This window comes from Harmonia axyridis, chromosome 2 (genome assembly GCF_914767665.1).
Source record: "Harmonia axyridis chromosome 2, icHarAxyr1.1, whole genome shotgun sequence".
NCBI lineage: Eukaryota > Metazoa > Arthropoda > Insecta > Coleoptera > Coccinellidae > Harmonia > Harmonia axyridis.
In genome coordinates, this window is record NC_059502.1 from 32,675,232 (window position 1) to 32,808,680 (window position 133,449).

General features: G+C 32.9%; 6 protein-coding genes and 1 long non-coding RNA gene across 8 annotated transcripts; 3 read left to right on the forward strand and 4 right to left on the reverse strand.

Annotated features, from left to right (window-relative positions):
- Positions 1–702: 702 nt before the first annotated feature.
- Positions 703–16,626, reverse strand: LOC123673587. The gene is made up of 10 exons (XM_045608168.1): positions 16,404–16,626; positions 14,742–14,941; positions 13,792–13,896; positions 13,427–13,597; positions 9,782–10,030; positions 9,578–9,720; positions 6,983–7,129; positions 5,129–5,364; positions 1,942–2,103; positions 703–883 (listed from the first exon to the last, which is right to left on the reverse strand). The coding sequence occupies exons 1-10, from the start codon at positions 16,516–16,518 to the stop codon at positions 753–755; spliced, it is 1,659 nt and encodes a 552-aa protein (XP_045464124.1). The 5' UTR covers positions 16,519–16,626; the 3' UTR covers positions 703–752.
- Positions 16,627–22,120: 5,494 nt separating this feature from the next.
- On the forward strand, positions 22,121–23,521 carry LOC123674013. The gene is made up of 3 exons (XM_045608814.1): positions 22,121–22,277; positions 22,514–22,723; positions 23,020–23,521. Exons 2-3 carry the CDS (start codon positions 22,531–22,533, stop codon positions 23,190–23,192), a joined length of 366 nt encoding a protein of 121 aa, XP_045464770.1. The 5' UTR covers positions 22,121–22,277; positions 22,514–22,530; the 3' UTR covers positions 23,193–23,521.
- A 49-nt stretch (positions 23,522–23,570) lies between these two features.
- Positions 23,571–24,865, reverse strand: LOC123674014 (cold shock domain-containing protein CG9705). Its single transcript, XM_045608815.1, has 3 exons — positions 24,232–24,865; positions 24,055–24,174; positions 23,571–23,849 (listed from the first exon to the last, which is right to left on the reverse strand). The coding sequence occupies exons 1-3, from the start codon at positions 24,318–24,320 to the stop codon at positions 23,705–23,707; spliced, it is 354 nt and encodes a 117-aa protein (XP_045464771.1). The 5' UTR covers positions 24,321–24,865; the 3' UTR covers positions 23,571–23,704.
- A 938-nt stretch (positions 24,866–25,803) lies between these two features.
- On the forward strand, positions 25,804–52,165 carry LOC123674012. Of its 2 annotated transcripts, none has more exons than XM_045608813.1 (10): positions 25,804–26,244; positions 26,298–26,573; positions 28,072–28,223; positions 31,517–31,817; positions 33,184–33,301; positions 34,524–35,696; positions 36,814–36,936; positions 38,385–38,759; positions 49,406–49,902; positions 51,822–52,165. In XM_045608813.1, the coding sequence occupies exons 1-10, from the start codon at positions 26,101–26,103 to the stop codon at positions 51,960–51,962; spliced, it is 3,300 nt and encodes a 1,099-aa protein (XP_045464769.1). In that variant the 5' UTR covers positions 25,804–26,100; the 3' UTR covers positions 51,963–52,165. The 2 variants fall into 2 exon arrangements, with proteins under 2 accessions (XP_045464769.1, XP_045464768.1); XM_045608812.1 differs by having other exon boundaries at positions 25,805–26,244; positions 36,811–36,936.
- Positions 52,166–55,565: 3,400 nt separating this feature from the next.
- On the reverse strand, positions 55,566–59,076 carry LOC123672984. The gene is made up of 2 exons (XM_045607352.1): positions 58,948–59,076; positions 55,566–57,189 (listed from the first exon to the last, which is right to left on the reverse strand). Exons 1-2 carry the CDS (start codon positions 59,066–59,068, stop codon positions 55,688–55,690), a joined length of 1,623 nt encoding a protein of 540 aa, XP_045463308.1. The 5' UTR covers positions 59,069–59,076; the 3' UTR covers positions 55,566–55,687.
- A 4,330-nt stretch (positions 59,077–63,406) lies between these two features.
- On the reverse strand, positions 63,407–119,325 carry LOC123672985 (dual oxidase). Its single transcript, XM_045607353.1, has 20 exons — positions 119,022–119,325; positions 102,255–102,335; positions 94,104–94,453; positions 92,141–92,345; positions 90,495–90,661; positions 89,107–89,343; positions 80,637–81,082; positions 77,978–78,179; positions 76,841–77,320; positions 74,361–74,645; positions 72,851–73,054; positions 72,466–72,611; positions 72,247–72,410; positions 69,726–70,100; positions 69,410–69,627; positions 68,500–68,725; positions 67,806–68,038; positions 64,817–64,972; positions 64,638–64,766; positions 63,407–63,681 (listed from the first exon to the last, which is right to left on the reverse strand). Exons 1-20 carry the CDS (start codon positions 119,095–119,097, stop codon positions 63,553–63,555), a joined length of 4,509 nt encoding a protein of 1,502 aa, XP_045463309.1. The 5' UTR covers positions 119,098–119,325; the 3' UTR covers positions 63,407–63,552.
- LOC123672986 lies at positions 115,801–118,753 on the forward strand. Its single transcript, XR_006746400.1, has 2 exons — positions 115,801–115,928; positions 118,522–118,753. It is a non-coding gene; the product is annotated as an uncharacterized LOC123672986 (long non-coding RNA).
- Positions 119,326–133,449: the final 14,124 nt, after the last annotated feature.

Sequence of the window (133,449 nt, forward strand, 5' to 3'; positions counted from 1 at the left end):
TAATAATAATAATAACAGATTTTGTTATTAAGAAAGGAAGATAGTGAAAGTGACGATAAATATTATTACGCAATAGTAACGCTAGACTTCCTTAAGAAGTAATATGATATAGCTCAACGTCAGCATTTATGCTCCTAGGAAAGTACGCTTAGAAATAGGAATGTTAGATTCTCAACGTCAGCATTTATGCTCCTAGGAAAGTTCGTTTAGAAATAGGAATGTTAGATTCATTGTAAACTAGACTTTCGAACAATAAACTTGCTTCAGAAGATTCTTGAGTTTTTTTAAAAAAGTGAATTCAAAGAGGAACAAAATAATTATATACAAAATGAATATAGTTACACAAAATAGTCATGTAGGTCCGTCAATCATATTTTACGATGTTTCATAGAAAATAAATTTCCAAATATTCAAAAACTCATAACACAATATTTTTAATGTTTGACCCTACTAAAATTTTGTTTCGAGGTACCTTTAGGTAAAGACTGGACTATTTTCATTCCAATATAATCAGTGTAACTGTCACTCCAGAGTGGTGAGTCCAAATTTTTCTATTTTTCAAACAAATATTCATTTCAAAATTAAGATAAGTTAAGATAAGAAATTATAAAAAATATATTTGTATTGTTATTTTCAATAGCATTTGACTTCTTTACAATATTCGATTAGAACAAAAATCGATTTCAAAACAAAATTCATTAATTAAAATAAAATATGGTAGAATTTATTATTGTTAATCAGTACATTAGGTATCAAAGTTTTCCATGGCTAGCCATATATTCCTCGCTCTTTGTATTTATTTCAACAATTTCATCGCTTATTCGCTTTATATCATCTCTAGTTGGAACATTCGTTATTTCCAAAGCCATCCCTTCCAGAAGAGCTGTGGAAAATATTTAAAGCTTAATTTATTTAAATACCACAAGTAATGAAGTTTTAAGTTCTATAGTGAGTAGGAACAATTATGTCAATATCGAGTTATTCAGAACAAATCAATGATATGCAATTATGTGAGTATCCAATAGAGAAATGGAGGAATTAATATAATAATGATTTGTTTCTCTTCAATTCAGAAACTCATTTCTATGCTTGTCATAAACTTGTTCTACAAAATTTTTTATTTTCTTTTTATTTGCTAAATAAATTTTATTATTATTATGAATTATTTTTTCTGTAACGAGATTTCAAATTTTGTCATTTCTCGCTTTCCACTGTAGTAGCATCTCATTCATATTTTGCAGGCAGAGACGTATCTAGGGCGTGGCAGAAGTGGCTCTTGCTACGGATTAGTGTTAGGTTTGTTTTCAAAACAACTTAGGCCTACGAAATGTCAGACTTTCATATTTCAAATTCATTCAGCATAAATCACATATTTCATTCAGCATCTCATTCATATTTTGCAGGCAGAGACGTATCTAGGGCGTGGCAGAAGTGGCTCTTGCTACGGATGAGTGTTAGGTTTGTTTTCAAAACAACTTAGGCCTACAAAATGTCAGACTTTCATATTTCAAATTCATTCAGCATAAATTACATATTTCATTCATCATTCAATATTGAGGATGTAAGGTATCGTCAAAAAAGTCGTATACGACGTTTCCAGATAATTTAATTTTCATCAACTACAATAACCCAAAATAAATAAACGATCGAGATTTTGGCGTATACAATATAACAGTATCGTGTTCCCCTACACTGATCCGCATCAATGTAGTAGATCAATAATTCATTGACTAATTTTCGACGCACCTAAAATTTTTTCGTAAATTAAGAAACAAAAACTTTCTAATATTGATTATCACAACCATGCTTTGGTGAGCTAGATTTGCGGAAAATTGGACGAATACCTAATTAATATATCAATATTAGGGATGGTGATACCAAATTTGCCCTCTCATTTTATCAATTTGATGTGATGACTAGGATTTAAAAATATATACTCACATTCATCGCTCACTTTCACTTCCAATGGAATAATTCTACTCCTTTCAATGATCATTGCTTCATAGTTCTTCAGCGCTTCTTCATGACTGATTGGCTGTCTCAAAGCTACCTGAGTCATAAGCCTTGTTAAGCACTTCTTGAGATATTGAATGATTTTGATTCCTGTAATAAAAATATGTGATATATAGTGATGGAAATAACCAGCATTCAGTTTTTTTTTTTACTATCTTTCTTCAATTTGCTATGGTTCTGATGATGTGATCAGCTTGAAATTGGTATTTCTGAACAACATCCTAGGTTTTACGTCAACTCAAATCTTAGGTAATTTTTTCTATATTTTCATCTGATTACGCGATGAACATGAAATTCCACACCAGCATTATATATCCAAATGTAAATTATCATCTCAATCGAACCTGCACTTTCGATATTAATAGAAACACAAAATTTCGATTGGTGATATTTACGAACCTCGACTTTCCTGAAAATGTCAAGTATTTAGGTTCTTCAGTTCGTTAGTTATCGGTAGTTAGGACGGACAGAATACAATTAGAGTACGGATTTGTCATGAGTAAGTCGAACCTTATCGTTTGGGACCATTCCTGGCTCAATATTTGAAGAATACATACATTGTTATGGAATGATAGAGCGAATGGAATGGAATGGAATGGAATGATAGAGAACGAACACTGAAAAATTGTCAGAATTCGAGGGTTACTGAGCTTGAGGATGACATCACCTCGTTTTTTCATTGTTACTTCAAGAGTACGAGTACGTACCGCATAGGAATAACGAATTCGAACGAAGACTTTCAAGATGCGAGCCTCCGCACCAAAGATTGAGGGCCGAGTATTTAGCGATGCGAACATTTCGATGCTCGGATGTTACCGAGCATTTTAAAAATCGGTTAACCGAGCATTTCTATCCGAGGATGCCCATCAATAGTTTATAGGCAAAAAACGCTCTAGGATAGAGAGGAAGAGGGAAGTGTTTAAGAATTTCAAATTGGAATTAAACGCAAACATTGCTACGCAGCCAAAATATTTCCAATTTATTAGAATTAATATTAATAGTATTATACCTAAAATTTGAAAAAAGTATCGTTCAAATATCCTTCACGATTTTGTTCATAATAGCGAATCCGATCAGTTAAACTTGTCATAAAATTTCACGCATTTCTATGAAAAAAGTTCTCTTCAAATTGTTCTCACAATAATGGCATTGCTTTGTTGAAGTAGAACGTAGGACGATGCAACTAAAATTCTCCAGTTAGTTTCGAAAGACAATTAGAAAGAAATAATAGTTCAGTTTTGCACCATTTCGTACTCCGCTGTGCTTGGTCATTCTACTTCTACACGAGTGTTAGTTACACAGTGAAATTGTGTTTTTTCGAATAAATGATGATTTTCTTTACACCAAATCTTTCAACTCTTTCATACCAGACACTGAGATGAAGAGACAAATCTTCAGTTGATTCTTGGATACTAATAGCAAAATTATGATGATAGCGATAAGCTTTAGCTTCCAATTTTTGAACCAGTTGAATTCCTTGGATACAAAACAAACATAGTTTTTATGTGATATGTCAGAATCAATTTGCTGAGAACCACGTCCAATAGACAAATTTCGGTTTACTTGTACATTACACTTTGTCGAACAGCTTGGTTATTGTCTGCATCTGTCATATTTTTATACGATTTTCCCTGCTTATCCAACAACGTGAACTCATTTGCAAATTTCTTTTCAGAATTACGGATTGCTTACTTAGCTAATCACGAGGCTAATCATAACTTAAACTTAAGAGTATTTCAAACCAAACTACCTTTACATAGAGCTTTTGTTTCGATGACATTTTTTTTAATTTTATGTAGTTTTTAAGGGTGTACACTACCTTTCATACTAGGTTCTTCAGTGTAGATTCATTTCGATTATGTGCTGAAATGGCTGGAAGAAACCTTTGTATTGCAGTTTAGAATAAATCAATTGATTTTTTTACAAAAAAATCTATAGTTTTTATTTTATATCACTTGTAATTTTAAAGGTTCATCAATCGTATCTTAAATATTTCAATGACGAATTTCAATATTTTTGATATTTTACTTTTTGATGGAGAGATAAAAAACAAGCCATTTAGAGTTTTTTGAAAAAAATTACACGTTTTGTGTATTTCAATTTGAAATTCAGAATATCAATAAATAAATAAAGTATTATCAAATAAAAAGCAACAATTGGATCATGGTAGTGTTGGTAGTTCCATAATGATCAGAGATTTTTGAAATTCATCATTGAAAGGATTGAGATACGATTCAAAGGCTATTCAATTTTCAAAGTTGATAAAACAAAAACTATAAATTTCTTCTTGTGAAAAAATCGTTGAGTTTATTCTAAACTGTCAGACGAAGGTTTCTTCCGAAGATTGGGATAATCGATCTAGCCCTTAGAACATTAATAGGAGATTCGGAATTCGCCTCATAACTAACGCATTTGTTTCGATTCCAACATTCGTCACTTCTTGTCTGACAGGACACTATAGCAGTAGCGTAACATAATTTGAATAATTTCGAAATTATCAATTGATGCTCAAAAATAGTTTACATTGTGATTTATTCATAAAAATTTTTTTGTGCTTCGAAAGGGTCAATGTTTTTCTCAATTTAATGATTAAGCTACTGTGAAGTTATGAAAAACGGATTTCTGATAAAGCATTCAATAATCAAATCAGGATTCTCAACGCCTATGGCTCGCACACACATTCGGCTCACATTCGAGCACAAATGTTTACTTTCCGCTACTTCTATCTGTATCTAGCCATTTCCGCACATAATCAAAATGAATCTTCACTTAAGAACCTATAGTGAGAAAAGTAATGTACACCCTTAAAATGTAAAAAGTTCCGTGGTCTTTAGAACTTTTGAAGTACCTCATCCAAAAAATTGCCAAATAAATTATCACATTTAACCAACTAATCTTCAATAATTGGATAAGCTTCCAAATCAGCTTGTGGTCAGAATATCATCTACAGTTCCGTATGAAGACATAATGACGGATATGTTATATGAATTGTCACTAGAAAAAAATCTCCTCGAATGAAATTGGTAAATGGAAACGAATAGGTAGACTCACGACAGCTTGAATAGAAACTATGTAAAACTTGGCATACGAAAACAATAATTAGTTGAAGCCATACCTTCGATTTCATCCTCTTCAGGCTTTATAATTGTTTCTTCATCTCCTGGAAGTGGAGTGCGTTCAGGTGGTATCCCATCTATTTTCAAAATTTTCACCATTTGCTGAAGTTGTCGCAAAGATATTCTCACTTTTGCCAATAGATCACTCTTGTTTTTCAACACTTCTAGATGATGTCTTCTTTTTTCCTTCATAGCTTCCATTTGAGCGAGTAACTCTTTTTTTTCGCTTGTGTATCTGAAAAATCATTCTTCATGAAACCGATGTACATGGAAAATGAAAATTAATTTAATTCAAGAATGCTTGTTTTTCGAAATTTCTAGGTTTTCACATATTTCGAATATTTCTTCGCATAATTTGAAACCTCCATGAAGTTATCATCGAAGAAAAAGACAAACAATTTGAAAATACCAAAGTGAAATTAAAAAGAGAACACCGGAAGACCAATCTATAAAAGACAATAGCGACTTAAATTTTCTTCTGAAAGAAATCTTCACAGATGAATGATAGTTTTGGAACAGAAAGAATGGAAGTTAGTTTGAAACCATTTTTTCAAGCAAAAAGTAATTTTCTCTAATTCTGTGGTTATTCCGTTCATTCTTCCACATCTTCTAGAACAAAATCGTGCGAGAATATATCAGAAACGCACTGTTTTCATGGTTATATTTTATTATTATATGTTGGTACTCCGAACTTTCCGCCACGGCTTTATCTGTCAATTCATCAATTTGCCTTGAAGAAATCAGTTCTGCCAACCAACATTTTTCAATGCAAAAATTACTAAATGATATTTATGGAAATATTTCATTAATTTCATTAAAAATGCAATGAATTAGAGAAAATAATGTATAATACTCGTACAGAAGGCTCATTCTACCACTCGTTCATTCCAAAACTCGCCACTTCGTGGCTCGTTTTTGAATTTTGAACTCGTGGAAGAATATCAATGCCTTCTGCACTTGTATTATAAATAACTATACTAGTCTCATCTTACCCATATGACAAAAATATTTAAATAGAGCTTATTACTTGTAAATATTATTATTATTATAAAATAAGTTGGTTAGAGTTACATTCTATGAGTAGAGGAAAGAAACAAAAGAAAAACAATTATAAATGAGAAAAAGCCACCGGATCATAATATTCTTCTATCCTCGTACCAGTTCTTGAATACAATAAGCAGCTTGTATCTATTGATGTGAAGACGAGTAGCAGAATCGAGTGTGAAAAGTGGATCAAGCTGCTATCAGAGTGAAACGACTTAAGACTCAATCCGAAGGGATCACCTGAGATTCCCAAACTTTCCAGCTTGAGGAGCAGATAGTTACACAGAAAAATCAAGGTAAACTGTACCAACAGATGAGCCCGAACATTTTCGTCTACGCATCAACACAAGTAAGATGAGTAGTTACAAGAGAACATCCAGATAAGAAACCGTCTTGATTAGTGGGTGTTATAAAAATGCCAATCGACATCAATAGCTCTCACAATGAGATCAATGTAGATAAACTTGATCCTTTGGGTGAGTTTATCACTGGATGGAGTCAGAAAAAGATGAATTTTAGATGAGTAATATGGCCTTTTTTTCTGAATGGAGGTAAATACTCAAGTTGCGATACTAGGATACTATATTGATAATAATCGAGTCGAGGAGAGATGATTTTGACTCATTTCGATATCTAGTTGGTTCAATTAGTTGGTGTAAGTTAGCAGAGAACACCGTCCCCAGGGAAAACAAGAAGTAGGTTGTAGCACCGTAATCCTCTGCAAATGCGGAGGATTATCACAAAGAAGATGACTGAACAGCGACAGTCGTTTAGTTGGAGTTTATCCTACTTACATCTACGATACTTACTGATAAGTTGTATCTACCATACTATTATGCATTACATCTCTCATGACTTCTGCATGATTAGACTTCTTCAATAATATATCTCTGTTTTCTTCGCATTTTTGCGCCAATTCTGTTAGTCTATTGAAATGTTCCAGTTGCGTCTGAAAACTGTAAAGTTTAGCATAATGTTAGTTATGTGTTTCTACTTGAAATAATGAGTTATTTAATTCAACCTGTTAACATTTGGATATTTCAACAAACAACTATTTACATCTTCAAATCGATCTAGAGTTACGAGCCTTAGGTATTAACTAATACTTAATCAGACATTTAACCGTTGACACTCTACTTCGTGGTCAACAACGATAGAAGATAGTTTACGTTAGACCAAGTCCACATATTTGGTCCCAGCAGGTAACCTTATACTGAACAATAATACATAATATACTGGTTTCGAAACCTATACGGGGTAGAAATATGTATGAAAAAAATTTTATTGACTTAACATTCTCCAGCTCCACGAGTACTTTATATTTCTTTTTTACATTACATATCCATAGATTGAGGGAATAAAATAAATATGTAAAAAATCTAACATTGTCAAAGGACTTCCTTTTAAAACTTAATCCAAAAATACATCAGAATTCAAAAATAATAATAATTCTTTATTGCCATAACAAAGTGTTACATCATTTATTACATTGTGCAATAGGTGAGCATATCACTAAAGCGATATCTTCCTGCCTACCTAAAAAATCTGTTAAAACAAGATATGACGAGACTCATTGCTTATGGCCACTAATCTAATACAGAACTAAAATTCGACTACACACGACTGAGGATACAGGATTGGAAAGAAAGGAGAAGGGAAAAGCGAAATTGCACAGCGCGATGAACCTACCTTTATCTTTATATCAAAGTTCGTTAGTAAGTAAGTACTTCTCAAGAGCAATCCTAAATGATGAAAAAGTAACACTTCGAGTGATAGAATGAGGAACACGATTCCAGAGCTGGGAGAACCTCAACGAGAAATTGTTGGACATAATACTAGTCCCATGTGTTGGTATCCTGAGAGTAGTATTGGAATGGGCTCTAGTATTATAGAACTCACCACCCAGACCACGAAGCCCCTGGCAGAGATATCTAGGCTCACGAGCTCTCATAACTTTGAAGCCCAACAACAACAGTCGCCAATAACGGCGTTGCTTTATTGTTAGCAATTTGAGTTCCCGACGAAAACTACTAACCATACACGAATCTTATGCCGGCGTTCTGCAATCGGTCGAATTTGCTGAGCTGCTGCGACGTCAGTCCCATATAGGCCACATCCGCATAATCAATTATGGGCAGTAACAAAGAATAAAATAGGTACTTTCTTACTACAAGAGGAAGAAAGTTCTTTAGGAGGCGTAGCTGGTGCATAGTGCGATAAAACCTTCCGTGGACAGAAGCAACCTGAGCATCCCATGAAAAAGTTTCATCAATCGTTATACCAAGATTACTCACGTTGCGAGAATATGGAATATTACTCTCATTGACAAAAATTTCAAAAATACAAGTTCTCTATAAATTATTGAAACATAGTAGCGGCCTTTGATTTTTTTTAATTTGCTCATCATTGATAGTAAACAGTTTAATATATCGATGTCCAAATTTTACCACATAGAATAGTTGCCATCAGTATTAGTGACAAATATTTGTTTTTTTTTTGGAACATGATAATCTAAAATCTGTCTAATAACGAAGATTTCCCCTCCTAATATCTATACAGGCTCGTATACGCCTACACATACCGATTACCAGATCAGCTATATGCTGGTGAGGAACATAATCCTCAGCAGCATATATGGAATAATAAAGTCATTCCACCTGAGTAGCTCGAACAAGGTTCTTTAAACTTCTGAGAGGATGCTGCGTACTGCTATGCATGTTCTATGGGATTCTGGAGATAGAGAGGACCAGTCCATTTGCCTTCAGTTCCAAGATACTTATTCATAACTCTGAATGTCCCTGAGGTATCTATCCATGAGTCATGGTTCCCTGGGCATTGGACATAATACCAACTCAACATAAAGCATTTTCTTCCGGTGAAGAGAGGCGTGAAGAGAGGCATGGAGCGAGCATGGGGAGGCTGAGCTGATCTCTTCAACTCACCCCACTCACGAATTCGATGATTATCCTGTATCAACGGAAAAAACACCGAATACTAAAATTCTTCGGGTAAGTTCACGTATTCTTGGACCCAAAGTAGCTCTGTGTTGAGGTCAATCGTCGATGCCTCAAACCTATCGCAATTCATTCATAGTCAATCTCACTTATCACTCTATGATTCATTTCGGCAGTCACAATCGTAAAATTCAACTGCTTTTACTAACGCAATATTTTGCGCTAAAAAAAATGTGAACTTCTGTTTCTTGCAAGAAATATGTAGGTAACGATAAAGAAAAAAAGTCATTGATGAAAAAACCCACAAAAAATTGTTGATATTGAAAAATTCCTTCATATAAGAATAGGGTGTTGCACAACTAGTAATATACAAAGCGGTATTTCACCTAATGGATAATCAAAATTCCGCAATGATGAATAAAAAAATATATATTTTTGTTTATACTTTACCAAGGATAAATCATTTCAAAAGTGGACACCAAAGTACTGCTCTTCAAGGCGTTCAATGTTTCCACAATTCTGGCAAAATTTTCTCGCAGTTCTATTTCGCTTTCCGTTTTCTCAATCGTTATAATGCCCAAGTTCAAATCACTCTGGAAAAATAATATTTTTTTCATCAAATTATGGTCCTAAAAAAATGTGAACATAACTTGCATCTCTACGTAACAGTTGCTTTATATTGATTGCGAAGTTTGATATCTTTTCCTGCATCATCATCAAGTCTTGTTTTCGGGCCATCATATCTTTTTTCACAGCCTTTTCTAGTGTTTTGTATTCATTTCTTCTGTCGTCCAAATATTCAGTAGCTAATTGGCCTAGTTTTGTAGCATTTATCATGCACGCTCCTTGTGCTTCTGCGTCACCTTTCATTGTGGCCAAAATTGCATCAAAGTAAAGAGCATCCTATGGAAAAAAATTATTAATGAATTAATGAAATATTTATTTACATATATGAGTATAGCATTCTTGGAAGAAAGTTTTTGCATTTTGTATCTGAGGTTAAATTATGGAATAGATTAATAGATACTACTACTACTACAAAGAGTAGTAAGAGTAAGGAAATTGATCAATGAAACACATATAACAGGACAATTGAAAAGTCCCCGGTCTACCAAAGTAAAACACATTTTTTCGGCGAAATTCAATTTTATTATTCAACATAGTTGCCTTCGAGGGCGATCTTCAAACTTTTCATTACCATTTTTGTAGTACGATTTGTTTTTCGCTTCAAAAAAGGCCTCAGTTACTTCTTTATTGACACTGAATTTCTTTGCAGTGAGCATTCTTTTAAGGTCTGAGAACTGGAAAAAGTCGCTGGGGCAGATCTGGCGAATACGGTGGATGCAGAAGCAATTCATTTTCCTGATGTTTTCAACCGAATATAATTTTAAGTTCAGTAATTATTCTCAAGAATTGTACTTTTTTTGTTATTACAAATTTTTGTTTTTTTTTAAAAAGGTTGAGTAAAAGTAGCTATGCTAAACTTCACCTCTTGATATGTTTTTTCTTTTCTTTAATAAAGGCAATTTATAATTATTATTATTATTCGAAGCCCAATTCATGCAATTCTGCCATTGTTTTCATTGATTTGTGATACGGCGCATTGTCTTGATGAAACAGCACCTTTTTTTCTTCAAATGGAGCCGTTTTTTAACGATTTAATCCTTTAAACGATCCAATAACGTCATATAACAATCGCTGTTGATGGCCTTGCCCTTTTGGAAGTAATAAATGAATATTATACCTTGCGCATCCCAGAATACTTATGCCATAAGCTTGCCAGCTGACTGTTGTGTTTTTCCTCGCTTTGGATTCGGTTCTTAGTGTGCAGTCCACTCAGCTGACTGTCGATTGGACTCTGGAGTGGAATGATGGAGCCATGTTTCATCCATTGTCACATATCAACACAAAATTTCAGGTTTATTGCACTTAAACAGCTTCAAACACTGCTCAGAATGATTAACACGTTGTTGCTTTTGATCGATTGTGTGCTCGCGCGGCACCCATTTTGCACACAGCTTTCTCATGTACCAATATTCGTGACCTATATGATGTACACGTTCAGATGAAATCTTCACAATGTCTGCTATTTCAATCAACTTCTCCTTACGGTCATTCAAAATAATTTTGTGAACTTTTTTGATTTTTTCGTCGGTGACAGCCTCTTTTGGGCGTCCACTGCGTTTGTCGTCTTCGGTGCTCATTTCACCACGTTTAAACTTAGCATACCAATCAATCATGGTTGATTTTCCTGATGCTGACCCTGGAACTCTTCATCAAGCCAAGATTCTGCTTCAACTGTATTTTTTTCCTTCGAAAAGCAATATTTTATCAGCACACGAAATTCAATCTGGCCCTATCACGACAAGGTTATGGTCTTCCTTATTTCTCATAGTATTTCCCATTAATGTTCATTTTCTTGATACTTCAGGTGGTGACCTTCACTATGTTATGTTATGATTGTTTCCCTCTTGTCAGCGAAAAAAGATTTCCTTTTTCTTCCAGGTCACTATATTAGATGGTCCTCCTTTTCCTGTTCCTCTGTCGTTTCTCTTCAATGAACGTTTAGGTTCACCTTTTCATTTTCCTTTTTCGGAATTTTTCACGTTCTTAGCTTCCTCTTTTTTAGTAATTCCTTTATTTTTTTCTCCTTTTGGTTCAATGATTTCAGCTGCTGCCATGACTTGTTTGTCACAGACGTCATATGGTTTTTGCCTCCCAAAGAAAAATATTAATCAATTGAAAATATGAATTGATTGATTCTAAATACCTCAATATGTCGATGGCAATTAATAATGAGGGCATTAGAGAACCTTTCTTCCTTCCATCTTCATGTTTTGTAAAATCTTAATTTTTTATTTGTCCCGATAGTCAACGGAGTACTACCTTTAATTTCTTTTCACTTTTGAGTTTTAGGCATGAAACTCTACTCTTTTTTCCTTCAAGTATTTGTATAGTTTTTTACATTCGTCTACGGAGTTTTACTCAATTTGGACTTCTTGTTGTTGGTACGAGTAATATTTTTTTTCCCAAAATGTGATATTTCTTCCGATTATTTCATTTTTCGTTATTTGTTCACTTCTCTAGATGGTATTTTTCTTATTGGTTTTTTCTTTATTTCATTGTTTATTCTTGTTACTCGATTTTCCGTCACTTCAATATTCTGCATTTATTTTCAGAATCAGATTATAATTCGAACTTGTTCCACATTTCGGTTTCATTTGAGGTAGTTGTAATCTTAAGTTATCTCGTAGTTTTTTTTTGCTTTTTATAAAGCAGGTTCTCTGTATTCACTGCTTTCCATATCCAATTCCATCTTCTTCTTCTGGATTGGATATCTGGATTCTGGATTGTATCATAGTTATTCTCGGCTAAAATTTTGGTCAAGTCAACGGATTGTTGTATATATTATTGTATTGTGGAACCAATGATCTTTCGACCTAAACTCTACACACTGGTGACACACTGAATCAAACTGTTCTAGAATACTCTAGAATTCGTCTGTACATGGCAAAAGGGCGTTCCCATGGAACGTGTTTTACGATACCAGTCGTCAATATCTGAGTGAATACAGACTACAACTTAAGAGGGATTACCACCACGTGGATTTCAGCTAATCGGTCAAACTTTGGAAATTTGGTACTTATTCATTTCCCCTCTGGCGCTCCTGCGATGACTAAACTTTGTAAAGTGTACGAAGTTGTACATTACTTTATCTTCTTTCTCTTTTCGAAGCAAATGAGTAGAGGGTAGCACTGTACGACGGTCGATTATTTTTTTCACAAAATTATAGTTTTACCTCTTTTGTAATGATTTTCAGTGAGATTTTTCACGAATATTTTGAAAATAAATCATTGCTTTATACATCAATATGTACATCAATTCTTTTGCGGAAAACGAAAATTCACTAAATTTTTTTTTTATTTCCTTTTGGAAATTAAACTTTTTAAAACTACTACTTTCTAAAATGTAGATTATTGTTTTAGGATTTCATGTGAAAACCTCATATAAATCGGTGATTTGTAAGAAGAACTATCTCTAATTTCGTTTTGATCTGATGAGCAGCCACGTGGTGGTGTTCCCTCTTAATATTACTCGATTAGAGAGCCGGGTATCAATATAGAAATCTAAAACTAACTAAATAGGACCGAATTACCTACTATGAAAATTAATCTCTTACATCCAAGAAAAAATATGTAAGAAATAATTAAAAAAAACAAAGTGTTTCAATTTTGATTGTGAAAAATTGATATGCTTTATTGGAAATGTCATTTAACTAAGCTTTTTTCTTTTACTTACTTTTTTCATGATATCGATAATTTGTATAAATGTCTGCCTGATAGCCAAGGCAGCTTCTTTCTTCAAAATCGCATCTTGAACTTTACCAGTTACTATTGCAGATTGTTTTTCTACTGGAAACTCATTAGGATTTGCATACTTCAAACGATCTTCCAGAACTGCCAGTTCCAACTGAAATGCAGAAGAGTTTTCAAACTTGGGTCATTTTTGTGTTAAATTCTATTAACCTCCAAAAAAATACACAATAATGTAAAATTACATTATATAAGTGGTCACTATTTTTAAGGCTAATATTTTATGATTTGACAGGTTCCAATTTCAAATTATTTCACCTCAAAATTTTATTAAAAATTTTAATATTGTACCTTCAGATCTATGAGTTTATCTGATTTTTGCTTCATTCGGAACTCCAGTTTATCCAGTTCTTTTCTCTTATTGAAATTGATTTGATGAATTGCATCTATCACTTTCTGAAAATTCAATATGATTTATCTTTCAGTTCTTATTGAAATACAAAAGCTTTCACAAAACCAAAGCGTAGTAAGTAAAAATTATGTTTATTGTTTCTGATTATCGTTTGCAATCAAATTATTTTTAGTTCACACTGAACAACATATTAATTGAAATATTCATCATATATGGTGCTTAGTAACTAGTACAACAACGCTCAGTTGAGAAGATAGATGAGGTGTGTAGGAGTTGAGAAATAATATTTGAAGTTTACTCAGGATTTTTGTCTTCCAGATACTAGATATTCCAAACGGTTTTAGCTTTGGAAATAGTCAAGACATTTTGGTTACTTTTCTTCTTATTTTCGAAATAATTCAAATCAGGAAAGAGTGTTTGTATAATGAAATTCAAGTTAGTAGGTAATTTCATTCATATCTGCTGAGTTTCAATTACATAATTTGGTCTATTAGGTAATGCATTTCGAGAAAAACTCTAGGCGGTAAATAAAAAAAAATCTATTCTATTCTGTTTTCATATTGTGTACTGATTTAAATTAATGTACCTGAATACGGGAAAAAATTTATTATTTTTTCTTTTAATTTCGACTACAAATAAAAATTCGATGGTAATGATTATGTTAATGATTTTAATTCCGACTCTCTCTGTGAAACCTCTCAGAAGCTTTGGACTTGTACGAGTTTAAGGAGCCGGTTGTGTTCTTTGTAGGCTAATACTGTGTCCCATCGTCACTTCTAGCAAAATGAAAAAAACATATAAAAATTATAGATTTAAGTTTATTCAAAGATAATATGGCAATTAATCATATTGATAACCTGCTTTATCTGAACATGAGTTATGAACAAACCTTAGGTTGGTGGTTTTGGTATGCCAACTGCATTTCTCTATGCTCAGACAAAGTATTTCGAAGTTGCTGTTTATCTCCTCTAATAGCATTATCTAATACTCCTCTATTCGTTTCTATTTGTTTCTGGAGTTGCTTCAACTCTTTTGTCTGTCTCCTTTTCGTTACATTCGTATCTGTCTTCAAAATAGCACTATCTCTTACTGCAATTGAAATTAGAATATTAGGTATATCAGTAAAGAAAGTCGATTTCATGAAAAAAAGAAATCCAGAGAAATTAGGTTAGGGAACCAATCGTGGTTCGCAGGAGGTTTCATTGGAAAATTCAAATTGTTTCTTCTCATTGGCTCTCGACTGTTATCGAATTCACAGTGGAGATTACAGATTTAATAGCTATTTTGCTTAATAAATGTTATTATTATTATTTATTATTATAATAATAAGAAATGAGGAAAGCACTGAAGAAAAGTCAGGAGTTTTGAGCACTCATTCATGTACCAATTACACCTTTGGAGACCACATATATACAGTTATGGTGGGTCTCCAATGGTCTAAAAATGAATAAGATCAAAGGCTACTTAATTCACGTTAGTGCTTCCCTCATTTTCTATTCCGTTTTTGGAATTTACACATCCGAAAACATAAACTGTAAAAATTTCATAGAAAATTAAAATTGCATTCTTCTCGAAAAATTCCTAAGTTTTGTTATCGAAAATTGTACCTAAATCAAAACGAAATATTGGAATGAAAAAGGTGTCGATAAATAACAGGCAAAAAAAGTGACGTGTTATTTTAATCAGCTTTTCCGATTAATTCCATTAACCGATTTGTTTACGGTTTATTTACATGACGTCATCAAACCCATAAAAACTGCACTAACGTGGAGTCAGGATCTTTTAGGCGCTTGATCATTAATGCCCAAATATTGCCCTTAGGCACCACATATCTGAATACATGTCCGAATACTATGTCAATGAAAGAGAGCTTTAAAGCTCCTGACCTTTGATATGCCGTTTGAATTTTTTATGGTTCAAAGGGCCAGTTGCACCATTTGCCTAAACATTGATTAAAAATTTAAACATTGATTACTCTCTGATTTCTTAAAAGAAATCAGGAATTAATCGATGTTTAAATTATAATCAATGTTTAGACAAATGGTGCAACTGGCCATAATGATGGTAGGTAATCAGCTTTCAATATTACAGGGAGCTTGAAACAGTTGTTTCATAACAACATCCAAAAACTCAATTCCGTTGGTTTTGTGTAGGGTTAATTTTTTAGATCTTCTTGTTGAATTTTTTATAGTTCTGGATACGCGATCAACATGAAATTTTGCTAGACACACACAAATGTAAATTTTCATTTCGATCGAATTTGCAATTTTCAAATTAACAGAAAAACAAAACTTGCAATGTTCATATTTAGGGAATGACTATTCAGATTTTGCCCATTAAGGCAGCATTCATGAAAAATTCAAATTTCTAGATCATTAGCATTCAAGAGTTTTCGTGTTTGCGGACTGCCGGCTGGATAGTAGAACAGGACAGAATATGATAATAGATTCATCAGTGAATCAAACCATATCGTTTGAGACATTGTGACGAAATTATAGAACGATCCGTTTGGAAAAGAAAACCCCAAAAATGGAAATTTCAAGTAACTCACAATAAAGATTAATGAGTCCTTTATACTGTGTTATTTTATCCTTAGTGGTCCATTTTGCTGAGGTCATACCATGAAGTTTAACCTTCCTAGCCGAAAGCATATTTAACTTGTTCATTTTTATATTTTAAATGAAATTACTGAGCTAAGATACCAAAAAAATTATCTCACTCTGACACAATTTGAAGTTTTATTTGAATATATGACTGAGAAGTTTCATTTTAGACATCTAGATAATTAGAATGTATCCATAGATACAGGTAAGAAAAATTGTCAATGTTCTATGGGAAGTACACTAGGGGAATAAATTAAAGGATAAATAAAATTCGAAATTTTTAGCGGTTTTTCAAATGGCTGTATTTTCGATAATAATAGTCCAATCCGAATAGGAAAAAAAACTTTTTGAAGTTTGAAGTTTATAGTTTAGAGATTTCCTCAACAAAAAATTTTGAGCGAAGTGTACCACTCAATGCCAATGAATACAGTAAGAAAAATTTCTGTAAAATTTTTTCAGTTTTTATTTTTGGTTAACAGAACTGCAAATTTTTCTTTCAACTCAACCACTATATGGATGAGAAAATTTGTTCACTTTGCTCCAAAATCCTTCTTCCAAAATTTCGATAGGAGCGGTTAAGTTGTGAAAAAATTTTCCAAATAAGACTGAGAAAATTTCGCAGAAATTTTATTTACCGTATTCATTCAAACATTTTTTCATCATAAGATCTCTAAACTATAAACTTCAAGCTTCAAAAAGTTTTTTTTCAAATTGAGATGCGACCATTTTCATCAGAAATACAGCCGCTTTTTTCCACTAGTTTATTTATGTATATGTATATAAACTGTCCGTAAGTATGGAACAAATTCATTTTTAGCTAAACAGACCATTTTAAGAAATAATCCTGAAACACGTCGATTTTTTTTTTTAATTTACCGTATTTTAAAACCTAATATACAGGGTGAATTACTTTCGAGTAATGACGTCACCGTCATTTTTTTTAAATGGAACACCCCCATTTTGTCTCAATTTTAAGATTACTCTAGCTGAACGTATTCCAAAAATGTATCACATGTTGATTCCAATTGGTACAGGATGGACAAAAATAATAAATTAAATCTAAGCAATAATTAAAACATTCACCGTAGAATCCAACGACATCACAAAAAAAATAGGGTTCTAATTTGAAAATCGAAAGTTACGATCAAATTTTGTTTACAATTTTTGGCACAATATTCGAAACACCCTGTGATGATATTTTTCAAATTCAAGATATGCACGATATTCCAACATCATTCTAGTTTGAGAAAGTGAATTGAGTATACGCATAGGATATTTTCATAGTAAAAATAATTCACGAAATTGTGACTAAGGAAATTCTCTCTCTTTTACGGTTTTTTCTCAATAGTTTGAAAACTATGAGGACTAACGCAATAATTTCAGCACAGACTAATTGAGAATGGAAATCTTGATAATATCTGAGACATAAAATGAAAAAAAAGTTTTTTCACAAATTTTTTTTTTTTATTTTTGTATAAGCGGAAGTGCCGGAGCTTCGAAAATATTTTAGCTGAATAGATCATGATCAATGTCATATTCCGAATTTTCCGATTTCAAATCGGCCCCGTTCTCCAGAAACGTCTAATAGGCCGTCGAACTTGAAACACCCTGTATACAGAGGGAATTGCTTTCAAGTAATGACGTCACCGTCATTTTTTTCAAATGGAACATCCCCATTTTGTCTCAATTTTCCGATTACTCTAGCTGTGTTGATTCCAAAAATGTATCAAATGTTGATTCCAATTGGTACAGGGTGGACAAAAATTCAATAGTTTTGTGTGTGCTCATAAAGTAACGCGTAACATTCCTTATTAGTTAAATTAACAATATTATCAAAAATACTTATTGTCTAGCGGCAATTGGTTTGAATGTAACACCCTGTAGTTTGTTTCATTTTAGATTAATAAAAATGTATAAAAATAAGAAATAATTTCTTTCATATTCTGTCTGACCACAAGTACCAAACATGTTTGGAAACAGCTCATTTTTATTAATCTAAAAATGTAACAAACTACAGGTGTTACATTCAAACCAATTGCCGCTAGACAATAAGTATTTTTGATTATTTTGTTAATTTAACTAATAAAGAATGTTTCGCGTTACTTTATGAGCACACACAAAGCTATTGTATAAAAATACAATAGCTTTGTGTGTGCTCATTTGTGATTCCAATTGGTACAGGCTGGACAAAAGTCCAGCCTGTACCAATTGGAATCAACATGTAATACATTTTTGGAATCAGCTCAGCTAGAGTAATCGGAAAATTGAGACAAAATGGGTTCCATTTAAAAATGACGGTGACGTCATTATTCGAAAGTAATTCACTCTGTATATTAGATTATTATTTTAAAATACGGTAAATTGAAATCAAAAATCGACGTGTTTCAGGATTATTTCTTATAATGGTCTGTTTAGCTGAAAATGAATTTGTTCTATTCTTTACGGACACAGTGTATAAGGTTGCAACTTATAATGGATATACCTTCTGGGGGGGGGGGGTGATATATCCCCTTTATCCCCTCCCTTGGGTACGCCACTGAATCACCTGACTGCCTTCGTTTGCGATATACAGGGTGATGTTCAGCGTATGAGTAAAATTTCACAGTTCAATAACTCTTCAACTAATCGACCGAATAATTTCAAATTTTGAAGGTTTGTCACCCTTTACTATCGCCTTCCTTCAATATTTCTGAAATCGAGTAAATCACTTCCGGACTAGGAAAATTTCAGACTTTTCCTATTTATATATTGGATCACCCTGTACGTGAACATTATGATTTTTTTTCCGTTTTCGTAACCACAAAGAATGAATTCATGATAAAAATTCTAAATCTCTGCTTGGCACGGTCATACAGGGTGAACAATGAACATTCCCTTATGAGTGAAATTTTTTTAGTTCAATAACTCTTCAACTAATCCAACGAATAATCTCAATTATTGAAGTTTTGTCACCTTTTACAATCGCCTTTCTTCAATATTTCTGAAATCGAATAAATCAGATCCGGACTAGGAAAATTTCAGACTTTTCCCATTCTCGTGAATATTGTATCGCCCTGTACGTAAACATTATGATTTTTTTCCGTTTTCCTAACCACAAAGAATTAATTCATATTAAAAATTCTAAATCTCTGCTTGGCACGGTCATACAGGGTGGACAATAAAATTTTCCTTATAAGTGAAATTTTTTCAGTTCGACAACTCTTCAAATAATTCAACGAATAATTTAATTTTTTGAAGTTTTATCGCCCTTTACTATACTACCTTCAATATTTCTGAAATCGAATAAATCAGTTCCAGACTAGGAGAATTTTAGACATTTTCTATTTTCGTGAATATTAGATCACACTTTAGGTTGATATCATGATTTTTTTCGTTTTCGTAACCATAAATAATTAATTCATAATTCCAAATCACCTGCTTGGCGCCGTCATACAGGATGATCAGTTAACATTCCCTTATGAGCGTAATTTTGCAGTTCCCCATTCACTAGGAATGAAATCAACAATTTTCATGTATAGGCTTAAGATAATCCAAAATCGTTCATAAAAATTCCCAAGTTAGATTCTCGATAAATGGCGCGGTATCTACAACAACAATTTGATTTGTCCTAATATTTTTTAAATTAGGTAGATATGAGAAATTCATAAAAATTTTCAGAAACATAATTTTGTTTGTTAGAAAACATTCCAATGGAAACATTGTGGTTGCAACATGATGGAGCTAATGCGCACTAACAAAAAAAAAATGCGTGAATATTTGACTGCGACTTTTGAAAACAGATGGATTGGCAAAGTGGAAATGTGGCTTTGCCTCCTCGATTCATTTATCTGACACCCTTGGATTATTTATTATGCGGTACAGACTTACAGTAGTAAGCAACTGCTACAAAGAATTATTGATGTTTCCGATATTATTGAATCTCAACCGAATACGATAGCGAAATCTGTGGAACTTTATGGAACAACTATATCAACGTGCTCAAAAATGTATTGAAGTGGAGGGATTATTCCTGCTGAACTGATAATATTTTATTCATTTTGTTTTTGATTCATTATTTTCAATTTATTAGCTGTTTATGTTCTATTCCTTATCCAGTTTAAGGATTGAAAGTTTTCTTGAATAATTTGAGAAAAATTCAGAGAAGGCATTCGTAAAGGGTGTAAAACTGCAAATCTCGAAATAATTCTACCGATGAATTCAAGCATTGTTTAATCTTCTCCTTAAACAATGATTCAAGATAATATCTTGAACTATGAAATTTCTTTCATAAGGAAATATTTATTGATCACCCTGTATGACGGTACCAAGCAGAGATTCAAAATTTTTATTATGAATTAATTATTTGTGGCTATGAAAAAGAAAAAAAATCATAATATCAACGTACAGGATGATCCGATATTCATGAAACTAAAAATGCCTGAAATTTTCCTAGTCCGACTCTGATTTATTCCATTTCAGAAATTTTGAAGGAAGGCAATAGTAAACGGTGACAAAATTTGAAGTTGTTCGGTGGATTAGTTGAAGAGTTATTGAACTAAAAAAAATTCACTCTTGAGGGAATGTTTATTGTTCACCCTGTATGACCGTGCCAAGTAGAGATTTAGAATTTTTATAAAGAATTTATTCTTTGTGAATGCGAAAACGGAAAAAAAACATAATGTTCACGTACAAGGTGATCCAATATTTACGAAGATAGGAAAAATCTGAAAGTTTCCTAGTCCGGATCTGATTTCATAAATACTGAATGAAGGCGATAGTTATGGGTGACAAACCTTCAAAATTTGAAATTATTCGATAGATTAGTTGAAGAGTTATTGAACTGTGAAATTTCACTCATACGCTGAACATCACCCTGTATATCGCAAACGAAGGCAGTCAGGTGATTGAAAGTTGAAACCTTTTGATACGAGTCCTCCATGATGACCTTCATTCATGGTATGCGTTTGTCGCATTCTTCCCGGGACACCCTATATAAGAAAATAAATCCTTGTTTCATATTCTTTGACGCAAGTTTCATCGAATCATTACAAAATTTTAGTGATTTTCAATTAATTTTGCCTATTACAATTGAAAAAGTTGTCGTCTCTCCCTCATAATTCATATAGTGTGGAACTTTTTATTTCAAGTTAAATTTTTCGAATGAGTGTTTCCAAAAGAGTAATTTTGGAGATATTATTATTCAATTTTTGTTTAATTACCATGTTAATTATTTATACTTACACTACTTCATTGTGTAACGGATATGTGTAACAGTGTTCCTAAAATAACAATCAAAATAGGAATTGTGGAACAATTTGGTTATATCTGTTCTACTTGATTTCCTTATTAAATATAACGAATTCCTTGCCCAACCCCTAGCGACGGCCCTGTGGGTTGTGATTAACGAATATGCTGAGTTTCTCCGCTTTGGGTGTAGCTTTCTCGAATAAGTACCTATTGTACCTAAATTCCCCAAATGACCAATTGTGTTCCCATTATATACTAATGATGTCTGCACGTCAGGTCTATTGTTATTGTTCTTTTTAACAGTTCTAACTAGAAACCTTTCAATTTATTGCTAATTTCAAGTGATCACGTTCTTACATTCTTAAATATAGTAATGAGTAGTTAAGAAAAGAAATGCTACCGACGAAAATTCTTAATAATAAATAAATAATACGTCACTGGACGTTTATTATCTGCCTGAAAAAGTTGAGTAGCAGAGGTGACTGTGACTGCTAAGCCAACTTCACTTTGCTTTGAGTTGATGTTGCAGGTTAATTAGTGTTTTGACTTGTGACAGTTTGTTATTTAAATTTTGACTTGGTGGACGAATTGACCAGGTTTGTTATGTTTTTACTGTAATTAACCGTTTTCTATAAATTGTAAAACTTATAATAGATTGTGCTATTGTAAGGTGTTTGTTACATTTTTTTATTATAAACTTATTATATTCACCAAGGTAACCAGTATACCAATTAAAATAATTGTTCACTCTCACAAATAGAGAACCACACCTATTAGTTGTGGCGTCGGTTCTTAATATTTGCGGGTAATTATTATTCTTTGGTATTTTCAGATTTTCATAGTTTGAAAATGTCTGCTGTATTTGATGAGAGGGAAGAATATTTGAAGAGCTCCTACTTTAAGAAACATATATATAGTGACTTTAGTCCATTTTATATTACAGTAACAATCTGTGCTATCGTTGGATTATCAATATTCATCCTCAATTTTGTTCTTGGTTGCTGTTCAAGATATTCAGATTATTGGGGCGACAGACACACAGGTAAGAATGAAAGAGTACTTTTCATTATAAAATAATAAGTATTAATTAATTCATATGATTCATCACTACTGTATTGAAAATATATTGATGTTATGGTTCCCAACCCAACTGAAGATATTCATCCTTAACAGGATTTCTTTTTATAGTATTTTGTAATTATTTTTAATGAAAAATTTGAAAGCTTAAATTATTGGCTATTCAATCAAAATAGGAAAATATCATTTAATCCACCTACATATTGAAAAAGTTTCCAGTGAAGAGTATATTTCATTGAAACTTAAATCTTTTTCTTTTAGGAAATCGCTGGTTAGTTTCATTGTGGACTGCAACTCCTCATCAACAACCTCCTCTAGATTACACAGAACTAAAAGTAATTTCAGTCCCAAAGGATAATTCAGAACTTCCCCCTACACTTGAATTTCATAGAGTAGAATATTCAGAACTTCAGAAACGTGAAAGCGACATTTAAATAAAATGTTTCATGTTTATATGGCTGGCCCTGCTCTACTCACAATGTTTATCGTTGGGATCATTATAATTTTACTTAGATGGGGCCCGGATCTCTGTAAAGTTCGACATACAGCTATTCCTGATGAGAGGGATTGGAGTAAAAAATCATATGATCACACAATTTCATATGCTTAGTTGATGAGTTTTTAAAATTTTAACATTTGATTTTCTATATGTAGTTCTATTATAGTAAATTTTATATATAAAACTTGAATCGATGTCCGTCCAAATGCTATTTAAAGAATCCGTCCTTTTTATATTTTTTACTTAATAAAGTTTTAATGACAACGAATATTTTTTCTTCTCATATAAGTTGGATGATTGAAATAAACAAATATTTTACTGGAGGCAATTTATCAAACAAGCATTTTGTATATTCATCCAAATATAAATAGCAATTAACTAATTTTCCCAAAGCATTTTTCATTATATTCTTAGTTGTTTCAACCTTTATTCTGTATTTCATAATCTTCAACTGTTCCACCTTTTATGGACTTCTTTATTCAATTCAACAATTTTCACATGAACTGCCTGATATTTTTCGAATCTGGGTGGAAATGGGCATAACTGATATTTCACTCTATCACCAGGTAAAGGAACATACTCGTCTTCTATACTGGAAAGAAAGTATATAATAAGTAACGAATATAAACTAGACTTTAGTTTTATTATATTTTATATGAGAACACTAATAACTTCTTGAGATTAAAACTGGGTTCAGAAGGATTATATCATTGCTGATTATTTGAGTTACTGTAAATTCAAATCTGTTTCAATGAATTCATATATACATGTATATGATGACTTTGGTATTTACTCACTCAGAAATATGAACGAAAATATCTTCTGTTCCATCTTCCGGTGATATGAAACCATGACCTTTTTCTCTGCAGAATACTTTTATGACACCTAAAACATTTTTCGGAACTATCCGTTCACACCTATAAGAAATTCAAAATTACAATGTGTATTAAGTATATCTTAAGATATAGACTCACGTTGAAGGTGTTCTGTTCCTTTTAGTGATTAAAGGACTAGGAATTAAGAGGGGAATTCCTTTGTTAGGATCACCAGATGTATCGGCCATATTATTGAAAGCAAGTCTTTATTGAATTTAATTATCGAAGTATTTGCCAAAATTTAAAATATATAATAAATAACATAAAAGTGCTATCAATTGCACATGCAACGAAAAAACCGCAAATTTACATCTCTAAGCAAACATCGAAGTTGCCAAATAATGCAGATGAATTTCCCCTAGGCTCGGATAGTAAAACAAACATAAAACAAATGTTAAATTCATGGACTAATTAAGTAATCAAGTATATTAAGCTAAAAATAGAAATTTTCCATTTAAATTTTACAAAAAGTAATAAGAAAGATTTCCATCATTCAAGGTAATATTCAAATTTGTTTCTAATTTTTTTTAATTCTACATTGATAAAATTTTCTTGAATATATGCAAAAATCGTTGTAACATATTTTGTTTATTCCAAATAAAAATTACTTCAAAATGGTTTCAATATTATAAGGGTGGTAACATTGTTGTTTAATTAGAAGTAGTTCAAGGACTTTTTTGTATGTATACAAGAAGTAGGAAGAAGGAATCACAGCCGTCGCAAGGAACAAAGAACCTTGATAATGTTATGTCATTATGGTCTGACAGCTTGTGACGTTTGCGTGGTAACAGATGTTGGTTATGCCAATTTCACACGGCAATCTAAGTGAATATTGCTCTGAAAATAAATATTGAAATTAATAGCGTATTCGACTGGCTGCACCAATGCGAATTAATTCGAATTTTTGTAGTGCTTAATGACATAATTAGTTCGAATATATTCGAACTGGTGCAGCCAGTCGAATTCGCTATAAGTATAATAAAGACAAATTTGAAAAATAAAACACTCATCCGCAATGTATTATATCTAAATAATTGTTTTATTTCCTTTGAATTTCAGTTGTATTGTCTATAGCGCCTATAACTTGAAATGTAGCCCGATTTCTTTTTAGAAACCATATTCAGGTTCATAACTCTCCTAATTTAAAGTAAATTTTTTTTTATAAATTGAGCATAAATATTTGAGAATGCTTAACAACTTTTGATTGAGCTTGTTCACGTATTATACAAAAAAAAACTGCCGGTTGTTTGGTGGTAAGACCCCCAATTTGCTTAATAGAGATCTTGGACCGGAAAAGGAATTTTCTTGTTCTAGGGACCTTAGCATGTTGGGCAGAAATTAATCATACATATAGTCAATAGCTTAGAACATGATCCATCTATATTCTAAGGTCAATATGTATGGCGATGGGACACATTTATATAAGGCCTATACAAAACACATCTCGTATATACACGCTCTAAGCTTTTGAGAGGTGTCAGTCACAAAGGTCTAGGTTGTAATTTGAAATGTCCGAAATATTTCTAGACATCTCAGCCTAGGCGTGTCGAGATGAAAACAATAAAGTACATGCATCATACACCTATGTACTGAAATGATACACTCGTATATTCTTAAGTGGGTCAGATTTTCTTAATTGACATATTATTGTCTGACATTTTCTCGATTCATTTCATCAAAGTCAAAATTAATTTTTGTAGAAAGTTTCCATTGAAGATTTTTAGAAATAAATCCGTAAAGAAGGCTTCAGCTTTCAGGTTATTGCGTCGTAGTGTTTTTACTTTCAACGCATGATCAAAGTTCCAAGATCCAAGCCAAGTGGGGTGTACGCATTCTGTTATTTCTGTTGTATTTTGTAAACATGGAAGAATAGTTTCTTTGTTGTTGAAGGTGATAGGAAATTTCTATTATTTAACTTTGACGCAAACTAAAGTATTTCTTCTCTTGATATTGATCGAATATTCAAAAATGTCTTCTAAAAAGAAGGACCTTGAAATTATTTTCAATTTACAATGGAAAAATGGACCTAAAGTAGCTGAAAGGTCCAACATGGTCGGAGTTTATGATATACCCTCTACGACTTTGAACTGGGAACTATTTAAGTCTTATATAGTAAGTTTTATTCAGTATGTAATAACGAAAATGTTGAAAATATGAATTTATAGTTGAAAAATTCTGGTACTCCTGGCGATGACGTAGAAGTATCCTACTTGGAACATGGCAAAGAATTTCCAATAGAATCGACTTTAGATTTTCATACAGCTTTGTATTCCTTCCGTAAGAAAGCTATGAATGGTGAAATAATTAATCTCAGGTTGGAGAGTCTATCTAATTGCTATAAATCTAACAAATATTCACCTACATGTGATGCACAAACTGAATGTAGCTCTAGCTATGAGATGGAGAGAGCTCCTGGATGGTTTGTTGACTATATGACGGAGGTTTGTTGATTTTTGAATATTTTACTTGTCTTCATTTTATATTATGGAAACTTATATCCAGATGATTCAAAATCAATGATTTATTTTTATGGAATATATTTGTTCTTGATATATATTTCTTAGGCATCTTTGTTTTGAAACTTATTCAGTTAGATTTATTTTCACTCTCAACTTTTATTGTTGATTTTCTATCTTAAATTTGAATCTGGAAAAAAAAACAATTGATACCATTCTCAATATAAGGGAATTCAGGGAATTTGGAATGTAGATTAGTAAGTGAAAAATTGTATTACAGTAGAATCTCGATCATCCGGCCTAATGGAGGTGAAACGGTTCCCGGATAATCGAAAAACACGGACAATCAAAATTTCTCAAAATACGCACAATAACTATGAAAATTAGAAAAATGTATGGGGTATAATTATTTATGAATTATAAATAATTATACCCCATACGTATAATTATTTATGAATTATAAATAATTATACCCCATACAGTATAATTATTTATTGAGCAACAAAATCAATAGAATAATATCATATAAAAATATATAAATGAAAAACAAATCATTGCTTTGGTACCTATATTACAATGTATATATATTAGTTGAAAAAGTCTGTTTATTTTTATTTTTTTTTTATTATTCATTTTGAGACAAATGTGAGCCCAAATTTTCCTCAAGTGGAGGACATCAATATAATCCGTATCATTTTCCTCCTCTGCATCAGACCATTTGCAAATCTCAACGCGTCTTCGGCAGAAACAGTGAAAATTCTTCAACACTTTCTCGTCTGTATCCATACAATGGTTAGGTTGGGAGAAATTTGATACGGTTTCTGAATCGTTCAGTATCTGATAACCGGGTTCATTTAAATCCGAATTTAGCCATTCTTCAACATCATGGACTGAAACATTTTCGAATTCTACCAAATTATTACTATGGCGGATGCGTAATGAAGTGAATCCCGAATAATCGAGAGGATGTCTGCTCGTGGGAACGGATGAGTGAAAATGTCCACGAGCACGGATTACAGAGTAAAACGGATAATAGGAGAACAGATAATCGAGGTTCTACTGTAATTAAGAAATCACCAGATCTTATATGAAATTTACTTTGAAATTTGATTTGATCTTATTCTTGCCAAAAATAATTTAAAGTAGCCTCTTTAACAGAAAAAATTAGATTCATTCTATTGAGACTCCTTTACATCCATATTTTAATATTTTTTTAGTATTGGACAATTTGACTTTCAAGTTATGTTATTATTATTTCAATTTTTTTTAAGTAAGGTGCATTTCTGATGATATATTCAGCTAGAAATTTTATTCTACACCGGGGTTTTTCACACGAAATATAAATTTTTATTTTACTTGTATGAGATAAACACAATAAGGAGAACAAAGAAAAAATTACTGTTAGGGAGATGGTAGTATAATTGTTTAAGAAATGAGAGAATCATATAACTTTTCCAATACTTTTATGATATTTTTGCTTCAGTTTAAAAAAGAAATACTAAATGAGGTAGCCTCAGCAATTACCACGCATGCTGCGGTGTTAAGAACAAGCTTTTCTCATTCTCATTATCCAAGAAAATCTAAAACCGAATGTGCTAAGAGATCTAGGAAGAATCATCATCATGATGGAAATGAGTAAGTATTTAAGATTTATTGTTTCTATCAATCTTTGGGCTCATCTTTATAAAAAAAGCATATTCCTTTACAATGAAGAAATTCGCCATTTTTTTTTTTGAAGAGATTGAAAAATAAATTGAATTTGAAAACTCCTTTTTGATGGTTTATCATTAGTAGTAAATTATAGTTCTCTGAATAATTTTTCCAACAAAAATCGAAAAAACATGTTGCTAAGTAATATTTTAACAAGAAACAACAAAAACCCCAGTCGAAGACGAGGATTTTTGCACCTGCATGAATGCTTTTTGTTCAAAAAATATTACTTTGCATTGTTTTTTCAATTTTTTCCACAAGAAAAATTATATGCCCAAATGGTATTCGACAAGAATATTTCATGAGTAACAGATTATTCTGCATACACATAGCTTACAAAACATACTACCTATTATACATGTTTAATGAATATATAGGTATTAGTTTGAAAACTAAAAAACGGGTAATTTATTTAATCATAAAATACATACTACAAACTTAATTGTTCATGGTACAATTAAAATATAAATTGAAATTTTGGTACAAAGTAGGAGTATTGTTTGAAATCTTTGTTAAATCATTGCTAACGTTGGGTGTAGGTAAATAATTATTGTTGTTGATGGGTTCAACTGTAGACTGAGAAGCTCGAGGAATGGCTGCAGGATCTTCTGTTTTTTAGCTGAGGCTCTGAGGCGTCACTTCTAAGGGTGTTGATGTTAGAATAAAGCTCATCCATTTGCAGATAAGGCTTAATTGAGTTAGTTGGTTGAGCGTTGGCCAGAAATTTTATTTGTTGTTCACCCACTCCTGCTTCAGCTAGGTTATTATCTGTTGTTGACCACATAGATTGGTTTCTTATTTTTATTTCTTTTGTATTTAATCCTGCCTTTGCTGCTTCTTTAGTTCATTTCGAAAGTTGTTTTTTTCCCACTGGAATTTTTTTTGTACCATTCACTTGATTGTATTTTGTTCCATGATGTTCCAGTTGTTATTTTAGATGAATATTTAACCATTAGAATTTTTAAAAGACGGACTGGACATAAGGCAGGGCTCTTTGTATTGGGGACCAGCCATTTACTATTGGCCATTCTTCTTTCTCCTTTTTTCTTTCTCTTTTTTTTTTATTTAAAGGAGGTTTATATTCTACTCTTCCTAAAAGGTAGAATTTTTGAAAATCAGTTATTTTAAAGAATATGTAACTAAGTTATCTACCTGTTTTAATCCCAGAATCATCCATTTCCTCCTTATAGTAATGAACTCAATTGACTGCTTCTCCATCTCATTAGCGATATGGTAAAATTTTCGCTGGAGTTCCGCCGGAGTATATACTTCCAATAATAAAACCATTGCATAATATTCTTCCAATTTTAATGAAGTAAAGCTTGATTTCCCTTTATTAGAGCATATCTGCAATTTCCTTAATTTCAAATTTTAAGCTTCCCTACTAGACTTATAGATTCTTCTTCTTCTTCTTCATGTGCCCTGTCAGTTTTTTCCGACGTTGGCGATCACCATTGAGAATGCTTCTCGATCCTGTGCCATAGGCAAAAGTTGACCTGCATTTCTTATTTCGGTCCATTCTTGAATATTTCCGAGCCAGGAGGCTTGCCTTCTTCCTACACCCCTTTTCTTTCTATTTTGCCGCTGATTATCTTAAACTTACTTAAAGATAATATGTTCAAATGGATCAAATATTATTTTCCACTTGATAAAATACATCTCTTGCATTTTTGCAATGGTGTTCCATATTGTCTCCACAACTAGTTATTTGTAATTTTCACCATTTTCTTTCTTCATGTTCCATGCCCAATCTTTCAGGATCAGCTTTAGTTGTTCTAAATTAGTAGTTTTCAATGGCTTCAATTTCTTTGCCTTGCAGAATTCTCTAAACTGTTTTACATTGATGTATGGATTTTAAAGGTATTGTACGGTACACTTTTCTCAATCCCTAGATTAATAACAAAGAATCGCTTCCAAAGCGACACATATTCATTACATAAGCTGACTAGCACTCTCCATTTTATTGACAATAAAATCAGAAAAATTGTTTTACGTTGTTTCTTGGTACATACATTTCACTGTTCATATTAACTGTTTCATTGAGCCGCACTTAAGGTACCTGATACCGTTTTGAAAATGCTCCGACAAATGTGATAACAAATTGAATTACAAAGATTACAGAACAGGGCAATAATAGTATATTCCAAAAAAACGTTGCAGAATGGGCTCCTATTCCAACACTAATGCGAAATTCTAAAACTCGCTCCTTTGTAGCTTGTTTTAGAATTTCATGTTGAAATTGCCTTCTGCAACGAGTGTTAGACGATTAGAGAGTATCCAATGTTGGAGATCAATAGCCTAAAATTGCTTGTCCAAGCTTATCTATAAGATGCAAAATAATTCGATTGAAGGCTACACAAAATTGAAGCACAATATGGATTATCATGATTTTAACCTGAGAAGAAGAGATAAAATAAGAAATTACCATTCCAGAACACTGAACTCGCCAATATGTAGTATTGTGACAAAGTATAACAATGTACCAACGATATTGTTTAGTGGAAATGAAAGGGCTGTGTTGCAATTTAAAAATATATTTTAAGAACAAAAACTAAGTTGAATTAATTCTAAGAGGGGTCTATAACATTTCAGCGATCCATTCAAAAATTAGTACGCTTCATTTTATGCTAAAGACCATCCATTTATATGAGGTTTTCACTATTATTCATTTCAAAAGGTTCGTCATTGTGAAAAGTTCTTCCTTATGAATTTTTTTTTAATGAAAAACAAAAAGAATTAGATGATTTTTTTTTTGAAAAATCAATATATGCATGAAATAACTTTCCCAACACACATTTATTAATGAATGAACTAATGAATTTTCACATAACAATATTATACAAAAAGTCTTGTCGAAAAGTTGAAAATCTGTTTTTTCTAAGATTAAACAAAGACGTAAAAACGTATTTTGAATTCTTGCATGTTGAAAAAAAACCGGTAAATCAGATAAACGTTTGATATTGCTTCACTCAACCTGAAAAGTGTTGAGATCTCAAAAACGCCGAGAAGACAAGAGCAGTTGAACTTTGGCAGATCATGAGAAAGTCTTAAGGATAATTCATTGATTTGTTTATTTTTGATATCTTTATGCATGTTATAATTTTTTAGCTAAAGGCCTCAGTGCCAGTTTTGTACAACTGATTCGAGGTCTGAAAGAAATGATTTAAAAAAAACTTGTTAGAATTCTATATGACCCATTTCTTTCCATAAATTTTCAGAAAAGAGGTCTTGAAAACAATAAAGATGGAAAATAAATTGCAATCCAAAATGGAAAAATTAGTTAACAAATCTAAGAAATTAGAGAAAAAAAAAATTTCACTGATAACCAAATCAAGTGATAGTGATGCTGGTCATAGTAGTAGCAAGAGTAATTCTGAGACAATGTCTACAGTTGATGTCAGCAAGATGAATGCTACACCAATGCGTTCTGAAGCCATCATACCCCATTTGATGGGTGGTGAAGAGTATCCTCATTGTTGGAAAGTAATCAACAATGGTGCAGATGCATGGACTGAAGAAGTAAGTTTTTCGTTATACATAGTGGTCCACTGTAATACACAGAGAGATAGAGAAAAGAAACCCACATAACAGTGAATTATGAGCGATTTACTTAATAAATTCCTTTTATGGATTGGGCGATCCTGAATTTTATAATAGCAAGATTATTTATTTCTTTACTAGTCTGTATTTGCCAGTTAACAGTTTTCAACATACATTTGTTTTCACATTTTGTTTTATACCAGAATTTACTTCAAAGTTATTTTTGAAATATTTGCGACATAAAATATCCTTTGAGATTGACCCCATTGACTCTCCTCTAATGATTAGACTAATAAAAATCGATTCATCTAGCGTTCCAAATTAGTTACTTTATTTATAACAATTTTCCAAACTAAATCCGTTTGTTCATTTTTACTAAGAATATTTACTCTTCCTTCAGTATTGATTCCATAATATTTGTATTATATCCACAAACATTTATTTTTATTTCCACTGAAAAACACATTCCGATTTTGATACTAGAAACAACCTATCTATACTGTACCACAAAAAGAAGAGGACCAAACTATGTGGACTTTAGAATTGAACACAAATGCATTTACGGAAGGTCTTCTAGTGTTTTTTATGTTGGTTATTATTATTATGTGTTTGTCACGTTCTTTGCAATTTTTTCATTTTGAGTCGGGAATGGTTTTAAATGATGTTTGACTCACTGATGACAAATTCGTGGTCGAGTTGAACAGAAAAACTCAGAAACTAGAAATTAACAGGTTAGGTTTGGGGCCTGTAATTATTGGCGTTCATAATTTTGTTCTCCTTTTAATTTCATAAAGTTAATGAAGTGACTTCATTAACACAATAACGTCCGACGAAATGAGTTGGTGAAACAAAAATAGAATGTGTATATGAATATCTAAATAGGAAGGCTTAAAAAAGGGCACTGCCCGAAACGTTGCCTATCAAATGACAGTTCTATTGTAAGCAATAAATATATTCAGTAACAACCCTGAAATCAAATATCACCTTACAATAAAAAGTGAACAGGGTAAATAATTGATCCACAAAAAAAGTTTGGGAACCACTGCTCTAGTCCAATTTGGCCATTAACGAACGATTTGAATCTACCTCAAATTCGAGTTTCTAGTTCCTTCCTAAGTTATCGTGTTTACGTACGGACGGACAGAATAGAATTTGAGGATTAGTCATTAGCGATTCGAACCTTATTTTTGGAGACCATAACTAGCTTTATATTCGAAAATTGTGAGGAAATGATAGAGGGAAAGGTTGAAGAACAAGAGGATCATAAATAGTTATATAGTATTGTGCTAACTTTGTTCATTATGTAAATATATTCATTCATGATTTAATTTATTGAATCCATCAGACTGAACTACATTTTTCATGGGGTTCGTCGTTGTTGGAACCTATTCAGAGAGTTTTACCCTGTCCTCATCTCAAACCCGGGGATGTTGGTATTATTGAAGCATTGATACGTGTCCCAAGTAAGTAGACAAGAGATTTTATTTAATTAAAGGCCAGTCTAGGTTTTGTGCACATAATGAATTGACTGAAAATAGTATACATATTCTTGATCAATTTGCAGAATGAGCTCCTATTCCAACACAAATGCAAAGTTCGAAAACAAGCGACAAAGGAGCTAGTTTTTGAAACGCATGAGTGTTGGAATTGCCTTCTACAACGAGTATTAGAAGGTATTTTCTCTATTTCAGTCAAGTTTTGTGAAATATTGTTGAAATTCAATGGAAAATTCAGAATTATACATCCTAGTGACTTTTGTATTTTATTTTGGCGGTTGGTGTGACCTTTACGAAAATTGACAGATAATGGAATTTTGATTTTAATCGTACATTTCGAATTTTGGAATAATTTATAATTACACATTAAATTCGTGAAGGATTGGTTCTTTAGTGAAGTTATTTTCCTAACAAGTGTCGAAAGTGATACTTTTCCGCAAGAGACTGCAAGCTGTCGAGTGCGGAAAAGGCACTTTCCACATGAGTTAGGAACAATATTTTTCCTACTCTCTTAAATTAAACACTTTCAGGGAGAGTTTTCGTCTTGACACCGACTGACGTTATAAGAAATTATATTTTTGTGCGCTCAGCCGCATTGAGAAACGTTTGAGTTTTATGATTGGCGCATAAAAACATGCCAAAATTTTATGATTGATGCGACTTTTTAATATTTGCGTGCGGAAAAATCCTAACTATTCACTTTCCGCATGCATATGTGTGCGGAAAGTGAATAGCAGGGGTTTTTTCCGCACGAATTTGGAAAACTTCTACTTTCCAAACGTCAATGCGTGTGGAAAGTAATAGTTTCGAAACGCTAGTAGGAAAACATTATTTTTAATGTCATCCTATTCTGATTTATATTTCTCAATTTAGCTCACAAAATTATAGACTGTTCCATCATCTAATGATGGAAACAGCACAAATAACTATCTAACATATAGTCCATCATCAATATCAAGACAACAATTAGAAACAGCCCAAATAACTATCTAACAATATTATTCTTGATAAGTTTGGAGTTACGAAATAGAAAAAATTTGCACGGTTTTAGTTTTTTTTTTTTGAGATGTGAATTGTTGCATAATATATATTAACGTCATTTCTAGCATTGATATATCTGGTGGTACCAATATATTGAGGCTTAAATTTTTCTGCATATCATAGAGGTAACATAAGTTTTCTATTACAGAAATTTGTGGAAAGTACGAAATGTATTGGCACTTCCATCACAAAGGGCGCAAATTTGGTCATTGGCTGGGCTGTCAAATTATTGTTGACAAAATAAATTCATCCTCATTTTTTAATAGTCTCTCATCAAGACACATTACAACACCTTCTTCGACATCAAAGGGCCAAACAGATTTAAAAACTTCTGGTTCTTCCCAAAATATTGATTTGTCAACAATCCAGTTACTAGATGAGATTTTTGCTAATACTAGGGCACGCCAATCAAAAGTCCCTGGTCCCAAATTCGAGATAACATCTTCTTCGATATCAAGTTCAGATTCAAAAACTTCTGGTTCTTTAGAAAACAGAAGTGATTCGACACTAAAAGATCAACATTGTGAAACAAGCACAATACTTGATAATATTAATGATCCAAGTATGTCATCAAAAGGCCATTCAGATGCCAAAACTTCTGCTTCAAAATACGATATACCATCTTCTTCAACATCAAAAGGCCAATCAGATTTCAAAACTTCTGGTTCTTTAGAAAACAGACATATTTTGACAGTAAAAGAGGAATTAAATGAATCAAGCCAAATACTCAATAAGATTATCGACGGATATTATGAGAGACCAAAAGGCCAATCAAGCCAATCAGAGATCAAAACTTCTGGTTCAAAATACGATATACCATCTTCTTCAACATCAAACGGCCAATCAGATTTCAAAACTTCTGGTTCTTTAGAAAACAGGTGTAATTGTACAGTAATAGATCAAATGGTAAATAATAAAGGAATCCCAAACATAGATGATATTCTTACCGAAAAAATGAAAGAATGGCAGATATCAAAAAAATATACAGTTCCTCTTACAGTTCCTCTTACGGCATTTAGTAAGGACAAATTAAAGCCTGAGATAGAAGAACTGATAATCAATAAAAGTCCTTCTAAAATCCAAATTATAGAGAATTATTTCAACGAGAACAATTCTTCAGTGAAATCGAATAAGGTCGTCAATTCTGCAGAATTTGTCGCAAATAACAATTCCAGTACTACTAAAATTGATGCAGAAGAGGATAGAGATTCTCATAGTGAATCCATCAGTAAAATAGATGAAGACACAAGTTCCAATTCGACTTTGAATGATATGGTTTTGCTTAACTTTCCAGAAGAAGTAGAAGAGCAGGAAGTTTTAGGTGAGTTCTAAGAGTTAAGCTGTTTTTTTTTGAGAATTTTTTTAATTATTTCCCTTGGTTAATCTTATTGATGGTTTGGGCAAAAAATACCTGAAAATCAGAATAAAAGAGTAAAAATCTTATAAACTATAAGAACTGATTTCATTATCCATGAATATTAAAGGTTTATAATTAAAAGATTGAACTGAATAAAATGTGACTAAGGGTCATGAAACTTGAAATGTGAATTCAAAATACACTGACCTCTCCAAGAATTGGTAGTGCTGGAATATACAGGTTGATTCACGAAGACTGTTGGTTGGAAAGATTCAAGATAAACACTTGAAATTTTATAGTTGAGCTTTGTTGGGAGAGATAAATACTTGGAAAAAACTCCAGATTCATTTGAGTTCTTGTTTTTTACCATGACCTTCAAAAATGTAAACAAGAATAAAACCATTCTCCAGAATAAAATGAGATTTTGTTCTATATCTCGGGAAATAAACAATTTAGATCAGTAGTATGTTTTACACTTACACACTATTTTTTAACGTAGATTCTACCGGAACATCAAAAAAAAATCGAAGCAACCTGTATATTCAATTGAATTTTTGAATAAAGGAGGAGAAATTAGAAATTTTCATGCGAAAATCTCAAATTATTAATTAATTAACATTGGAATGAAACCTTTTTGAATATATTTGAAATTTTTTTTTCAAATTTCTTGGAATAATATGCTTATGATAATCTGATTATGAATAAAAAAACGGGGTGTTGCATTTGAAAAAAGGAAGTTGGTATAATTTCCAGTGAAACCGCATGTCAAACGATTCTGAAGTTTTTTTTCAATAATTCATCCCTCCCAATAATGTTTAACTAAAACATTTCTAGTGTTCATTTCGAGTCTTTCTTTGGAATACTTTAATCAATGGTCTTCGTGGATCATCGTGTATAGTGTGGTAAACTTTTTTTCATATAATATATAATATAAAATAGACATTTTCATTTCTTGAGAAGATAGATTAATTTGAAAGTTCTTGAATTCTTGAGTTCTCGAATTTTCTTCTCCATTTATTGAAAACTATTATTTTGCATTATCTAAGTTGTTATTTATATGTTTATGTTTGTTATATAGAAGAAGGTGGAGATTATCACAGTGAATCTATCAGTAGAATTGAAGAAGATACAACCTCCATTTCGAGCTCAAATAATCTGGTAATAGTTGATTTACCAGATGAACTGGAACAGCCGGAAACTTTAGGTTAGTTATTAAATAAATATTTAAAAAGAAAATTTATCAAGAGAATTTCCTTGTCCTTCACAATCATTTAAATTAATACGTTGAAATGTATGATGCCCCGTTATATTTCCTCTGCTAATACTGAGATTCATCGACACATATGCTTGATTAATATTTTGTATTGCTCTTTCTCAAAAGAATATATATATATATATATATATATATTTTTTTTTTTTTTTTTAATTCACACTAGCGTGGTTCAATTGTGATTATTCGGGCCGGAAGGCCAAGAATAATTTCTGTTGTCAATGGGGAAATATTATCTGTCGTATATATATATATATATATATATATATATATATATATATATATATATATATATATATATATATATATATCTAAATTAATTGAATTTTATTAAGCTGCTCTTCTTTTGGGAGATAGATGTAATAAATTTCAATTGCGAATTTTTCTTGTATAATCAGAGTAAATTAAATGAATTTTCGCATATTTTTTTTTTTAATCGAATGTATGAATCCTTTTCAATCTATTTCTTGTATTCTTGTATCAGTTTACACTGCTCAACGACCTTAGTGACCTTCATGATTTATAATATTTTTCTGAATAAAATAAAACCAAAGTAATTTCCACAAATATTTTATTGTCTGGAAATTTTTAGCAATTACTTTGTTTTTATTTTTTTCATAAGGAATTTCCGCCAAGTAAGGACCGACTCCATTGAATTGAATCTTTCTGTTTGGATCTTTACATGTGATGGAAATTTATTTAAAATATTATTGATAATGCCCTGTAAATATTTTAAATCAAGTGACTGATAATTTTGTCTTTAATGATTTAACATTCCTATTTGATAATCGTGTAGCATCCTCCTATTAAGTTATGTTTAGAAGTCAGTATTCGCAATTTTGAATTTGAACTGACAAAATTTGGAGAACTAACAAAATCTCAACAAAGTTTGTAGGTCATGTTTTTTTAACCCTTTTAGCCATAACTTTTGTATTTGTAGTTTGATTTCTCAGGAACATAACTGGCAAATGCCTTCCTCATCTACTTTGTTTTTTGTTGAACAAAAAAATGAAAAGTAAGGTTTTATTCGTATTATTATTATAGCGGGCAACGTCTAAGTGCTCGTAAACATTTTCGTCTGTCAACAATTCACTCCATAGGGTTTTCTGAGTATAACCTTACTTTTAATTTTTTTTTGTTCGTCTTTGATTATAACAAAAAACAAAGTAAATGAGGTCGGCATTTGGAATCAAGGTCTAATTCAAAAAAATAATTTCTAATATCAACCAAAGGGTTTAAGAGAAAATAAACTTCTAACTTCGTTGAGATTTTGACTGTTCCCCTCATTTTGCCGTTCTGTATAGTTTTGAAAGTTAATTAAATAATGAAAAAACAAAAAAAAAATGTTGGAAAAGATCACAGATTAATGATTCGAATTTCAGGATATGCTTATGTAGTAATTGACGGCATCAAAATGCCTGTTCCAAAAAAATTTTTGAGAGAGGATTTTCTGGAAACTGCTGAAGAAGCACCAGAACCAAAAAAAAATGATGATTGCTATAGAGCAACTATGGAAAGGTTCTTGGAAATGAAATATGATGCCACAGATAATTGTGAACACAACAAAAGTATTCCTGATAACGAAAATTATGATGACATACCAGATTTAGTACCTTCACATCATGTTGACAATTCAACAAATATTTCTTCAGAGAAAAAAACTTCGCCTTTTGAACAACTTTCTAACCCTTTACATAGTTATTCAGAAAGTGATGTAATGAATAATGAAATGAAGGTATTCGAAGATTCAGACTTAGGTAAGAATTTTTTTTTTGAACTAAACGATATTTATGATTTTTATGTTTTGTGTAGTATGGCATATAATATTATCTATTTATAGTGTGATAATTTACTAAAACTTCGTCCAATTTCCGAAATTTATTCTTGTTAGGTTTTTTAGCTTTTTAGGAGTAGGTTGCATTTGGAGCTCTTAGGACAAGCCCAATGGTCAGTGTTACTTGAATGTGACTTTCTAATCTTTCTAATAATCTACAACCTAAAACGGAGAATGGTATCACAATAGCAAGTTTGAAAGAATAATCGACAACTCAAAATCACCAGATGTATTTCCACTGCAAAGTTGAGATACAGGAAAAAAAAAATGGTTGCCGTCGGTCACTCACATTTTTTCGAATATTTCAGTTGTACAAGGTGCTTATCAGAAGATCATGAACTTGGACAACTCAAATTTATCGTATTTGCAGAATTGAATATTAAAAAGGTTTTTTCGAAAAAACTTTTCTGCAGAAATATTCGAAAAAACGTGAGTCCCCGTCGCCACCATTTTTTTTCTTAAGAATACCATTTAACTTATGAACCGTCGAATTTTCACCCTAAGTAAGGCATATTGTTGAAATTGTCATCAAAAAAGCTATCTAATGATGCAATAATATACTGGGTGTGCCATTTAAAATAAACAAAGTATGTAGTATGTTTTTGGTATAACCAAAAGTTGTAGAGAAGTTCAGGGAGAAAGATCATCTAGCTATCTATCATTGTCTCAAACATCAACAAGCAAATTTTCAGCACAAAATTATGATACCCATAAACGTCTAATAGGCCATCGCGGGACTCACCCTCTATAAAGTCAAAGAGGTTACGAATAAAATATTCAGAGTTGAATTCATGATTATAATGTCTAACTCCCTAGATATACAGGGTGTTCTGATTTGTTTCCGACAAACTGAAACGGGTGATAGATCACATCATTTTAAGCCAAAAAGTTCCTATGAACATGGGTCCGGAAATGCTTCGTTTACGAGATACAGGGTGTTAAAGTTGAAAAAATAATTCGCGTTTTCTAAATATCTTTCGACTGATTCCAAATAATTGCATGAAAGTTGGTACATAGGGTTTTTTGAGGTGAGAAATTCAAATTTGTGGTCGATTTGGTTGTATTTTCTAGAGGGCGCCACTGGCAATCATTTCGTCCCCTTTAAACCGTTGCAACTTTTCTGTGCTACCCTGTACGTCATTCTGGACTCAAAAAATCAATTCCCCTGACTTTTCTAGTTTAAAAAGGTATGACTCGTTTAAGTTGCTAGGGGCAACCGTTTCAGAGAAAAACGCATTTAAAGCCAAATCCATATTTTTGTAATCTCTAAAACATGTAGAAACAAATTTGTAATAATTTTTAATTAAATATTTTTTAGAAGTAACAATTTAGAACAAAACAAAATAACATAATAATTTTTAAAGAAGGTGTTCGAAATGTCCACCGTTCTGTTGAATGCACAAATGACATCTTCGAATGATTGATTGTTTTACATTCAACAATTGTTGCAGCAATAGATTTAAAATGGCTATACACAATGACAGATTTAAAGTGTGTTAGGTTCAGATGTCATTAATTATAATTATAGTTAACTAAGTTAATAGCTTATCAACAAATACAGGAAAATGGTATTGGTTACCAAAGGCCCGAACGAAGCATACAAAGAAGAAATCATCTACAGAGAAATAGGATTTTACAGACCTTCGAAGAAAATAAAAACTCAGTATTCGTAAAGCATCCCAACAACGCAATATTTCAGGAAACAGAATATTCAGAACACTTAAAAACAACAATTACATAGCATACCACTTCTACTTATTAGTGGGCAATAGAAAATCCGCATGCATTTCGCCTTAAAAATTTTCAAAATGAATTTAAATTTAATATTTGAATAGGAATAATTTCATGAAAGGATTTCGAAGCAGTCAAAACATATTAAAGAAAACGCGAATTATTTTTTCAACTTTAACACCCTGTATCTCGGAAACGAAGCATTTCCGGACCCATGTTCATAGGAACTTTTTTGCTTAAAATGATGTGATCTATCACCCATTTCAGTTTGTCGGAAACAAATCAGAACACCCTGTATATATATATAATTATGTTTTTCGTTGAGAAAACCACGTTTTTAAAAAACGAATTTATTTACAAGGAAATATGGAAATGAACAATAGGATGAATCTAAGATGATTCTTAAGCTGATTATCTATCTGACTGACTGACTGACTGACAATAACATATTGTCTCCTATTTATAACATTATATTTTCTTATCTTAATTGACGCCACGCGTCGAACCACCTGCATTATGCTGGTGTAAGCAAAATGCAGCACACTGATATGTGAATCTAAATGAACAATACAATATTACGTCAATTGATCAGAACGGGATGGAATCCTGTAATTCCTCCCCACCTAAGTTAAAGTTATCACCTTTAATAGGTGTGACTTTAGCAAGTCTATTATTTTTCAAATATTTAAAAATAAGAGAAAATATCAAAATCAATATTATTATAAACATAAGAATAAAAATTAATGAATATCCTGGTTGGATGTGCCATTCTTCTAGGTCTTCCAACTGGATGTCAGGGATGTCTTCTTTCTTGAAGTTCGAACTGGGCTGGTTCTTCATTGGATGAGCCATCTTGGGCAGGACAATGTATTTTTCTTCCATAATCGTAGAAATGGGAAAAATTTCTTTTTGTGTGTTTCCTACAACACATTTTGAACGAAGGATTGCCATTGGGGGTATGAAATAATGTTTTGTTTGCTGTGGGCATTTCTCTTGGACTTTTTCATTTTTGATTGAGAGGATATTTCCATCTTCTAGAAGTTTCAAGTTAGCTTGTGGGACTGATACAATTCTTGAACAATTTTCTTTGTGATTTTTCAATAAATTTCTGATGCATTCTGGAGGCTTGGATAGTAGATCTTGATCGCATAGGAAGTCTTCTTCAACTGGGTGACATTGACTCGTACTCCATAGTAATTCTTCTTCTTGTGAGAGCATATAGGAGTCGGTTAAGGAAAGGGATTCATTATTTTGGGAAAGAAAGTAAAACTTGTATAATTCGTATCCCTTTTCATAAATGGTTGGAATGGATATAAGAAATAGTAAAATTTTATTTTTGAAAATTACCTTAGTATGGCATAATTGATAATAGTCTTTTATATGATGTAAGGGAATGATACTTGAATTTTTGATTACTTCTGAGAACTTTGAATAGGGTAAAATGGATTCATGCAACAAATGTAACCTAGCAAAACTAATTGCAGTTTGAATTTCATCCAAAGTATTTTTGATGTCTTTGAGTTCAAAAGTCATAAGATGCATTTGCTGAACTTCTTCGAGTGCTGGTACAATTTTTAATAATTCAAGATTATCATGCATTTTCTGAAATTTATCAATATATTTGTTTTTCAAGTCATTAACTACAGTAGCGATCTTCTTTTGATTCCTTATGAGGGTTTCCTCATTTTTCTTTATACTATTAAAATAATTTCTGTATAATTCTTCATCGTCAGAATCTAAGGTTCCAAAGAGTATTTTTGAAATTTTGCCTCCTAAATTAATCAATCCTCTCTTAGTCCGTATTTTGTCATTAACTATTTCTTCGAACGATTCAATATTTATTTTATTAGACTCTTGCAAATATCTATATGTAGTTTGCAGTCTGCGAAAAACCTAATGGTTCCTTCTTAAATTTATCTATTTCTTTCTGGTATGCCAAAATTACATTTTCTATTTTATTTAAATCAATATGATAAATTAGTTGTAAATTCTTTTTTGTTATGTAAGCTTTTCCTAATTGAATCGGCAATACATTATTTTCAATTGGAATAATTTCTAGTGAATTAATTATCTTCGTTACTTTTATCATTAAAATTATAATTATCAATGTAAATGAATGGTGATCCATGTTGAATCTGAAAATAAAATTTGAAAGTTACTTCTTTCGTTGCTTCATAATTTTCTTATGATAAATATGTTTATTCTTATTATCTTTTATACGATGTGAATCAATTTCACTTGCATCGATTCTTTTGAACGCTGGGTCGAGTTTTCTTGTTTTCGGATTTTTAATATACGTTGGATTTTCATTTAAGGGACGATCAGCAGATCTTTTCTTATTTGTTTTTTCTAAACGGGCCAAATTTTTCTCTTGTCGTTTTTCTAAATGTTTTGAAATATCGTTGAAATTTTCTACGTAATTTTCAACATAATTTTGAATTTGTTCATTATGAGTTCTTTCAATGGGTAAAGAATAATTTAAATCGGCTTTGATGATTTGCATTGGAGTCATCTCTAGACTCGAATGATTTGAATTATTATAACTTAATAAGGCTTGAGCTAATTTATTTTGAAAAGTCAAATTTTTATTTCCAATTGTTCTCAATTGTTCTATGAGAGTAGAATGAAATCTTTCAACTAATGCGTTTGAATTTGGGTTATAATTCGTGATATAATGTATTTCGATTTTATGGACTTTGCAAAAATCTTGTATTACATTATTTTTAAATTCGATCCCATTATCACAAGTAATTTTGTTAGGGATTCCATAATGACTAAAATAAATTAATAATTTGTCCATAATTTCTGATCCTGTCTTCTGTAACAAAGGATAGCATTGTCCAAATCTGGAAAAAGAATCTATCACGCTTAAACAATTTGTTTGATTAAATTTAATCGTGTCACAGTAGACATGAGTAAAAGGTTTTGTACCGACGGGATTTGGTTTAAATTGAAGTTGAACTGGAGTTCTTTCATATTTAGATTTTTGACAAATTTCACATGTATTTATATAATTCTGAATATCTTTATTCATATTCGGCCAATAATACTTTCTTTTCAAACTTAATAAATTTTCGCGTAATCCACGATGTGAAGTTTTGGTTTCATGAAATTGTTTCATTCTAAGGAGTTGTTCCTCCTTGTCTTCGACATCTTCTACTAATGTTCGCGATATTTTCAAATCAAGGCTCTTATAATCGAATTTCTCTTGCAAAATTTGTATAAGAGGTTTTTCTAATTCTAAAGATTTGAAGTATATTGTATAAGGACTTTTTGGACGTAGATATTCTCGAATGAATCTACATAAATCTGTTTCGACAGAATTTACTGATACAAGAAATCTTAATTTTTCTCCGAACAATTTAATTTTCGTAACATCATAATTCGATGCTTTTTTAAATATGACCTGTAAATTCGCGGAGTTTATACTTCTCTCCGTATAAGGTATTTCGAAGATAGGGTTTTCTATACTACTGTGAATAGTTACATCATCGTGTATAATCACGTTTGAAGTTTCGAAATCAATTATATTTTCATCTTCATTTTCATTGGAATCATCATTTTCGCATTCACCTGCATTTAGTAATTCCAAGCATTCATCAAGTTCTTCGTCAGTAACTTGATTAATTATTGACACTAAGTCATCTTCAATACCATTATTTATTTCTTCGATTTCGTTCAAATCATTCATTTGCATATTTGATGCTTTGATTTGATTCATTTCATTACCATTCTTATTTGGTAAATAGAATATAGTAATTTTTATATTCAAATTCAGAAAAATATATTTTATCATATTTAAAATTGTAGACCATTTCAATCGGTCTAATCCGCTACTTATACGCGGTATTGCTAAATATTTTTCATTATTTATTTCACAAATTTCTCTGAGTTCCATTAGAGATTTAAATACGTTTTCGTACGTAGGTTTATCATAATAATTTTCTTTCGTTATTAAATAATAAATATTTCTATTATCCTTTCGAATCTTGGCAACTTGACCTACCATTTTATTTTGCGATTTCAGTTTTTCAATATTTCCGTATTTATTTTTAAAACAGACGGCTATACCTCGATTCATGTGGAAGTCTTTAGAAACACAATGCGCTAATGCATAATTTTTAGGGGCTTTAAATAAGTTACCTTCTTTCTCTTTTACATTTGGAGAATCCGTTATTTCATTTATTTCATTCAGCTTTATAAAATTTTCAAAATTAATTTCATTTTCTATAACAATTCTGCTCAATGCATCTGCATTATTCATTGAACCTTTTCTGTATCTAATTTCATAGTCAAATTCCTCTAATTTAATTCGCCATCGCATAAGGCGAGAATTTGGTTCTTTTAATGAAAATAACCAAGTTAATGGTTTATGATCCGTATAAATTATAAATTTTCTTCCGTACAAATAGGGTCTAAAAAATTTGCAACTGAATAAAATAGCCAAAAGCTCCTTTTCTATGGTGCTATATTTTATTTCCGATTGGCTGAGAGTACGACTAGCATACGCTACAGGTAAATCACCTGGCGGAGTACCTTGAGAGAGAACTGAACCGATTGCATATCCGGATGCATCTGTCGTAAGCACGAAAGGTTTATTAAAATCAGGATAACATAGGATTGGATGGTTTAAAAGGTTACGTATCAGAACCTGAAAAGCTTCTACATATTTTATATCATCAATATCAATTTTCGCTTCTTTTTTTAAACACGCAGTTAAAGGTTTTGCTATCTTTGCAAAATTTGGAATGAATTTTCTATAATATCCTACTAAACCAAGGAAAGATTTGATTTCTTTCGGTGTTTTAGGAATTGGAAATTTAGTTACTGCTTCTAATTTTTTTGGATTAGGTTTTATTCCTTCTGGAGTTATAATGTGACCTAAAAATTCGATTTCTGTTTTGAAGAAATGACATTTATCTAATTGAATTTTCATATCATCTTTCATAAGCGTTTCCAATATAGTATGAATATCAGCCAAATGCTGTTCTACTGTTTCTGAAAAAATAATTATGTCATCCATATAAATATGACAAATTTTTCCTATATAATCTTTCAAAGTATTATTCATCAATCGCTGAAATGTAGCAGGCGCGTTTTTCAAACCAAATGGCATTCTTAAAAATTCGTAATGTCCATTATCTACAGTAAAAGCCGTTTTTTCTATTGATTCTTCGTCCATTTCGATTTGATGAAAGCCTGAGGCAAGGTCAAGTGTCGTAAAATACTTTTTATTTCCTAATTTATCTAGGATACTATCAATTTGGGGTAAAGGATATTTATCATCAATTGTTTTATCATTCAGTTTTCTATAATCGATGGCCATTCGCCATTTTACTTTTCCTGATAGGTCCTCTTTCTTTGGGACTATAACTACTGGGAAAGACCAGGGGGAAATACTTGGTCGAAAAATATTTTTATCTAATAAATCTTTTATTTGTTTTTTGACTTCTTCCCTGTGTACTTCGGGATATCTATAAATTTTGCAATGAACCGGAACATCATCGGTTGTTCGAATCTTATGTTTGATTCTACTAGAAAAAGATAAAGGTTGATTGGGTAATTGTAATACATTTTCGTTTGTTTGTAAAATTTTCATAAGTTGATTACTTATTTTGGATTCTAAATGAGAAAGATCCACTGGGATTTTCGTTGGATTTTGACATACTTGTTGGTATTTAAAAGGAATGTTGCAAAATTCATTTTCTAAAATTTGATCTTGAAAGTTCAAATTGATTCCATACTTGTTCAAAAAATCTGCTCCTATTAAGCCATCATAATTTCTATGAAATTTATAAAGTACAAATGGATGAGTATCTTCTACGTTAAATTCAGAAAATAAAGGCAATAAGACTTTTTCATTTGAAGTGTTTTGTCTCATACACGCGGTTAAAGTGGTTTTTTCTTGATAAATGTTATTTGGGCAATTATTATACGCAAATTTGGGGTCTATTAAACAAACTGAACATCCACTGTCAATCAAAAGTTTACATTTAGGATAATTAAATTCGATATAGGGAAGTTGATTTGAATGATCAATACTATTATTTAAGTCGATTCGTTTCCCGAGGCTAGTTCGCAAAAATTTCGTTCCTCAAAATTTTTTGAAGTCGAAGCGTCGCCAATTACGAATTTTGTGGGAAATTGTTTTGATTTATTTGAATTCGAGGTTTTCCAACGACCTCTATCATTTTGTTCATAATAATTCTTTTTATTCTGACTTGAATCTAATTGGGTTAATTCCTCAAATGTATAATTGGGAGTTTGTTCATTGGAATAAAATTTCTTATTTGGATTCGTGGGAAATTGAGTAGAATAACTCGGGCGTTTCTGTGCAAAGTTCCTAGTTTGGACTGACATTTTCTCCGGTGGTGTATTAATTCGTTGGTTGGGATTTGGTTTAAAAACATTTTGATTATTATATCGTTCCGTCTTTGGATATCCGAACACTTGTTTGTTTGTAGGATAATAATTATTATTTACTGGTCTCTGAGTATACTGAATAGGTTGTGAAGGAAAGTTAGGAACGGAGTTAGAATTATAATTATTTCTGTAACTATTATTTGAATAAAAATTTGTATAATTATTTGGAATATAGTTTCTTTTAATATTATTATTATTTTGAAAATTATTTTTCGTCCTTCGCGATTGAAAATTATGTTTTCTACTTTTATCTAATAAATCATATTGCTCCATGTTTGACAAATAATCTTTAATTGCATTTATGGTTTGGTCAAACGTTAAGTCATTATTCGCGATTAAATAAGTTCTAAGTTCCGTTGGTGCATTCGAAATTAACACCGTTTTACAAATTTTCAATATATTAGTCTTATACAATTGTTTTTCTTGAGCTGGCATCATGTCAGCATCTATTCTGTAGTTAATTCTTATTTTCATCGAAATTATTTCATCTATAAAGCTAATCATATCTGATTTCTTTTCTAAGAATTGTAATTGGTGAATCAACACATCTAAATTGATTTGATCGCCAAATTTATTATTCAAAAATCTTTTCAGATGATCCCAATTATCGGGTATATCTGAGGTAGAAACTTCAGCAAGTGCTCTACCGACTAATTTTGATTTAACTAAAGCTAAACAGTATTTTTTAATAAGTTCATTTTCGTTACTGAACATAGTTAAATAACTTTCTACGTTTTTAATAAAAGAATGGAGTTCGTTCTCCATTCCTGAAAATTTAGGAAGGAGTGATCCAAACTTTTCTGCAGTTGATAAATCCATTTTAACTCTAGCTACTTTCTTTTCTTTCTTACCGTGGAACTGTTTAAAAGAAGTAATATTGATAATTTTAATGATCGGTTTTTATAATAAGAAACCTAGGAAAAACTTTGTGATCGGTTTTTTATGATAAGAAACCTAGGAAAAACTTTGTAATCGGTTTTTTATAAGAAACCTAGAAAAAACTTTTATACAAGTTTTACGCTCAAAACTTGGGAAAAGGTTGACTATTTTTGGGCCAGAATAGGTAAACTGGGAGTCAGTTAGAAAGGATTGCTCACCTCGTTGATATTCCTTGTTTGAAGTTGAAACTGTCCTGGGCGCTACTCCAGTGATCGAGCTTCTGGTTTTCTTCTTAGGGGTTGCTTCTCACCTTAACAGTTGAAACTGATAGTCGAAAGAAAGTTTTTATTTTTCACTTCTACGACCGGCACAATATTTCAGATAATACGTCGCGTTTTTCTCGTCGCGCTATTATTTCCGAAATATTTAAAGAGATCCCATCCTCGTCGCCAATTATGTTTTTCGTTGAGAAAACCACGTTTTTAAAAAACGAATTTATTTACAAGGAAATATGGAAATGAACAATAGGATGAATCTAAGATGATTCTTAAGCTGATTATCTATCTGACTGACTGACTGACTGACAATAACATATTGTCTCCTATTTATAACATTATATTTTCTTATCTTAATTGACGCCACGCGTCGAACCACCTGCATTATGCTGGTGTAAGCAAAATGCAGCACACTGATATGTGAATCTAAATGAACAATACAATATTACGTCAATTGATCAGAACGGGATGGAATCCTGTAATTATATATATATATATATATATATATATATAATAGATAAGAATGTTAGGATGTTTCGATCAATAATTTTCTTACGAATTATATATATATATATATATATATATATATATAGGACTGATGCTTCAAAATCGGACTCTAGAGTAGATTATACACTACAGCTGCATAATGAAACTCACCCATGGACTAATAATTTGATCTGCTGTATATTCACTGTTGAAATATAGCTATCTGGCAGGCATTGAAATGTTGTGACTTGATGGTAGACTCTACCGTTGTAATCTGCATGGACTCTTGAGCTCTTTGGAGAAAATTCTAGATCCGCTTAAATCTCAAGGACTGATTTATCAATGGCAGGCAACAATCATATGACTGCAATAACAAACAGGGAAAAAGTGCCATTTGGACACCAGCACATATTGGAATATCAGGGAATGCAATTGTTGAAGAAGCTCCAAAGAACACAATCACAAAGCCACCTCTTGAAGTCATCCATATAGATCAAGTGATATTAAAACTTTTCTAAAAAACATCAAGAAGAAGAGTGGCAATCAGAATAAAATAAAGTATTTCTGAATTTGAAATAAGAAAATCAGATGAAAAAAGCTGTTAATTTGCTATCTACTATTGATTTCACTAGTTTGATAGCACCTCGGATAGCACAGTAGTTTCAAACAGTTTCTGCCATACATCTTTATTCTTCATATTACTATACTCTATTTTTTTAAGACAAAGGAATTGTTTAGAAATAAGGAATGTATATGTTTTATTTTTCTGTTTTAGATGAAGAATATCAGACAACTCAAAATGTTGAAAAGCAGAAACAGATAACTTCAAATTCATCAGTGTCGATCAATCCATTCCACCAGAATCGGTCTTTCCTTGAAGAGAAGGAAGCATTAAATCCAACTGCTAATGAATATAGAGGAAACGTTAATATCTATCCAATAATTTATTCAAATGATTCGCATCCCCGTGTTCCCAATTATCAGCAGACACCACCTGAGTTGAGACCAAAGCCCATTGAACAGGAATATCCAGCAGAAAACAGCCGAATTACTTATACATCAAATCCTGAAGTGATCAATATCAATGCTTTTAGAAACGATGCTGTTCCTGAATCTCGAGATGGAAAAATTGATCCTTCATGCAGTTTTCCTCATGCAGTCCTGGTACCTCAAGTTCCAACTGTACCAATTTCATCAGTGGTGATGTCTATGGCATCCTCTGCTCTGAGAACAGTGGTAGATAAGATTATTCCTTCCAAAAACGAACAAGAGGTGAGTGAATTATTTAATGATTTTTAACTTTTGGATTATAAATGGATTATATAATCCAATATTCAACGATTAAAAAAAGCTGTTTCTGTAGCAGAGCATTGTGATATTTAATGAGTAATAATATAGAAATTTTCGAACTTCTTTAGGCCCGTACAGACAGAACAAAACATCGTATCGTAACTCCGTCGCGTAACAAGTCTCGATGACACTACGTAACAGCGTAACATCGAGGCGTCCCATAGGTTATCGGTTTTTAACACCGCATCAAAGAAATGATACGCACTGACGTTGCACCACTTTTTTCCATGTATAGGTGGGTGCGGTACATGGTCGGCAGACGGAACGGCAGCTTGTTACGTTTATAAGTTACGCGACGATGTTACAAACAATTTTTCTCTATTTCAGTATCGTAATGAGTTCATTACAGTTCTAAAAACAGTGCTGTAATGAACTTATTACAGCATCGTTTTCAGTTATATTATTCGTTTTGTGGTTGTCTATACTGACTTCCAATCCTATCAATTTTCAACAAACGTCAATAATTGTCAAAATGATATAATTGGGATATAGTGAAATGATTTGCAATGTTATTCGCAATTTCTCTTAATTCCTGTGGTGATAAATCGATTTCGTAAGACATAATTAACGAATTTAATGCGTAATTGTGAATTATTTCAAAATTCCAAACATACGATTCAAATTCATACTCCGTAATCTGTCAATTTTCGTAACAGTCACACCAACTGCCAAGATACAATACAAATGTCACTAGGATGTTTAATCTGAATTTTTCATCGAATTTCCACAATATTTCACAAAACTTGACTGAAATAGAGAAAATATCGTCTAATACTCGTTGCAGAAGGTCATTCCAACACTCATGCGTTCGAAAACTCGCTCCTTCGTCGCTCGTTTTCGAATTTCGCATTCGTGTTATAATAGGAGCCCATTCTGCAACTTGTTTTAGAATATACTATTCTCTATTTCTGTATCGTAATGAGTTCATTACAGTTCTAAAAAACAGTGCTGTAATGAACTCATTACAGCATCGTTTTCAGATATATTTTTCGTTTTGTGGTTGTCTATGCTGACTTCCAATCCTATCAAATTTCAACAAACGTCAATAATTGTCAATATAATATAATTTGGGAATATAAAGAAATGATTTGCTACATATTCGTAAATTCTCATAATTCTGGTAGTGTTCAATCGATTTCGGCAGACATAATTCACGAATTTAATGTGTAATTGTAAATTATGTCTAAATTCGAAACATACGATTCATATTCATATTCCGTAATATGTCAATTTTCGTAACAGTCACACCAACTGCCAAGATACAATACAAAAGTCACTAGGATATATAATCTGAATTTTTCATTGAATTTCGACAATATTTCGCAAAACTTGACTGAAATAGAGAAAATATCGTCTAATACTCGTTGCAGAAGGCAATTCCAACACTCATGCGTTCCAAAACTCGCTCCTTCGTCGCTCGTTTTCGAATTTCGCATTCGTGTTGGAATAGGAGCCCATTCTGCAACTTGTTTTAGAATATACTATTACGTGACGGCGTTTCGATACGGTGTTTTGTTCTAAGTCTGTACGCGTCTTTTCAGTTTTGGTTCATGAATTCTGAGAGGTGCATCCTACGAAAAATCATTCTCTACTCTTCTGAAGCAGTTAAAAATTGGCTTGTATTTGAGTAATACTCAAGCTTTGTTGGTTCAATAGGTCTTGAGATATAGCGCTTAAAAAACAATTTGTTTAAATTTGTTTCAAAAAAATCATAATTGCAGTTTTGACTGACTTAATTCACTGAAATAAATTATAGATAAAATGAAACGAAGTACTTTCCACTGTCTACTGAAAAATTCATATATTTGTAAGGAATAATCGAAATTTTGTATTTTTTTTAGCCCACTGCAGAGAATAGTATTCGGGAAAATAATTTGAAAATATTAGCAGATATGGGATTCGAGCAAAGGGATCTCAATGCTACTTTATTGGCAAGATATGATGATGATATGAGGCGTGTTGTAGCAGAACTTGTACAGTAAGGTGCATTGAAAGTGATATTTTGATGGAAATTTAAATTTAAAATAAAGTATCTAGTTTGTGAGGTTCTGTAGTAAATGGATTTTAAATAAATCCAATTTATTTAGATTTAAGGTTATTTATAATCAAAAAAAGGATTGTAATATTAAATGAAGATGTATAACAGTTTCATCTATTTGAATATTAAACTACAAGTAAATCTTCATTTTTGCGATATTTCACTTCTCCTTTACTTAAAATCAATACCAGTTAATTAAGTCCAGTTTTATCTGGAATAGGTTCCTTAGTTAATGAAAATTCTCAAGAGGGAGTCAGCGTTTGAAAAAGTAAAAGAGTCGTTTTCCTCACACAACTGAGCAAATAAGCGAGAGTTCAAGGAATTGTTTTGAATCTTGTTGACAGCAGTTATCACATATTGTCTTTACAATATATGACACTGATCAAATATAGTATGTACTTAGATTTTTGGCAACCAAAGTTATCTGAGAATCCCGCAGTGAATAACTATTATTTCAGGTAAAGCTTCATTGCAAGGTAAAGTAGATTCGCCCAATTGGAGAGAGAGTTTGTTTGTTTGTAAATAATTATACAAAATGCTCTCCAAGTTATACCTATCTTGTATTTAGTTTTTGAACGTTATACTCAAAGGAATTCTCTATCATGTGTGGGATTGTGCAATACAGTATAAAGCACCTTTGTTATGGCTAGTAAAATAAGTTACTTTCTCTAATTCTGTGGTTATTCCGTTCATTCTTCCACATCTTGTAGAACAAAATCGTGCGAGGATATAACAGAAACGCACAGTTTTCATGGTTATATTTTATTATTATATGTTGGTACTTCGAACTTTCCGCCACGGCTTTATCTGTCAATTCATCAATTTGCCTTAAAGAAATCAGTTCTGCCAACCAACATTTATCGATGCAAAAATCACTAAATGATATTTATGGATATATTTCATTAATTTCAATAAATATGCAATGAATTAGAGAAAATAATGTATAATACTCGTACAGAAGGCTCATTCTACCACTCGTTCATTCAAAAACTCGACACTTCTTGGCTCGTTTTTGAATTTTGAACTCGTGAAAGAATATCAATGCCTTCTGCACTTGTATTATAAATAACTAATCCAATTGTGTGGTGTTTTTCTGATTTTGCTATTAGTAATGATAAATCGAAGGAAGCATGCAGTCCATCAATATCTTGCAGTCTAGCACAAATGACATAAGGATTGATCTGTGTACAATCACAACAAAGCATAAATATTTGATAAGGTAAACATGAAAGAGAAATTAAATCAAAATATGCAGTACAATGGTGTAGTCAGGATTTTGTTTTGGGGGACTGAACATCGAACAAATTAGCGGGGCTGGGGGTTGGTTGGTGATGTTGACTGTAGGTTGTCGATATGATTTCAGGTTCAACATCATCTTGAATCATTGTACCCAGATGGATTAATGACCTCACGGTCTCACAATTGACTAAGGTATGAGAAATTTGCAATAATTTATTTCCCCGATCAATTATCATAACTTTAGAGATTTTTGATAGTTTATTTTCATTTCAAGCCATATTAATCTCCAACATCTGCCAGTCGCCCCAACGGTTCATGGCTTGTATCGTTGTCGTGATCAGAATTCAGAACAGCGTCGTCGGTGAATCTCAAGTTGGTACTACTCCATCCTTTTAAAACTATACGCATCACATAAGGTGCTTTCCATCCAACGTTAGGAGCTCCTCGGTACAGGTCCGAAGCGTACCGAAGTGCACTTGTCCTGTTCCAGTAATCAGGGCGTCGAGCCCTCGCGTTACCTTCCCCTTTCCCCTGACACACCCCCCGCATTTGCGTGGCTTCGAGCCCTAACAGGTGTGAGAGAGAAAGAATACCGTTACTTCGCTTAAAGTACGAGACAGCTGGTTTGTTTACGTTCTATTTGACAGTTTCGTTTTGGCGCGTTCCACTCATAGCAAGGGCTCGAAGCCCTAGTGCGTCGAGCCCCGGGGTGACACGCACCTGACTGGAAAGCAGCTATTTTCACTTTAGATATTAGATATAGAGCATGGGTGACATTACGCAACCCTGCCTATTTTAAACTCATCGAAAAAAAAGTTTTTGACGACATTGTTTACTCGTATCTATAATGTGAGAAAAAGAGTTTTGATAAAGAAGTTCGAACCAAATTATTCGAAATAATTCTTTTCATTACCAATTCGATTGTTCTTATCTCATACTGGGTGTTCCTGAATTGGAGTTAGGAAGGAAAATGAGAGATTCCTTGGATGATTTTAAAAATAAAATGTCACATAAACATGAGCCCGCAAACACTTTTTTTTCGAGATACAGGGTGTTTTTTGTAGTCCTACTTTTTTGTGATGCTTAACCAGTTTATCGAATCTTTATAAATCTTCTCTACCGAGTTGGTAAATAAGTACCAAAACTTATAATTTATTTATTTATCACAGCTAAAGTATATCCAAAGTCACTTGAACTAGCCGATAAAATCGCCTGATCAAATGTCCCTTTGAAATGGATACCACGAGAAAAACTTGAACTTTAACACCTGTATCTCACAAACAAAGCGTTTGCGGACTCATGTTATAAGACTTTTTTTCTTGAAATGATCCGAGAAATCTGTCATTTTCATTTGTACCTCCAATTTAGGAACATCCTGTAGATATAGTTAATTCAAAACTGATGACTTCACAAATAAATTGTGCAATGCGAATTACTGAGTTCAGTTCTCTGATAACTACATATTGAAATTTTGTGACGAGAATGATTCAAAAAACCGAAAACAACGGGTAAGTGTACCTATATACCAATGACAAATGCAAAAATCACAGATGTCAAATAAGGGGCGATGCCGAGAAAGCGAATAGATAAAGGAAAAAAATAAACCTCGGACTAAGACGAGCTCGTAGTGCAATAAAAGTACTCATCTTGAAAGCGATAATAAACTCATAAACCGTAAAGGGGCCCGATTTTTTACTGACGTGTCGATTTCAAAGGAAAGTAAAATGATTATTATTGGTTCATTTTATGGAGAAATTTTCGTTCTTCGTCTTTGCGGGATTTTTGAAATTTTATATTTTGAAAATCTTGGGGGTAATTACCCCCACTACCCCCATTTTTACGCCCTTGCTTTTAATAATATCTAATATTAATGATTGTTTACATCTTGATTATTCAGACTAGTGAAAATTATCTAGGATAACTTGTGTATTGTTTAACAATAGAGAACAAATGGGAGTTTTCAGGGGTGTTCAGCGTCGAACTAGCCTATAGAAAAATGTTTGCCTCTTGAACTTTTTGTTTGGAATGTCTTAGACTATAACATATCAAAAAATTTTTCAAATTGACAGTAGGCTACTTTTCCTAGTAAAGTGTTCGGTGTCCTTTTTGTTAAATGTTTTCTTACGGGAAAAAAGTTTATTCTTGTTTCTTAGTTGGGCATATATGTTTTATTAATATTTATTTTTGTTGAAATTATTGATGTTTACCAGACGAAATTTTTTTCGACCGAGTAAAACATTCATTTTGAAAAATGAAAACCTATAACTATCAAGTTGAGTTGGCGTTTCTGTGTGAAATAACATTTGAATTATATTCCAGATCATAAGGATTTATTTAATTGAACATTATCAACAATGTAAAAGAAGGTATTACAGACAAAAAAAGTTTTAAATAAGAGGTAACTCATCAATTCCAATTCAGATATAAGTATCAGTTGAATAATAAACACCCGTTTGTTCGGTCAATACCCCAAATTCCCATTTCATGAATGCAACCTCTTGGGCCTTGTCCTCCCCTAGCCGAACCAGAATTAATCCATGACATTATAACTGGAAGTGATCCCATTGCCACAAGGTCCCTCATCCATAATTGTTTAACTTGCTTGTATTCAACCAAGGACTGTGAGATTACCTGGAATATGTTTCCAATAACTGGAACTGATCCCACGTTGTTCACCATCAAATTTTTCATGTTGACCGACTTCATTTCCCGGTATATTTGATGAACAATAGGTTCAGTAGATCTAAAGTTGATAATGCTCTTTAGACTTGGAATAAGCCTGAAGACGTAGAATAGACCTTGTCCTGTTATCGTGAAGAATACCAATCTCACGAAAAGGGTTGATAGAAGGTGGGGGAATCCACTTCTCAAAGAATGTAAAACATGTATGATGGTTCCAACACTCAGGGTTTCCCTTCTGAATTGATTTATGATAGAACAGATATTGACATTCTCCACGATCAGTTTATCCTGCGAGAAGGCATCCAAAAATACAGACAATTTACTCGACGGCATTTTATTCGTCAGAATTCTTTTAATGAACTGGATCTTTGCGTATATCAAATTGTTGTCTATATTCCTGATCTGAGATGTTACTTGAATTAAAAGATCCATATACACTTCTACTGATACCCGGCGTTTCAAGAAGAGTACTGTGTGGTATAAAAGTTCTTCAACTCCCCTCAATCCTGTATAAAGACCACCATTAAACTCTCTCACGACTTTATACATTCTTGTCGGATATTGTACAATTTCAATTGCTTGTGAATTGTGCTCATTTATTTGACTCGCGACAATTGCCAGAGCTTCAGTGCCGCATTCGGACTGGAATAGGGGTTCGAAATCGAAAGTTTCCTTCGTAATACTGGTTTCTATAGTGCCTGATGTTTCGCTCATCAAACTTGATAATCCACGGAAAACAGAAACCAACTTCATGATACCCCCTCTGAGGAGGAAGATTTTCGCTCCAAGTTTTGCTCGGATGATATTACGAAGTACGGATCTCTTGATTCTGCACAATTCTTTGAGTACATTTACGAATATAGAGAAAGAACCCGCTCTCTTCAATTCACCGTATTCCTCCATTTCTGACTGAAAACCTCTGATGATTCTATAATGTTCATTAATTACATTGCCAGGAGCAGATTCTATCGAAAATTCTTGTGTTTGCTCACTCTCTTGAATTCTGATAGTCTTTAGACTCCTAATAGATTGCACATAATTTTGTATAGAGGTTTTCGAAGCAACCCAAGACTCGTGACGGCTAATCTTCATGACTGTATTCTTGCGATGGGAGTAAAGATATTGTAATCCTGTGTTTCCATCGCACAACATCGACATATCGTTGTCGGAGTCAATAATGGTGGCAATCTGAGTCTCGGCATTGTATACTGATAATAAAGATGATTCATTCCTATAGTACAAGCGTAAGTCTGAAAGAAAAAATTCAATTGTAGTATCCCTATGGGTATTAAACTCTTCGGATCTTTTATTTTATCGAAATTATCTTATGTCACTGTAAATCCATTTCAGCTTAGAAAAGTAGATTTGTTAAAGGAAAGCCATATGAAAAAAAAAATATAAAAATTGAATGATTTTGCTTTTTCAAGTGGGGGTAACCCCCCATCAGTCAACTCTAGTTTCGCCACCGACTTTTTGAGTTATGGTATTACAATGAAAGAAAAGAAAATTTTCGGATTTTACTTCTTAGTACACAATTTATACTGTAAGCGCATTCGGCAATTATCTTGGACCTCGGATTGATCTGAATCGTTCGTTTATTACATTCAGATCCTGAAGGCCAATTTTCATTGAAAACACGACAAGGCAAAAACCGAAATTCCATAGCTATCACCGTTGTATAGTTCATTTTCGAAATATCGCTGTTACTTTTCTTCCGTTGAAAATTTGTAATTTCTTAGAAAACACTTTCACAGCAACTTTTAGGATTTAATAACGTCAATTGAATTTTTCGCAAACTGATATTTTATGAAATATCACTATGAATTTTTTTTAAATGGGGAACCCCATATATTTCTACGTATTCGATAGTGCTTAAAATTACCATTCCAAAAATATACTTGATATTTTTGATTTGTGACACGGCGCCGGCGCATTGTCTTGATTAAACAGCACCTTTTTTTCTTCAAATGGGGAGGTTTTTAACGATTACATCCTTCAAACGATCCAATAACGCTAATAATCGCCGATGATGGTCTGGCATTTTTGGAGGTAATCAACGAATATTTTACCTTGCTATAACCTTGCCAGCTGACTGTTGTGTTTTTCCTCGCTTTGTATTCGGTTCATCGTTTGCAGTCCACTCAGCTGACTGTCGATTGGACTACGAAGTGAAATGATGGAGTCATGTTTCATCCATTGTCAGAAATCGACGCAAAAATTCAGGTTTATTGCACTCAAACAGCTTCAAACACTAATCAGAATCATTAACACGTTGTAGCTTTTGATCGATTGTGAGCTCGCGCGGCTCCCATTTTGCACACAGCTTTCTCATGTACAAATATTCGTGAATGATATGATGTACACGTTCAGATGATATCTTCACAATATCTGCAATCTCGATTAACTTCACTTTACGGTCATTCAATATTATTTCGTGAACTTGCATTCGCCGCATTTGGTCCTCATTTCACCACGTTTAAGCTTAGCATACCAATCAATGATGGTTGATTTTCCTGGTGCATACCCCGGAAACTCTTCAACAAGCCAAGATTCTGCTTCAACTGTATTCAATTCTACGTAAAAAGTTGCTGCAAGAATGTTCTCACAGAAATGAAAAATTTTCAACAGAAGAAAAGTTACATAATATGAACATTTTCGAAAAATACCCGGCGTCTAAGTAACGGTAATAGCTAATAGTTGCGGTTTTTGCCCTCATATACATAGTTTTGGCACTCATATACTCACATCAGTTTTCATCTATCTAGTATAGAAAAAGGACTTTCTTCAAAAGTGTCCAATTTAGTCCACCTGTACCGTTTATCGTTATGTGACCAAAAAATACGTCCACTCTCGGATAATATTGCAGAACGAGCTATGTGATATTGTGATCAGAAGTAGAGAATATTCTGTCTAGGTGAGAGTCGACAGCGAGATACAAAAATGTTCTAGTTTTTTCAATTTGAAAAAACTCCATGGTAAAGGGAACGATAAAAATATTAACTACTCACCCTGGGCATTATTGAATCCCAAAAGAATAAAAAAGAATATAATCGGAACGAACATCCCTATTTCTGTCAGTATACTACTAAGAAACAAGGGAAATATATCGATATATATTGCACATGACATCGAGAACAATAAAATATTAACATTTTATATTTGCGATAAAACATTTATTGCTATTTGTAACGAACCGAAAAAAGCTCTAATTAAAACAAGTAAAGCACCTAGTCATTAGTCTTAATTGGACATAAAGGATTTCAAAGGTTCTCCCCATATTCTCAGTTTAGACGACGATTTCTGAGCTAGCTAGAAGTTAATAATGTTTTTTAATCGAACTAAATCAATCCAGTTTCGAGTTTCTGTGAGTTTGGAAAACCATTTCTGTTCAGGTTAACCATTAGGCTCTGCATTATTTTAAGCACAACTCTTTGATTGGCGGCAAAATGACCATGCAATCGACGCCGCTAACACAAAAAAAAAACTCTTTGATTGTTCACGAAATGGGGAACGGTTTTTTTAAATAGTAATATAGTTAATTATCATTATTATGAAACAACATATATTTATCATATTTCCCAAAAGTTTATTGTTCTTCAATACGTCGACATCGAGAAGAAGGAAGCAAGAGAGAATACTTTTATGTCTTTTGTTGATTGCTGTGAAGAAAATTTTTCTTTAGACGTACATATATTCGAACTAATCTTGAATGGAAAAGTCGTAGCCAAAACTATATTGGACGTTTCCCAAAACTCGGACTCAATTTCGGAAAATGTAGTAATAATAATAATAATGTCTTTATTTTGCATCAAGAATTGAAAGAATTACAAAAAAAAACACAAAAAGAATCATCATGCAAGATGCAAAAATGGCGAAGTCCAGATGAGCATCTCCAAGAGTAGCTCTCTGATCTACTCAACCAAAAATATTGAAATTGAAATTAATTCTCAACAACTGTAGAGACACATAAGTGAGAGAAAAAAATTAGACAGCGGAGAGAAAAAAATGAAAGTGAAATCAAATCGTCATTTCATGAAGGCGGCTCACATGTACCAATTTCGTTAAATAGGCACACATCAATCACCCTCAGTTATAATCCTTCTATAGTTCCGTTTGAAGGCGGAAGTCGACAATCCACAACAGGAATGCGGGAGAGAATTGAAAAATCTAGCTATACGGAAGGAAAAGCTGCGCTCAAACATAACTGTGTGTTGGTATATGTACAGATAGGAGCAGTGTAATGGTTTAAAAAAAATGCGGGAAGGTTGAAGGACTCAGAAAATGCATACAACAAGCAGCGCCCTGAGCAACCTGCACTGAATTTGGCTGTGTCAAAATCTGCCACTGTACATCTGTACATCAGGAATCTGATAGGAGCCATAAAAGAAGTAGGTATCTTCTTCTTTCACAGCTCCGTTAAGACGACATTTCGTTTCTAAACATGTTACAAAGAAGAAGAGTATTTGCGAAACAAGTTGGATTGAATACATGTTCTAATTCAAAAATTACCAAGTATTCTCATTCAAACGATGGATAAAATATAAATATTGAACGAGAGTGATTCTGCAAAAAAGCTAAAAACTTCGCGATAGCTCTGAGAAATTTCGAGTTTGTAATAAGACTTTGCTGTTTGGCGAATATCTTTTCAATAATGCTGCCACTCCGTAATCTGCTCCAAACAAAAAACGAGCTGATGATGTTGTTAATTCCACTCTTTCGAAATATACAACTCATAAAAGAGACGATGCTTCTAAAATAATCTCTAAGTATTTTGAATGAAGCCTAAAAAAATTGGAAGAACTCAATATTGAATATTCGATGTCTAGAATAACAGGGGAAATGGTTCTTTGATCATTCATTCCTCTGCTCGATAGTATTACCATCCATAATCTAAAAGATAGACTTTCAGAAAATAAATTGAATCTGTTCAACCTTCTCATATGTGACCCGTCAATTATCAGAAATAAAACAGATGAGGATATGTCATGAACGGGTTGGTCAGAGAATGTTGACCAATCGTTCACTTATCTCCGGTTGGGATGTTCTTTTAACCTCTGGAAGAGCGGCTTTCCAGAGGTCTCGAAGAATTAATAATTATGTAAGTTCACCAAAGATGTTATACGTAAGTCCGGCCTGTCGCTTTAATGGACAGGTCTTATTAGTTGAATTTCCTTCTCTAGGGACAGGATTAGTTTATTGGGTCAATGAAAATCGATTTAAATTTTAAAACAAAATATAATAAAGAAAAATAAAAAATAACCAAAGTTACAATATCCCTTGAAATGTTGACTCAACGGCCAAAATTTTATAAAAAACAAAAAAATGTCTCAAATAATCTGTTATTCAAACAAACGAAACAATATACCAACTTTGAATTTGGGAGAATCGGGACTACTCAAATAAACTTATTTTCATCGAAAAAAAACATTCAAACATCAACAAAATAAACCAAAAATAAATAACCAAAAGACTTGCCCTTATCCCACGATGCTAGGTAAGTATGTTAGGCCCTGCCTAAACCTAGTTTTAATTTTTTTTCAAACTGTTCACTCGAAAACGTGTAATTCCTTATATAACACTTCACTCCCGATCCGCGAACTCCGATCTAACCTAATTTATTCCAAAGAGATTCTAAAAAAACAAATTCTAACTTTATCCAAAAAAATTCCTAGTTTTCTACTTCTGACCTAATTTAACCGTTCTTAATAAGAGACCCTAAGCGATACTAACTAACTCTTTGGACCTCCACAAAAATCGTAACATCGTACTTCTCTAAGACCGCCCTAACTACTCCTCAAGATACCATGTCAATTAGATCATTGGTTAGAACAATTTTTATCTTTTTTCAATAAGAGTCCTTACCTCTACTTCAAACTAAATTTTTCTGTCGATCTCAGCAAGAAACATACTTCAACTCCGCCTAAGACCTTTTTTTGCTGTGTCAACTGGGAACGACCCTGAGGGTTTTTCGCATGTATCGAACTCAGATAAGTCAAAATTTTCCCGTATCTAAATATATTCTTCTTATCCGTGAAAAATATATCGATTTCACCAACGCAGTGAGACGATAAGTAATGAAAAGCAATAATCGATAAAGAATATATCCAGCTTCTAAGATAAGATCGATTTACACACAAGGCTCGACCGCTCTTCTGAATTTAACGTCCATCGTTCTGAATAATAATTCTAATAATTTCAATAATTTCCATAATTTTCAAATTTTCGAGTTTCTGCAATAATTTCGATAAATTCCAAATTTCCGATTTACTACAGATATTTTGTCAAGGCTTGAGAACTGTAATGAAATATGATAATTTATGAGGGGAGTAATCGTTTCTGAAATGTATATAATTACATAATACGACCCCATTCTGATCATACGACATATTTTCGAATCTTCATTTGTTACTTTATATTTCATGATAGAATATTGTTAACTCATCAATTTCAAACACGAGATAATGTGGGTGGAATGAATGCCCATTGTTACCATAATACGCTCTTTGTTCTTACAATGTATTTTTGCTATTTTAGCTATTCTTTGTGTGACGCTTAGGATCACGCCACATTTTGCATTAGAGATAAGTAATGTTATAAATTCTCAGATGCATTATTTTTTTAGTCAGTCATAACGGATAAGTCATAACGTATAAGTCAATAATAGTTCATGACGGATAGTTTTTATTGTATCTACCTTTCGTCCTTTCTTGTAAATAAAGTTTTTTCTAAAAACAAGGTTTTCCATCTCAAAAACATAATTATATATGGAAATAGATGTGAAATACCCAGCAAAATCCCCCCGACAATGGTACCTAAAGCTCTGAAGGAATGTGATGAGAATATGCTTCCTAACAATATATTCTTCTGGAACTATTATGTTGCCTGCCTGTATGTAAGTTTTGCATCTTCTGAAAGGAGTTTCTTGACTCTCGAAAAGCTGAAAAATTGGATAAGGTTGAAGACAGGTTAAATGGATTGGCATTAGTGCATATACACAGGGCCATTTGAAACAGTCTGAATTTTGACAATATTATTCAAAGATACGCTTGTCGAAATTTCGATAATTTATCTTATATATTTTTATATTTGGTTATGTTCTATTTATTATTGAAGAGAAATATATTTTTATTTACTTTTTTGGGCCTGAGTTTTCTTGCGAAATAAATGTACATTTATGTTTATAAAATATGTCAAATGGTTTGAACTCGTGTTTGTACCTATCACAAAAATTTTGAAAACTGAATATGATATGATTAACAAAAATCGGTCTTTCTATAAGAAAGCACTAGACTCAGTAGGTACCAACAAACAATTCCGCCATTTTGCTAACCTATAAGAGCCGTGAATTTCTATTTCTGACTCGTGTAAGTATAATTCAATTATTGAGGATGCGCTAAGCGGCTCCTTAGGTATATTCAGCCATTTTCAAAACTATTCAGGTTATTTCTGATAATTATACACGTACAATTCTTAAAAAGTGATATATTCAATCAGTTCATACATTCATTTCATTAAATAATTAATTGATTATTATATATGTACATATTTACATTAAGTATATAATATTTTCGTAGGCTTGTTAACCAATCAATAAATCAGTTGAAGATAACTATTTAACCAAAGTTTTCGAAATGATGCACAAAATATGGGAGTTTTCTGCCTTTATTGACGTCATCGCAGGAGGACATGACACTTTTCGTTAATGGTCTAGGTCCACAACTGAATACTCCAATTTTGCTCACCTGAAACATAATGAATTGAATAAATTTAATTCAGTCACACCCAGTTGAAGTGATTGAATATTGAGAATATAAGAAAGTATACAGGAATACTGTAGACAATTTTTTATTATTCGATATATAGTCCAGTCTGCTGAAAAAAATTCCGAACTTAATGAAACTTCTACAGGTTGTTCGGGGGTGTTGTAGGATGACTCTGTCAAGTTATCCAACACAAGGACCCTGTGCTATCTTGAGGAGGGCCGAAGAATCTAAAAATTTCCGGCCTTTTTTCAGTTTTTTGCTCATAACCTCTAAACTAAGTAGTTTTCGACCAAAAGGTTCATTTTTAAAGTTGTATAGCATTTAATTCTCTACAAATTTGTATTCACTAACTTTTTCGTAAACCTAATATAAATTGAGATACAGTCGATCAAAATTATAGTCCCGCAGACAAAGCAAAAAAAGTGGGATCTGCTGGAATAAATTCCGAACTTAATGAAACTTCTACAGATTGTTCGGGGGTGTTGTGCGGGATGACTCTCTCGAGTTATCCAACACGAGGACCCTGTGCCCCAACATTTTCGGCCTTTTTTCAATTGGGAATTATCTCCAATGGTTATATCTCTATTGAGAAATTTAATTAAACCCTATTAACAACACATTGATTAAAGGGGTGAAGAATAGGCACGCAATAGTTGTAGCCAAAGGTGGAGGTGGCATGCTGTCCATTTTATATGTTTTATTGTAATTTATTCAGCAACCTGTAGTTTCTAATGATGGCTACTTTGTTGTCGAAACGTGCGTCAAACGCTAATCAAAAAAATCACATGAACAAGAGTGTTTGATACCTCAGCTATTAAGTAAGGTACCAAATCAACAGAGAACTATAATTATTCCATAACATATTATAGACATATACGTTTGAAAATATAAGGTTTTCAATCACTCTTTCATAATAAATAAACTATTTCCCTCACATAGCTATGCCGTTTTTGGACGAACTTCAAAAATGATGTCATGTCTGGTCTTCCGAAGTGGTTGACTGCTTTCAGGCCAGTGAATATAGATGTTTTGGATAGTCTTTGGAAATGATTCTCACATATATACTGAAAAATAATAATTGTTATTCAAATCACAAAGCGATCGATATACATACCAGCATAGTAGTTCTTAGGTCGAATTTGTGGAAAAACTGTGTGATAAAAATATGGATTTCTAAAACATTTGTAACATCCTTTCTTTCAACATCTCTCAATACATCGATAAACCATTCGAAATGTTTATGAGAGGGGCAAATCCATAAGAAATAAACCTGGAAAATAATTAAAATATTTGATTAGTTTAGAGTGGAATGAGTTTCAAAGAAAAAAATTGTAACAGTTGTAAATGTGTTCTTTGTTCAAGTTGAAGATGTATTAAACGACCCCAAAAAGCCATAATGGATTCTATTATCTAGTATGCCGGAACTGTATGTTTGATATGAATATATGTAAAACTGCATATCGTCGGTTTACTGTCAAAAGAAGATAAATACATTTTTCGGCAACCGTCCGGGAAGTGCTCACTTCCCGGACGCTTTTTCGCGGAGAAAGTAGCATTTCCCGGCTAGTCCGGAAAGTACGTACTTCCCGGACTAGGCCGGAAAAGAATCCTAGAATCCATAGCAACCTAGATAACGGCTGACAGTTCATATGAAATTAGTTGTCAAAAATTTGCATGCTTTTTGATCGCAATCGCAATGAAATATAGAAAACAGCAGCGATAGTGTTATTTTACATGGTTGCCGAAAAAATATTGTACGCAACACGCCCGAAAATGGTTTTTTTGTACTCACAGACTTCCAGGACTCGCTTACGCTCGTCCTGGAATTTTGTCTATTCGTCCAAAAAAACCCCATTTTCCGGACTTGTTACGTGAATTACTATTTCATAACCAAATTTTCCTGATTTCTGGCATTAATTATGTTCACAAACTCCTTCCTACTCTTCAAACAAGGCAACAGAATAGAGATTTTCCGAAATGCATTCACCTACACGATGATGTAATGTTATTTTACTTCTCTCTGCAATATTATAGAGATTCTGAAAGTTATTAGGACGAATATTTCCCTCCTGTCAAACATTCTATGTATATGGAGAACAATTATCGAAAATTACAGCGAATATTTCCCTCCTGTCAAAAATTCTATGTATCTGGAGAACAATTATCGAAAATTACAGCGATAATTGCATTGTAGGAAGCGAAACTGCACTGCGATAATTGTTCTGTTCATAGATGCATAGTTTCTATGCATCTTACACAGTTCGAATCTATGGCAATTCCATTCTACATCAGTTTGACAAGTGATGTAACAGTTTATTCGGGAAATATTCCCTCGAATTACACTCGTGCATCAAAATGACCGGATAATTTCGCATTCCAGCGTGTTTTCCTTGAAAAACTGCATTCGGTCATTTTCATTTTTGGAGAAAGAGCCCTCCACCTTCGGTGTCGGGCTCTTTCTCCAAAAATGAAAATGAACTCATGCAGTTTTTATGACAACACGCTGTCATGCAAAATTATCGGTAATTTTGATGCACTTGTGCAATTACCTACGACTATTTCCCTCGTCGTAATTTGCACCAATCAGAAACGAGCAATTTTGAATTACAAATGGTTTCTAGGTGGAAAAACTGTTTGGCAGGACCTGTCAGCAGTTTATTCGCGTTTACCCGCGGCAAAACTTGACAGTTGTTGTCACCAAAAATTACAATACATTTGAAAACAAACGTAATTATTATTTCCAAGGACACCAGAATTAAACCTTATCTGCAAATGGATAATGAGCACTACTCCAACATCATAAACACCCTTAGAAGTGACGCCTCAGAACCTCCAGCTAAAAAGCAGAAAACAGAAGATCCTGCAGTCACTCCTCCCGCTTCTCACTCAACAGATTACATTAATTATGTACCTACACCCCACATCTTCAATGAATCAACGAAAGTTTCAAACAATACCCCTACCGTGTACCAAAATTGCAATTTATATTTTAATTATATCATAAATAATTAAATTTGTAGTATTTCGGATGAAATAAAATTGAGTATCTGTTTTTCAGTTTTCAAATTAATACCTATGCATGCAGAATAATCTGTTACTCAGGAAATAGTCTTGTCAAATACCATTCGGGCATCTAATTTTTCCTGTGAAAAAAATCGAAAAAACACATTGCAAAGTAATATTTTTTGACAAAAAGCATTCGTGCAGGTGCAAAAATCCTCGTCTTCGACTCGGATTTTTGTTGCCACCAGCACTCATGCTTCTTGTCAAAATATTACTTAGCAACGTGTTTTTTCGATTCTTTTCGGAAAAATTAGATGCCCTTATGATATTACTTACGATAATTGCATTGTAGGAAGCGAAACTGCACTGCGATAATTGTTCTGTTCATAGATGCATAGTTTCTATGCATCTTACACAGTTCGAATCTATGGCAATTCCATTCTACATCAGTTTGACAAGTGATGTCACAGTTTATTCGGGAAATATTCCCCCGAATTACACTCGTGCATCAAAATGACCAGATAATTTCGCATTCCAGCGTGTTTTCTTTGAAAAACTGCATTCGGTCATTTTCATTTTTGGAGAAAGAGCCCTCCACCTTCGGTGTCGGGCTCTTTCTCCAAAAATGAAAATGAACTCATGCAGTTTTTATGACAACACGCTGTCATGCAAAATTATCGGTAATTTTGATGCACTTGTGCAATTACCTACGAAAACCAAACTGATGTTATAAAAAAGTATTGTCATATTGTACTCTTCAGTACTGTTCAGTAGGCATGGAAATATTAGTCCCTCACGATTGTAACGAAAGTACTGTCAGCATTGTCAAGTTCTGAAATCTTATCAACAACCCCCTAAGAAAGTAATGTCTTATCGGACTCTTCAGATTTGTAAAGTGAACATATTAGTTTCTTTGTGAACTAATTTTCACTAATTCTAGCCCATCAACCTCTTAGGCAGATTTGATCAATATTCATAGTATAAAAGCTTGATTTTGAATATTGAAATTGGTTGTGGTTGTTCATTTCAAACTATTTCCTAATGATAACACAGCCATTTGCGCGAAATTCTTATGTATTAAATTTGATTATAATACGTACTTTTTTACAAGAAACTCCAGAGTATCTATTGGTTGAGGTACCAAATACTAGATCATTAAGTATGGATGCGTATGGGGTTACTCCAATACCACCACCAACCATTACGGCTACTTCGAATTTATACCAGTCCTGGTTACCACCACCGAAAGGTCCTTCTAGAAGGATTTTGGGATGATCATCTGGTTTGAAATTTCCAGGATCGAAATAGTTCCTTAGTTTCCAAGTCCAAGGACCTGATAATAAATATAAATTATCATTTTAATTCTATATGGATACTCATTTTGAGCTGATATTATGGTTGCAATGGTCTTATATGTATTTTAGAGTATTTCTTCTATTTTTATTGTAGTTATTCTATATATTGAATTATTCACATCTTAAACTAGACAGGTACTTATGTTTACGACAGTATGTCATCAGCAGGTGGAAATTGTCGATTGCTGAAGGTTTTTGAAAACAATTTCAAATAAAGCACCTAAATGGGCTTTCCTAATGGCTCGGTTTTATATGAAATATTGCATTTTGCATTATAGTTAGTCACAAATGAAAACATGTATAAAAGCAGAAAAATACAAAGATATTATATGAAAAAAGTTGGTAAATAAGACAATAATATTGCACATCATCGCAACTATTGTCATCTACTACATTTTTTCTAAATTCCCGTATATTATGAAGTTTTATATTTTCTTACCTTGAGCTTTGATGTGACATGACAAAAAGTTTTCATGAGGTGCAGAAGTTAGGGTGAAAGAATGATATTCTCTATTCTTGAAGGCACTACATGCTAGGCGAACCCATTGACCAGATAAATATTTGAAGTTAGGTGGACGATAAAACAGTACTTTTATCACATCTGAAGGTAGTAATTCTGTTTCTATCACATCTAGTGGTATATATCTTGTTCTCAAACTAACAATCTAAAACAGTAATAATTACATTATTCAAAGTGTATCAACTAGAATAAGAATGAAATTTGCGAAAAAATTGAGTTGAAATAAGATTTTTACCTCCACTTTTTAGCTTCAAATTGAAATTTGAATAGTGAAAATAGGGTTTTCAGTTTTTCAAATATTTATAGATATATAAATATTATGACCCAGAGTTTGAATCACGTATTAATCGTTTCTGATTCCGAATCATATTTATTTATTTCGCTTTGTCGGTGGAACAAGATAAATTTCGATAGATTTCAACTGAACACTCAAAATTTTCCAAGCTTATTATCTGTGTGAGTGAATTAATGGATTTAGTTTATTAACAAAATCCACCAAATGGTTTCGAAGGAATAGAATAGATGATAACTTTTCTCAATAATTCGAAGAATACCGATCCTATCGTATTGAAATTTGGTTAATAGGGGAATGTGAAGTTGGTACAAAAAGGTTTGTGCAATATTTTGTCAAGGATTAAAGAATTTCTCTATAAAAGTTCAGTGTCTATTGAATTATTGGTCGAATTTATTTAAGGGGCATCGATACCAAAAAACTGATCTACAATGATATTTCAAATTTATATGTCCATCCTGTTTAATTTTCAATGAAGGGCTCTGCATATCCGTTAAAAAAATCGTTACTTTTCTTTTGAATTTTACTCCTACTCACTTTATCGAGGATGTAAATGATCCCAGGTACTAAGAGAAATATCCAAAATCTTGGTGGACCTGTTAATCTTGCCAGACCATGAATGAGACTTAACAAATAAAGCCCTATATACAGGCTGTGAGTGGACCAGAAGTAGTTGTAAGCTTTTTTTCTGATTGTTGGATGAGCGAATATCACTATGATACACATGATAACATAGAGTAAGATTCCTGTGACACCTGAAACAGAAATCAACAAAACGATAGGTACATCAGTACATTTTGTTCTCTAAAAACTTGACTTAAGAAATTTCTCAATTGAATTATTAAAAACTCACCAGTTATAGTTTGAAATAGCCAAAAAGTTATTCCAGGTCTTACATCAGATGCAAATCTGACTTCGTTGGTCAGACATTTCAAGTTTTCTACAGGTTGCGTTGATATATGATAAAAATTAATTATATGCCCCACTGTGTGTAAAAGTGAGAAGAATAGAGCAGTACAAGCTGCAATCTTATGAAACTGGATGTGGGCATCTAATGGGATGTATTGTTGCAAGGAAAATTCTTTTAGTTTGGTCAAAAGATTTCTCGACATCGTTAAGAGAAGAATACTATAACAGAATGACAGAGAAGCAGCAGAACCTCTAGTTACTGCTATTCCTACTCCCATAATATGACGAAGGTCTGTATGTTCTGCCATAAATGAGTAATCTGCAATCACAAAAATTAGAATTGAGCGATGTTACAATTTTTCCAAAAAGTTTGATAATTAACAGTTAAATTCCATATTTTGAGAAAAAATGAGGAAAGCACTGACGCACAGTCAAAAGTCAGAAGTACATAACTATATGTAAATATATATGTGGTTTTCAGGTTATCAGCGTTTAAAATCTCATCGTTTGTAACCATTCTCGGCTCAAAATTCGAAAATTATAATTGTTCTGATTAGGGAATACAATCCGCAAATTTTGCATCCCGCAAATGTCTTTGTGAAATACACTTCATCCCTTTTCCGATAAGGGTAATAGGCAATGCTGCTTATATTGGTTGGGTTGTCATGTGTTATTTATTGAACAGGCGGCTTAGTAAAGACGGTTTGGAGATTTTTATTGCAGGGAATATTGATAAACTCAGCGGAGCGGATCAACCTCATGTTGTTTTTAAGAATCAAGATTATATTTTTTAGATATATGAAAAAGCGGCCAGTTATTAAAACATGAAATGGCCCTTTTTCAATGCAGTCAGAATAGGAGTACGGGTACATACTTGGAAACTCCGACCCTTGGAAAAACTGTGAGACAACACTTGTTGGCAGATTTCTCCAATTTACCCGCGGCAAAACTTAACAGCTGTTGCCATAAAATAATCACTTATGAGCATTGTTAACAATCCCGAATTCTTGCGGATCAGCGGGATTGATAATTTTTATCCCGCGATTTTGCGGAATTGATATTTTGATGCAGGATTGGATTCCCTAGTTCTGATGAAATGATAGATATCCTAACTGACAAAGAAACTGCAACACCCATGAGGAGCTGTTCAAATTTTAGTTTTTTTTTTGGTAAAACATAGATAGTATAGAAGGAGTAAATGATTGAAATTTGGAGAAAAAAACGAAGCGTTTACAATTTAAAAAAAAAAAAATTTATTGATAATGTGTTTGTCCACCGCGATTATCTATACACTCCCCAACATATCTCGGCATTGATGCAATAAGATGGTCTATTTCTTTTTGAGGGATACTATCCCAAGTTAACTGTACTTCATGTCAGCCGCCAAAGTCCGTGGGGACTGGGATAAATTTCCAAGCCTCCTAGCCATGATGTCCCAAACATGCTCTATGGGCGAAAGATCGGTAAGGGAGAACATATGGCTCCACTATTTCGTGAAGGTAACTCAGCGCAGTCATGTTACCTTGAATAAAGTCTAAAAATGACCTACTTGCATGTGCAAAAGCACCCCATACCATAACGTCTTCTGTCCGGTGTACATGACACTCAACATCAAACTGAGGTTCACGTCTTTCTCCCCGACGTCGTCTAACTCTTCTTCGGCCATCATGTGCACCCAAGGAGAATCGAGATTCATCAGAAAAGACGACCTGATGCCATTCCACATTCCAATGTTGACGTTCTCTGCACCACTGTAATCGTTGCCGGCGATGCTCAACCGTCAGATGTAACACAAGATGTGGTCAATAATGCTGCAGTCCAGAAGACCTTATCCGGCGGTAAACCATGCAGACAGTTACAGGATGGCCTTGTTTTCCTAACCACTCATCAGCCAAAGATCGGGTTGTTGCAAACCGGTCTCTAATGGCCATAAGTCTTTGACGTTGATCTTGAACTTCATTTGTGCCCCTTCGACGTCCGGTGCCTACTCTTCTTCGATTTTGGGCATTATCAAACCACGCTTGACAACATCTCATAACAGTTGTTGAATTTCTGTTCGTACGGTTAGCGATTTCTCGAAATGACAACCCCGCTTTCCGTAGACCAATTCACTGAGCTGGCGATAAATTCCGCGTACACGTACTCTAGGCTTTTTAACAACAACTAAACGTCGACTTTGGATCTCCTCGAACAGCTGGTTTGTTGAAAAATTTAAAACAACTCACAAATGACGACTACAATATTTAAGTAAGAGAAATTGTTCACATGAAGAAAACGATTTTTTTTCCAAATTCAGTCATTTACTCCTTGCTATACTATCTATGTTTACAGAAAAAGAAATAAAATTTAAAAAGCTCTTTCTAGGTGTTGCAGTTTCTTTGTCAGTTAGTATGTTATTAGAAAACTATAATTATTTACTGCTCTGTCCAAAGTAAGCTTGAATTATGATATATAATTTTACTCACGAATAAATCTTTCTACGAAGAGAGCTATTGTAACAACATAGAAAATGAATAAGTAAAATATGTTTTGCCTATTCTCTTCTAAAAATGTTATCAGACCATCCCATTTAGCTCTTATTGCTCCCCTTTCTGATTCTGTAGATGGCTCTATATGAAAACTAGTCATTCTGAAACAAGAAACCGACTGACTATTGATAGAAACAAAATTATTTCAGAACTCACCTTGCTACATTAGTTGAAGTGTCTAAGAAATTTTGTTTTGCTCCTTTACAATCTAAACCAATGGCAACAAAATCGCCTTTATATTCTTTCATCATTTCTTTGAAATCTGAGTATGTGAGGAAATTTTTATGTTGCAGACCTGCATCCTACAATCAGTAACAATCAATTGTGAAAAGAATTATAAGATTTTGAAAGCAGTTTTTGAAGGATGTACTTATGTTTTTCGAATAACACGTTGATAATTTCAGGGTTACTTTTTTTGGAATAAATCTTTTTTTTTAAATTGATATTATTATGAGGTTCCGTGTAAAAATGTTCAAGATCTTCATAAGATCTATCAACAGAACACTCATGTTACTATAAAGTCTATTTTCTGTAGACCTACCTGAAACATCCCATCAATAAGTTCAGTAACATGATCATCTGATAAACTAGTAGTTCGTGCTATTTCTACCAAAGACCTCAACATTTCTGACAATTCACCCTTGTCAATTACTCCATTGCCATCATTGTCACACATATCGAAAATGATGCGAAGCTTATCTTCAGTTTTTCCTCGAGAAAATAGAACCACTGTATCTAAGAATTCCTGAAAAAAAATTTTTTATCTGTACACTGACTGAAAGATCAAGCTCATAGTATTTAATTGTTACGTCTGTGATGCATTATATCAACCAGAATATGAATCACATATAGGATTTCATTTTCTCCCATATCAATATGTTGGGTTTTGATAATGAGTACCAAGTCAAAAATCACAGGGAATTGTTCTGTGTAACTCGAAATTTGTTTTATTATGAATAAAAACAATAGTTTTCTTCCGCTCTTTACAACTAGCTGAAGTAAAAAATTGGCTGTATTCATAATTTCGCGATGAATTTCCGACAAAGAATTATTTCGTCATATATCGGTTGAAGATGGATGTATTTTTAGTATAAGAGGAAATGCTTATTCACTTTGAATATTTTAGGAAGCAGTATGCCTTCATGTATTGATACATATATACAGAGCGTTCCTAAATTCATGCGACAAAATCCAGGAGTTGAATGGTCGTATGAAATTAAGATGGGTCTTTCCTATAACCAAATTTCCTCAGTCCATCCCTTTCCGAGATATCATCCTTAAAAAAAGAATCCTATTCAAATAGCGTTACACCATAAGAAATACACCTCAAATCTTTGAACGTATACGACAATCCATGACATGACTACGTTCATGTATTTTGGCTGGAGGTGGTCATTTCCAGCATTTATTATGAATCCTTCCACATTCTTTACTGTTTTTTACTCAATTTATTAAAAAAATCAAAACATATGGTTTTTCTCTTCAGTTATTGTTTTTGGGAAAAAATTCAGGAATGAAAAAAAATTGTAAACGAAAATGAGGATTTAAATTTATGATTTCATTTCATGAATTTTCGTCTCAGAAAAAAAGTTTGGTTTAAAATGAATTAAGGGTTGCTAATTTCACCCCAGTATAATGTAACAGGAATATTAAAAAAACACTCGTGGTTAATACTTTGCGAGTGCACGAAAATTGCAGAATTTCATATTTATAATTTCACTGGAATTTTAGAAAAAAAATTAAAACTGAATTTTAGTCGCCACTTTTCAAGAGTGATATCTCGGAAAGGGGAGGGCTGAGGAAATTTTATTATAGGAAAGACAAATTTCATACGAGCATTTACCTCCTGAATTTTGTAGCATGATTACACTCTGTATGTGCTGAAAAAATAGGTACTGAAGGAAAAAAGTGGAGAAAATCATTGATATCATAATTCCCTATGCAATTCGAATTCGAAATAATTGGAGCTTTTAATATTATTATGTATTTCACTTTTTTGTTTAGTAAGAGAAGGACCTATGTCTCAAATAACGAAATAAAAACTCCCTCACCTGGAATGATATTCGGCCATCTCCATCCTTATCAACAATATTGAACATTTTCTTCACGAAAACTGCTTCTGGCTTCATACCTAGAGCGTTGGCAAATTCTGCTTTGGTGAGTGATGTTCGCATTACTGTAACTACTTCCCCATCAATACTAGTAGTAGATCTTCTTCTCCGTTCACCTGGTCTAAGACCGAAAGTAAGAGCATAAGCTTCTCGAAAGAAATGTTCCAATTTTTTCTGCCTTCTTTCCCGCGTTTCTGCCTTTGCCAATATTATTTCTCTAGCAACCTGATGAAAAACATATTCGATGAAACAAAATAATATATTGATGCTGTGAAATGTTGCCTATTGTACTATAATCAATACTGATGAGTAGTGAAAGAATGAAATAGTCCTATTAGCAAGAGTAGCATCGTACCACATCTTCAATTTCATGATTTAAATTCTTATAATTCTCGAGAAGTAATTGTTTTATTTGATCTTTCTATTGTTCCAGATTCGTACCTATATGCACGAAAATAAAGTCATAATTATCAGGTGTGTGAATGAGTCTTTCCCGTTTTTTTTCAAATTTTGAGCCTTTATTGTGAAAAAATGGTTACAAATGAATTATTGAAAGTATTGGCCATCGCTAGCTACAACTTTTCCCCATCTTTCTGGCAACATACGAATCCCGTTGCGAAAAAATTCGACCGGTTTGGCCTCTATCCAGTCATCCACCCATTTTTTGGCTTCCTCGTAGGAATGGAAGTGCTGGTCAGCCAGGCCATGCGTCATCGATCTGAAGAGATGGTAATCAGACGGAGCAATGTCTGGACTATAAGGCGGGTGGGGTAGGACTTCCCATTTGAGCGTTTCTAAGTATGTTTTCAACGGCTGTGCAACATGTGGGCGAGCATTGTCATGTTGCAAAATAACTTTGTCGTGCCTGTCGGAGTATTGTGGCCGTTTTTCTCGAAGTGCGCGGCTCAAACGCATCAATTGTCGTCGATAGACCTCGCCTGTGATCCTTTCATTCGGTTTCAGAAGCTCATAGTAAACCACACCTAGCGGTCCCACCATATACAGAGCATGAGCTTGGCGCCATGAATATTTGGCTTGGCCGTCGATGATGATACATGGCCGGGTAGTCCCCATGATTTTCTTCGCTTCGGTTTATCGTAACGGATCCACTTTTCATCGCCAGTCACGATACGATGCAGAAAACCCTTTCTTTTATGTCGCTGAAGCAGCTGTTCGCAAGTGAAAAAACGCCGTTCGACGTCTCTCAGCTTCAGTTCGTACGGCACCCAATTTCCTTGCTTTTGGATCATTCCCATGGCTTTCAAACGCTTGGAAATGGTTGTTCGGTCAACTCCCAATGCTTCAGCATGTTCTTCTTGCGTTTGACACGAATCTTCATCAAGCAAAGTCGCCAATTTTTGATCTTCAAAGATTTGCGGCCGCCCGGAACGCTCCTTGTCTTCCACGTCGAAATCGCCACTTTTGAAGCGTCGAAACCATCCGCGAACACTTGAATCATCGACACAACCTTCTCCATAAGCTTCCTGAAGCAACCGATGCGCCTCGGCAGCAGATTTCTTCAAATTGAACCAATAAAGTGAAACTTCCCGCAAATGACGTCGACTCGGCTCAAATTTCGACATTTTCACGATTTCAAAAATTTATGATGCGAAAAAATTTCAACTAATGTGTTAGTGTGGAATTTTTGACAGATGAATAAGCTTTGATTATGACATATGTAACCATTAAATACTCGCACAGTATTGGTGGCGCCATCTCTTACAAAAAACGGGAAAGACTTATTCACACACCTGATATATTAGATGTTCTTCTTTGAACGATTTTTTTTACAAAAAAATTTAAAGTGTTTGTTTATATCACTTTGAGAGGAGAATAATATTTCAATCGTATCTCAATTATTTTATTGGTGAATTTCAAAAATTTTTCATTATCATGGAACTACCAATTTTTCTAAAATACTACCACGATCCAATTGTCATTTATCGCTTTTTTTTCATAATATTTCCAATTATTGATATTTTGAAATCTCAAATTGATATACACAAGAAAGTGTAATTTAAAAAAAAAACTTAAATGGCATGTTTTTTGTTTTTTCATTAAGAAGTAAAAATTACAAAAATTTTGATATACGTCATTGAAATAATTGAGATACGATTGATAAATCTTTCAAATTTCAAAGTATATAAAAAAAATTATATTTTTTTTGTAAAAAAAATCATTGAATTTATTCTAAACTGCAATACTAAGGTTTCTTCCAAAAATTGAGAGAATCGATGCAGCCATTTCCACACAGAATCAAAATGAATCTGCACTGACAGCCTAAGCCTAGTGAGAAAGGTAGTGTACACCCTTAAACGTTTCCATAGATCCATTATTATAAGTAACAAACTAAAATGTTCGAACATGCTTTCAACTGATATGGAGTTTATGAACCCTATATCTAAAATATTTTCACATACCTGAGAACACACTAGGTTCTTCTTATTAGACGATAGAAATATTTCTAGTTTATTCATAAACTTTTTTCTCGAACCAATAGAGTCCAATTCCACTACCATGTCGTGATCTCTGGGTACTTTGATCAAAATAACAGGTTTTCTCTTTGATGAGCTTCCTGCTGATTCTTCAACATGTACGGAATCAACCGATTTGAAATCAGCAGTTCTCAACTTCTCCCCTTTTCTCCCTATTATGTTGATGGTAACCTCTGGACCAAATCTGATCTTGACTAGTCTTTTGTGATTTGCGTGGAGCCATTCTTCAACGACCATAGTATCCAGCGGCAGTTTGCCACTGCGTGCTACTACTTCTTCTTGTTGCATTCTTAAACGACGCCTTCTTCTATTTTGAAGCTTGACCACTCCATAGCCAGCACCAGCGCAGAATATTGGTACGAAGAGAAGGAATATGCAAGAATATATGTATGCTATTTCGTTGTTCTGCAAAATAATATAATATTATTCGCTGCGTAATAGTTTTCATTGCGAAGGTGTTAAGTGAACAGGATCACATTTTGATCACCTTCCGAATTGATATTTGAATTCGAGATGAAAAGTAAAAGGTGAAACTGAAAGAAAGTAGGTCAGCTAGTACAAACTCTCCGTTTTTCTTTATCAGCTCTACTTTTTTAGATATATCAACTTATCTACCGATGTGGATTTCATTCAGTATAATATTCATTTATGAGAGCTCTAAAATTATTGAAGATATTAAACTTATATTAGGACCGCTACCAAGGAAGATGGGACATGCACATAATGACAGATTACTGCTGGAGTTTAAGAAGGGACTGCTTAGAATGTCGCGGAAAAGAAGCTTTCGAAGAGTTGAGTGAATATTTGATTATTTCAATGTTTTTTCTGTTTGTAAGTACGACATAATTATTGTATGTAATAAAAATTTCGTATTTACTTTTGTTTACTGTACTTACGATTTTGAGTTGAAATAATGTTACTTATATTTCTCTAACATTGTATATCATGGAAATCAAAGCTTCTAGGTAAAAATGAATACGTTATTTGAATTCGGGACATATAAATTGATATAAATTCAGCTCACAAAACCTCGAAACCAAAAGTACTGTTTGTGATGATTACCTCAAAATAGTCATATCCATGGTGCATTACGCAAGGCTCCATCATTGATGCATTCAACTGCATAGGCTGAGGGCAAGGATCGCCATCTTTCCAGTAGAAAACATTTTGTTGAATATCATTAGGCTTTATATTTGTTGCATTAACAATAATATCCCAGAGAGTTATTTTTCGTATAGTTTCTATTTCTTCTTTTGTGAAGAGCCTGTATAGAATGAATATAAATCGTTATTATCTACTAGAAACTGAATGAGCTAATTGGGTCAGATGGCTTTTGAAAAATATGCCAGAGAGTTATTTTTCTTATAGTTTCGACGTCTTCTTTTGTGAAGAGCCTGTATACGATGAATATAAATCGTTATTATCTACTAGAGACTGAATGAGCTAATTGGGTCTGATGGCTTTTGAAAAAGTTTCTTCGAAAACACTGAATATTTCACATGAGTAAGTGTAACACCTATATTTGAAAATACAATTCTCATTTTGATCTCTTATTACCAATAGAGACAATAAATATGAGAGATCTCAACATTGTTTTGAATCCCTACATGTTTTTCTAATATCGTTGCATTCTGAGTTAGAGGATGACATTTTATATAATTTCCCTAGAATTCTGCAATATTAAAACAAAGACCTTAACCGGAAAATAGAGAAAAGGCAAAAAGACGAACAAAAAATCTAATAATATCAAGTTTTTTTTTTTGGTACAACATAAGTAGTATAGCAAAGAGTAAAGGATTGAATTTAGAGAAACAAAATGTAAGGGTTTTTCATGTAGACAATTTATGTTACTCAAATATTATAGACGTTTTTTTTCAAGTTTTTTTGATTTTACAACAAACCAGGTGTTCGAGGAGGACCCAAGACTATGTTTAGTTATTGTTAAAATGACTAGAGCACGTGTACGCGGAATTTATCACCAGCTAAATGAATATGAAAGAGGTCGAATTATTGGTCCACGGTTGGCAGGGTTGTCATTTTGAGAAATCACTAACCGTACGAACAGAAATTCAACTACTGTTATGAGATGTTGTAAAGCGTGGTTTGATAATGCCCAAAATCGAAGAAGAGTAGATACCGGACGTCAAAGGGGCACAAATGAAGTTCAAGATCGACGTCTAAGACTTATGGCCATTAGAGACCGATTTGCGACAACTCGATCCTTGGCTGATGAGTGTTTAGAAGAACAAGGCCATCCTGTAGCTGTCCGAACGGTTTACCACCGAATAAGGTCTTTTAGACTGCAGCATTATCGACCCCATTTTCATTGAAAAAAATTGTAAACACTTCGTTTTTCTCTAACCTTCAATAATTCACCTCTAAGTTTACAAAAAAAAAAAATTGAATTTAAATAGCTCCTTCTGGGTGTTGAAGTCTCTTTGTCAGTTAGTTTAATTATTATTACTACTTCATTGAATAGTAGTTTCTTGATTTCCCTCCAAAGTTTGAACTAGGTATCCCTGGTATCTTAATTGTCGGACAAATTATAGACGATTATGATTATTGGGTGAATGTTTTATATTCAATCCAAATTACTGTAGATTTTTCTTGACTGATTCAATGTTAAGTAGAGCTTGGTTTTGTTTTTTCATCACAATTGATATTTCATCAGATATCTAGATATATCTCGAAGAAAATCAATGGAAATAGCACATTAATGGTGGGTTTCATGAATTTGCTCATGTTCTGTGTTCAATTTCAGTTTATTTTTGACACTTCAAACTCCAATCAACGAGTTGATCGGTCATCAAAGTTTTATGAAACCCGTCGTAAATCTATTTTTATGACAACATTATAAATTACAAGCTTTTTTATGAGCATCATTAGAGCTTTCATCAGTTCGGAATTTAAGGAGTACATAATATTAAATTTTATTTACAACATCATCGTTCTTCTCTTATTCGTTAATGGTCCAGAAAACACTATAAAATTATACAGGATGTTCCTAATTGGAGGTATGAAATAAACGAAAAAGATAGATTCCTCCATTTTAAGGAAAAAAGTCCTATAAACATCAGCCTGCAAACGCTTTGTTTTCGAGGTATAGGATGGTGAAGTGAAATTTTTTTCAAGTTGTTTTTAAAGCTTCCTTCAAATGATGTTTAACTTAAATTTAGAATAGAAATTCCAATTTGAAGATTTTACCATGTGAAATGCTAATTTTGAATGCAAATCTACAGGCTGATATTTTTTCTGGAACAGTACCAGCTTCTTTCCTCCAGAACTTTTTTGTGGTGGACCACAGGTAATTTATAAAATGTAAAGAGACACTTTTTGAGGTCTTGTAGATTTATCGAATCTGCTACCGATCGAGAAAAAAATTTCAAACAGTTCCCTAATTTCTAGTAATACTCGGGAAAATCCAAATTATCATAAATATCCAGTTAGTAAGCTGTGAATGAACTAGTTATAAGTTTTGGAACTCAGTTACCCAATCTGTAGTGAAGATAAACCGGTATAATCATCACAAAAATGTAGGTCTACAAGAAACTTCATATATCTCAAAAACAAAGCGCTTACGGACTCATGTTTATAGGCCTAAAATTATCCGAGGAATTTCTCACTTTCCTTTGTACCTCGAATCTTGGAACAGCCTATATATTTATACCTCATACCTGTTTTATTGTTCAATTTCTGGGAAGCGAGTTCAAAAAGTACTCACCCGTTCTCCTTATTCTCGAACCAAAATCTATCAGAATCTCTGAGCCTCATGAATTGCTCCTTTATCACTTCTGTGAACAATTCCCCAGGACCTCCTATGCTCTCCAACATTCCTCCAACATAAACATCCACGTTGTCAATATTATTACTATATACAGACACTAAAGTTTGAAGTATTTCAGGTCTTTCTTTGAAGAGTTTCGGATTGATATCAGACCAATTTTCTATTCTTTTCAAACGGTAATGTGACCTTAAAGTATTGTAATCTGGCAAACCATTGTCTCTGCCTCGCATTATGTTTAAGGCTCCCAGATCTCTTCGTGAAAACTCCATCGGTCCGAAAAGTTTATCTCTGACATCTGAGCAGAGCAGAGAATCTTCTTTTTCTGCCAACTGGGAGGACATACCCATTATTAATTCGTCGAAGGAATTGTTCGACAGAATTTCCTGTAAAAAATGGAAAATGAAAATCATGATTTCATAAAAGAGTTCTTATATCATATTAACTGCATTAGATACACGATTTCATTTTATAAAATTATTGTTATAGTATTTTGAGTTTCTTTATATTTATTATGTTTGTGTAATAGTTTCCATCCCCGTTCTTCTATACTCCATTTAATATTAAGACGGAGCAATATAAACATAATAAATCGTATGATTTGCGCACAGGATAACTGTTATTGGTCAAACGGTCATAAATCATATCTCTCCTTTGTCCCTAACAGATCCCCAGGATCGTACTTGCAACGGAATGTGGATATAGTAGGAAGGATTTATCCTTCATCAACGTTCACAAATGGGTATAAAATGACTAGTTGAAATATTGCGCAGCCTCCTTTTTACCTATGATGGTGATGTCTGCAGTCTGGGGCCTATTACAAAAAATGATTGAAAAACGCAATTGAGGATCATCTTCATGAGTGTTTTTCAAGAGCTTGGGTTTCAATACTAATATACGGAAATATTGTTGGAATGACTTTTTGATAATATCATATAGGGAATTTATTTTTTAAATATGATTTTCGGTATATGAGTATATGACCACAGCGACTACAAGGTACATAGTCCATTCGATCGGTCCAATTTGTCACTACTTTTGCCAATAAATCTAGACGTAGTTCGTCAATAAATCTCAGCAAGCTTTTTTGAAATGGAAAATCAGTCAGCATAGCTCGAAAACGCTCGCCATGCACTTGCGGTAAGCATCTTTAGAGGTTTCAAAACCATATTCCAGGATTAAGTTTTAATCTACGATTTAAAAATCACTTTGAATGTCTATCTATAGTTATAGGCACGCAGGTGGAGAAGTAACGAAGCGACGGCTAAAAACTGCGTGATCTTTATTAAAACTTTCTGATGTTTGAAATATACTATTGTCGAAGATAGCTGGAAATATTAAAAAAGAATGGATTTAAAAATAAAGAAACTAAGAAAAAATTGTAGTAGAAAACATAATTGTATCAAAAATACAATTAAGAATGAGAATTTTTTTAGTATGGACACAAAAATCATGGCACAACATTAAGTTCTCCAGAAATACGAAAGAAGGGACGATCGAAGATAATCTGGAGAGGCCATTACAAAAAAAAATAAAAAACATTGGAAAATAGAAAAGGATAGAAGTTGAAAGGTAATGAATAGAGTTGAATTGCATGGATTAGTACTTCGAATATCTAATCATAAATTCAAAATGTACTAAACGTTGAAAATATTCTTTTAAGTTTTATAACCATCCAATCATTAATGATTTTTCCAAATTATACGATTCAATCCTATGTGCTCTTTCAGAAATATTGTTTTCGGGATTGAATCCATAAATGATGAGCATTCAGAATTCATTAATTGAAATCTTAAGAGGATCTATATACTATAACAACCAATTTTCTTATATAGAAGCTTACTAGAAGATCAAATACATACTTGTTGTGGGTATGACTAGTGAATTATGATACTATTATTAGAAATTGGGAATAACGAAATAAAATCATACATATAAATTGTGTTCAATGACCTATATCTTAGTGTAGGTATCAATTTAATAAGCATTATTTCTGAATTCAGGTAAGTACATAAGAAGATACATATGCAATTATATAATGCGTATAATGAGTAGGAAAACTGGAAAGAAAAAGTAAATCTCATATAAATGTGAATTGAGTACCTAGTTATAATTCAATATGACTTGCAATAAGAATTAGGTTCCACGTGGATTTAAGTTGGAAGTTAAATATCTTTCCGAATGATTTAATCTTTTGGAGTTCCCAGCCTGATCAGAATATTATATTAAGTTATGTTGTCACACCTGAGAAGTCCCTTCTTTCTCTTGAGCAAAAGTCTAGGTATATTCGGAAATTTATTGTACATGAATGACAGATATTCAATGAAAATAATATGATGATGCCTGTTAATCGATTGTAGATCAAGGAAACGAGGAATTTTCATATTTTATGAGCAAACAATGAATTGATTTTCACGAAGCAGATGGAAAAGCTTTCGAATAATCAATAAACTCATATCCTTTTGATGATTTCTGATATGACTTGAAATAATCTATAAAATATTTTTATTGCACGATTGTTCTAACAGATCGCTATTATTTCACCCAAATGTCTGTAATTTTTTGATTTTGAACTGAGAGTTGTCTTAAAGGTTAGGTTTCGACTCAATAATAGAGACTTCATGGTTAAAATTGATTCTGTACGTCCAGCCTCCGTGTACCTACTCAATAATTCTCGAATGGAATGTGCTAGAGACTTGATAGTTCCACAGACGGTTCGGTGTTCGTGTAAACTTCAATATTCGTCTGATAATTTCGGAGTTATAGGTATTCATATTGTTTTCTCAATAATTATTGGAAAAATACAAATCCGAACTGAAACTGAAAACAGTTGAATGATACATGAAATGAGTTTTCAAGCAAAATTTCCTGAGGTTCCTTAAAAAAAATGTTTGCAAAATTTTGATAACTTAGAATTTATTAGTCAGATTTCTTCAGAATTTTGTATACCTATATATCAAGTTCATCTCTGAATGAGTCAATACAGAATCGTCTTCAGCTCAAATTTTGACTGAAAAGAATGTCGAAAATATTAAAATATCAGTGGCTCTTACTGTTTTTCATTTTATTTATGTTGTTATTATGTTTAGGGAACAATGGCAAGTTAATTTATCCTAGTGGTAACACTGATCATATTCTATGATTGTATCAATGACATGTATTGCGCAGCCGCATATAGTCTTGTCTTGTCTATGAGTAGTACGTCATAAGTTGAATAAAAAAAAACTTGGAAGCCGTTGTTCTCCTGTTCTGTTTAAGAATAAAACTTATATTATAAAAGTGTTAAAACAGTTATTCGATCCACTAAACCCACGTTTAAAAACAGGTTATGTGCCCAGTCGTGCAACTGGAATAAAAACAATTTAACGATACGTTTTTCGAGTGTGTGAAAAGTAAAATCGAAAAAACCACGTGTGGTGTAAAATGGCAGATAACACGACCACGACGACATTAAAATTAAATGGTGATAATTGGCCCATATGGAAGTTTCAAACCAGTATTATATTAAAAGGACGAGGTCTTTTCGAGATCGCGGATGGTTCAAGAATAAAACCCAGTTCAGGAGATGAACTTAACAAATGGCTCAAGGACGACGCAAAAACTCAAGAATTGTTGGTTACACGTATGGAAGAAGGTCCTCTAACTCACTTACTGTCATGTGAATCTGCGAAAGAAATGTGGACCAAATTAAAAACGGTATATGATAAAGAATCAGTTGTAAGTGTGCATTTGCTACAACAAAGGTTTTTCATGCTCGACTTTGATTCCTCTGTGAATACATTTATATCCAAAATTGAGGAAATAAAAACCAAATTAAAGACTGCAGGTGAAGTTCTGTCAGATAAAATGATAATTACTAAAATCTTGATGACCTTGCCAGAACATTTTAAACACTTCAGATCAGCATGGGAGTCAGTTCCAGATAAAAATCAAACATTGGAAGAGTTAACCTCTAGATTATTGCTTGAAGAAGAAAGATGCAAAACAGTAGAGTCGACAACAGCACTAGTAAGCAAAACGAGTTCTCAGAATAATCCAACCAAAAAATGCTACATCTGTGCAAAAGCTGGTCACATAGCAAAGAACTGTTACTTTCGAACTAAGAACTCTAAGAATGATAAGGCTGATAAAACAAATAAATTTTGCAGTTACTGCCGAAAACAAGGACATCTAGTTCAGACTTGTTGGATCAAGAAGAAAAAGGAAGAACCGTCGAATAAGAATCCTGTCAAAGAAGAAGTGGAACACAACGCTTTTATGGTATATTCAGATGGTGTAAAATCAGGTGATTGGTACCTTGACTCGGGAGCCACTGAACATATGACATGGGATAGAAGCTTGTTCGAGAAAATGTTCGAGGATCGAACCCCTAGGATGGTGCAAGTTGGAAATGGGCAAACATTGGAGGTAAGAGGATATGGAAATATTAAAATGTGGTCCTATAATGGAAGAAAATTCATTGAAACGTCATTATCGAATGTTTTGTATATACCTGACCTAAAATTTAATTTATTCTCGGCTGGATGTGCTCTTGATAAGGGATATTTCATGTCATCTGATAATTCATCATGTAAGTTTTTTGATAAATATGGAAATATTAGAGCCCAGGCACTAAGACAGAATAAATTATATAAAATGCAGTTCAAGAAGGAAATGTATGAAAACAAAATAGAAAATGAATTAACTAATAATATTTCTGAATGTATGACAGTTAAAAATATAGAAAATTTAGAGACTTGGCATCACAGATTAGCACATCAAAATATTAAGTACATCAAAGATTTCCTTAAAAAAATGAATGTTGAGTATATAAACAATGAATTTATTTGTGAATACTGTTTATCGGGCAAACAACATAAATTAAAATTTCAACATAGTGAATCACGAGCTACTGTACCTTTAGAGCTAGTTCATGCAGATGTGTGTGGTCCTATGGAAACACCTTCGTTAGGAGGAGCTCGATATTTTTTATTATTTAAAGATGACTACACCTCATATAGACATGTTTATTTCCTAAAGCAGAAATCTGAAGTAGCAAAAGCAATTGAAAATTATATATCTATGGCAGAAAGGCAAACTGGTGCAAAGATGAAAGTTTTGAGGACAGACAATGGTTTAGAATTTGTGAACAAACAGGTAACGGAATGTCTGCAAAGCAGAGGTATATGCCACCAACGCACAGTGGTATATACTCCCCAACAAAATGGAAGGGCGGAACGAGAAAACCGAACATTGGTTGAAGCAGCCAGGACAATGTTACATAGCAATAAAAATTTGACAAAAATGTTTTGGGCAGAAGCAATAAATACCGCTACATATGTTCTGAATCGCTCTGGTCCAAGCATTGTTCAGTTTAAAACTCCTTTTGAATTATGGAATCAAAAGGAATATAAGATGGAAAATTTTAATATTTTTGGAAGTAGAGTTTCAGTACTAGTACCTAAGGAAAATAGATTGAAGTGGGACACAAAAAATGAACAAGGATACTTCCTTGGTTATGGAGAAGACACAAAGGGATTTAGAGTGTATTTACCTGATAAAAACAAGGTTGTCATACAGAGGGATGTAATATTCCTACCAGAAAAAGTTCAAGAAACAAAAGGTAAAATAACTGAATTCTGTAATATTGAAGAAAATCAAGACTTGGAGTTAGAAGATACCCAAATTGATAATATTGTACACGATGAAGAGACAATTACCGATGAAGAAGAGTTGGATCCAGAAATCAGTGAAGAAATAGTGAATGGAAGATATAACCTGAGAAGAAACTTAAGAGGAAACCCAAGGTTTGAAGATTTTGAAATGGATTTGGATAGTTTGTTGTTGACAGTTACAGAAGATGACGAACCAACATGCTATGAAGATGCTATGAAAAGCGTTGAGGCTGAGCAATGGAGGAAGGCAATGGAGGAGGAAGTAAAATCGTTGCAAGAAAATGAATCGTTTGAAGTAGTGTGTGATAGTGATGTTAAAAGGCCTGTCATAGAGTGCAAATGGGTGTATAAGAGGAAGAAAGACGAGTTCGGTAGTGTCACGAAATTCAAAGCAAGACTTGTTGCAAAAGGTTTTCAACAGACAATTCCATTAAACGGCGATATTTATAGTCCAGTAGCGAAATTAACTTCTGTAAGAATTTTCTTAGCTATATGCAATAATTTAAATTTCAGGATACATCAACTTGATGTATGTAGTGCTTTTTTAAATGGAGAAATAGATGATGATGTATATATTTTATTACCTAAAGGTTTTAATACTGACACAGGAAAATTTGCAAAGCTAAGGAAGTCCTTATATGGATTACGATCCTCACCAAAAAATTGGTATAAAAAATTTAATGATTTAATGATGACATTGAACTTTGTAAGATCTCAAAATGAATACTGTATTTACTACAAAATTTCAGGCTGTTCAAAGATTTTTGTATTGATCTATGTTGATGATCTATTAATTGCCGGATCAGATGAAAAAGAGGTTGATGATCTAAAAGTTACTTTGAATCAACACTTTAAAATGAAAGACTTAGGAGGTATCAGTTATTTTTTGGGTATGCACATCACACAAAATGTATTGAAAAATGAAATCATAATCAACCAAACTTTATATCTAAAGAAAATGTTGAAAATTTTTAAAATGGAAAACTGTAAACCTTGTAATACCCCTATGGAACCAAATTTTAGACATGATGATCTTAAACGCAAAAATTCTGAAAGTATAGAAATTGAAGAAAGATGTAGAGCAGCAATAGGTTCTATAATGTATGCCATGTTATGCTCTCGCCCAGATCTATGTATAAGCATAAGTATCCTAAGTAGATATCAATCAACTGCAAGTTCACAACTTTGGCAATCGATTAAACGAGTTTTAAGATATGTTCAAAAAACACAAAATTTAAGTTTAGTTTTTAGAAAAACTGATTTTCAGAATGAAATTGAAGGATATGCTGATGCAGATTGGGCTGGGGATAGAACAGACAGGAAATCTACGTCTGGTTATGTATTTAAAGTTTTTGGGTGCACAGTCAGTTGGTGCTCTAGAAAACAATCATCCGTAGCTCTGTCTTCAACAGAAGCGGAATATATAGCTTTAAGCTTAGCCATAAGTGAAGCTTGTTGGCTTAAGAGTTTAATTAGTGATTTAAAAATTTGTGATAGTTTAAATGTCATGATTTATGAAGATAATCAATCGGCTATCAAAGTGTGTAGGAACCCAGAGTTCCACAAGAGACTCAAACATATTGATATTCGTTATCATTTCATTCGAGACAAAATAAATGATAAAACAGTTTCACTAAAGTATATTCCAACCAAACTGCAACTCGCAGATTTGTTCACGAAACCGCTGTCTCTAAGTTCATTCAATAATTTTACAATCAACTGCAATGTATTTTAAGAAATTTTTTTGGGTAACTTACCATTGAGGGGGAGTGTTGTTATTATGTTTAGGGAACAATGGCAAGTTAATTTATCCTAGTGGTAACACTGATCATATTCTATGATTGTATCAATGACATGTATTGCGCAGCCGCATATAGTCTTGTCTTGTCTATGAGTAGTACGTCATAAGTTGAATAAAAAAAAACTTGGAAGCCGTTGTTCTCCTGTTCTGTTTAAGAATAAAACTTATATTATAAAAGTGTTAAAACAGTTATTCGATCCACTAAACCCACGTTTAAAAACAATTTATTTATTATAAATTTCAAAACGCCTGAAAGTCGTGGGGATGATTCAGAAACAAGGAAATTGGGTGCCGTACGAGTTAAAGCCGAGAGATGTTGAACGTCGTTTGATTGCTTGTGATCAGCTGTTTGCAAGGCAAAGACGGAAAGGATTTCTGCATCGCATTGTGCTGGAGACAAAAAATGGGTTCATTAGAATCAGAATCAGAAAATCATGGGTATATACCGGCCATGCTTTCACGTCGGCGGCCATACCGAATATTCACGGTCCCAAGGTCATGGTGGGACCAGCTAGTGTATTATTAGTTGTTAAAACTGATTGAAACAATCACAGGCGATCGTTATTAAACGCAATTAATGCGTTTGAGCATAAAATGACAAAAGCCTGCCATACCTACACAACCCGCCGTATTGTCCAGACTTTGCTCTCTCGGACTATCAATTGTTTCGATCAATGGCACACGGCTTGGCTGGCCAGATTCAAAAGATGACCAGTTTTTTCAACGCGGGATTCGTACGCTGCCCGAAAGATGGGATAAAGAAGTGGCCAGCGATGGACAATACTTTGAATCATAAATGTAGTTTTTTATGATAAAGCCTCGAATTTCGCAAAAAAAAAGGCGGAAGCAAAGTTGTACGCCTAAGTAATATATCATTAAAAGTAAGTTTATATATTGATCTTCAGCCGAGAAAGACACCAAATAGAAAGAAAATAAAATGAGAAATTCTTCTTACATTAGAATCCCACCATGTTGAACACAATCTGAGTGCTAGATGACCCATTGATGTTTTCTTGTAGTTGCATTGGCTATCTCTCCTGTACAATCCTGGAGGTATTAAAGAATGCCCGAACCTGAAGGCCGCACTCTGAAACACATGAGCTATTCCTGGATGGATGTCCTGCTTATATCCTCCATATTTCGGTAACTTTTGACCAATGAAAGCTGGCAAGTATTCATATACTATAATGTTCTATAAAAAAATATATAGATTTTTTCAAATCCAAGTAAAACCTCAAAGTTTGATTGATTTGATTTGATAAAAAATCAGTAACCCAACGTCGAATAAAATAAAAAATATGGCATTTTTTTCATATTCATTTCACAGCATATCAATAGGGTATGATATATGCAATATGAACGAGATAAATTTACTAATATTCCCTTAGATTAACCGGGAAAACCTTCAAGTTTAGAAATGCAATATTGTGCATAATTTCACAGGTTTTTTTATTTTAAATTCGTACATAGATCAGTGGACATAATTCGTAAAAATGGGAAATAAATCACTTTAGGTTTAGAGAATAGTTAAAATTATTTACTTTAGATTATTTGGAAAAAAAGTCAAATACTTGTCGTTTACTTCCTGACAATATACAAGCCTGACTTGGCATCAACAGTTGTTGGTTTCGATAAGTTGGAGCATTATCTCTATGATAGAAGGGTTAGGGATTTGTAATGAAAATATTCTAAATCAATGTACTTATTGACGTAGATGTTGCATACAGTGGCGTGGCCTGCTCGACCTCCGGACCTCAACTCTTTAGATTTTTTCTTTAGGGCTATCTTAAATCTCGTTTGACGACCAACATGCTTGCAGGAATTGACAAAAGGAATTATTGATAAATATGAACTATTAGATACGTGTAGTTTGGGAAAGAAATTTGTTGAAAGGCTTAAATATTGTCATGTGCTGAATGGCGAGTATTTTGAACATTTGAAGTGATTTTATCTGAATTTTTTGTAGGATTTCACATTGAGAAGCCGCCACATTTTATTCTCTGAAATGAGTAAATTTAATTATTCTGTAACTGTAGAGTGATTTATTTTTCATTTCTACAATTTATTTCCACCGAATTCAGTATGTACGAATTTGAAATAATTCAGATTTCACAAGATCTGGGAAAATATACAGGATGTACTATTTGTTGAATAAAAGTTGATGGCATTTCCTTTCAAACAGAAAGTACATTACCAACAAAAAATATGATGTCAGATGCATTATCTGCAAAGCTTTAAAAATATTGTTCTAATTTTTGTGATGATAGTTACCAAAAATGATAACTCAAGGGTGTTTTTAGTATTCGATCTTCTGTAGAAGAAAAATTCAAAAATTATAATTACCTGCATCGTTGCTATGACGTATCTTCGAGTTTCTTGAAATATTTCTTCGTCTGTCCATGTTCGATGAAGTTTTTGAATACGTCCAGCCACTACATTATGCCAGCGAAAAAATAATATACTTAAGGCTAGAAGAGCGGGGTTTTGATTCGTTCTAGGATCACCCAATACTGAAAATACAAGTTTTGTTCATAAAACCTAGTAGCAATCTCAAACGGTTCTTTTGGTTATTCCAAAAGAAGGAATTTCTCTTTAGCCAAATAGATCTGTAAACTGAATTAACACAAACATGTGTTCTGCTGAAAATATTTGGCATTTTACTGTAACTAGCTTTGAATGCAACATCGTAGGAATTTTCCATATGTTGAATGTTTGAACATCGGCTTCCAAATAATTCGAAAAGGGTAGTTTTGTTTTTCGTCCTTGTGAAATACATAATGAATTTATTTTTATAGGGAATTCTGTTTATATTGGTTGGGCTGCCTATCTGATTTTAATAAAATTGGCGCTTGGCAATTTTTATTTCAATACAAAGTGTGGTTATTTCGATAAGGAAACATTTTTATATCAAAAAATTTCTCTTATTTTATTGAATGACTTTAAGCCACTACAATTTGCCGCCCCGGCAAAATATCCGTTGCATGTCCTGGCGGCGACCCTGATCAAACCATGGCTTTGCTTGCAACATATTTCTTCTACATTTTTCTAACAATAACAAATGTAGTAACTTAACCGTCTTAACCTTCAATATCTCGATCCAGACTTTATCCCATGTTCCGAAATCTTTTTTTGAAGCTTGGTATTAAGAGGGAACACTACCAAGAGGCTGCTCAGTTCAAAATGAAATTAGAGATATTTCTTCTTACATATCACCGATTTTTATGGGCTTTTCACATAATTTCCTCAAACAATAATCTATATGGAAGAAAGTTAATATTTTTAACTAGCGAATAAAAAAAAAACTTCTGGTAACTTTGCGTTTTTGGCGAAAAATTGATGATATGTACTTTGTACAAAGCACTGAGATATTTTCAGAATATTCGTATAAAAAAACCTACCAAAAACATCACAAAAGACGTTTAAATAATATTTTGTGAAAGTCGTCGTACAGAGCTGCTATCTGCTTCTCAAAAAAAGAAGACGAAGCGAATGTACAACTTCGTTCAACGTACAAAGTTTGGTATCGCAGGAACGTCAGAGAGGGAATGAATAGGTACCAAAGTTTGAGTGATACGGGAAAAACACGTGGTGGTAATCCTTCTTAAGGAGATAAGAGTGATATGACACTGGAGGTGCCATATAAACACTAGGCCCGGGACTTAGTGAGGGATGTTGGATCATAGCAGTATATGTTCTGAGTTTCCTGATAATGTGTCCTCAAATTTCCTATGGGTATCTGATTTTTTTATTTGAATCCGTGTACGGTGGACTGATGGATTTTCATTCGATCTTTGGATTCTAAAAATTCCAAAACTGTAGAAGAAGATTTATTTTTGCTTTAATCAATTTCGGGGGTTTTATATTAACATAATAAACCAAAATGAATTTTTATCCAGTAGAAACCATCACTGTTTACGTTCGAACAATCATTAATCGTTATAAACGGATTAATACACATTCGTATTATGCATTCTTAAATTTTAACTTACAATACAACCTTTCCATATTTTGTGTTTTCATCATATGGGGCATTGGATTATTGAACAATGGCACTCTCATAGAATTTCTCATAGGCATCAATCCACTTTCATCAGTTCTAAATGTACCATTTTTGAAAGATCTCATTGTATTCACCCACGGTTCACTTGTACTATAAACAAAACTCCCATCTATCCAACTAGTGACACGGTTCAACTGAAAATAAGTGATATTTTAAAATTTCAGAGAAGAAAGGAACTACAAAAACAGATTTCTAGCTTTCATGAAATTCAAAATATTTTTTATTAAAATAATTAAAAATTCTACAATATATACACAGTATTTCATTATTTATCAGTCTCATACATAGTAAGTCTCGAGCAGTGGCAGATCCAGAGGGAAGGTGCAGGGGGTGCGCACCCCCTTTCTTAAGTTTTAATACTCGTTCATTATTTTGAAATATTTATTGCCAGATAAAAAGATACCAGAAAAATTGCGAGAAAAACATGGTATAAAAATTTTTGAGAAAGTTATATTACTCCATTTATATAAGAATTCTCCGCTCTACCACTTTTTTTAGAACTTTTTTCCATAAACCTTCCTATTATGGGAGAATTTTGAATTATTTCAGTTGATTCTACGTACAAAATAGTGGGGGTTACTTGAGCAAATTCCATACCTGAAATAAATACTTTCAATGTTATCGAGGAAGAACTTTACATGAGGAAAAACCGCAATTCCCAACTGTGTGCAGTAGTCTGTGACTTCCGGAGAATACAGAAAGAAACTAAAATTCGATGTTTGGATAACTAAATTCAAAATTTCAAGAATTGTAACGAATTATTTGTAATTGAAAATTGTATTGGTTTATAAATGTCTAACAATCCCAACGAAAAATTAGTTTTAAATCATGAAATGTAAAATTTAGATATCGAGATATCGAATTTTAGTTTCTTTCTGTGTTTTCCGACTACTCCTCACAGTTTGAAATTGCGGTTTTTTCTCATGTAAAGTTCTTCTTCTTCCTCTTAAAGTATTCTTTCAGGTATAGAGTTTACTTAAGTAACCCCCACTATTTTTGTGTTTATTTATAAACACTCTGTACATTTTTGATCTTATAATACTACGTATTTGGAGAATCGAAAATGAAAATTTGTTTTGAAATATTTCTGCAGAAATTTAAGAAAATTTTCATCAAAAAAGCTATCTAATGATGCAATAATATACTGGGTATGACATTTGAAATAAGGAAGAAGGAAGTAGTAGTCTATTACTGGTATAACCGGCAGTTGTATAGATCTGCAAATATTTTAGGGAGAAACATCATTATCGCAGAGCCCAACATGCAAATTTTTAGCCCAAAATCATGAGTGGTTTTCCATAAACGTCTAATAGGCCAACGCGGTGAATCACCCTGTATACCTATTTCTATTGTCGATTCATTCACCACAAAAATGCAGCTTTTTTCGATGAAAATGATTTCAGACCTGTATTTACTGGACTAAAAACCGGGCAGTTTCTAGTTTGTGTTGTCAATCCTTTGCCGATATACATACTCACTTATTCTGTGATTTTACGCGTGTACATTTCATTCGCAATATCGTAATAAAAAATTCGTTTTGGTTAGTTTCGATTTAATTTTCATCTGATATGCTCATGCTTATCATATTGATTACATAATGTTCGAAATAGAAAATTGTTTTGACATGAAATGAAAATTGTTCAGACATGCAACAACTTCTTCCCTTGATCGTTGCGCTTGCCATTGCTTGAATAAATGGATACATGACAGTGCATGTATTTTCTAAACTGTTTCAGTAATTATTATCAACGGTGACATGAACTCCTGTGATCACCTAATAGTATCGGACTTATAAAATAATTCTCAAGTTTATGCAATGAATGCCTGTAAATTGCTTTGGATCGTTACTTCATAAGAACAAAATCGAATATTGCTACAATTAACTAACTTACTTGTTCCCTTGGAGCATTCGGACTTTGCCCCGTTTTCTTATCATAGCTTGCTCTATGAAAAGGAATATATTTATCACCTCTGCATTCCTTGTCATACACATCGTCACATTTCTCTATTTCTATATGGTGCATCTCTATCGGACATCCACTTTCACTTGACATTACAATCTCATTCGTGACCAACTGGCCGAAATATGCCAATAAAGCGGTACGATTCATCATTGAACTGAGGCCATCCAGCCCTCTCATGAACAATCTGCTCAGCTTCCTAGCACTTGGCCTGTTTTGGCCGGCAAGCATGTAAACTCCATCAGAATATGCGGAAGGGGCTCTTCTGATGAGGCGACTGTCTGAAATTCAATAAGATAGGTTAATGATACGATGAAACTTAATGAGTGGTTGAAAATTATACTGATCAAAAAATGATACGGTGAAATTCTTCTATGAATTATTCTTCTAGAATCTTGAATAAGGAAAACAAAGAGCCACATGAGTCACAGGGTCGTCGCCAAGGGTAAGTATGGTAGGAGGTCGCCTAGAGCGCCACAATCCAGGAGCGGCATTCCAAGCTTAATCAACAACAATTCCATGTGTGGTGATTCAAAGTACCGAATCAAAATGTAATTCAGTTAGAAAAAACAGGAAAGAAATTTAACATAAAAACCACCAAAGGCGCCGCATTATCTTCCCATACTCATTATACATATCTCAGATGATGCCAAGGGCGTAGAAAAGGGGGGTGGATTAATGGGGGTTATGTAATATGCTAATTTTAAATGCAAATCTAAAGGGTAATATTTTTTCTGAAAGAGTGCCCGCTTCTTTCCACCAGAATTTCTTTTTGGTGAACCACTGGAAGTTTAGAAAAAATTAAGAAGAAACTGAACCACTTTATGGTTTTTTATCTGTTCTTGTCAAAAAATTCTTCAATAATCCTCAGGAAAATTCAAAGTTTTATAATATCCAATGAGCTGTGATGAATAAATAATTAATTATAAAGTTTGTTAGTTATTTACCCAATCTGTAGAGAAGATCAATAAAGATTCGATAAACTGTTATATGCATCACAAAAAAGAGGACTACAAGAACCACCACATCCTTGCGGAGGATCATGGACAGAGGAGGAGGAGATATACCAATGTGTTACAAAAATAGTGAATAGTGTGAATAATGAAAAAAAGGTGGTTATGACTATGGAAATCAGGGAGTTTTTTTTAGTGTTTATTTCTTCAGGAAAAACGGCTGGAGTTGATTTTCGAAAAGTTATAGTCTGCAAACTAGAAAAAGTGTTTCTTCAACTCAAAATTATGAGACTTCAGGGTTATGATAATGCGGGTAATATCAAGGGAAAGATCAATAGTTTATTTGCTTAGTAGTCCTAAAATCAATTCAATTTGGTTTGTGAGATAACACCTCAACAGTCCATCACTTACAAACATCGAAAAAGCATCATTCGAACTTTAAACCGATATAACTCCTGAACGCTTTCATTGATTTCCATGAAAATTTCGAAGATTAACACCCAGTTGCAGAAACGTTCATTACAACTTAATGCCGTCATTAAAATTTTGATCCTCCAATACGAGGAGGTTAATGGCTACCTGCGCCGTTTAATGGAGGATTACAATTTTAAGGCGGCATTAAATTTCAATGAACTCTTGTAAATGGGTGTAAGTATACTCCACTAAGCAATTCTAATGGGGTGGAAAATGATATCAGCTTCACTAGTCACTAGAGAACGAATTTGGGACACCTAATACAGTTCATGGTACGTTTTTTTTAACTTCTTAGTCAAAGGGTACCTACACTTCTATTCTTTTTTCACATACATATTTGCTCCAATACTGTTTTGCATAACATCATTCAGGTTGCTATCATTTGTGTTTTAATCTTATAATAAATTACTCAATGTTCTAAAATATAATTTTCTGAGAATAAAATCCCTCAGCTATACCTACGTAGACCTTGCTTTTGCTTTTCCCTCATTATAATCCCGTCCGTTTCAAAAAACAAAAAAAAATAGGTATCTATATATTTTTTCATTTTGAATGACTCAAGTTATATTAGTTGCAAGAAAAGAATTATCGACTTTGTAACAAGATCAAATGAATAATAATAATAATATTCATTTGATCAAGTTATATTATACAATGTTAATATTAACATCTTTTATCAAGCAGCATTTACGAAGTAGGTATCAAGATCGACGATACGAGAATTCGCAGCTTGAGAATCCGATATACTGATATACATCAATTTCAAATTATAATAATAAGATAATCATTAATGCTACACAACATTATATATTGCATGTAGGTAATTGATCATTAATCATATTTTGTAACAAGTTGCCAATAAATTATAGAACTTTTTCATAAAAAATGCAGATTCATTCTTTGAATGGAAGAAAATACACCAAAACAGATGTAGCAAACAATATGTTACCTGGTCTGAAATATTCATATTATATGGCATATAATCTTTTTTTCTTTATCATGATATCATCTGTTTGTTGATCAATAACTTTTTTTGGTTGGTATGAAAACATTTAAGTTATAATTATATTTCTAATATGAAACATATTACTTCATAGCTCTCCCAAAGACATTCAATCACATGAGAAACAAATAGAATTGTAATTGATCTCCTCCTGTGTTTGATTTTTTTGTCGCTTTAATAGGCGTGCGTAAAGCAGACCCTACATTACATATACTCAAAATTTGTATTGTTGAGACTATATGGGAAAATTCATCATCTTTTTTCATTTTATTACAAATTTATTTATTTATTATTTTATTGACATATTTTTTATCACTCATCAAAGTAAGATTTTGAAAATTTCAGAGTTATGTTGATTACCATGTAGTTCTGCATTTAAAATGAAACAAAAATAATATTATGACTCCAATATGTTATATATTCGCAAATACTCATAATATCGAGTATACAGGGTGGCCACTTTTTCAATGGGATTGTATTGGTAACTTTTAAACCATAAGAGTTAGAAGGTCGGTCAAATGGTGAAAAAGTTGCATGCATAGAAGCATTATCAAGCAGTTCAAACAAATCGAGATTATCAGGGCCGGTTTTCGAGATATCATAAAAAAATTAAATTATGTCATTTTGATTTTTTTTTTCCCACTTCATTTCAAATATCATCAAAAAATGTTACAGAAATTTTTTATTTGACAGTAAATTATCCTCAATTTGACGTAATCAGATTTCGTATCCAACGTTTCGTACTCTCTGGGCCACCCTCAACCTCATTTTTTTCAATACGGACCTGCATATTTTATGACATTTTTCGAAATAACTTTTAACGCTGAATTCAACGATATATCATACAATGGCATTCAAAGTAGATTTTCAGGTGATTTTGACCCTTATCCAATATTCTTTGGGTCGGATCTGTATAACCTTCATTTAGTTTAATTAACAACATGCAATATGCAATAAATTTCGATAAGAAAATCAACTTACCCATCTTGAACTAAATGGAACATATTAGAATGAAAACAAGAAACCAGTATACTGGTTTTTTTGGTTCTTCTTTTATAATAATCATTTAAATATTTCAATTCATAATAATTAAAGAAAGTATCATTTAGTGAAAGAAAAATCAAATGAAAGTAAATGAAAATTAATGAAGTAAGTGTTCGAAATGTCCATCATTTTGTAAAATGCACTTTACGGTTCTGGAACCCATACTTCTTATACATTTGCTTGTTTGGTCTCCTTGAATACCTTCCAAAACATTCTCAATTTTCTCGCGAGGTATCACTATTGTTGTATTTGTCATTTGTTCCGTTGAAACAAATTACAGAATCGAACTTTATTTTGTGATCATTACGATATAATTTTTGCAAGACTTGGTATTCAAATTTAAAATCATTGTATTCGCGTCTCTTGACTATTTTATTAACAGCAGTTTTTGAAAAATTCCAGTCACTGGCCCCAGTTCCCGATTTTTTTTCTGGGTTCGATTGAATTTGGATCAGAACATTGATATCGTTAATAGACTGGTTTTTTTACATACACACCATTAAATTTGGATGAGGGTCAAAATCACCTGAAAATCAACTTTGAATGACATTGTATGATATATCGTTGAATTCAGCGTTAAAAGTTATTTCGAAAAATGTCATAAAATATGCAGGTCCGTATTGAAAAAAATGAGGTTGAGGGTGGCCCAGAGAGTACGAAACGTTGGATACGAAATCTGATTAAGTCAAATTGAGGATAATTTACTGTCGAATAAAAAATTCCTGTAACATTTTTTGATAATATTTGAAATAAAGTGGGAAAAAAAGAAAAATCAAAATGACATAATTTAATTTTCTTATGATATCTCGAAATCCGGCCCTGATAATCTCGATTTGTTTGAACTGCTTGATAATGCTTCTATGCATGCAACTTTTTCACCATTTGACCGACCTTCTAACTCTTATGGTTTAAAAGTTACCAATACAATCCCATTGAAAAAGTGGCCACCCTGTATAAGTCGAACATGTGTTGAAAGGACCACAGAAAAATTCTTCGATAGTAATATTTATTTACAGCTGGAATATCATGGAACTAGCGAATGTATCTTAAATTTGAAAACCACTTTTTATGACGGCCACGGAAATTTTAGTGTTGCGTCATCAGGACTATTCAAGACAATTGTGTTAACACCAAAAGATTAAGAAACTTCGAAAGCTACTGGAAGACTTTTTCCCATTGTGAAATATTCAACTTCATGCTTTTTAACATGAGATACAGAATTTTGTCTTTTTTGGTAAAAACTTATGATTGCTAAATATAACCAAATCATAATGGACCACTCTTTATTTTTTAATTAATGCAGCATCCTTCATCGATGTTTTGTTCTATTTTCTCAACAGATTTCCAATAACCACCTTGATATATTGGTGGGATTTTAGTTAGAATGCGGGAGTGGTACGATGTATTGATGCACTATCCAGAACAATCACCTAATATGCGGGAATATTGAGCAATATTTGTTAAAACCGCTATTGGGAAAGCTCAGATGAACAGGAGACTTTTATATTTCTGAGAAAGAAAAGTAATACTTCTTCTATATAGAATAAAACTCTGTTCTTTCCCGGCATGCAAAATAATAACTCTTTCCCATCTAGAAAGACGGAGTATTGAATTGGAATTTTTCGAGTCATCTAACCAGCTGTATTTCATAGTACTTCATTAGTATCAAACCAGGTTCCAACCATATATCATATACTTTTTTGCCATTAGATGCTCTTTTATTTCACGCAAATATTAATGCCGAAATTCAACAATACCTTAAAACTCATAATCAGTATTTCGTTGTTATTTTTTTTCAATTTAAAACCACATTTCATTGCAACACTTTGTCTCTAAAGATTCATATAAGTTATATTGGATGAATAGTTCAAGTTCATCGCGAATAATTCCAAGTGTTCAACATCATTCCTGAGCAATTTTCTATTGAGTGTGATCAGTCACCTTTGAAGTTACTATTTCTGATCACATCAAAGTATTTTTGGGTGCTTAATTCAAAAAAGGTGAAGTCGGGTGGAATTCTTTTTCTCTGCAGACATGTGAAAGAAAATTTTTGTTCGATATACGAAAAAATTTTTCTCAGAGATAATCAAAAAATTGATTTCATTCAGAAAATGAAATTCAATTTGGCAACCGAGAAAAAATCACATTGATTTTTTTTCAGGGTTCTTAACCTTTTCTGAATTGAGCACTCAAAAATACTATGATGGGATCAGAAATCATAACTTCAAAGGTGACTGACTACACTCAATAGAATAGTGCTCGGAAATGATGTTGATTGTTGAACACCCTGTATCTCGCGTCTTCTTCGAGAACGAGGTTATCATGAAAAGATTTCCCCGTTGTCATCTACACGACTATATATATTTGTCTAGTCTAGTTTATGACGAAACACCCTGTATGATTTTTATCGTCACGTTTCCGTTTAGCAATCATCGAATCACTTATAAATAATGAAATTGGAATAAATTAACCAAAGATTGTTCGAAGTTTCATATGCTTAAAACGTAACGTTTTTGAGATATTTAGATTTTCCTCAATAAAGGGTGTTTGGAAATTCCTAATGACTCCGAAATGAATAAGTTTATTCAAATGAGATATTCAAAGTGAATCTTAGAAGAATGAACCGACTTTTTGATAATCATTCAAAATGAGGCATTTCATTGATGACTCCTTCAAACGTTTATATAGGGTTTATTCCAAATGGTATAGCCTGTAGGTTTTGTTTATTATTATATCTTTTAAGCATATGACACTTTGAAAAAACTTGACTTTATTCATTCCATGCAATCTGAAAATTCATTAAAAAAATTCATTAATGACCAATCATATGTTTTTTTTTCCTATAGAACATTCTCATGTTCTATAGGAAAAAAAAACATATGATTGGTCATTAACACTTTTTCAATACAGCCTCTGTAATTTCAAACAATTTGGAAATGTAACTCTAATGGAGCCTAACTGTATGTACTGTGTCAAAAAAAAATCAGAAAATTTCAACGATTAACAATAATAAAGCGTCGCGACGATGATGGAATAACCTGTAAGTATGAGATTTATATAGATAATATTGGTTTTAAAATTATTATAGTTATAAATCTCATACATCCAGGCTGTTCCATCATCATCACGACGCTCTATTATAATTATTATAACTTTTCATAGTACCATAAATTTTAAACACTACATTGATACTCTAGGTGTTGATATATTTTTGTACAAGTTCGGGATCATCTGAATGATACATGTTTATGTGAGTTCAATAAGGAGTGAGAATTATGCTCACAAAGCCAAAAGCAAAATCGAGAACACTCACGATTTTGATAAATTTGAATAATTATTCGGAGAACTTAATTCAATTCAAAGCGTTCCTGTTTCAGTTTTCTGTTGAAATCGAATCAATTGGAATTTCTGTCAATTCTGAAAAAGGAATTCTTGACGAAAGAGAATAGACCAATTATAGGCTTTTGATTATTGTCGCAATTTATTGTCGACATCTCTAGGTACGGATTTGTTAAATTGACCTATAAACGTTTGAATTACTTGAGAATATAATATTTACCTCAAGGCAAATATCCAATAAATCATAATCTATTCAATACCTTGAGTAAACGGACTTCACGTCATTTCGATCTCGATCGATCCATATTTTAGTTCAATGATAATTTAAAGAAATTTAATAGTGAAAGCTTGTTACTCCAGAAGTTTTTAGAATCTAAAAATTCGAATTGTATAACTTTATGCAGTTTTGAGGAAAAAATGCGAATTCAATATTTCGTTCCATAATGTGAATCTGAGAAAAAAATGGTAATTTTTGTGATATATTATATCTATGCTATAATTTGTCCTTCGCTCCTGAATAAATTAGCCCTTCAGAATATACAATTTTCGTTTTTTGAGAGCTTGTTCCCTATACAGGATATTACATCATTTCGTACGATGTCTGCATTTCAAGAATTTCAAATTGATATTGCTCTCAATCGATTATAGTTTAATCGCAAAATTATAATTAATATTGATTTTAGTACAAGTGTGCATTTTAACTCTTTTTCAACAGGTATTTTAAGACACAAAGTGTCACTTATGCGTGCGTGTAAAAGAAATACCATTAGATTTTTCCGCACGTAAATATTGAAAAATAAATTAAATTCTGCCATGTCTGCTATGCACCGAATGCACATGCAGAATTACGTCTGTCATTCATGTGTATGTGGGATCAAATCCGTTGAGTTTCAATTTTTTTCAAGCGCATCATGTAGGAAAAATGTTGTTCCTAACTCTTTGTCTTGCGGAAAGTGTCTTTCCCGCATTCAACTGCAGTTTCCTGAGAAAAAGTACCACTCTCCGCACTTGTTAAGAAAATAACTATTATTGATAAAAATTCCGGGTCAAATTCAATAATATGAGTCCGTCTGTTCGGCAGGCCATGGATGAAATGTTGAAACATTTTAATTTCATTTTCTTGATGAAACTGAAGGTTCGATTGAGATGACATTTTTTATTTGAAGGAAGAATAATTTATTCAAGAAACAATCAACATTTTTGGCAACCACAAGGATGTATCCAAAATTTCTCATGATGATAGAATGTATGAAATAGAGAAATACTCACCTTTAGCTCCCCAATTCGGATGTGCAATATTGTTGAACCACCCATCATATCTTTGTTTCTCAGCTCTATCATAAAGTTTCTCTGGAAAAAATAATATAATATGTGAATAAAAAAAGAAAGAAATACTAACGCTAATATTTAATATTATTAAATTAATTCAATAATATTAATAATAATTATTAATTATTTTAATGAAAATAAAAAATACCTCGATTCTTTTGGAATTCAGCATGAATAGTGATTAATTTAGGTTTTCAAAGTAAATTTCAACCTAGTCAATAGTCGATCTGTGGTTATGGAAATACAGGGTGTTAAGTAATAAGTGTCCTATATTTGTGGATTTCTCAATGTGGGAAATTCAAATTTGATCTTAGTATGGCCCTTAATTGAAGGGAGCGTGGTGACGCTCCTGTAGGTGTACAGGTCTTAGGAAATCACCACTTTGTCGTGCAGGTATGTATCACATTTTCTAGAATAAAATCGATTTCTTTATCAATTTTACGTGAAGAGGGTATGCTTGTCAGAAGTTGCTACAAGCAGCCGTTTTTGAGATATTTTGATTTAAATTGATCGATGCATCCAATCTTCTCGCGAACTCTTCGAAAATAAGCAGTATCAAGTAGTTTATTCCAATGTTTTTTTTGTGCTGTTATGTCAAATATAATATCTTTACGCATAGTTATTATTATTGTTATCGTAATTATTTAAACTTTACCAAAATAAAAGTAAATTTTTAACACCGTCTATCTCCAAAATGAAGGCCTTGCGGACCCATGCTCATATGAACTTTTCACCTTATAAATAATTGAGGAATCAGACACTTATTACATAACACCTTGTATAAGGAATTTGAATGTTAACACTTAATAGTAGAGTAGTAGTAGTTGTTGTGATTCCTACCCGCTCAACAACGATCATTCCAAAATTACAAATATTTATTAAACCAATAGTTTAAGAAAATTGGCTTTTTATCCAGAAGGCTTATTATTCAAAATAATCAAAATCTGAATTTCGAAGAGTCAGTTCAGAACTGGTTTTGAAATGGAAAAAAACATGAAAACAAATTTTAGAATTAAGTGATGTATATACAGGGTGTTCCATTTCAGACATGCCAATCCGTATATTTCTTATCCCATAATGATTGGAAAAATTTCCCGAAATACGTCAAATGAATTTGTTTGAGGGGCATCTTTTCGTGTATATTTGAGCCCTGAACGAGCAACCCATAAGAGGGGACGCTTCAACCCCTGAAAATTGAATAAGGGAGAGGCATTGACTGATACTTATTTGAAGGTCTTGGAAGCCTCTTTATGACGATGTATGAAAAATGTAATTTTGATGAACCGTTTTCGCCAAAAATTTTTTAGCTCGAATGAGCCACCTTAATATTTTGGTTATTTTTGGAATGTAAAAACCCATTTTTATTAAGCCCTTTTTACAAACTTACAATTTCAGGAATACCTAAATACAAATTGTAGACGATTTCGAAATGTATTATTGGAAATGACTAAAATATCTAAAATAGCGTCGATAATTATTGAACCCAAGTATCTTTATGCGAGATAAAATTAGGAATATTGTTCTTGAGCGAGTTCTATTGCGATGTGTGAGAGAAGAGATTGTCTGAATCACTTTCCTTGAAACACTTTGGTATGAAGAATTCATGTATTGAACAGTGGATTTCGATGAACTAACTCAGGGAACGGAATTACATCATTGAGTAGTATTCTTCTGTTATGCTTTTCTGAGAAATCCTTCTTGATATTTGTTTGCTCATCCAACATACACATACAAGGATAATAGTTTCTTCCAGGATACTTGATTGAATATACACTGTGTCCGTAAAGTATGGAACAAATTCATTTTTAGTTAAACAGACCATTTTAAGAAATAATCTTGGAACACGTCGAGTTTTTATTTTAATTTACCGTATTTTAAAATAATAATCTAATATACAGGGTGAATTACTTTCGACTGATGACGTCACCGTCATTTTATTTAAATGAAAGACTCCCATTTTGTCTCAATTTTCCAATTAGTCTAGCTGAGCTGATTCCAAAAATGTATCACATGTTGATTCCAATTCGTACAGGGTGGACAAAAATACAATAGTTTTGTATGTGCTCATAAAGTACCGCGTAACATTCTTCATTAGTTAAATTAACAATATTATCAAAAATACTTATTGTTAGCGGCAACTGGTTTGAATGTAACACCCTGTAGTTTGTTACATTTTTAGATTAATAAAAATGTATACAAATTAGAAATGATTTCTTTCATATTCTGTCTGCTAGAACCACGAGTAACAAACATGTTTGGAATCAGCTCATTTTTGTTAATTCAAAAATGTAACAAATTACAGGGTGTTACATTCAAACCAATTGCCGCTAGACAATAAGTATTCTTGATAATATTGTTAATTTAACTATTAAAGAACGTTACGCGTTACTTTATGAGCACACACAAAACTTGTATTTTTGTCCATCCTGTACCAATTGGAATCAACATGTGATAGGTGCATTTTTGGAATCAGCTCAGCTAGAGTAATCGGAAAATTGAGACAAAATGGGGGTGTTCCATTTAAAAAAAAATTACGGTGACATCATTACTCGAAAGTTATTCACCCTGTATAATAATAATCCATTTCATTTGATCCATTATATCTCCACAGATGTAGATCATGTTACAATAAAAAAATACAAAATACATATGCACCTTATTATTATTAGATTGTTATTTTAAAATACGGTAAAATTAAATGAAAAATCGACGTGTTTCAGGATTATTTCTAAAAATGGTCTGTTTAGCTAAAAATGTATGTAAACTGTCTATTCAAAGTACGATGCCACCGTTCCTCAGATAGGTATCTACATTTTCTTATCGATGTTTTTTTTTTCATCTTAACTGCAATGTATGATTGCATGATTTGTCCTTAGAGTTAGATGTAAATGATCATATTATAAGACAGATTTAAATCTCTTGATTCCTGTTCGATTTATTTTATATTTTCGATTTCATTGTTTCGGATATGATTGATTCAATTGTTGGTTTATTCATATGATTTTAATAAAACTTATAGATGCAATCAATATTCAATACCGAATTGGAATATTACATACGAGGGCGGTTTGATAAGTCAGTAACTTTTTGAATGAAACAAATTTTTTTCGACAAAAAAACATTTTATTTTTCTTCATAATCACCTTTTAGCTCGATACATTCAGTCCAGCGTTTTTCTAATTTTTTATTCCCTTCAAATAATAGGTTTTCTCGAGGCTCTCAAAATAGGCGTTTGTTTCGGTAATGACTTCTTCATTCGACTCAAATCTCTTACCGCTCAGCCATTTCTTGAGGTTTGGAAACAGAAAATAGTCGCAGTGGGCTAAATCTGAAGAATAAGCTGGATGAGGTAGCAGTTCGTAGCGCAATTCGTGGATTTTGGCCATCGTGATTCGACAAGTGTGCACACGTGCATTTTCTTGATGGAACAGCACATTCTTCTTCGCCAAATGCGGCCGTTTTTGCTTCAAATCAACGTCGAATCTCTTCAAAAGCTTTCAATAATATTCGCCGTTGATCGTTTTACCTTTCTCGAGGCAATCAATGTGAATGACACCGCGTGCATCCCAAAAACCTGTGGCCATGACCTTGTTGGCTGACAGACTCTGTTTTGCCTTCTTTGGTCCACGTTCACCCCTTGCAACCCATTGTTTCGATTGTTCTTTGGTTTCTGGAGCGTTTTACGTAAAAAGTAATGCTTAATCAGCGCACGGAATTCACTTTTTTCCATTTTCTGAAAAATTCAAGGGGTGGTCTTCTTTGAACGGTTAGAAAACAGCGACTGCAAGTCGTAACTTGCTGAAAATTAGAATGTTGCCCAATGATAGATCACAGATAACGGACACACTTTGCATTGGAAGTAACTGGGAAATTCAAAAAGTCACGGACTTATCAAACCGCCCTCGTATAATAATTTTAGTTCTTACTGAGCCATAAATCCTATTAGAACAACTCTTAATTTCGTCAAGATTACAGCATTCTGTGGTGCCGTTCGTAAGGCTGTAAACACGATAAATCTTCAATGGAACAACCTATAGGAACTTGAAATGTTAAGGTTAGGTTCAGTTCTCTGAAGCCGCTGTTGAGTTTGTATTCCGACTAGGGATTTCGTAAATATGGGCATTCGAAATGTTTTTCTTGATAAATCCAAAACTACAGATTCGATCGAAATGAAATGATGCATTTATATGTGAAATAACAGTTTAAAACTTCATGCAAAATTTCATGATGAAATTGCATCACCATAACCAGAGAAAATTCAAGAAGAAGATCGAAAAATGTACCCAATGCAATTTTTGCGGGACATCAAAACCGAAGAAGTTGTGATTTTGAGTATAGAATAGTTATTTATAATACAAGTGCAGAAGGCATTGATATTCTTCCACGAGTTCAAAATTCAAAAACGAGCCACGAAGTGGCGAGTTTTGGAATGAACGAGTGGTAGAATGAGCCTTCTGTACGAGTATTATACATTATTTTCTCTAATTCATTGCATTTTAATTGAAATTAATGAAATATTCCCATAAATATATTTTAGTGATTTTTGCATTGAAAAATGTTGGTTGGCAGAACTGATTTCTTTGAGGCAAATTGATGAATTGACAGATAAAGCCGTGGCGGAAAGTTCGGAGTACCAACATAGAATAATAAAATATAACCATGAAAACTGTACGTTTCTGATATATTCTCGCACGATTTTGTTCTACAAGATGTGGAAGAATGAACGGAATAACCACAGAATTAGAGAAACAAAATAACAAAATCAACCTTGAATCTTCGTGCATAATTTTGAGCTGTTCACATCATATGAATCACAGAAGAAATAATATTGAAAGAAAACTAATAGGTACTACAGTGCAGGGGTGCCGCCAAACATTTTGGCGCACCGGCAAAATAAAATTTCGCCGCCCTGCTTTACCTAAATCATATAAATTTCCTTTAAAGGATTCGGATTTTCTTTCCGTCAGGTAATTCTTTGAAGGAATTCAATTTCATATAAAATCGTAATTTTCAATTTAAATCTCCTTGTCAAATTTATCAAACGACGTTTTGTCGATTTCATCGAAAAACGTCCTGCATTGTACGACGCTCTATTTGTAAAGCTATAGTAAAAAAAAGACGTAGTTCTTAAACGTGCCAAAAGTCTTGTTTTATTAACTGACTTTGCGCCCCTCTATAATTTGCCGCTCCGGCAAAATGTCCGGTATGCCGCTCTTGGCGGCGGCCCTGCTTCAGTGGATAACCAACCGAGTTGAGAATTTGAGAGAATAGGTGTATATTTTAGAATAACAATGAATTGTAGAATGCAAAATTTCCTGTTGATAGCGTCATCAGAACCACAGAAAATTGAGGCAAGGTATCGAAAAAAAAGTTGAAATCTGAAGTAAAGATTTGTGGTCTCCAAGTGCACGATTGGCGGATGATTGAACGACAAACAAGAAACAAGAAACTGCTCAAAAGCTGCTAATTTTGCTCCAGTGCTTTTCCAATTTTTCATGTTTCACTGAGGAATTCAGAGATAAGAATCTAGAAAATTTCTCCGGGATTCCGAAAAGAATAACTCATTTCAAGCTTTTAATCATAGTTGAAGTTGAAAGTATTCGTCGAATTGTCAGTAGTTCTAAGATCGAAGAATTGCGTGGCGATTGTTTTAAATTCAATGGTCATTCTGGAGCACAGAAAAAACTGATTAGTTATGATTTAAGATCTTTCACAACGATCTTACGTTAATCTAACAATGAATGAGCATTACTGTCTTCTCACTCCGGTTCGTTCACACATTTCTTGAACTTCGAGGACATATTTCCGAAGTAGGTCGACCTTCCTCGGATTCCGGTTGCATTTCATTCAACTTTTAACGACTACACGCGAAATCGCATAAGTTCAAACAGATAATGAAAGATTCTGAGTTTACATTGTACCAGACTGTTCTTTATTCATATCTGCTGATGAGTTACGTGCGAATGTTTCAAGTGAATGGTACATTTTTTAGCACATTGCGGATCCATTTACATAGATTATCGAGGATCGATTCATTGACATCCTTGTTTTAAAGAATCGGGTGATTTTTCACAGCCTTGAAAATGAGTAATGCTATTAATACATCTGTGTCCTATCTCCTATTTTACATCCGCAAACTGTTGCTCCTATTGATTCTTATGCACGGGCATCATTAGTATTGCCAACAGATAGGCATGCTCCTACAGATAAATTACTGCAAATCAGCCAGGCAACAAATCAACTTGATTATCTTCAAAATGGGCAAACCTAAACCTGGCTATATGCGGTCCCGCATTATCTTGTTGGAAAATGGGGTGGAGAGCATCTGCATTTGGGGCAGAACATTTGGCTCCATCACCTCCTGGTTGTAACGCACATAAGTCATTTTGCCTTTAAAAAAATATCAAAGGAGATTAAGTTCTGTGGCGGCTTCTCATAAAGCTCCACATAGCAACAATAAACACAGCACTCGGTAGCCTAGACGTTAATAGGTAGACTCACTCACCGAGATGCGACAAGGTGCCGGGTTCGAGTCCCGGCGGCTCCCGATAATAATAAATTCCCCAAGCGTCTGTGATACGGCACACACAAATATACCAAAGTCACACTGATGAGTCCGGTGTGTGTGCCAGGGACGAAGCGCATAAGTAGGCATACGTGAAATGCTACATTAGTGACCCCGACGTGATGGCGGAAAGCTGCGGCGTTGGAGCGCAGAGGCGACTCACTGCCCCGCTCAACGTTACGGCTACTGGGGTGTCCATCGGACACTAGAGCCGATGTCACGCCGAGCCTCGTGTTTCCATCAACACAGCACTCAACCTCGACGTGATGGGAATGGCTGTCTTAACGATGTGTCCTGGAAAGCAGAAGGTTGATGCGTAGCTCCCATATATCTGCAATTTCCAACGAAACTCTAGACGCCCATTCCCATGACGTGCTCCTTGGTCTGCCGCGGTATAGCGGACCTGAATAGACGGCATTCACGGTCCGCACGATGCCACGAGGTGCAGCTCTGATTAGGCGGCAATCACCCGGCTGCACCGATGACCTCGTAACACGCATAAGTTTCGTTCCTCCGTCACTGGGGAGGGAGTCATGTGGCGGCTCATAAAGCTCCACATAACAACAATAAACACAGCACTCGGTGGCCTAGAGGGTAGGAGTGTAGACTCTCCCTCACCGAGATGCGACAAGGTGCCGTGTTTGAGTCCCGGCGGCTCCCGTTATAATAAATTCCCCAAGCGTCTGTGACACGGCACACACAAATATACCAAAGTCACACTGATGAGTCCGGTGTGTGTGCCAGGGACGAAACGCATAAGTAGGCATATGTGAAATCCTACAGTTCCATAAGCAATATCCCTCCATACTATGTTTCTAACAGTGTGCTTCACACACCTTTTCAAATAAAATTGTATCTCGTCTTTCACCACGTCACATCATCATGCATGCTCAAACATAAGCTGGACTCATCACTCTGCGTCGGCCGTGCCTCGTATGGGATATTGTCTTTACAATATCCCATACGCAAGTAATTTTGGCGCTTGAATCAAAGAATCTTTCAGCGACTCTGCTGAAAAAGCATCAAACATTCAAACATCAAATATGCTGAAAACATTTGACATTCAACAGTAACAAATTTTGAATGTAAAATCGTAGGAATTTTCCATCAGTTGAATGTGTAAACATCGGGCCTTCAAATAATTCGCAAGCGAAAACCGAAGGTAGTGTTGTATTTCGTCTTCGTGAAATATATAATGATTTTATCCCTCTTTCAAAGAGGGTAATAGGGAATTCCGTTTATATTGGTTGTGTTGCCATGGGTTATTTATTATACAGGCTGCTTAGTAAAGGCGGTTTGGAAATTTTTATTGCAGAGAATGTTGTCAAACGCAGAGGAGCGGAACAATCTTATGTTGCTTTTAAAAACCAAGGATACAATATGAAAAAGTGACCAGCAAACTGGATCGAATTACTGCCCTCAAAAAGAGGTGCGTGAAACGGTCGCTTTACTGTTTCACCCCTAACGCCGGCCCTGATTCGTGGTTCAGCCACAGCCGTCCATAAAGACGTATGTACTTCAGCCTTTCAAGAAGAATGGGATACCTCAACAGGAAACCTATCTTCTCATTAATATACAGGGTGAGTGGTGACGTAAGGGATAACGGATCAGTGGAGATAGAGGACGGCAAACTGAATGAGTATTGGTCCCATAAGGTATTGGTTTCAGATATATAGGGTGATTCATGAAAAATTGCTGAAACTCCTACATCTTCGTTGAAATAGTAAATTTTTCTCTGATATTTTACAGGATTGTTACTATAAGCATTGTTCATCAGTTCACGAAAAAAAAATTTAAGAAAATTGCAGGGCCTTATCGAAAAATTCCATTTTAAGGTCAAAAACACGGTATATGGGAAACTCGGTATATGAGATGAAAAAATTGAATATTAATTTGAAAAGAGCTAAAATATTGATTATTCAGGTTCTTGTTTGAATGGCGCAAATTTTGTATGGTACATTGATATCGATTTTACACAGCTTGATTCGTGGTTCAGCCACAGCCGTCTATCAAGACGTATGTAATTCAGCCTTTCAAGAAGAATGGGATAAGATACCTCAACAGGAAACCTATCATCTCATCAATATACAGGGTGACTGGTGACGTAAGGGACAACGGATCAGTGGAGATAAAGGACGGCAAACTGAATGAGTATTGTCCCATATTGATTTCAGAAATATAGGATGATTCATGAAATATAGGATGATTCATGAAAAATTGCTGAAACTATGAACTCCTACTCCTACATCTTCGTTAAAATAGTAAATTTCTCGCTGATATTTTACAGGATTGTTACTAAAAGCATTGTCCATCAGTTCACGAAAAAAATTTAAGAAAATTGCAGGGCCGTATCAAAAAATTTCATTTTAAGGTCAAAAACTCGGTATATGAGATGAAAAAATCGAATATTAATTTGAAAAGAGCTAAAATATTGATTGACGATCAGGTTCTCGTTTGAATATCGCAAATTTTGTATGGTACATTGATATTGATTTTCCACAGTCGCCCAGGATGCCAATAATTCCTGAATCAACCTCGGAATGAACTATATAATAATAATAATAAAAGGAGAACACAAGGGCCGGACACGACCGAGCCCTTCCCTTCTTATATTTTAAATATCTAGGATTGAGTGAATGTTCCTCTTAGCGGGGAGTGAGAAGCCGGCGGCGAGGAGATTTTTTCATCCTACGCGTATAGGCTAAAGTCGGGGGATAATAATAATAATATTTATCTACTCCTATTGAATTATATACTCATTATTCAACTGCTTTTGAGCAATTAATAGTATCTATTAACAAACAGCGTGATTTATAATAACTCACTACTATAACTCACTATTATAAATAGGAAAATATGGATCTGTGCTTCTATACTTCTCTGCTTCTATTCGATTGGCCGAAAAGGAACATTCCATTATTGTTATTGAGGGGAGGATAGTCCGAGGGAATGTCACTTTTGACGTTTTCAAATTAAGTTGATATCTAATTATTGTGAATATTTTGCTGAAAACGATTAATTCAGATAGTGAAGATGAAATATTATAAAGGTATACATTTCCAAAAGACAAACAGCTAATGTTACCATACAGAATTAATTGCCCGAAAAAATATAAAGGAGTTTAAAAAAATTTTCAAGATGGATGTAAGATCATTAAGTCATCGTTTACAGAGAATATTTTTTGGTATATTTTAATGCATTTTTATAGGCAATTATTAAGGTTTTTTAATAAATTTCTATGTCTGTACTCTGTACTGGATTCGAGCTAGCCGAAGCTAGTTCGATTGTGATTGGTGGCACTAAGTTTCCATCTCTCTTGTACGGGATCGAGCACATTATGTTTATTTCCCGTTCCTTCTGTCTTTATTCTAAGTCTGTATTTTTTTCTTAGTATTTATTGATATAGTCGTAGATAAAGTATAGTATTCAACTTGCGGTAATGGTCATAACTCACTTGATGAATTACAGCACTCGCCTGCGGCTCGTGCTGCAAACATCATCTGCGTGAGTTATGACCTACATTACCGCTCGTTGAATAATATACTATTATTTAACATTTCAATTTTAAATAGACAATAGTTTTTAGCTAATGAAAAGCAATATATGTAAAATCCTCACAGAAGGATTAATCTGTGCATGATATTACATGTCGTAGTGTCGTCTCATTAATTTATGCATCGAAAATGCAAAATTTTATTTTTAATGATCTAGTGGAATGATCTTGTTGATTACTCATAAGTTTTAATGTCGTTATTCAGAAAATATATTTACTTAAGTTTCTATTCGACCGAAGAAACTTCTGATGACTAGATTTGACATATCAATGAACTTAACAGACCTCAAAGGTACCCTGTAGGTTTTGAGCCTTTAGGTTTTCTCTTTCAAAAGTTATCGTATTTACGATAGGTTAAAAAAATCTATGGGTTGGACAAATAGGCGGCACCACAGAGTACTAACATTGCATACAATTTAATGGTCGCTCTGGAAGGAACGTGCAAAAATATAGACTCATTTCAGCGAAATTTCAAAATAACGTTGTTTTTTAAAAACATAAATTGAACTTATTCTTAATCGTCATTTTTTTCAAACGAAATAAATCCAGATTTATTTCATTCATTTACTCAGAAGAATCATTTTAATGATATATGTATTCTCCTCTAATGATATATTCATCTATGAAAGAATGAATTAATTAAATAGATCTATAGGTATACGGGTTTGGTAGAAAGTAGGTCACTTGGTGAACCGTCATGAGTAATATAAAAGTTGGCAAAATTTTTCTACTTGCCAATATTATGGTCTTGTTACTGGTCGGGTAAATTGACCTCATTCAAAATATGTTAAATATTGGAAGATAATTTTTAATATAACCTTTTATGCCTTTTAACCTTGAAAATTACCACCTAGTGCTCGTATAATGTGTAAAATTCAGTTATATGTCAACGGCATTATAAGTGAAGGCTATTTCGGCATTTCATTGAGTGGAAGTTTGAAGTTGATATTAACTCATGAAGAAATTGAAAAATAATATGATTGAAGTCTAGTAGAAACTAGTTTCGTAAATACAAACTAGTCTCAGAATAAATGTCAGAATATACACAGTAGGTAATCGTGTTGCACTTTCAGATCATATTAAGCTGAACAAATTCTGTTGTAGTGCAATTCAATTATATAGTGAACAAATTATTTTGAGCAGTTCATGTATTTGATTTATTTTATGTCTGCGGATACAAGCCTTTTGAAATAACCCAGAAGAGTAAAATGTTCGTGGTTTTTATATTCTAGGTTTTTATCTATGAATAATTGTAGTATGTAGTTTGAACATCGTAGTGGCCTTTGAGTTTTTTTACAGGTTCTCACCAATATTTACTGGCAACTATCTTTTATGTTAAAAATTCGAAATTGAAAATCATAAACTCTATATTATAAGGTAATTTCATTTCGAATTTTGTTAACTATTTGTTTCCAGAACCGCGAAGTGTAGGTATTAAGAATATTTCAAAGGCTACTACGATCATTGTATGAAAAATATTCACTATACAATACTGCGATGTTACATTTATAAAGACCCTATATATTATTTGAGAGTAAATAAACAGAAATGAATCATATTACCATTCGAAAAACAATAAAAACGAAAGGTTATGGGCCCAGTACTGCGAGGAGTTTGAAAACAGGTGGTAAGCGGTAAAAAATAAAAGGCATTACGGCTTTGGAAGGAATAATTCTCAAAGAGATTCAGGAAAGCACGAAAATGGCAGAATAAGCGATTGTGTATAATATTGCCTAGTTGAATTGTGAAAATTAGGTCACATGGTAATTCCAAATTAAGATCACATTAGAATTGAAGGAATTGTGGAAGACTCTTATTTGGGGTCAGTACATCTGTCAAAGAATCACTTGCGAAGTATTTTGGTGAAATCGAAACTTTTGGGCGTTCATAATATTATGCTGCATAAACGCTTGAAGTAAAATACTAAAGAACACTGAAATAATATGCAATACTATCATCCACAATACCAACGAGTATAGGTATATTTCTTTCCATACCAAATTGGAACCATCCATCTATATTTATCTTTCCATTGAGCAATATTGCAGATTCTTTCAATTTGAGTTGGTAGGAGGTGAATGTCAAGATAAGAATAAGAATTTTCTAATCACCATTTGTTTATATTTAATCGTTAGTTAATAAGGAAGAAAAAGAATAGCTGTAAAGTAGCTTTTGTCATAGATGACCATAAGAATGAAATAACCAACCTGTAACTTTCTGGGAAACAAGAATAAGAATCACGGTTACAAATATGGAGAATATTGCATGATTGTGTTAATTGCTCCTTTGATTACTTGATACATAATTATCTCTTTATGAGTTGTATGCACTATCGTCAATTCAAGAGCAAGCTTTATTCTTCAACTCATTTCGAGATAAATGGTCTTTCACGTGCGAAATTCCTTCTTCAATTCTAAAACCGATTGAATGTTAATTAGCGAGGATATAGGCATTTGAGGAATCCATGTTATCATGATAACTTCATTTTCACTTTGCGAAAATGATATCACTTCTTTTGTTTTTTGAATTACAATAGTAAGAACTAAAGGACTTCTTTCCAATATTCTTCTTGAAATTCTTTTACTGGTGATGTGGTGAGCTTGAAATTTTGCACGAAACTTGAAATTGTTATTTTATAACTACATACATCTCAAATTTTCACTCCGTTGATTCTGAAGTCACGGAAATAATAGATAAATATTTTTTTATATTCATCTTGAACTTTTTATGATTCTGGTGACAGCATCAACATGAAAGTCTGCAGGAATATTGAAACTGTGAAATGGGTCAACTTGAAAAGGCACCACCATCAATATTTCGGTCCTCATGCAAAATTAGAAAAATGCAAAAATAAGTATACTTTGGTTCCTAGGGGGTTTCAACCCTGTGAGCTTGATGACAGAAAACCCTGAAATCTTCAAAGTGAAGGGGGTTGAGTAACTCCTTGTGTCAAAGGTAATTTGATTGCTTTTTCAAAAATTCTATACACTTGACCTTTTTTGTTAGTACTTTCAAACGGGTACTTTTCAATTGGCCTAATACATATCTCATCTCTTCCTTGCAATAAAAATCTCCAAACCGTCTTTACTAAGCATGTTCAATAAATAACACATGGCAATCCAACCAATATAAGAAGCATTGCCTATTACCTTATTGGAAAAAGGGATGAAATGTATTTTACAAAGACGAAAAGCAACACTATCTTCGCTTTCGAATTATGTGGAAGTTGTTTACACATTCAACATATGGAACATTCCTACGATTTTGCATTCGAAACTAGTTACTGTTGAATGCCAAATGTTTTCAGCGAAACACATGTTTTTAATTTCATTTAGTTTTCGAAGCTTTGCATTTGCATGCCCTACCGCCTTGTGTATCTTGTATTGTGATAGGTATAATCTTTCATCTATCGTACGCTGTGTCTTGTGAATGTGAAAATCAGATATATTACTTACGCATTGTTCATCGGCGTCGTAGAAATCAAGATACCTACAGCGTAAGTAGCTGTTTTATTCAATAAAAAAAAACCGGTATAATATTATATATTAAAAAATTCCAATATTCTTCATTCACTAGAATTTGATTCTTTATCGGAAGTACAATGTTCTGTATTATCATCGAAGCAGGTGATGTTTTTCGGTTGGTAGGGGGAGGGGGTTATAAAGGAGAAAATATTGGGTAAAGGTGAATCATCTTAAGTGCAAATTATTGAATCAGTAATAATGGCGAAACATACAATTTCAAACTCATCTAGCTTTTCTTCAGCGTTTGGAATTGTCATAAAAAATTATAAAAACTTTACTTTTTAATTTTCATTCATCAAATTAAATAAATTTTTGAAAATATTAGTTGAAGAAAAATTCTTGTGTGTAGGTAATTCGAGCCCAAATTCATATTTGATTTCAAGAGATTGGCGCGCGACGAAGGAGCGACAATCGACAATATATTATTTTGCGCTCTCAATATACAAATAGCTATAGCTAGAACTAGACAGCTTTCTACTCTTCATTCTCTTCTTCTAGTCCACGCAATCAAGTTACAATCTACCACCTAAAAATCTCTGAAGATCCATACCGCGAAACGCTAGTTGAAGAATCGACTAAACTGCGTCTAAAATATTGGGCTGATCAGTACAGCCGAGAATGCCTCTACCTATATTCCAAGATTCGTTGGAAATAAAAAATCAGAACGTCTCAGACATGTTTTATTTTCAATTTTGAAAAGGTGTATTGAAGAGAAATTATTTTCATGTGTCTAACGAATACTTAGTTTTTTTGTCACTATCCTATATTAACCGGTTTTTGTTCTAATCGATCAATGAACTTGATAGCGTGCGAATATTCAAATGAGAGTAGACAATAACCATATACACTGCTCAACCATTGAGATGAATGAAATTTGGATTTGAAATAGCCACCATGTTCATTGTTCACAGGACATGAATTGCATTATGAGCAAAATCAGCTTCCGTCAATTGAATAAGTTTAAAATTGGTAAATGAAGTAATTTGCAATATGAACCAAAACAGTTCAACTCCTTAAAAATTGACTGAAATTGAGTTTATTTGTATAATTTTGTCCAATATATCTCTTCAAGTATTTTCAGTATTCGCTCTTAATTTTTTTTTTCTTGAGGAATGTTGCAATTATCCACATAATCTCCTAGTGTGCTCCCCTGTTCTAAAGATACTATAAACGTTAAAATTAAAAATAGGTTAATATTAGGGATATAAAATATTGAACATCATATCTTATTAAAAGTTGATACGGAAAATTTCAATGTATAATATATAATAATATCTAACTATCGAGAATAATAGGTATATGAATGACCCGTTTTTTCTTATCAAATTCAACAGTCCGTACGTTGCCTATTTTGAATGAATTAAATCTGTAAACCCTCTAAATATACAGGGCAGTCCAGATTTTACTTATATATCTGTTTTTTACTTATAACTCTAGTATTATTACAATTTTTGTTTCAATTTTTAGGTATTGTATTCTAGGAAATGTAATGTTTCGAATCAAGTAAGTGTCAACTGACAATATTATCCAGTGGTGTAGATATGGGGGTGCGATGATCCTAGTTCTTTTGATATTCTACCCAACTGGTTCCTTGAATTTTTTTCATATAATGTACCGTTTTCGAGATAATCGAGTACAAAGCAAACACTATCGATAAAAATTTTCAAAAATTGATTTTTCAAATTTTCCCTTTTATCGAAATAAAACCCATGGATTTTGTATTATAACTAATCGCATGATAACAAGTTTCTGGTCAATAACCCATCGAATATTATACAAGTACAAAAATTGGCGTAGTTTATTATAACACTTTCATGGCATTTAATTGAACATTTCAATAATTTTTTATTGTTAGTGTCTGATAAATATTTTTACTGGAATGTTCAATTAGATGCCATCTGATCATCTTTGATGCTTAATTTCCGGTACATACTTTCTGACATAATGTGCCTAATGTTTTCTTAATAAGCCATAGGCCTTAAAAACCAACACGTTTCTTTTGCATCACCTTGAATTACTCTCAAGTTTTCCCCTTTTAGCCCATTTCAGATTATAATTTGCAGAATATTGAAGTTTTGTTGCTTTGTGATAATACAATCAAGTCGAATGATCAATCCAAATCGTATTGGAAATGATTAACGCTCCCAAGTTCTAAAACTTCAAAAGCAAAATGGCTTTTTGAGCGCTCGTTCACGGAACAGAGCGCTCTATAGCTATCATTTCATCACAATGTCTGTATTTTTGCAATTTCGAGCCAGAAATGGTCTCAAACGATAAATTTCACCTCACTAATGACAGATCCGTTACCAATTTCATTTCTGTTCTATCGGCTGCCCGTAAACTCGATATAACCTTGAATCTTGAAATTTTCAACATTTTTGTTACCAATTCCGTTTATATGCAAAATTTTCTGTTGATCCTATCATGACAACCATAGAAAACTCAAGTGGAAAATCTGAAAAATTGCTTAATATTTCAGATTTACAGGTCAGACTAGGTTGAAATTTAGTTTGTATGTATATAGGTACATATAGGATAATCACTCATGTAGAATTGTTTCAGCAGAAGTCCCCATCTAGATGAAATAACCGACAACAATGACATCATAACAAATCACATTTCGTATGATATACTCAAGAGTGCTATGATGTCTAATAGGGCGAGCCCTCAAAAGTTCCTGACACCAAGCCAGTGCTTTTCTTGGATTTTCTTAATACATAATTATAAATACATATACATTGTACTATGGCCTTCTCATGACACATTATCATAAATAAATCGCTACCATGCCATTTGATATTGATATATAAATTATGAGTTGCCCTAAAAGAAACCATTTAAATATTAGCATGTTGTACTTGAGTAAGTGGAACGGGAATTTCAGAGAATGTTAACCTTAATGATCTCACTCCGAGTAGCATCTCACGATCGCGAAGAATCTAGAGCGGCAAATCGAATCCGTTCGAAAAAAGTTGAATCTTCATCAGACAATTACATTAATGCAATCAACAAACTGAAACAATGCAATACAGTACATTTCAAGAATGGAAAGTTAAGATACTCACCGGTGAGACCGCTTTTCGCAACAATGACATATATCCAAAGTAAAGACAATAAGAAGCAATTAAAAGGAGATGGCATATTGCACGATTATCCCGATCAGCTGTTCACTCATTAAACTATAATACAAACGAAAATAATCCGCCCACGCGAAAATGTTCCAGAGTATCCGGAATCTTGGGTGACCCCTTTTTTACGTTCACAGCATGGTTTATCGCTGATTTGAATTCATCGACGATCACATCACTTTATCTTCCACAGTCTACACTGAATGATTATTCTTGTGGCTGTTAGTAGACATCGAAGAGAAAGTAAGTCAGCATTGGAGTCCCCCCACATGTCTCTGTTCATACGTATAAGTAACGAAACCTCTGCTTGCCAGAAAACGTAGATTAGGTGGTCGTTACTCTTTGGTTTCCTATCTTCACAAAACACATATTCTATCACATCAGTTCCTTGATGATTCAATTCATCATGAATCACAGAGAATCTTGACTGAGAATGGTTTAAAAGCATTTTTTTGTATACAGGGTGATTCTCCCAACTAATAGACACATCAACATTTTTCCACATCTTGATATTTCCGGTACAATCCGCAATCGTACCAATTCTTTTTTCGAAAGGTACACTTTGTACATTATTGCGTTTTTTAATTCTAAGTAGAGTTTGGGAAGTCCTATATTGCATCTATCTTTCCTTGTCTTTTTATTGTAAATTTCACCAGCGGGATTCAGGAATATCAATTATTACCAATGATTAATTATTGATTAACATGAAGATTTGCTTGAGGCTTTGAATTATTACTAAGTCTATACATTGAAACGCAAATTTTCATCTTAGTCAAATATGCAGTTTGAAATTAACAAAACAACAAAATTTTGAACGGTTACATTCACGAAACATCAGTGGCGACGCCAGCTCTCAAAAACAGGGGTGGCCAAGTGAGAGCTAAATTTTTTGGGGGGGCAAAGTGAATCCAAATTATAGTGCTGCCAATCCTGTAATTATTTTAATCTTAGTATGTCAAATTTTAGGAGACCCAGCTGAATTTCACGTGGGGCCGGGACCCCTCTGAACTCCCTTCGCACCGCCACGGCGAAACATCTAGTCAGATTTTGTCCATTAAGAGGGAACACCACCATGTGGTTGTTAGTTTTCTGAAATTCTGATATATTTAGGTATTTATTTCGATATATATCTTGAATTTATATGAACCGTTGATTCACTATGGGACATAAGAAGTTCGTTCACTCGCGAATTGAGTGAAATATTGTATCTCTGATATGTTTTCATTTCCGCGCCTTCCATGTCAAATTTGATAGTTCATGTTGGGGACAAAATTTGCTTACTGAAAATGACATATGCTCCCACTATCTATGTTTATTACTCTGAGCTACAGGCTAATGAGAACAATGTTTTGAACGAAATTAAATCAAATGCTCAAAATGCGTTGTTCACCTCCTGACAATGTGCCATCCTATTAACGAATTCTTGAGTCACTCTTTCCAAAACCTCTCCTCGTATGAGTTCACATTCATCAATAATATATATTAAAAAAGTTGAGGGTATTTCTGGTTCAACCGGAAGTATATTATCAACAAGAAATTGTATATCAGATGCATTTTGCGCCATGCACTCAACTGCAAAATTTCATAAATATTGTCCTTTTCCTTCAAAAGATATTTACTTGGTTCCATATTTTATCCCAACCCTGTATATATAGATCAAAAGGCTGAAGGACCTTAGGTCGATGGCCATTTGTTGGTTTATAGACCTGTTACTTTATAACTACTACTACTACTAACTACTACTTTATTTAATAATTTAATAAAGTTTTATTTACTTGAAAAATAATAGATAATCTGAAAAACATATACCTTTATAATGATATGAAGATTCCGAAAAGAATACTTAGAACTTCATGCGCCGTTGGATATATCTACAGGGTGTCCCATAAGTGGCACGTCACAGTGACACCGGAGGAAGGTCAGCTAAAGAGGGACCTAACCAGCCTAACATGACCCCAGTAAAAGTTGCATGGTTTTCGAGTTATTACCAAATTACGTTTTTTAGTGAATTTTCACCTTTTTTAACATTGTCAGGGTCAGAATTCTGCTGGAAAGCTCTCGAAGCTTATTTTTTTTGTTGTAATGGAATCTTAAATAGTTATTTAAGATGACATGAGTATGATTCTGTCAACAAGTTATGTGGATATGGTATTGTACCATTTCTAAATCTGTCTAAAATGCCCAATTTTTTGATGTTACTTGCTCGTTTTGTTTCAAGGATTTTTTTTTCACAGCAGGTGTCCAAAGTCGAAGTTCTCGTTTTGCTAGCAATTGAAATCAAGATTTATCCATTAATTTACGGAAATCCACATAACTTTTTGACAGAATCATACTCATGTCATCTTAAATAACTATTTAAGATTCCATTACAACAAAAAAATAAGCTTCGAGAGCTTTCCAGCAGAATTCTGACCCTGACAATGTTAAAAAAGGTGAAAATTCACTAAAAAACGTAATTTGGTAATAACTCGAAAACCATGCAACTTTTACTGGGGTCATGTTAGGCTGGTTAGGTCCCTCTTTAGCTGACCTTCCTCCGGTGCCACTGTGACTTGCCACTTATGGGACACCCTGTATATACAGAGCTATGGTCTCCAAGGGTGCTATTGACGATTCAGTCAAATTCGATTCTCTGCGTTCATAAACACGATAATCCGCCAAAATCCGACTAACAATTCCGTAAATATGAGAGTTATCGTGTTCAGCACCGGATGGACATTCTTAAATTTGACCGCGAATTCGGCATTAGAGAGTCGAACCTCAAAATTTGAGATCATTCGCGGCTCAAAATTTGAGAATTTTAGTGATTTTGACGAAATGATAGGGCGATATACTTGTTGAACGGGTGCTTACCTAATAAACATTAGAGATTGATAGAAATCTCCTGAAAGTTATTATCTCTGGTTGAACATTTTGCAATGGCTTAGATTTCAAATTAATACCATCAACAACAATAACAAAATCTTCATCCTCAGAATCAATTCAATTTTGTCTGAATTGGCAATTCCTTTCCCGGTATTTTGTTAACATATAATATTTTATGGATTCGGTCCTTCATGGAAATTCATTATCAAATGAAAGAGAATAAAATTGGTCTCCACAAAATTTAATATTAACAGCAATTAGTTTTTTGCTGACATTTTATTCGACACTAAAAGGAATTTTGGCGATTTATTTCCTGGTATTTTCTTCCTCAACTTAATATTTTATGGATTCGATCCATGATGGAAATTCATTATCAAGTGAAATAAAATAAAATTAATCATCTCCACAAAATTCAATATTAAGATCAATATTTTTTCATTTATTATTTGTTTTATTTAATTTGATGACATAATGTATACTTATAACAGAATTATTGTCGTTCCTCTAGTTAAAGGAAGAGGAAGACAATTCAAAATTGTATTTTGGTAATATAGGTACATCGTAAATAACTTTCTCTTTAAAATTATTGTGATCGACAAATAAATCAAGGTAATCAGGATCAAATCCTTAGAAGAAATAATGCGTGTAAATTACATGATAGGGCACCCGATATAACCAGTTTTTCTGATATAAAAACTAAACTTTTTTGGAACATTAGCAATTGATAAATTAAACAAGAATGGCATTTTTTATTTGTGAGCAGCAGGTTTTGATTTTGGGTAGGATGTGATGCGATTTTATTATAAATCAACAAACTATTTGGACTTTCTATCGAAATAGTTTGTCAAAAAATAATATTCTCTTAACGTGTTGTTTTTATAGATATTCATAAAAACGCAGTTATTTCATTTTCGGAATTGAACTATCTTATACAATTAGCGAAAATTTCATAAGATTTTAGAATACCCGAAAAGGTGAAGCATATATAAGATCCGTAATTAAAGCCTATGAACTATTTCTACGTAATATCTAATTTTGAACCTTTTTAATCATTGAAATGAAACATTCTTCAGTAACTCAAACAATTAATATATCCACTCTAGAGGTATTTTATGAAAAATAAACAAATTGATTAACTAATTTAATGATGGGGGCAATTCATCAATAAATTTCATTGTTTGAGCGGTCGTTCGCACAACACATAATTTTCGAATTTTGAACCGAGAACGGTGAGGTTCTAATCATTGGTGACGAATCCGCCTTCAAATTCGATTCTGTTCGTCCGCCCTACAATTACTCGAACGGATGAGGGACCTTATAGCTAGGAACTTGAAATTTTCAGGGTAATTTCGGACCTCGAATGCGTTAACTACAGTAATCCATTAACGAACTGAAGTTTGTTAATGAAATGAAAAAGACAAGGGGTTTTCGGTTTTGTAATGTTTGAAATGTTGTTTTCCTGTTTATATCAGAACTGGAAAAACTGCGTAATCGATTGAAATGAAAATCTGTGTTTGGATGTAGAATTTCAAGCTTCCTGCAATTTCATGTTTTGATGGAGTAACAAGAACCACACAAAATTGAAGAAGAGAAAAAAAAATAATTACCCAATATTTCCTTGAACACAAAACTCCGGGAGTTGATATTCTGGGTGTTGATTCGAAGTAACAATTTCAAACCCTTTTCGATATTTGAATCCGATCACGTCATCAGAACCATAGAAAATTCAAGAAGAGCATTGAAAAAGTAATATCCTTTATTTTTGTGATCAGGTTGAGATTTTCCGTGTATAGTACCTATATCCAAAGTCACTTGAACTAGTCCACAAAAACGCTTGGCCAAAGATGTCCCTTTGAAGTAGATACCGCGATCCGCTTAATACCGGGGTTTATTTGAAATTATTGTTAGGCAATAAATTCACTGGCTTCGAAAGAATTTCTCGAAACTTGGACAACCCTTTTGTATTCGAAATATTCAGATTCTTCCAAGTGACTTTGGATATACTATACCTTTATGCAAAAGTTCGTAATAACAACCAGAGAAAATTCAAGCAAAATATTAAAAAATATTGAGGAAAGCTACTGTAATTCAATTAAGGAGCTCTTGAGCGCTTGTCCCTTCATGTACCAATTGCATCCTTGTAGACGAAATAACTGTTTTGAGCAGATTTCTATGGGCGCATGTATAAACGAGCGCTCAAAAGCGTGAGTGCTTTCTTCATTTTTCATTTGTTTCATTGAACTTGATTCTAAAAAAAAATGGTTGATGCTAAAAAAATATGGGTCGATATATATGGTTGATTAGAATAAAGATTGTGACTAAAAGTGCTTAAATATAAAACCACGGATGTATAGAATTACGAATGCTAATTTTTTTGAGGAACTAAGTATTCCTACAACATTGGACCGACCGTCTTGTAAAACGCAATAATGAAGAACGATGCATTATATCTAACAAACATACTAGAGAATATTAAACTAATTTGGCTTGATAACAAGTGTGAATTTTAAATTCAATGTAAAATTTCATAAAATACTCTGATTCTTTTCAAAGTCATATTTCAATATTCAGTATAATTTTTTTACATCCGAAGATTGAAAAAATAGAGTGTTGATGCGTAATGAAACAAAATTTTACATAAGAACTAACTCACTTCGGTGTAGATAGAAATCAGTCTGGAATTACTCAATACGAATAATCTTGAATAATGAACAATATTAAAAAAATTCATTTATCATGTATATTATTCTCGAACACTATACAGTGTGTGGATAAAGTGAGGAACAAAATTCATCACTCCGTTATATTGAATGTTTTCAAGCCAAACGCTCAGACAGGTCAATTTCAGCAGTTTTTAATCAACCATCTTGTGTCATAAAAATGTTACTTATAATGTCATTCGTGTTTGAAAAGCGACGTCATATTTTTTTTCAAATGACTAAACCAATTTTTTTCTGATTTATTACACGGTGCAACTCATCTGGTGTACCGTAGATACATTTTTTTAGGAAATATCTCATATACTTACTGTGAGAGCTTAAAATTAAAGTTTAATGGAAGAAAATCTTTATTCAACCCAAAAAACAAACGAAATATACCGCAAATGTTCAAATTGTGCTCCGTTAACTATTTTTCACAGGCCGATACGAGTGTAAACACTTTGCTCAAGGACCTCAGCAGTGATCCAGTTCAGCGCGAATTAAATTGTTTGGCCTGGAAGAAAATAAAATGTCATTAAAAAAAAATATTCAAATCCGACAAATAGTTTTGACGAAAATGTATATTGTCTACTTTTTGGTAATGCGTTAATATCTTGGGGAAGTGTACTTAGTTAAAAGCGGTATTTTTCGATGGAATTCATTCTTTTCAGAAGTCACGGATTTTTGAGATATTCACAAATTTTTTTTTTTTGAGCGATTCCTCACCGACAGAACGCCATATCATTATTAATTGTTCACAATGTCTGTAATTTTTCGTTTCTGAGGTAGAAATGATTTCGATTAATGAGTTTTGACTCACAGTGATCTCGACCTCGTCCCCATAAGTTATTGTAGATCATAGACTGAATTAAGATATCGAAATATACAGTGGAACCTTGTTAAAGTGTCTTTATTTAAATAATATTTCATAGCATTTTCTCAAGAATAATTTTACTCATAAATAGGAAAAATTGATAAAAATGAGAAATGTCATGTGAAATCCGAAGCTTCAGAGCATCTAACGTATCGCTCCCGTTCCTGCTCCCGCAGTCTGCGTCGGTCTGTTTATACCTATATACTTCAAATATTTCGTTATATCTTGGTTTCTGTTCAAAATATCCGAAAAATTAAAAAAGTTTTTCAAATACTTTTTTCTACATTCATGCAAAAAGCAAAACTCTTTTGAACTATATTTAGTGGAAAAAGAAGTTCTTCATTGCACTAGTGCAATAAAGTTTTTATTGCACTCATCTGTCATTCTACTTCAACGTGCTGTCATCATGACAAATAAATATTTCAGCCTGAAGGAAATAACGATGTACAGTTACCAAGTACTAGTAGGTTTACAGCAGTAACAAATCAAGAAGTGGATTTAAAAAGTACTTCACTACGAAATATTCATATTGAAAATTGTACCAATTGTTCATTCACTTTCAACATTGAGGGTAAAAATAAAGTTTGAGTTAAATAGTTCGTAACGTATTAGTTCCTGTTTCAATGCAAATCGATATTGATAATAAAGTATTCAAGTTGCGCTTTTCATTTTCCTACACCTAGTGCCACACCTCAATAAATCATTTTTTGCTTGAACGTAGAAAAAATGTTGCATACAACTCGTGCAAAAATTGTTTATTGCACTCGACGTATTGTCCAACTCGGCCTAACGGCCTCGTCGGACAATTTCACGTCGAGTGCAATAAACATTCACTTTTTGAACTTGTTGCATAAATAACTATTTAGGTTTATTCATTCATTTATCTTTTAACATGTTTTCCAAAAAAATCACAAATATATTCCAACAATTCACACTTTTCCATATTTATTTCTTCAAACTCTATCAAATTTTTGAGTATTCCTCGAATTTGGAACGCCAAAATAGGACCCGAGGAAAAGTAGACATCTAGTCGTAACAACCATTTTGGAACTTATAGACGAGAGTTGCTGTTTCTTGAATGGGACAAATAAATATAAGATGTCCCATTCAAAAAACACCAACTCTAACTCTATAAAAAACTGCGTTGAAAATTTTCAACGCAGTTTTTTAACCGTCAATTTGTCGAAAGCATCCGGTTATCGTTATGTCATCCGTCTCAGATATTGAATTTTTTCACTTAATTCTGGAAATAGGACAGCTTATACATAATTGAATATACCTATGTACAGTTATGTGATGTTATAATAATAATAATACTTTACTTTATTTCAAATCATTTCCTACAGTGTGTTTAACAAATAGTTACATGAAATGAAACAGTGTTCAAAAAAAAAGATAGAAAAGTTGCTACAAGTTCCTCTCAATTTCATCCATCGAATATGGTTCAAAATCCAGTAGTTCCTTATATATGTGCCTTTTAAAAATTCTTGTGGATGTTATGTTCTTAATTCTTTGGGGGAGGTTATTGAAAAACTTCATGCATCTGTACTCTAGCTGTTGTTGAGTTGTTGTCAGGTTGCATTTAGGATAATTGTAGTTTTGATTTCTTGTACTATATGAATGACAACTTTTGAATTGATCGAACATATGTTTATTTTTATGAAGGAAAAGCAAACATTCCTGCACATATATGGCATAAACTGTTAAAATGCCATTTCTTCTGAAAACCCCCTGCAGGACTGTCCGTATTTCATTTGGTTGAGGATTCGAATTGATTTTTTCTGTAAGATGAATATAGATGTAATGTTCCCTGATCCATAGAATGTTATGCCAAATCTTATTTTTGTCTCAATTGTGCTGTAGTAGATGGTTTTTAATATATTTGGACTCAGATATTTCGACAATACTGAAAGTGCATAAATTGATGTCCCCAGTTTTCCTTGGAGGCTTTCTATATGTGCCTTCCAGTTGAGTTTTTGATCTATTACAATTCCAAGGAATTGGTATCTTTAGATATTGCAAACTTGCTGCCATTTAAGGTTACATCTTTTGAGCTGTCTATAGTTGGATGGAATAGGACTAAGTTAGTTTTGTCATTGTTCAAAATTAGATTATTTTCTTCAAGCCAATTTTCAGTGTATTTCATCACCTCTGATGCTAGGAGTTTGAGATCTGGCCATAGTGACTCCACAATAAGTAGATTTGTATCGCCTGCATAATGTTCACTCATAATTCTTCCATCGACCCATCTAACTTCAAGTCCGTAATCACTAGAAAAATCCGAACTAACGATGGCATAATTAGTGAAAATAAAAAACTTGTTAACTATTTTAATGATTTCTTCATAAACATTCCGGTAAAATTGAATAAACAAATTCCACAGCGTGCGGTTGTATGTGACTTGCCCTCTAGGCAAGAAGAAACAATGTTTCTTACACCTGTGGATGCCATAACGGTTACTAATGTTTTGAAAAGCCTTAAAAAGTCAAATAGCGTTGGAATTGATGAAATAAACTCTAAAGTATTGAAAGGTGCACTAATCTGTTATCGGAATCGTTGGCTCACCTAGTAAACTTGATGATGGTGCAGGGAGTCTATCCAGAGGTATTCAAATTAGCTAAAATTGTATATATAAGAAGGGAGACCATGAAAAAGTGGAAAATTATAGGCCCATTGCGCTTTTATCTGTGGTGTCGAAGGTTGTTGAGAGAAGTCTCTTTGATAAGATAATAATATTCCTAAATAAACATAAACTGTTGCATGATGCACAAGCACGGATTCCTCAAGGAAAAGTCGACAACAACAGCTATTTATGACTTTATGAGGGGGTTATATGATGCTATAGATGGAAATATGAAAACGTTAGGCATTTTTATAGACTTAAGTAAGGCATTTGACCTGGTTCACCACGAATTACTACTGGAAAAGTTAAAGGCCTACGGCTTACGAGGGAGGACGAACTCAACTCGTTGAAATCGATTCAACGAGATCAAATCAAAAAATGTCAGAGTTCGGTGTTCCCCAGGGATCTGTACTGGGTCCCTTGTTATTTATCCTGTACATTAATGATTTACCTCACATTGATGAAAAAAATTTGATCAAAATGTATGTAGATGATATAAGCTATTTATGCTGTAGAGAAAACAAGGAAGATCTGAGAAAGTGTGCCCAGCGAATGCTCGGCAAATTTGTAGAGTGGTTCAATAAAAATCATCTTCATCTGAACACAGAAAAAACTGTATTCATGTGTTTTTCACCAAGGACAGGAAATTATACAGAATCGCTTTTATTGAAAAAAGATGGGAAAAGTATCCAACAGGTCTCTAAAACCAAATTTTTGGGTTTATGTCTAGAAAATGATTTGGGATGGGGAAGTCATATTGAATCTGTATGTGGTGGCTTGTCGTCAGCCTGTTATGCCCTGTATAGGTTGAGAGGATTGACGAATTTTGAAATAGAAGTCTACTATTATTCGCATATATATTCCAGAATAAAGTATGGTATAATTATCTGGGGGTGTTCATCATTGAGCTTGAGAGTATTCCGCGTTCAAAAAAGAGCTATCCGAATAATGCTGGGTGCACAGAGATGTGCTCCTTGTCGGCAATTTTTTGTTAAAATCGAGCTACTCACGGTGCCTTGTATACAGGGTGAGTCTTTGACTTGTACATATATTTTAACCGTAGATTCTTGAGGTCAAAAGAAACACTTTTTTCATTTACCATTTTTTCCGATTCGGCTCGGTTGAAAAGATATGGCCATTTTAAGTTTTCATAATGAGCTATGCCGAACCTGGAAATCAGCCAACTGAAGTTTTTCCAAGCATAAATTTATACCATTTGAACTTTGGAAATGGGTTACTATATTAGCAAAACAAGCATAAACTCACTTTTTCCATTCCCTTTGGTGACCGAAGTATTATTTTCAATATAATAAATGAGTTATAGCAATTTCGTGGGAGATAAATATGTTGATTATTTTTCTCTTGATTTCTATTTTATATTCGATAATAATAAAAAATTCAGCTTGCAACCACCCATATTAAATCTGATATTCATATCCAATCATTTATTTTCGCTTTTTCACCTCTTTTCGTACAAGAGTTAACAATTCATATAACCTTTCATTTTCATAAAGGTAAATAAACATAAATGATAATCGTCTGTGGACTTTCCACGTTGCCAAGTTTACAGTCACAAAACACTATAATGACAAAAAACCACAGAATAATAAGCTAAATCTATGTACCTATGAATACTAATCATCTCGCATCTGTAATGTTATGTTTAAAGGTTATGTTATGCAGCGTTGCCGTTCGTACGATAATTATCGTTTTGTACGATAATTTGCTGCTCAGTACTATGTACGATACCGCATGTACGATAATAGCGTTTTGTACGATAATTTCAGTGTACCTATCATTAGAGCTAAAGTGTCCATAGATACTAAGAATAAAATGAAACTCAGAATGGCCAGATTTAGTAGAAATCTACTTTTTCAGTAGATTTTTCGCATTTTCATGAAGTTTTTAGTAGGATGAAATCATTTGGTAGATTTTAGTAGTTTTAAAAAATCTAACCGAGACGGTTGGGAATGTCTAGACTCTAGAATGTTGCGATGAATTAATTCATTGTTCATTGGAGTTCTACGTGAATTTAGAAGAACGGACCTACTTAAACATAATAAAATCATAAAACTTCTTTGGTGGCTGTCGGCTGAAAATAAATACAAAGAATCATGGAATATCCGAAGGGTAGGTGCAGATGGTGTTCAAACTTCAGTTGAAAATATACCATTATCTCATATTTGGTATTCTATTTAGTGAAAAAAAAATTGTAACAAGAATTTCATTGACATATTTGAGTGGCTGAATATTTCAGATTTGAATATATTCATTTCACACAATAAAATCGTTTTTTTGATGACCTTTATTTTACGAAGTTATTTCTTCGTATTTCCAATTAATTCAATTATTTAGATTCATATTATTTTATAATATGTGGCTATGGGAGCAAATGTTCAATTGTTGAAAGCGCATAACAAAGACCATCAAAAATATACTGCCATTTCAATTGAAAAGGGCGTATCTGCAAAAAAGCACACTAGAGATATTTAATTGAATTAATATGAAAAAGAAATACATGGCAATGCATGTTAATTAAATTCATTAATTTTAATTCAGAAAGACTATTTAAGTCAAATATAATTACTTATCAAAATAAATTTGTTACTTGAAATCGTACTTACAAATTTCAACTCTAAGTATATGTATAGGTATCATTAAATAATAGGATCCTTGAATTATTTCCGAAAAACGTATTTTTTATTAGTATTTCAGATTCAATTTCGAAACGTATCTAGTACCTCGAACATTCATATTCAAAGAACTTTGTATTTGGGTATTTTTTTAATCGGTTTCTTTTACATCTTTGTCGACGATTGCATGTTTTTTGCAATATTCTAAGTTATTTGGGAAAAGAACTTTTATGGAAATGAGTAATTTCTGAAAATAAAAACAAAAATAACAGAAACAATTTTCACGATGTCATAAGTAAAATTCGATCCATTCTTTCACGATTTCCTTAAAAAATTTCTTGTTTTTTCGAATCTGTACGCATCTCTACTATAGGATGCAATAGGATAGATATATACTATTCATGAAGTAAAATTTAACCATAAGAGACATTAGACTAAGGTGTATTCTGAATAAAGTAAAAATACCGACAAAATGTGAATAGGATAATACAGGTTCTCTGATCTTGTCTGATAATTAATTAATTATTCAATAACCGTTTCGTCTAAATAAAAAATATATTACTTATTCGATACATTGCTTGTTTTTTCATCCTTGTCCACAAATTATCATATTCTCGCAAAAATTTCCTTCATTTCGAATGTGTACGATAAAAATCAGTGGGATACGATAATATGTACGATAAAATACGATAATTTTAAACACGCGGTACGATATTTTAGGCTTGTCGACCTGGCAACGCTGATGTTATGTTTTGTCAATAAAATTCAAGAAACCCAACAAACTGTTGAAGTTTTGTACATTACTAGAAATTTGGGCTAATTGAGTACCTATATTTTGTTATCTAGAGGTCAGCAGAAAAGTGGTATTCAAACCAGTGTTCAATTTGAATTCTTATTATCATGGAATCAGTGAGAAAAGTTTTAAATTTTTAGGGTAGCAAGAAGTGTAAGAACGGTTGCATTTTGCACTTTATCTTAGTACCTACACAATAACTTAGCTCGAAAATGAAAAGCCAGTTTCATGAATGGATTTATGTGGAAGATGGAATCACCTCTGTATCAAACAGAGGTAATTTTGTGATGGAAAAATTCCGATTTTATCTTGTTAAAAATAACAGTAGTATGAGAAGGAATAAATAATTTCCAGAAGGAAATGAATTTTTTTCCTTTTTCATCCTAGAAGCTTATAAGTTTCATGAATCTTCAATATTCCATTATTGATCTTGATTTTTGTATTAAAAATGAAATGGTGGTATTCAATATGAATATCCACTATTGAATATTCTGCTTCTTTCAACTCACTGAAGTTTTTTATTTATTTTCACGTTAAAACAATTATGGCCCTCTTAAAAGTATGTCAATCAAATGTTCTAGGATGAAATTATCGAATAGCAAATGGATAGAAGTATTCAATCACCTAAAAATGAAATTTTAGGATGTATTGTTATGAATCGATGAAAGCTCAGAAGACTGGAAGAAGATTATAGTAATGTTTGGCAGCAGCAGTTTTTAATGGGATTTCATATCTTGATTGGTGTTATTTTATAAGGAGCCTAGTTTGTGAAAATTCACTTGAAAATGAGTTTCGATCAGAATTATTCTAGAATTCTATATTAATAGAATATTAACTTTAATGAAATATCTTCATATTATAGGGCTGTGCCAAAGCTCAGTAATTTGTTATCATGAAAATATTTGAAATCCTTTTCTTCTTAGTGTTCACTAATGCCAATATTCTGTCTGAAAATTTGATACCCAATAGGTAACTCCAAAAAATGCTCTCGAGTACTTTCGATAATAAAGAAGCAATTAGGCTTTCCTTAATATTATCAATGTTATAATCAACATCTTCGAAAATTTTATTTTCCTGAAGATGGTAAAATGGTATTCGGCTAGAAAAAAAGAAGTACAACGTACAAGTAAATTTACTTGTTTGTTATCGAACAGATAAACTGAAAATATTATGAAACTTCCCAACAATTATGTAATCATTTTTTTTTGTTTTCACATATCAACTACATGTAAAATAAATTTTGAATTCTTGTAAGGTATACCTTTTTTTCAAAAGCACTCAATAAACTGAAGCTTTTGATAAACTTATCGAAAGATTAACAGTGACTTGAAATCATGTATTATTGCCAAATCCACTCTTTTACTATAAATCCAGTGCCCCACAGTAGGTATACAACATTCAAAGCAATTTGAAATAAACATTTTTCATTACTGAAACAAAAAAATGCATATCAAAAAACAAGAATTGAAGTACAAACTACCATAATAATAAATTGTCTTTATTTTCATTTAATTTATAAATAACCAGGTTTAACATTTTTCACTCTTAAACTTCTTACGTAGATTCATTTAGCAGATGTATTGTGCGAAATAAAAAACATTCAATATTTAGCCAATAATTATTAAATTAGGCCTGCCATTATTCGAGTTAATTCTCAATGATTCCTGATCTCAGATGTATTCATTATATTATTATAATATCTATAAACCAAGGACAGTAACTACAAACTATGCATATGCCTTAAAATATCAATAGCTATTGATTTTGAAACATATGGATTGGATCAGTACATGTACTAGATAATAGGATAGGATCTGCGTTAATGGTGAAATCAGTGACTTTTAAATTATTTTTCAGTACATCGATGAGTATGAAGTT

Excerpts from the sequence above, each read along its gene's own strand:
- LOC123673587 (XM_045608168.1), bottom strand. The coding sequence starts at position 16,518 with ATGAACAAGTTAAATATGCTTTCGGCTAGGAAGGTTAAACTTCATGGT. Across the intron at positions 7,130-9,577 it reads TTTGAAATGATTTATCCTTG|TTTTCAGACGCAACTGGAAC; the intron begins GTAAAGTATAAA and ends TAAACTTTACAG. Across the intron at positions 5,365-6,982 it reads ATGGTAGATACAACTTATCA|ATACACAAGCGAAAAAAAAG; the intron begins GTAAGTATCGTA and ends ATGATTTTTCAG.
- LOC123674013 (XM_045608814.1), top strand. The coding sequence starts at position 22,531 with ATGTCTGCTGTATTTGATGAGAGGGAAGAATATTTGAAGAGCTCCTAC. Across the intron at positions 22,724-23,019 it reads TTGGGGCGACAGACACACAG|GAAATCGCTGGTTAGTTTCA; the intron begins GTAAGAATGAAA and ends TTTTTCTTTTAG.
- LOC123674014 (XM_045608815.1), bottom strand. The coding sequence starts at position 24,320 with ATGGCCGATACATCTGGTGATCCTAACAAAGGAATTCCCCTCTTAATT. Across the intron at positions 24,175-24,231 it reads AGGAACAGAACACCTTCAAC|GTGTGAACGGATAGTTCCGA; the intron begins GTGAGTCTATAT and ends AATTTCTTATAG. Across the intron at positions 23,850-24,054 it reads ATTTTCGTTCATATTTCTGA|TATAGAAGACGAGTATGTTC; the intron begins GTGAGTAAATAC and ends CTTTCTTTCCAG.
- LOC123674012 (XM_045608812.1), top strand. The coding sequence starts at position 26,101 with ATGTCTTCTAAAAAGAAGGACCTTGAAATTATTTTCAATTTACAATGG. Across the intron at positions 28,224-31,516 it reads CATCATCATGATGGAAATGA|AAAAGAGGTCTTGAAAACAA; the intron begins GTAAGTATTTAA and ends ATAAATTTTCAG. Across the intron at positions 31,818-33,183 it reads CAGATGCATGGACTGAAGAA|ACTGAACTACATTTTTCATG; the intron begins GTAAGTTTTTCG and ends TGAATCCATCAG.
- LOC123672984 (XM_045607352.1), bottom strand. The coding sequence starts at position 59,068 with ATGTCATGTGCAATATATATCGATATATTTCCCTTGTTTCTTAGTAGT. Across the intron at positions 57,190-58,947 it reads GGGATTCAATAATGCCCAGG|ACTTACGCTTGTACTATAGG; the intron begins GTGAGTAGTTAA and ends TTTTTCTTTCAG.
- LOC123672985 (XM_045607353.1), bottom strand. The coding sequence starts at position 119,097 with ATGCCATCTCCTTTTAATTGCTTCTTATTGTCTTTACTTTGGATATAT. Across the intron at positions 72,612-72,850 it reads TTATTGATGGGATGTTTCAG|GATGCAGGTCTGCAACATAA; the intron begins GTAGGTCTACAG and ends TACTGATTGTAG. Across the intron at positions 72,411-72,465 it reads ACTTCAACTAATGTAGCAAG|AATGACTAGTTTTCATATAG; the intron begins GTGAGTTCTGAA and ends TTCTTGTTTCAG.